Source organism: Stegostoma tigrinum, chromosome 6 (genome assembly GCF_030684315.1).
Source record: "Stegostoma tigrinum isolate sSteTig4 chromosome 6, sSteTig4.hap1, whole genome shotgun sequence".
NCBI classification, from domain to species: domain Eukaryota; kingdom Metazoa; phylum Chordata; class Chondrichthyes; order Orectolobiformes; family Stegostomatidae; genus Stegostoma; species Stegostoma tigrinum.
In genome coordinates this window covers 6,622,816-6,766,994 of record NC_081359.1, presented here as the reverse complement: position 1 = coordinate 6,766,994, position 144,179 = coordinate 6,622,816, and the positions used below count along the sequence as shown (strand labels likewise).

Sequence of the window (144,179 nt, the reverse complement as noted above, 5' to 3'; positions counted from 1 at the left end):
ACTATTGCAAATAAAGTTAAATGATAAAAATGCTCAATTTTTGTTCATTCCATTAAATAGATCCAAATTAGTTAAACCTTTTTTGCACAAATCTTTGCAAGAACCTTAAGTTATACAGTGTTCCATGTTGGGAAGATATATATTTTTCCCATTTAGTAGGTTTGTTTTGACTTTAAGCAATCGCCCAAAATAGTGAATCAGAAGTCCATTTTACATCCAGTGGGCAAGTGTGAAACGTCTGTACTAATTTGCTGTCATCCATTCTACACTCATAATCTCATAATTACTGCTGCTGTGTTTTAAATTTGAAAGAAAGCAGAATGTTGCAGATAAGACTCAATTTATTTAACAAGCACTTTCATTGCAATAAAATATACCTTAATATTATCTATTTCAATGTAATTGATTATTAAATGGATTTTATTCTTGGTGCTTCTAATTGATACAAAACACTGAACAGTGTTCTTATTCTCCTGATAATTGAAATAGCTGAGACCTGTTGGAAGTGTGGGAGAGTGTAATGTTGGTGAAAAATATGCTGTGTCAGTGCTTGGACATTTTGTTGCTCTCCTGATGCTTTTTCCAGAGATGGCTTCATGCAGTGACTTTAATCTCCCTCAGGAAAGATAGACATTCTATAATTGCTGAAGTGAGGGTTCACCAAACCAATTAATGGAGTGCTGATCTATCCAATGAGGATAGTTTGAAACATGGGGGCCTCTATTGTCTGGGGTTTAGAAGAATGAGACTGAAATAACTTCACAGAGGCAGGTATCCGGTCACAAAGTCAACCTTTATTTACATGTGGAGAGCCCTTGTCGCTGATCCAGTTCCCTCAGAGCTGCACTCAGATTGTCAGGGAATCTGACGCTCCTCTTTGCTGTCAGTCAGGGCTCACTGATTGGATAAGATTAACAGTCCTGATCAGGGGGCTCATATTCTAGGAAGTCCATTTGGCTGACCTCATTACAATCACTACAGCTACCATCTCTTTGAAACTTACACAATTCTTAAAGGGCTAGACAGGTTGAGCACAGAAAGAATGTTTACCCAGGTTAGGGAGTTTGGAATGAGGGAACATGGTCTGAAATTAAGTGAAAAACCATTTGGGACTGAGGTGACCAAGAATTCTTTCACTCAGAGAGTAAAAACATTTCGCAGTTCTCTACTCCAGTGGGCTCACAGAGATAGAGATTGATAGGTTGCTAATTACTAATGACATCAAGGGATAAGAGGATAACACAGGAAAATGAGGTAGATGATCACTCTCTAGAGTGGTGGCTCCATTAGAGAGACAAATGGTCTGCTCCTGTTTCTACATATCTCTGCTTTTCTGTGCCTCTATGGAACGAGGGAAAGCCAAATATGTTTATTAACTGGGTAACTAACAACAAATATCTATATATGACGCAATTTTGCTATCATCACAATGTTGTATCAGAAACTTAGAGAAGGTGATTGCACTGGTAGGGGTTTGGAGCAATATGTACTAAAATGCAACCTTACTGTTTAATGGTCTGAACTGAGGTGACTACAGGCAGAGGTTAGCTATCACAAAAGCAGCTTCTGGAGACTGTTCTCACAAACGGTGGTCAAGAGGCAGTGACAGTTCCTGTTCACTCAGACTTTTTGAGCAACTGTTTCACCTTTCCCTCATTTAAAGCATTTGACTCAGTTGCATATTCACGCTGAAGTACGATGAAGGAAGCTGGCAAACTAATTGAGCTTCTGTCTTCTTCAACTTCAAAGCATCCTTCAGTGGGCAACAGATCAGAAGGTGACTGGCTAATTGGTTACCTTTCAGAAAGTTGTTTGGAATGCTGTTCAGGCAGCCGAGTTACAGATACTTTACATCCAAAAAGTTCAGCCCCTTTCCCACCTTAACTTGTATGAAAGACTTCGCTTGCTTTGTTTACACAGCTCTAGCCAGTACACTTGCACAACATCATTAGTGTTTCATTGAAAGTTTTATGTCATTGTACCAAATCTTTATGATCTGTAATTAATTTATTCACACATTTATATTTAATTGCTCTTAGGCAGCATATTAACCATATGATCTTTACCTTTTTATGATCTGAGCTTTTTTTCTTTGTGTTTATTCGCTGTAATATTTCCATGTTGTGCATAACTTGAGCAATACTGTTCCGTTACTAATTCATTTCCTAAAATTAAATTGAACAATAACCCACTTGCTTTCTTCAATTGATATGCATTTGTTTTTGTGTGTGCCAGCTCTAACGTACTTTATCTCTGCCTCAGAAATGTGTGGGCTCACGTATCTGCACCAAGACTTGACAAAGCAATACTGACACTCCACTGCAGTATTGAGGGAGTGCTATACTGTTGAAGATGCTCTATTTTAGCTGAAATATTTAACCAAGGCTACGTCTGCCCTTTGAGATGAACCTGTAGCACTATTTCAAGAAGGTATCTCTGCTGTCTGAGGCAATATTTATCCCTGAGTCAGCATCATAAAAATAGATTCACTGGTCATTATGACATTTCTGTTTGTGAGAGTTTGCTGCATACAAATTGACTGTCACAATTCCCACATTGCAACACTTTAGAAGTAATTAATTGTCTGTAAAGTGCATTAAAGCATCCCATAATGCTGAAAGGCACCATATAACTGCAAGTTTCTCTTTATCAATTTAAAAACTTTTCTGGTTGTTTTGATAAAGCACTGAATTTTTTAAAACATTGAATGAATCTACATGAGATTTCAAAACTAGGGGCATACTTTTTAGGTGAGAGGAGAAAGCGATAAAAAGGACATGAGACGTGACTTTTTTTACACAGAGCGTGGTTTGTGTGTAGAATAAACTTCCAGAGGAAGTGATGGATGCAGGTACACTTACAAGATTTAAAAGACATTTGGGTAAGTGCATGAATAAAAATGTGTTGGAGGGCTATGGGCCAAATGCAAGCAGATTGGACTAGTTTAGTTTAGGAACATAGTTGGCATGAACGTTTGTTTCCATGCAGTGTGATTCTATGACTCTATGAAAGATTAGATTAGATTCCCTACAGTGTGGAAATGAGCTCTTCGGCCCAACAAGTCCACACCGCCCCTTGAAGCGTCCCACCCAGACCCATTCCCCTACAACCCACACAACCCCTGAACACTATGGACAATTTAGCATTGTTGATCCACTTAACCTGAACATCTTTGGAAACCAGAGCATCCGGAGGAAACCCACACAGACATGGGGAGAATGTGCAAACTCCACACAGTCTGTCGCCCGAGGCTGGAATCGAACCTGGGTCCCTGGCGCTGTGAGGCTGCAGTGCTAACCACTGAGCCACTGGGCCACCCCCAAGTTTGAGATTCTAGGAAATATGCGAGTCTTAAGAACTGACACAAACTGTTCATTGACTGGGGAAAAATTACAGCAGAGTTTAAGGTTACTCAGCCTGAATTAATGAATACCCTTTTCTGAATTGCTTAATATAGTTTTATTCTCTTATTTGCTCCATGCCGTTTAATACTTTATTTTCCCTTTCTAAATTCCCATTAAGGGGATTTATTCATTCTGCTTTAGCCTGTGGCAGTGAATTATGTATTCCAATTATCCCTTGTGAAGAATTTTTCTTATCTGTGCTTCATTTCATTTTGCCTTAAATTTGCATACTTTTCTTACTGTCATACTGACCAATGGTAAAATAAATCTATCACTATTTATACTTCCATAATCTTTCATAATTTAGAAGCATCTGTTAGGTGACCTCTTGACCTGCTCAGCATCAGTGAAAAATTGTATCTTTTCATATTATTAGCATTGATTCCCTGAAATACCCTTGAGTCTATATTGCATCAATTTCATTGCTATTAAATCCTTGATATAATATATTACCCAAAATTATGCATAGTGCTTCAAACATTTAAGGCCTTATATACTTTAATATTACATCTCTGCTTATGTGTTACAAAGCAGTGCTGAGGGAGCGCTGCATTGTCAAAAGTGCCATTTTTAAGGTTTAATTTAAGAGAGTGCATTGAGTTGAAAAGTTGGGAGGTCATGGTGCAGCCATACAGGTTATTGGTTAGGCCACTTTTGGAATAGTGCATTCAGTTCTGGACTCCCAGTTATATGAAGGGTGTTAGGAAACCTGAGAGGGTTCAGAAAAGATTTACAAGGATGTTGCTAGGATTGGGGTATTTGAGCTTCAGGAAGAGGCTGAAGAGGCTGGAGCTATTTTCTGTGGAGCGTCGGAAGCTGAGGGGCGACCTTATAGAAGTTTGTAAAATCATGACGGGGATGGATGAGGTGAATAGTCAAGCTCTTTTCCCCAGATTAGGGGAGCCAAAAACATGGGGGCATAAGTTTAAGGTGAAAGGGGAAAGATTTAAAAGGGACCTGAGGGGCAACTTTTTCATGCAGACAGTGGCGTGTGTGTGGAATGAGCTGCCAGAGGAGGTGGTGGGGGCTGGTACGATTACAACATTTAAAAGGCATCTGGATGGGTACACGAATAGGAAGGGTTTGGAGGGATATGGGCCGAATGCTGGCCAATAGGACTAGTTTAATTTGGGATATCTTGTCAGTGTGGAAGCGTGAAAGAGTCTGTTTGTGTGCTGTATATCTCTCTGAATCTATAATTCTAAATTTCAACAGCATAGGATATCAGGAAATGTTGGGGAGGAGGCTGCAGATTGATTGATGGAAGCAACAGCAATTCAATTACACTGAGAGATGCAGCTTGGTGGGCCACGGGTAATATTTCTATTCCTTTTGGTTCACAAGTACTTTACTGCTGAATCCAACGATTTCCATCTCCATCCAGCTACTGGGATTTCCAGATCCAAGAAATCCAGTTGGCAACACCATTCTTTGACAAAAGTTCAAACCAAGGGTTGATGGGGTCTGGTTATTGACTTCTGTAACTTCAACCCTTCGCTACATTTAGTCCTGTTCCATTCTGAGGTTTTAAAATTGATCCCAGTGAAGAAATTAATCATATGATTGAAAAATTGCAAAGTTTGGGACTTATACTCTGGTATCCTTCACCTCTGTACAACTGGTTTGAATAATCTTTTCTGTTTATATTTTGTTTATATTTTTGAGAAGTAAATTGATCACTCAGAAAATAGTTGGCGAAAGTTAAAATCTAAATATAATCTTAATATAACTGTAGTGTTCAATAGGTTTTGTTAAGGATATAAAATTGACCCCTGTGTTACTAGAAGGAAAATAGACATAGTTCTCAATTAATGTTGTGATTATATTCATGAAAATTGCAACTTCAAAGTTGAATGACTTTAAATGAAACCTAAGTTCCCATAAGAACCAATATTAAAACTGTACTTTGGTTCTGCAGGATTTCACTTTGAGAAAAAAATGACATATCAAAAGGTTATACACTCTAAGTTGGAATATTTTATGTTGCTAAATCTTTACTTGAGAATAATTTGACAACTTTGCTGAGTCTTTACTTTGGAAATGTAATAAATGCCCTCTAGAGTAAAATCAGTTTAGAAAGACGAAAGAAAAGTCTAACTTGCTACTTACAATATCCCATTCTTGCTGGAAATCTTGCTTCCTGAATCACTTCCTTCCTGATCCTTCTTTCTGGTTGCTGTAGATCTTCTGAGTTCCTTGACCAACTGAGTTATGGTCTCTCATTACTCCTCACTTCTTTGAGATGTATTTCTTTTCTACCTGTGACCTCTGAGTTGTGGCTTCCTCCATTTGCAGGCCCACCATCTTTCCCCCTTCCTTCTCCTGAACCTGTGCTTTTATTCAAGAACCAGATTTTGTCCAAAGCTTCAGCTCCAATGCTATGGAAGCATACATCCTGATGATATTGAAGCACTGGGGCTATTACAATACATTTTTAAAAAATGCATCCACTATGAAGGCTAAGTGTATTAGCAATGATAAATTTATGATTGTGGGGATAGGGTAGGGAGATAGTCCAGGGTGAGATGCTCTTTGGAGGGTCAGTGTGGACTAAATGGGCTGAATGACCTGCTTCTGCACTGTAGGGATTCTATGACTTGCTGCTTCCATCTTCTGATCCCTCATTGTAGGTAAGGACTACAAACAAGGGAAGTGAGGCAGGAGAGGCTTTGAATATGAATTAACAAAAAAAAACAGGGATTCTGAAAGCCTTCGGAAGCATTCAGACTTGGCACCAGACATCCAGCTTCAGACTGAATCTGGATTTTGAATAGAAACACAAGTTCAGGAAGAGGAAAAGGCATGGGGGAAAGTAGCCAGAAACCAAAGGTTTGGAATGGGGAGAGAGAGAGTGTGGCTCAGAGATTCGAAAAGAGGCAAGTCTACAAGGCAGAGTCTGGGAATCGGAAGAGGCGACACAGATCAGACAAGAAATACTGCTAAACCAAATATTCTGACGTTGAATGAGATTACTGATTCCATTAACATGCAAATATTAAAGTGGAACAGAAACAGAAATTGCTGGGATAGCTCAGCAAGTCTGGCAGCATCTGTGCAGAGAAATGAGAATTAAAGTTTTGGATCTTGTGGACCTTCTTCAGCACTGATGGTAGCTAGGAAAATGTCAATTTACAGGCAGAAGGGAGGGGGGTGGGTAAGGAATAAATGATAAGTAGGGATAGAGTGCAAAGAAAGAGAAGAACAGTTGGACAGACAAAAGAGTGGATAACAATCTGGCTAGGAGGATGAGTAGTTAATAATGGAGACGATTAGTGAGTTGTTTGTCAAAGCAGACCATGTGATAACAAAAGGTAAGACAGTGTGGAGCTGGATAAACACAGCAGGCCAGGCAGCATCCGAGGAGCAGGAAAGCTGATGTTTTGGGTCAGGACCCTTCTTCAACGGTGTTATCTCTGACTCCGGCATTGACAGTTCTTACTATCTCCATCTGATTACAAGGCCTGGTACGTGGGAACATTAACCAAACCCAACATTAAAGTGGAACTATGTTAAAGAGCATGGTTTTAAATGATGACTTCCTGTAACCCAAGAATTGTGGGATAAAACTGTACACAAGTACTCTAATAACACAAACAGTGCATGGGTAAGGAGTTACTTTGTGATAAGTTGGATCACATTTGACTGAGATCTGATGGAAAAACATACTAATGAAGACCTGCTTGGTGATCCGAATGGATGCGATTAATAGGTAACCCAATGGTAACAGGTTACACTCAATTGTGTACAGCCTCACGTGACTCCAGTTTCCAAGACGTTCCTAACAATATGGTGACAAGCATTGACCAAATGCAGAAGAAATAGCAAGGAAACATTAAAGAGAAGGCCAACAGTACTCCTGTGCTAGCTGAAGCCATTTGAGGCCAGCCCAGTAATTGAATTGAATTGTAAGAGGGATTTCTACTCCTATTACCAGCTTTTCTCTCTCACATTTATCCATCCTTTTGTCTGCCAAACTGTCTTTCTGTCTCTCTGGACACCGTCTCTAGCCATCCACTCACTCCTAACCACACCCCCACCTCCTGTCAATGTGTATTCCACATTTTCCTATTGCTTCTGAAGAAGGGTCACCAGATTCAACATGTTACGTTTGTTTTGTCTCCACAGATGCTGCCAGACCTGCTGAGTTTCTCCAGCAGTTTCCACTTTTGTTTCAGATTTCTATCAGCCACAGTCCTTTATTTTGTGTTATTATATGAGAGTTGCAGTTAGGGCTGCCCAAGGAATAGCACAGATAGCACCACAGGAGACACAGGCTGGAGGCCCCCCAGAGAAACTGAGCAAGAGAGAAACAGGAATAAGTTATTTCAAAACACTCATCTTAGGGTGTACCCAACCTAATATGTACAATGTCCACAACCCAGGAGGGGCACAGGAAAGGTGCCAACCACAGCAAGGGCTTTAACTACAATACCTCAGACACCTTCATTATTCATCTTGAGGCCTTTACATCAAGTACATCTGCTGCTAAGGGTTAACAGACAGCTCACAGACAAAAATAAAAGCAAAAATTGTGGGTAAAACTCAACAGGCCAGACGGCACCCATGGAGAGAAATCAGAGTTAACGTTTCAGGTCCAGTGACCCTTTTTTAGACATAGTGACATGGCCGTGGAAATGGGCTTTGAAGATACTTTGTAAAACACCAGGAGTGGCAACAAAATTAATGATGGTGAACAAGACAAATGAGTGGAACTGAAATCCTGTCAGAGAGGAGCAGAATTTCATCACGGTAGGCATACAGAAGCTTCAGTTCTAAAGAAGCGTCCCTGGACCCGAACACAGGGTCAATGGTCAGACAGATCTGCTGAGCTTTTACAGAAGTTTCTGTTTATGTTTCAGATTTCCAGCATCTGCATTTCTTTTGATTTTGTTTTTGTTTATGTTTAGCTTGAAGATAAAGTTCCTTTGAAGACCAGACCCCAGCTAACATCACAGTGCTTCATCGTTTATTGATGAAGATGAACAATTTGAAAAGGGGAAGGTCAGAGGTTTTCAAGCTGCTTGCCTTAGCACAAGATAATCTTGCCATGATATGTATTCAACTTTGAGTTACAATCTTTTAAAAGAGAGTGTTAATTCAACGGAACTAAACAATTCTGCCTGGGGCGGGGAATAAAAATTAAGTTCATTATATCCTCATCTTTCAATCTGCAAATCCTAATTCAGCATGTGGAAGAAAAAAGGAGGGCGGCACGGTGGCTCAGTGGTTAGAACTGCTGCCTCACAGCACCAGGGACCCTGGTTCAAGTCCAGCCTCGGGTGACTGTCTGTGTGGAGTTTGCATATTCTCCCTGTGTCTGCGTGGGTTTCCTCTGGGTGCTCTGGTTTCCTCCCACAGCCCAAAGATGTGCAGACTAGGTGGAATGGCCATGCTAAATTGCCCGTAGTGTTCAGGGGTGTGTGGGTTATAGTGGGATGCTTCAAGGGCGGTATGGACTTGTTGGGCCAAAGGGCCTGTTTCCACAGTGTAGGTAATCTAATCTATTCACATTTAGTGAGGTCGCTGGTTCTAATGTTGTCAATGTGCTTCCTGAACATTTTCTATGAATTCAGGGACATAGTGATTGGAAGAATGAAGAAAGCCCAAGTGAGCATTTCATAAGTGGCTAATTCTTTATTTTAACTTAATTGATAGCTTTGGTAGCACTGAACAGACTGCAGTATAAAATCGTCAAGGGCACATGACAATGAAATATTCAATTTGTGCTCTGCAGTTTGGAAGCTCTGCTGGGACAAGCAACAGAGATGAAACATAAGAGTTTACTTTTCATGTACAATTCTAGAAGTGGCTGTGCATTTTAATGCTATCTTCCATTTATAAATTAGGAGGGTAGATAGGGAAGAAGATCCTCAACTAAGAAATAATGCCAATGTGAAGTCTTCAGTAATGTTCTACCTCAAATTAAGTCATGCATAAATCAATGTATACTGAACTCAGTGGAGTTATACAACACTGATCATTTGGTAGTAGATTTGATTTGATTTGATTTTTTATTATTATTATGTACCAAGATACAGTAAAATGTATTGTTTAGTGGGCTATCCAGACAAAATGTACCTTTCATAAGTACATGATATAAATGGCAGAGTGGACTTGATGGGCCGAATGGCCTTACCTCCACTCCTATGTCTTATGGTTTTATGAGGAAAATGGAATAGAATGCAGGATATAGTAAAAACCAAAAGAACTGTAGATGCTGTAAATCAGAAACAAAAACAGAAATTACTGGAAAAACTGAGCAGGTCTGGCAGCATCTGTGGAGAAAAAGTAGAGTTAATATTTTGGGCTCAGTGATGCTTCCTCAGAACTGATGGTAGTTAGGAAAATATTGGTTCATTTGCAGAAGATAGAGAGTCGGGAGGGAGAAAGGAGTAAACAATATGTGCGGACAGAGTCCAAAGAGACAAAAGAACAGTTGGACAAACAAAGGAGTTGATAATGACCTGGGGTGAGGAGAGTGAATAGCTGTTAATGGAGATTGTGAGCGGCTAACAATGGGTGGTGTATAATACCAGACTGTGTGATAACAAGGCCTGGTGTATGGGGGTGGGGGCAAGGACATGAGACAGTTCAAGCCCTGCAGTCGTTGAACTTGACATTGAACCCAGAGGGCTGCAGGGTCTCCAAATGGAAATGAGGTGCTGTTCTTCCAGTTTGAGCTGAGCATCACTGGAACACTACAGGAAGCCTGAGTCAGAGGTGCTGGTCAGGGAACAGGGTGGTGTGTTAAAGTGGCAGGCAACTGAAAGCTCAGGGTCTTTTCTGTGGGAAGAACATAGATGTCCTGCGAAGTGGTCGTCCAGTTGACGCTTCGTTTCCCCAGCGTAGGGGAAACCACATTGTGAGCAGCCAGTGCAGTAGACTACATTGAGTGAAGTAAAGTGCTGCTTCACCTGCAGTGTATGTTTGGGCTCTTTGATACTGGGGAGGGAGGAGGTAAAAAGGCAGGTGTTACACCTTTGGTGGTTGCAGAGGAAGGTGCCATGGGGCTGTGGGGTGGTGGTGTTGGGAATGAAGGAAGAGTGAACCAGAGTGTCTTGGAAGGAATGGTCCCTACAGAATGTGGATAAGAGAGGCCAGGGGAATATATGTCTGCTGGTGGCATCTTGCTTTAGGTGGCAGAAATGGTGTCTGATGATCTTCTGGATGCAGATGATGGTTGGATGGTAGGCGAGGATAAGGGGAACCCTATCTCTGTTGCAGGAGGGAAGAGAAGGGGTGAGGGTGGATGTGCGGGAGATGGGTCAGGCTCGTTTGAGGGCCCTGTCAACAATAGTGTTTGGGACTCCTCAGTTGACTAAGAAGGTGGACATTTTGGAGGCTCCCTTCTTGAAGGTTGCCCCTCACCATCTCTCTTGCTTCCTGCAACAGTGATAGGGTTCCCCTTGTCCTTACCTACCATCCCACCAGCATCCACATAAAGAAGGTCGTTTGTTCCCATTTTCACCACCTCCCCTCCCTTGTCAGCCTTCTGCAGGGACCCTGGTCCACAATTCCTTCACCCCCAACACACCCCACAGCCACACGGCACCTTCTGAATTGCTGAAGCTGTAACATATGCCCATTTACCTCATCTCTCATCAAAATCCAAGGCCCAACCAGGTGAAGCAGCACTTTACCTGCACTAGACACGATCTAGACTACTGCATCGCTGTTTGCTCCTCTACATTGGGAAATCGAAGCATAGATTGGGTGACTGCTTTGCAGTACACCCACATTCTGCTTGCAAAAATGAGCCTGAACTTCCAGCTGCCTGCCACTTTAAGACACCACCCTGTTCCCTGGCCAACTTCTCTGTCTCAGGCTTGCTGCAGTGATCCATCGAAGCTTAGCGCAAGCTGAAAGAACAACACCTCATTTTCTGCCTGGAGACCCTGCAGCGTTCCAGACTCAATATCGAGTTCAATAATTTTAGGGTCTAAACTGTCCAATGTCCCAGACCCCTACCCCACACTCCGGGTCTTGTAAGCCTGGCATTACATAGTACCCATTGTTAGCCAGTTACGGTCTCTATTAATGACTATTCACCCTCCTAGCCAGATTGTTATTCTCTTCTTTGTCTATCCAATTGTTCTTGTCTCTCTCTGGGCTCTATCCCCACCTATTGCAAATTCTGTTTCTGATGAACAGTATAGTGTTACAGCTACAGAGAAGTTGCAGAGAAGGACTAACTCAGAGTGTTCCATTCATAAGTCAGATACCAGCAGGGAAGAAGCAGGAAGTGCAATTTGATGAGAACGTTCGGCTGTTATAATTACATTTTAGTTAGGATTTTGGATACATACGTATAAATAAACAAATTAACAATAGTATTAGGCCATTCAACCCCTCATGCCTTGTCTACCATTTAGTAAGATCATAACTGCATCCTTACCTATCTGGATGACCATTCACCCCTTTGCTTAACAAGAATCTGTGCCTTAAAAATATTCAAAGGGTCTGCTTCCATCCCCTTTTCAGGGACGAAATCCCAACAACTTATAACCCTCTGAGAGAAAAAGATCTCTAATCTCTGTTTTAAATAGCCATTTCCTGATTCTTACTCAATGGCACCTGTTCTAAATTCTCCCATGAGGAAAGATCCTCTCTAAATCAATCCTGTCAAGATCCCCCAGGATTGTGTGTGTGTTTTAATCAATGCATCTCTGTTACTTACCTCTGAAAAAATTGCCTTCTCTAACTTTCCATCAAAACAGCAGTAAAGAAACCACATTCATAATTGCTGAAAGGAATAATACTCAAGTACACAGAACAAAGAAGGACCCTAGGATCAATGAAGCAAACAGTGAACTAAAGGCTGATCATCACTGAGCAAATAACTTCAAAGCATTAGTGAAGAAAGGAAAAGGTTTGTGGAACAAACCATCTAGTTCTGTGATTTTGGCTGAGTGATTCAACACTCTTGTTTCTCTATTTTTTTCCCTTCTACTTATTTATGTGTTGTCTCTTTATCTTTCTCTTTTGTGTATCTGTGTGTGTGTGTGTGTGTGTGTGGGGGGGGAATTTAAAGAGGGTAAAATTTAGATACATAACTTAGAAATCCTGTTCTTGCTGAAAGGCATTAAGTGTTAAGACTGTTTCAACAACTAGTTACTTTTATTTATTACTAAAGAGTCCTGGAATGGTTTGCTTTTATCCCCAGTTGCAATTGGGATGCATGTCACTTTTATTAAATTTTAACATTTGTTACTGGGAATATTGGGACTTGATTCTAGTACATGGCTCCAATAGGTCATGACAAGATTAAAATCTCCCAAATTATCCCTGTGCCTTTTTGGCAAGTTCTCATTTATTTCTTCCTTTATACTCCTCCCTACTGTATGGTTTCTTTTATAGAACTTGCACACCACTGCCCCAAGGCATTGTACCTTTATCATTCCACATTTCTACTCAAATTGCTTCCACATCATAGTTTCCTGAAATCATTCTTCTCTATTACGATAATACTGTCAGTAACCAGAAGAGCCACCCCTCCATATTTTCTTAGTTTCCTTCCACTCCTAAATGTCCTGTAGCCTTCCAGATACATGTCCCAATTCAGCAGTCACACCCTGTGATGGTGACCAGATTTCATTTATTCGTTACTATGTGCGCTTTCAGGACCTTGAATACAATGTGCATTTGATATTCCCCTAACATTTCCTTCAGTGCAAGATCCATACATCAGCTAGCCAAGCAATAGTAGTGGTACCTTCAAGGGCTGTTGGAGTGGCTTTGTGACTGTGCAGCTTAGAGGGTTCATTGAGATAAAGAGCCTTTAGTTTTATTCTTTTACTTTTTGTAATTCGAATATCTACTGGTTGACCATCATGATCTATTATTTCCCATATTAATACCTTTCTCTTTGGCCTTCACTCCGCTCTGTGATTTATCATATTTGATACCTTCCCACTACTACTCAGCTTAAAATTGACTCTCCTTCCTAGTTTTGTGAACACTGGACCCAGCACAGTCCAGGAGTAGACCATCAATATAGGTCCCGCTTTCCCCGCCAAAACACAGAACAGGAACCAGAACACATTCTTTTATATCTTTACGGTCTGTGAGAGTCTCTGTAACCTGAATAGTCCTTTGCACATAGCTGAGGTAATACTGCAGAGATTATCACCTTTGGGGTTTTGTATTTTTATTTTCTATCCTTTAGTTTATATTGTCTGTTCATATTCTTTCAACCAAAATGTATCACCTCACACTTCTCCACATTGAACTTGATCTGCCACCTGTCCACCATTATACTCTTCTCAAGTTTTACACTCTGGAGTACTGTGTGCAGTTCTGGTCATCCCGTTATAGGAGGGGTATTATTAAGCTGGAGAGGGTTCAGAAAAGATTTACCGGGATGTTATTGGGAATGGAGGGTTTGGGTTATAAGGAGAGGCTGTTAGTCTGGGACCTTTTTTACTGGAGTATGGGAGGTTAAGCAGTGACGACATAGAGGTTTATAAACTGATGAGGGGTATAGATAAGGTAAATGACAGGTGTCTTTCCCCTAGAGTCAGGGATTTCAAGACTAGGGGGCATATTTTTAAGGTGAGAGGAGAAAGGTTTACAGAGACACAAGGGGTAACTTATTTACGCAGAGAGTGGCCAGTGTACGGGATGAACCTTCAGAGGAAATGATAGCTGTGGGTACAGTTACAATATTTAAAAGACATTTCTATAAATGCATAAATAAGGAATGTTTGGGGCAATATGGGCCAAATGCAAGTAGGTGGGACTAGTTTAGTTGGGGATCATGGATGGCATGGACTGGTTGGGCCAAAAAGAGTTTGTTTCCATACTATATGACTCTGTCACTATACTTCTTACGACACTTCCAAACTTTGTATTGTCTGCAAATTTTGTAATTGTGCCCTGTACCTGAAGACTAGGTCATTAATATTTATGAGGAAAGGCGAAAATCCCACAACAGGCGTCTCGGAACATCACTACAAACCTGCTGCCAACCTGAAGAACTATCTAATAGCTACTCTCTGTTTCATGTCACTCAACTAATTTCGAATGCATTTGTCTCTTTTATTCCAAGGACTGTAACTTTGCTCAGCAGTCTGTCATGTAGCACTGAGTCAAATGTCTTTTGAACCAAAGTTGAAGTGACAGGTACTAGAAATGTGCGAGGTCGATGTTACCTGTATCAATAGAAAACCAAGTACTTGCAATGCCAAAACAAAGCTGTGCTCCATAGTAGAAAGTAATGCAACAAAGATAATGGAGATGCAGCTATGCTAAAATGAAAAAGAAAATTGACTTTGAACTTCTGAACTTAATTTTGTCAAATCTCCCAGTCCCTGGGCCATTGGAAGATGGGTGTTGTAACCCTGTAGAAATCCTGACAGTCTCATGTGGAGGAAGTCTGGGAAGTTTAAAATTCTGATGTGCAATGCCCTTTCTCCCTGGGATCTTCAGTGCATGTCCCTGACTCTGAGTTAGTCTTGCAGAGTTTGGACAGCTCAGCAGTACTTACCCTAACATCCAGGGAGCATTAGACAATTTAAAACCTAGCCTAATATCTGGGTAAGGATACAATTTACCCTCCCACTAACCCCGATGTGTTTTTAAACCTCCTCAACCTGACCAAACCCCAGATCTCAACCTGACGACCCTCTCCATTGGACCTGATTATCCTCCTCAACACAATCTGAATAATCTCTCCTGACCTGCCTACTCCTCTGGACTTGTTTTATTTATTCATTAATGGGATGAAGGTGTGGCTGGCTAGGCATTATTTATTGCCCATCCCTAATTTCCCAGATGGCAGTTTAGAGTCTTTGGTGGGTCTGGAGTCACATGTAGGCCAGACCAGGTAAGGATAGCAGTTTCCTTCCCTAAAGGACATTAGGGAACTAGAGATTTTTTTTTCTTGGCAATCAACAATGGATTCATGGTCATCATTAGACTCTTAACTTTGGATTTTTAAGAATTGAATTCAAATTTGAACCTGGGTCCCCGGAATGTCATCTGGGTCTCTGCATCATTCGTCCAGGAGTAATAGCATTAGGCCATCACCTCCCTGACTAGCTACTTAACGTCCTACTGATCTCACCCACTGAATTACCCACTTCACCCACTCATTTACAAAATTCCCACACTACCCACAATCCCACTAACACGCCTTTTCATCTCATGCACATTGCCACCCTCCCACCTAACCATTCACTCTCTCACTCATTCATTCATCCATTCATTAAAAACTGAATCTTTAAACTTACCATTTGGAAGTTGCTGCTGGAAAAAGAGTGCACGTCCAATCTTCTCCCAGCTCAACACGACTGTTATGAAATTCTCAGATAGATGCGTCAAGGTGAATGGGCGAAAGTAAAAGGAAAATGGAATATAACGTCGAAAAAAATAAAATTCTCTACTTTAGGAGGAGAGTACTTGTAAAAGGTAAGATGTTGGAAAGTGTAATGCCTCAAGGCATCTGGGTGTCCTTGCCAATAAGTCACAAAGGGCTAACATGCAGATGCAACAACCTATTAGGAAAGCGAAAGGAAGATTAGTCTTTAATGCAAGAGGATTTGAGCACAGGATGAGCGAACGCTTCCACAGTTATGTAGGGGTTTGGTGATACTGACCTTGCATGTTTGGTCTCTATCTTAGGAATATTACAATGCTATAGAGAGAGTTCAATGAAAGTTCTGAAGGATTGTCTGACGAAGAGAAATTGGTCAAGTTTGGCCTATATTCCTAGCCTCTGATCTGCTCTTGTAGCCATTTTATTTATGTGGTGAGGCTAGTTCAGTTTCTGAGCAATGGTATTAATGTTGTTGGGGGATTCAGAGATGATAATACCATTGAATGTCAAATATTGGTTAGATGTCTATTATTGGAGGTGGCCATTGCTTGGCATTTGTGTGGTGTAACTGTTACTTGCCATTTTCCAGCCCGACCCTAGATATTGTTCAGATCTTGCTGCATTTGGACAGGGACTGCTTCAGTATGTGTGGAGTCACGAATGATGATGAACATTGTGCAATCATTGGCGAACATCCACGATTCTGGTCTTATGATGGAGGAAAAGTAATTGCTGAAGCTGAAACAAAAACAGAAGTTGCTGGAAAGGCTCAGCAGGGCTAGCAGCATCCATGAAGAGAAATTGGAGTCAACGTTTCGGGTCCAATAACCCTTGCTCAGAGGAGGGGCCACCGGACCCAAAATGTTAACTCTGATTTCCCTTCACAGATGCTGTCAGGCCTGCTGAGCTTTTCCAGCAACTTTTGTTTTTGTTTCTGATTTACAGCAATTCTTTTGGTTTTAATTGCCAAATCTGATTGGATTTAGGACACTACCCTGAGGAACTCTTGTATAGATGTCCTCGAGCTGAGTTGACTGACCTCCAACAACCACAACCTCCTTCCTATGTGACAGATATGACTCCAACCAAATGTCTCTAACTTCGAATTAAACATCTATAAGCAGATTAATATAGCATTGAAAATATTTATCATGAAAGAACATTGGACTACTTTAGGTTCAGTGAAAACATTTTCCTGCTATTGATATCATTTTAGCTCAGGAGATCCTGTTTGCATGGCCAATGATAAAAAAAGAATTTAGTTTCTTCATTCTATGTGGTCACACATAAGCTACATGAACAATATGTCCCCTGGGAACAGGAGAAGGTGGAGTTAATATTACTTTTGTTAATAGCTTAGACAAATTGAACATTGACTGATTTTGAACAATTGAAATATGAGAAGCACTGCAAGCTTCAGTGCAAAATTCCATTTTCACTGTGTTACTATTCTCTGTCTTGTTGCCGTTCATTTTAGGGGCTTAATTGAGAAAAGAAATCTGGTTTCCACTTCTGCTTAGACCATAAAACAATTGTCCCTACAGTGGACAAAATGCCATGGAACTGCTGATGCTGGAAATCAGAACCAAAAACAAATTGCTGGAGAAACTCAGTGGGTCTGGCAGCATCAGCGGAGAGAAAACAGAGTTCTAAAGAAGGATAACAGGACACACAAAGTTAACCTTTCACGCCAGAGATGCTGTCAGACCCGATGAGCTCCTCCAGCAATTTTTGTTTTTATCCCACAGTAATGCTGGGCAGGCATGTTGTTGAATGTTATGAACCTATTATGTATGTTGATAAATAAGAAAAAATAAATGTTTTATCTAACCAACCATGGGAACATCCTATTGAATCTTAAAATTCAGATATAGAAAATCCAAACTCTGTACCTTGTTAATCTTTAATTCACAGTTAATCATGCCTGGTGTCCTGTACATTTCATGAGAAATAATGTGTTTTGCAATTCAACACTTCCCATCTGTTCATGCATCCATGAACATTCCTGTCACTGGAATCAGCAACAAATGCTTGATAAAGATTTTTCACCAGGCATCACTTATTTACTCTTGTTAGACTTTGGCATCACTTCAAAAAGAATTGCTGTGAGCTGTCTGCAGATACTGACCTGTTAATTTGATAGTATGCATTCTAGAAGTTTAATCATTAAACTCCCATTATAAACCTTGTGAGCTCAATAAAGTGGAACACTTCACTTACAGTTCTTTATAATGATGCAGAGAGCCTTGTGGTACATTGGTAGAGTTGCTACCCTTGGGTCCAGAAGGTCTGTGCTCAAATCTTGCATAGCAACATCTCAGGGCATATTTGATAATCTGTCAGAACAGGTTGATTAAAAATTATACAGCAGGAGGCAGAAATTTTCTGTGGGCTGCACTAGGGTTCAATACAAGTTAGAGAACCCTATTATGTGGAAATAATCAAGCATTTTTGATTTGGTCAATGAGAAGCTAGGGTGCAATCTCACTGCAAATATCTTCTTTCCATTGTTGTTTGCTTGAGATTTGAGCCTCATTGATAAGGCCAGTATTTGTTGTCCATCCCTATTTGTTCTTGGACTGAGTGGCAGTTAAGAGTCATTGTTTTGGGTCTGTAGTTAAAGGATATTGATGAAATAGACTTTCTTGTTAGAATGATCAGCAATGGCTTCATGGTCATTGTAAGTGGGACCAGCCTTCAATTCCACATCAGTGGATTGGTTAATCCGATTAAATTTGGCCAGCTGCTGTTGGGCATGACCATAGAACGTTAGTCTCCAGGCCCTGGCCGCATGTCCTTCCAGGTGGTAAATGTCAGAGGCTTGGAAGGAGAGTTACAGCAGTGCTTCTCACAGTTAGCATACGTTGCTGTCAATGTGCATTAGTGACGGAATGAGTGAATGATTAATGTCGTGAGTGGGGTGCCAATTCAAAGAGCTGCTTTGTTTTGGATGGATTCAAGCTTCTTGTGTGCTGTTGGAATGACAGTCATCTCGGCTATTAAAGGGTATCCCAATACATTTTCTGACTTGCACCTTGTAGATGATAGACAGGCATTGAGAAGACAGGAGGGGACTTACCACAGAATTCCTAGCCCATGACCTGCTCTTGTGGACACAGTATTTATAGGGCTAGTCCAGTTCAGTTTCTGGTAAATGGTCAGGGCATTGACAATAAGAGATTTGTTTTTGACAATGCCTCTGAAGAGAAGTTACATTCCCTTTTGTTGGGGGTGGCCAGTGCCTGGCATTTGTGTGGCATGAATGTTATTTGCACTTTATCAACCCATGTCTGAATGTTGTCCAGGTCCACAAACATTTAGTCTCTCTGTCATCAACGTTCAGCAGCAGAACAGTGTTCCACCTGCAAGATGCACTGCAGAAATCCACAAGGCGCTTGTACAACTCCTTCCAAATCTGTGTCCATTCCAGAAGGCCAAGAGCAGTAGGTACATGGAAACATCACCACCTGAAAGTTCCCTCTAATCCACTCGGAAAGCTATTACTGTTCCTTCAGTCACATTGAGTCAAAATTCCTGGATCACCTCCCCTAATGACATATGGATCAACAGATATGCGACAGACAGCAGTGATTCAAGAAGACAGCTTACCACCAGCTTTTCAACAGCAAGTCTATGGCTCAACTAGCAACAGCTACATCCCATTAACAGATATTTAAAAAGATGCTAATGACATTCTCAGTTTCTTGGTTGAAACTTGATGCGGATGGGGATTGTTATGGGGCTTCCTCCTTCTGTTAATTGTTTAATTGTCCAACTGGGTATGGCAGGCCTACAGGACCTCAATATGATCCGTTTTTTCTGAGTTCCTTTAGCTCTGTCCATTATCTTGTTTTTACTATTTGAAATGTAATAATCCTATTTTGCAGCTTCTTCATGAGATTGGTACCTTAGTTTTGCCTGGGAATGCACTTGGCTGATCCTCCAGCTCTCTTCATTGAACCAGTATTGATCTCTGGGCTTGATGAAAATACTAGAGTGAAGAATATGACAGGCCATGATTTTACAGATTATGGTTGAATATAATTCTGCTGCTTCTGCATCTCATAAAGGCACAGCTTTCACTCTGTAGATATGTTCATAGTCTGTCTATTTTAACAGTGTGACTAATACACATACAATGTAATACATCAATGTAAAGATAATAATTCACCCCTACAATGACTGTATCTTCATGGGCAGACACATCAGCAACAGGTAGATTGCTGAGTGCAAGGTAAGGGAGGTTTTCTCCTCTTGCTCACCCACCATCTGCCACAGATCCGGTCTAGCAGCCACGACCATTATCAGTTGACTCATTATCAGTCATGGTGCTGCCAAGCCAGTCTTGATGATGGATTGAAATCTTCAGCTTGGAGTACATTCTGTGCCTTTTCCATCCTCAGTGTGTCCATTAAGTGGTGTCCAACATAGAGGAGTACTAGTTCATCAACTGAATGGGTGGATGCAATTGGTTATAGCCATCAGGAGGTTTCATGTTTGACCCAATGCCACGGCACTTCACAGGATTAGGAACAAGGATGTGGACTCCTATAATTCCCTCCAGAACGTGTATGACCATGCTTCCATTTCTGGTGGGTCTGCCCTGCTGGTGTGACAGGGATGGTGAGATTATGTCAGGCTGTGGTTGACTAGTTAGTAGTACAGGTCTCCCAATTTTGGCCTGAGACCTCAGATGTTAGTAAGGAGGACTTTGTGTGGTTGACCAGCTTGGTTTGCTGTTGTCATTTCTGGTACCTATGTTGACACCGATTAGACAAGGGAAGAAGAAAGTAGGGAGACAACTGACGCTGTGACAGGGCTGAGCCTTGAGTAAAGGTGGGAAGAATTAAATATGACTGCAACACTGTGATCAATTCAGGGAACCTGTTAAAGTGAACTCAAATCTTTACTAAATTTGCAGGACAACATGCATTATTTAAAATCTGTGAATGGGGGAGTTATCTAGGGATAGCTAATAAGGAAAACAAACACATTCATTTCCAATATATGTTCATTAAATGGATGATTGAAGCAAATGTACTATGACTAAGTTGGCACTTGACACAAAAATACACAAGGAAGACCAATGGTAAGAATGACACAAAGAGTCTGCAGATGGTTATAGACAGATTATGCGAATGGACAAAAATTTGGCATATGGAAAATAATTTGAGAAAATGTGAATACTTTGATAGTAGGATAAATAAGCTGGATCTGATTCAAATGAAAAGAAGAGTGAAGAAATCTGTAGTTTTGTGAGTCCTGGTGCATAGATCATAAGCTATCATACTGCTGAGGTTGAGATAGACAGATTTTTAATCAGTAAGGGAATCAATGATATTAGGAAATGACAGGTAAGCGGAATGAAGGATTTTCAGGACAGTCATGATCTCATTTAATGGCAGAGAAGACTCATTTGGCTAAATGACCTATTTCTGCTCTTACAATTTACAGACTTATGTTTTTATTTTGCACAGAAATGCTTAAATTATATTAAACAAATTACTATTTTTCTTTGGCTCTTAATATGTGAGAAAGTCTTCCAGCATTTGCTGTTGGATTTCCACAGGGAGAACTAGGGAACCTCAGATGTAATTAGAGTAAAAATATTATCCAAACTCTGTGCCTTTGAACCCTACCCAGAGCAACTTTCCAAATATTCAGCCGACAACGTGTTAATTATGTGAAAACACAAGAGTTTACCAAAAACTGAAATTGATCTAGGCCGCAGGCAATTGTTTGACTCATACTTTGCAAATGCAACAAGATAATTTGTTAGATGTAAAAAAAAACCTCAAGGTATATGCCAGAAACACAGCAACTGAAGGAATACTCAGACTTTAATTAAAGAAGGGGAATACATTCCATAAAGACACAATGGAATCAAGTGGCTTTCTTTATGTTAGCTACGGTCAGATTTGTAAAATGCTGAATACCTGTGACGAGCTACTTTCAGATTGTAAGTGAGAACGGTGTACCAATAGACAAGAGAAGCATTTTAGGGAAACATGGGTTGCCAATTGAGTGCCTGAGCTTTACTTCTCTCAGCAACACTCTGGACTGTATTTAAGGTTTGGAGGCAAAGTCATTCAGCATCCTTAGCATGCACTCCAAGTTCTAGATGTTGCACCTTCCTGCCTCTGTACCTTTCTCACCTTTTCTTTCAGAGAGTTCTTAAAACCTGCCACTTCAATTAAGCTTTTCCCATCAAACCTAATGTCTTCTTTCAATGGTTCAAAGTCGAACTCAATAATGGTCCTGTGAAACACCTCGTGATATATAACTATTTAAAGATACTAAATAAATTGTGGCCTTTTATAAGTGACATGGTTAGGGAGTTGATACAGAATACGTTATTTTGTTTCACAATAAATGACAGACTAAAACTTAATACCCAATATGTCAGGAAGATGTGTGAGGCTTTTTGACTTTTCACAAAACTCATGAAGTACTTGAGTGACAGATATGAATTGCCTGAAAATAGTTTTCACAGCTGAATGTTCAAATTAGCCTTGCAAATGCTGTGCCCTTTGAAAAGTTTTGCAGTGGTATTCAAGTGTGTAATTTTAAAGACATTGACATGGATGGGCTGTGTGAAGAAATTGGCATTGTGGAAAGTGTTATATCCTCCCTTGAGATGAATCACTGTTACACCAGTGAGGAGAGGTGCCTGAAACCTTTCAGCAAAGCCCATGAAAATAAAAATCACAGACATGAAGAGAATCAGCCCTTCACTATTCTCCGTCCTTTCCTGCAATGATCATACAGAAAGTATTTTCTCCAAGTTGATTGCCTGTTTCTGTCATTTCTCCAACTGGCAATACAAAAACAGAGCTCCAAACCTACATTAATATAATCAGAAGAATTGAAGGTCTTGTACAGCAAGTTGTCAGGGAACAGAAAGCTTCTGACTGCCACTCAGAATAGACAAATGTACAAATACTAGTTGCCCCATGTTATCGTCAGTACATTAGCTTTAAATTGTTGATATTGTTATATATTAGTTATATCACATATATTAGTTAATACAGTTATTATTTGTAGTCATTACTTAAATTTCATCAAGAAAATTTTGGCTTAGGTTTCATTAGTAGCAAAGCAGATGCCCAAAACAGAGGGGCCATACAGTGGCTCATAGCACCAGGGACTCGGGTTCAATTCCACCCACAGGTGTCTGTGTGGAATTTGCATATTCTCCTTGTGCCTGTGTGGGTTTCTTCCAGGTGCTCCAGTTTCCTCCCACAGTTCCAAGATGTGCAGGTTAGCTGGATTGGCAATGCTAAATTTCCCATAGTGTCCAGGGATGTGCAGGCTAGGTAGATTAGCCTTGGGAAAGGCAAAGATAGGGTCTGGGTGGGATGATCTTCGGAGAGTTAGTATGGACTTGATGGATGGAATGGCCTGCTTCCACACTATAGGGATTCTATGAAAATGGTTCATACAATTGCAACAGCAATGCTTGCTGCTCACTCTCATTAACTACATTGGTAGGCTTTAGATCATTGTGATTTTTATGGGTGCACATGCCTGTTAGATTGTGGGCTGGGTGCAGTATGGTCAATGCCCCAGTGTAACTAACCTCTGTCAGCTGCCACCTTGATATGGACCCTCACCTTTGTCCTGCTGCTGAATGGCTGCTCTGAGGAAGCTAAGCTGTTTTTTGCTGCGCCCCGGGAACTGGAAAGGCTAACTGTAAAATCCTAGGTTCAGAATTTTGCCTGGATCAAAAGCTGACATCTGATGCCAAAAATTGTAATTGCTGCCCTAGAATGCATTTCCCATTTTTGTAGGAGAAGGAATGGGAACAAGCTATGTGTTGCTCCTAGGCATTTTATGGAGTTGTCCAGTCATTTGAATCACTGGGTGGCTCCTCTGAAATAACCTTGGAATGCAAAATTTTAAAATCATTTAAAGGATCAATTGGCTACCTGTCATTTGCTGGGGGTATTCTGGCTGTCCCATCCATCTCACCTCTTGGACAATGGACCCAAGGTATGAAGGACCCAAAGACCGAGCATGTAGGCTGATAGTGCAAACTTCTGTGTCCACTTACCTCCAATCCAGTCCCTAACAAAGGTTAAAATTCCAGCCTAGGTTTTTGTTAAACACCTATTGTTATTCCTTTTATCAGTTATTTGATCATCTTTTTTCTCCTTCTGCTTGTTCAACAGAATGAAGTAGAGCAATGAAGGAGCCAACAATTGTTTTTGATTTTGCACTTTTAAGTAGCTGAGATATTATAATCTATTACAAAATGTTTTGGTTTCAAATATACACTTCTGTTTTAACTTTGGGACTACGTTACAGTTATGACTCAGATACTTCACTCCACAGTGAGGACTAATCATTCATGCGCCTGAGTAGGTTATTGATGAATAACTTGTTTCCACAGTCCTATCATCATCATTGGCACACTTTCAGCACCGGGTTTAAGGATGTAGTGATTGTAACAACTTAGTCATGTGGAACTCATAGAATATGAGTTCCCTGATTTGGGCTGCTAATCTGGTCCAATCAGAGAACCCTGGTTGACAGATAAGATCAAGTATGTTTGTATGCTGGTTGATTTAACACAGATGGTTAGAGTGTGGTGCTAATAACGCTAAAGACATGCGTTCAATCCCCATACTTCCAATTACAAATTTAAAGATTTATGTATTTTCATTTTATCAGGCCTTGCTTGTTAATGATTCACTGTCCACATGGGTGCTTTTCCTGGTGGTGGAAATATTGAATAAAGTTCTTGCACAAAGGTGTCTTTTTACTGAGTCACTTTACACACACAAACTCGGGTGTGGTGGAGAAATGTAAGCACTACTATTGTGCACTGGTAGTGTTGGGGTGGGAAGACAAAGAGAACAGGAGTGTTAAAGTGATAATGGGAACTGCAGATGCTGGAGAACCTAAGATAACAAAGTGTGGAGCTGGATGAACACAGCAGGCCAACCAGCATCTCAGGAGCACAAAAGCTGACGTTTCGGGCCCGAAATGTCAGCTTTTGTGCTCCTGAGATGCTGCTTGGCCTGCTGTGCTCATCCAGCTCCACACTTTGTTATCTAGGAGTGTTAAAAGTTCTGCTCACTCTGAAAGCTGCCTATGAGGAAGCTGAATCAGTATCATGGGCTTTCCTCATGTAAATAAAGGGTGACTTACTGATGAGATACCAGCCTCTGTGGAGTTATTTCAAAAGGCAGCCTGTCATACCTCCAGATGTCCCTTTTTCCCTTTATGGAAGCCGTGATCATTTTTGTTTTATTTATCTAAAGCAAATGCAGCTGAGCACCCTAGAGAAAATGAAGCTCACCATCACTGCACACTTCAATAAAAACTTTCTGTCACCAACAGTCAAAGGGAAAAAGTTTACATTTTGATTTATTTCCCAAAAACAACCAAGTGTTGATTTATTTTTTTCTTGTGAATATTTAAGCTGCATATAGTGGAGCAAGTTGAATTTAATTGAAAACCAACACACAACAATGCATAACATTCTTTAATAACTGGAAAATGAAGAGTTTAGAAATTTAATAACAAAAAGCATTTAACAGTCCTAGTCATCTAGTTCTATGGTATTCATTGGCCTTTTTAATCTTAGAGTTACATATACACCACCAATTGATCATATTATCTGTACAAATAAGGATCTAAGCACACATACATACATGTTGCTGCATGCTTTATTGCACAATTTCAAATTTCTGTACAATGTTCTAAATAAACAGGGTCATTTAAGTAATTCTACTTTTGGCCTAACCACATTTAGCTTTACACAATTTAATTGGGTTTGGAGTATTTCAGTTTTTAAACCAAACTCTACAAAAACAGTACATCTGCAGAAAATACGTGGTCATTGACCGAGGTGCTTTAATGAATAGTTTTTAATAAAGGCACTTTAAATTTCATCTCTTCTTGAAAATTCACTCCAACAATAATCATGTATGAAAACTCATAGCCAATAATTATTAGCCTTTGGGTTGCACTTCATTTCAAAAACGGGACTTCTTCAGCAGCTTATACCAAACCAAGTATACGTCCTACCCACCAGGTGCATGGCATGATTAATCTACAAGCAACACGACATCCTCGATAATTGTAAGGCCAGGGGATGTAGCCACGCAAGGGTTCACATATACGCTGGCAATGTGAATAACTGCGCCTGCACTCAGCGCAACAGATTCCGCTGTGATCCAGCATAGTGTCAAAGGTCATGGTGCCACTTTCACCTTCTAAGATTCGCTGGAAAAGCAAGAGAGACATTTTAGTATTGCACGTGCTCAAAATTTATTTTCCTTCTACATTTGAGCTTTTGGTAAACAAGACATCATAACAATAACCACGTGCTTACATTTTCAAAAGGGTAAACTTGAGGAAAAATACCGAGCTGAATCGTCCCCTTCCAAGAAGCGTCAGAAGAGGAAGATCATATAGTGGTTGGCTCTGGGGAGATTACTGGCATCTTTATGTATCACAAGAATAAAGTTCTGAGTGCAAAGGCTTTAATGCCTTGCTATCAATTGAGACTCTTAAATGGACAATTAATAACCGCTTAAGGGACTCTTTGTGTTACCACTCTGATTAACTTTATTACCAGCATGCAAGAACACTGGCAGTCTTCCTGGTTGGTTAAATTAAGTGGCCTGTCCTTTAGGTTTGGTGAGGGAAGATCTTGATCTACACCAATCCTGGAACAACTGGAGGCAACAGTAGGGGCAGGAAGCTGGTAGGTAAAAGCTAACCCCTCTGAAACCCCCTCTCTGTGTGAGCCTCATCACTTCAGCCATCCCCATCCCCAACCCCATTCACAAAACTGGCTCTACCTGTCACCCCTGGACTTCTGGGTCACTGCTCCATGAGCAACCATGACTTCGTCCCCAGTACTCTGAATTTCACACTGGCAGTGAGCCTGTGAGTGGCCCAGGAGAGACGGCACATCATTGTCCTGGGAAGTCAACCTCATAGATGGCTTATCGGATGACCATGTACATGCCTGACAGACACATGGTCTGGTGGATTCTGGTGGTGGACATCCCACTTATTTTTACACTGATCACTCTACCTTGAATAAATAATAGAAGATTCTGCCCATTGCATCTGATTTCAGAATTGTATTGTTATAAAACACAGTCAATGTATATAAACAGGCAACAAATTTCCTGATTTGTTAGCCCACGTCTCATAAGTTAACTAAGTTGACCTGCACTTAGTCTATTGACTATTGCCCATGACTACTGGGCAGCACGGTGGCCCCGTGGTTAGCACTGCAGCCTCACAGCACCAGGGACCTGGGTTCGATTCCAGCCTCAGGCGACTGTCTGTGTGGAGTCTGCATGTTTTCCCTGCGCCTGTGTGGGTTTCCTCCTGGTGCTCCGGTGTCCTCTCACAGTCCAAAGATGTGCAGGTTAGGTGGATTGGCCATGCTAAATTGCCCGTAGTGTTCAGGGGAGTGTGGGTTATAGGGGGATGAGTTTGGGTGGGATGCTTCAAGGGTTGGTGTGGACTTGTTGTTTCCAACTGTAGGAATTCTATGAAGGTCAATGGGTGATAAACTTCACCAATGTGGCTTAATACCATAACAGCACAAGAATAAGATCATAAAAAGCCAGAACAAAAGAAAGTTGCTCAGCACTTTGAGCCTGCTCTGCCACTCAATGGGATCATGGATGATTCGACATTTCTCACATTCATTTTCCTGCCCTTTCCCATAAACCTTGATTCCCCAATCAATCAAGGATTTATCGACCTCAGCCATAAATATATACAAAGACTTGGCCCCCACGTTCTAAAGACACTCAATCGTCTGAGAGAAATTCTTCCTTATCTCGGTCTTAAATTGGTGCCCCTTTATTCTGCCTTCTGGTTCTAGATTCTCTCAGGAGAGGAAACATTCCCTCAGTGTTTACCTGGTTGAACTCCTTAAGATTTGTATTTGTTTCAATGAGATCCCCTTTCATTCCTCTAAACTCCAGTGAGTACAGTCCCAACCTGTTTAGCCTTTGCTTATAAGGCCTTTAAGTTTTTCTACTAATCTTCATGTGTTGGATTTTCAAATCAGCCAGATCCATTGTTCTACTACTTTTGAAAACATCATATGATCTTTTGGGTACAGCCCGACCTGACCAAGGTTTGTATCAGCTCATCAACTGCCTGGGGAGTCCTTTGAAAATGAGAAGTGTCATATTGTGAAATGTGAATTTCTGTGAGGATCTGTGAAGCGTCCAGTGGTCTGGCACAGTCAGTAACCCGGATAGAAATCAGGAAGTGAAAATATCCAGAAAATGGAGGCCACCATGAAGAACGCAATGAGTGACAGAGGGTGAGAAAGAGGAAAGAGAAGGGTAGAAAAAAAAAGAAGAGAGGGATGCAATAAAGAGAGAGAAAGGGAGAGATTATGGAGCGAGAAAGAGGGAGGGATGGAAACAGTGTTCAGCTGGGGGGGGGGTAAGAGATGCAAAGAGTGAGAGAGAGAGAGAGGGGGGGAGGGAGGGAGGGAGGGAGGGAGAGACATGGAGACAGAGACCGAGTGGAAGGAGTGGTAAAGGCAAAAGAGGGTTATATAGGCGAGAGATGCAGGTTGGGAGAATGCAGAGGCTGTGATAATGGAAACTGCAGATGCAGGTTGGGAGAATGCAGAGGCTGTGATAATGGGAACTGCAGATGCAGGTTGGGAGAATGCAGAGGCTGTGATAATGGGAGCTGCAGATGCTGGAGAATCCAAGATAACAAAGTGTAGAGCTGGATGAACACAGCAGGCCAAGCAGCATCTCAGGAGCACAAAAGCTTTTGTTCTCCCGAGATGCTGCTTGGCCTGCTGTGTTCATCCAGCTTCACAGAATGCAGAGGCTGATTGGGATGTGAAGTGTTAAATGGGAAACAGCGGGGAAGAGAGGGAAGGACTGAGAAAGACAGAAGTGTGTGGGGTAGAGACAGAAAAAGGGAGGAGGCAGAAGCAAAGAGAACAGAGTCATTGTCACCCCCACTCATGATTTGTTACTCATGTTGACTCTTCAACAGGCTCACTCCCCTCTTCCTTTAGATGTACAGTTTCAGCAAGCCTCTCTTGACGCCTGGTCAAAATGTCACTTACCCCACAATTGATAATACAATTGGCCCTCACAAAAAAATCCTTGGACACCTTTGATCTGATCTCACTCTGCTCACCAAACCCCCATGAAATTGCAATTGGAGGTAATAAAGTTTCATTAAAGACAAATACTTGAGAGTCAAAGGTCAAGTCAGTCTCTCCTAATCCTAACCACCACTACCCAGCCCTTCCCTAACATCTGCATAATCTCCAACATCCACATAACCCCACCATGAAACAATAACCTCCCCTAGTTCTGGGCTTCCTGCAGCAACACAGTGAGGTTGGGAATTCAGTAGACTGTGCAACCAAACTGCTACCTTCCATTTCTCAGAGATTTTGTTGTGCTCCAATCAAGCCAAAGAGCTCCACTTTCTAAACGGTAGATTTAAAACAAAATATAGTGATTGCCAAACTATAGCAAATAAACTGTGTGAGAGAATGGACTGGTTCCAAACTGGACATGAGAACAATACCCTTGTAACGTGCCAGAACAGTACATGGCCTACAATATTCTGAAAATCTATGTGCAAATGATATCATTCATAGGCTGCCTGAACTGACCCTTCCTGATTGACAGGCTTGGCTTCTAGGAGGTTGTGAAATGTTGCTTCAAGACTGGGTAGATCAGAGCCCCAATCCAATTCCATTAGCAACCCTACCTTGGCATACAGGACTCAGAGGCCTGAGGAACAGGAGGCAAGGTGATCACGGAAGAGAGTGGGTGCCTTAAGGGTGAGTGTCAATTGTGTTAAACTATCAAGGGAGGAATGCTGAAATGTGGCAAGTAGGTTTAGTTTTTGTTTTAATCTCCTGACACCAGGAGTCCTGGGTTTTCAGGAGCCAATGGTTTTCCCAAAAAATGAGAAACTTGATTGGGCAAAGCTAACTTTGAAATGATGGATAAGTGTCAGTCTCCCAGCTTCAGTCTAATATCTAAATTAGCAGCTTGCCTTTCTCAAGGTTGGCTGTCCGTGGTCCCTGTCCGATCTCCAATGAAATCAGGAGCAAGAACAAAGTTGCTGGAAAAACTCAGCAGATCTGGCAGCATCTGTGAAGGAGAAAACAGAGTTAACGCTTCGGGTCTGTTGACCCTTCCTCAGAACTGAACTTCTTTTAATAGTCAGTTCTTTTGGTTTTTATCCAGTGAAGTCTAGTTTGAATATAGTGCACTTGTATTTCAGATTTTTAACATTTTAACCTCCAACCCGAACAAAACCTGGCCATTTTCCAGGGAAAGATTTATTGCATTCCAAAGTTGAATAAAGATCAAATCAAAATCATAACTGAGTGGAATTTCAATAATTCTTACAACTAAAAGCTTTTATGTAAAACTTGTGCTACACTTTGATTAGTGTACTTGTAAAATTCTGCAGAAGTGAATTTGCGTGGGAGTTTCTCCCATTCATCCGTCACAATTTTGGTGTATTTGTTTCGTAGTTTCTGACTGCTTATTAGTCAATTTTGATGGAGGAATCAGAGACAATTTAAGAAATGAGCAGAAATTTACGATGAAGGTGTTATGTCAATTTTTAAAGCATTTGTATTAAATTCTTCACTCTGCTACTTAGACAGAGGTAGCAGATGATCAAATTGCCATATGTTAACATTCTCATGTGTAATTTTTACCCTCATATTAGTTGCGTTTAATGAAAGAAAAGGCTTTTTTTGACTGGCAACAAGCGTGTATGATTTTACACAATTGTTTTTTAGAAAGCTACTAATTAACTTTCAGGCAAAATAAATCTTGGGCAGAACATCTGCTACATTCATTTCTGTGGCTGGACTGCTGTCCTCCTGTAGATAGTGTCTTCTTTGTTACTTTCCCAACATTGCATGATAGTTGTAATTCCAATACTGTTAGCGTCAGAAGGTGAAAATTTACAGTTCTCTCTACAGAAGTTACTTTCACCGCAATGGTCCCAAAAGATTTCATTGAAAGGGTTATGAAAAATGTAATCGTTGGCAAGTTTTCAGGGTATATCTCCTGAGATTGAGATTACAATTCATTCAACTGAAAACTTAAATCAATTACTGCACCAGTATGCTAACATGCACCCCATTAACTCTTCATAAAAGGCCTGCAAAATGTCAAGATCAACAAAGTTGAAGGGTATGTCCAGGGCTGTTCCAATATTCTGAGATATAACCTTTTATGGGCAAAAGAATGAAATACTTTAGAACTGCGAAGAACTTTGATGGAGTTGATAGACAGAAAATGCTTCCAGTGAGGGTCAGGAGACAAGATGCACAGATTTAAGGGAATTAGCAAATTGGAGTCGAGATATGGAGAAATGTATAATCTAACAGGGTGGTGGAAGCAAATTCAACAGTAATATTTCCAAAGAAATTTGACAATTACTGGGAAATGAAAAAAAACTTGCAATACTATGAGTAAAGCATGGAAAAGAGAGACTTAATGAAGAGCTCTTTCAAAGTAGTAATCACAACAGGTTAATGACTCCTTTCTCCATGTTGTAATATGCTTGGAGATTGAATTTGTGGCCAACTCACAGTGGCAATAAGATTTGTGTGATTACCTTGAAGCTGCTGCTGGTTAGACTTCATATCAAATACAACAATAATATTCTGATCTGGTGAATCATGGATTCAGAAACATTTCTTCAAGTGTTTAATTCTTATTACGTAGCCAACATGTCATGTGACAATACACATGTTATGTGGTGTTTGGTGGGTACTGAGCATAGTATCAATCTGTGAAAATGTACTTGGCCTCAGCAGATAGTACTGCAGTCTACAGTGTAGATACACTGCTTTATTAGCTAACATGGCCAAGCAGGTAAGCAGATTTATCAATGCAGCTTTTCAAGGAGTTAAAATATCTAATTTCCTAATATACTAGCATGGTATGTATTTTAGAATCAGAGTTTCATAAGACAAGAGGCCATTCACCCTATCATGTTTGTACTAGCTCCTGAAAGAGCTATCCAACCAGTCATATTCTCCAGCCCTATCTCTGTTGTCCTCTAAACTTATCACTTTCAAATATATATCCTGTTCTCTTCGAAAACCAACTAAGGAATCCATCTTCATCATTCTCCCAGGCAACACATTCCAAATCCGAACAACTCTGTGTAAAGAAGTTTCTCCTCATCTCACTCCTAGCTGTCTTGATGACAATCTTGAAATTGAGAACTCTAGCTACTGTCATAACAACGAGTCAAAAATAAAATATTTATCTTTATCCTGTCAAAACTGTTCATAATCATGAACACCAATCTAAGGTCACCTCCCAATCTTCTCTGCTCCATGAAGAAGCAGCTTAATATCTTTAAGTTTTGTGTCTAAAATCCCTCATTTCTGGTATCATTCTAATAAATTTCTTCTACATTGCCATCAGGGCTTTAACATCCTTCCTTAAATAAAAATAAATAAAGAACAGAACACAATGCTCCACATGTGGTCTGACCAATGATTTGTAGAAGCGTAGCATCATTTCCTTGCTTTTATACTCTATGCTTCTATTTATAAACCTAAGTATTCTTACCAACTGTTTCAACTTGCCTGTCCACCTTCAGAAAATTATGTATTTGAACTGAAACATCCCTCTGCTCCTGTATCCCTTTGAAGTTATACCATTGAGCCTGAACTGTGTCCCCATGTTTCTCCTATGAAAATGTATTACCCCACAATTCTCTGCATTGAAATTCATATTTTGTTTTGAAATCACATGTAAAGTGAATACTTGGATATGAAGAGATCAACAAAATATTGAGCCTTTCAAAATGATCAGAAACTTGTGTCATTAATTGCTCAACTTGGAATCATTCTGTTATCTCAACTCTTAATTCCCTTTATTTCACTATTACCTTTGAGTTCACGGACTTACAATGGGTCTTGGTCTCAAATCCTTCTGTGAGCGTGCCCCTCCCCATCTCTGTATTCTTCCCAGCCCAACATCTTGCTGAAATATTTGTACACCTCTAGTTCTAGCATCTTGTGCATCTCCCATTTTAATTGCTATGCTGGGAGCGGCTTTACATCCAGTGTTCAGGGTAAGCGTCTACACCTCCCTGGCTCTCCACTACCATGTTTTTCTCCTTTAAGATCATTCTTAAAATGTACCTCTTTGATTAATTAGCTGACCTCATATTTCCTTACATGCCTTAGTGTCATTATTTGATTTATAATAATCCTGTCAAACACCTTGAAGCACTTCATTGCATTAAAGGTGCTAAAATACACATTACCATCATGAAATAATTAAACATTTGAGCCCTCCAAAGTATGGCAATTGAAAATTGCTGTGCAGTATCACTACTTTAGTAGGGTAGATAATGAACTATGTTGCTTGACTAGTAGTGAAGTAAACCATCAGTTCAAATTCCAATATGGTGCAATGAAATGAATGCTGGGATCAGAAGAAATTGTCAGATAGTTCTGGCCTATAGGATAAATAAGGCTGACTCTTACCCAATGAAGTGGCCCAGAAAGTTACATAAAATTACTAACAAAGAATAGAGGCTGCATCCCACAGCCACCTTTTTAGAGTGAGCAGCAATGCCACAACCAGAAATTGATTGTTGAATAACCATATTTTGTACCAGTAAACTGCTCTGTTAAATAGTCTATGTACAAACACTTTAAAAAAAGCTGTTTTGGACAAAAAGTGTTAGACTGTCTGAGATTTGCTTCCAGCTCTAAATCTACCTGAAATGGACTTTTGTGAATGGGTTTATTAATTCTTCTTAATAGCTAATGGTTTATTTCAACTAAGTTTACTTAAAAGCCTAAGAACTGTCAATGTTAGTATTGCTGAAAGAGGCATATTTTGTCAAGTCTTTTAATCGTTTACTCATCAAGACTATACCAAAGGAAAAGAAAAACACGTATACTGTAATAGATGAGAGTGCTGATTAACTGGCGAGTGCACTCCGATTAGCAAAGGCATTGCCTTGGATAATGCGCTGGTTAATGATGACTAATGATTAGTTGCCAGAATTTAGTTAAACTTTAACCAAGACTCTGAGTACTCAAGATATTGCTCTGAGAAATGATTCAAAGTATAGCTGTCACCTAAGTTATTGCATTAAAATAGCAGCAGTGTTTGTACATGTTCTTTCTGATGCAAAGAAGACAGCCCTGTGCATTAATATATATTTCAGTTTGAACAAATATCAGCAAAAAAATAGAATTATGATATTGCTTCAAGACCATTGGAGCCTTTTTACCAATCTAGACATGGTTATTATACTCTAATTAGGACACTCACTGCCATGCATAAATAAACAGTCTAAGGTATCAAAAACATCCTCAGCTAAATTAAATAACATATAAATTATAGAGAGAAACTTTAACTGATGTAAGCAATGCATGCTAAGTCTACATATTGATCGTTATATCTGAAATTGTATTGTAAATTAACATCATACTAAATGCGCTCTATTCCAGCAAAAGTAATTTTTTCTGTCATCTATATTAGCTCTGAATAATTACTGCCTGACATTAGATTGGCCACATTGAATTATTTCCAAGTGAATCAATTACTTTGTATGACACATTTTAAATGGACAGTATTTAGTGTAGCATAGTATCAGTGATAATGGGAACTACAGATGCTGGAGAATCCAAGATAATAAAATGTGAGGCTGGATGAACACAGCAGGCCCAGCAGCATCTCAGGAGCACAAAAGCTGACGTTTCGGGCCTAAACCCTTCGTCAGAGAGCAGCTGTGTTCATCCAGCCTCACATTTCATTATCTAGCATAATAATATGTTGTTTTTTAACACTCTTGAAATCTTTGTACTTTTTTTGGCTGCCTCCTTCCTCAGGTCCATTTTATATTACAAGATTGGGACGTGGTCAGTGGCACTAATGTCAATAAATACCATCATTTCACTCCCTAATTGATTGACCCAGGAAGTTTTCTTCTGTGTGCTGTGGGCAGTATATTCATCAAACCGCTAGAAATAGATAAAAGCCAAAAGAACTGTGGAAGCTAGAAATCAGAAACAAAAACAATAAATGTTGGAAAAGCTCAGCAGGTCCACTCAGAATGAGTTCTGAGGATGGGTCACTGGATCCGAAACGTTAACTCTAGTTTCTCTCAGCAGATGCTGCTGAGCTTTTCCAGCAATTTCTGGTTTTGGCTCTTTGTAAACAGATGTACAATTTTGTAAATAGAGCACAAATAGAAAACCACCCTCCATAGATGCCTTTAAATGCTACACGAAGGCCCAGTCTTCTGTCAATTTTCATTTCATTCCCCAGGGATCCAGAAGTCAAAGTCATCCTCTTGGAGAATCTTGAGTTGGGATTTTAGTCAGGAAGCGTACATGTAAACTACAAAGTAATAGCCATGATTTAGAAAGAATAGTCAGGATTAGTGACAGTTATGACCCTATGTTAGAGTGGGAGTGTAACACTGCAGTATTGGCATTGCACCAATGTTATTTCACACACATTGTTCCTCATTACCACACAGCAATTCATCTACGCAGTCGAACTCACCTAATACATTAGGGGGAAATGTTCAGCTATCTCATTATACAGCACCTTGTACATATGGAAGGTAGTGGCGTTCACTCAGGGCAGAGGTTCCAAAATTCTCAGCATCATTGTTTTCCTCATTTTTGCTGCACTCAGTGGTGTAAATTAGAAGCATTTACACTACTGGGACTTCGAACTCAAAAGCAGGAATGTTACTCACTGGGCCACAAGATCTCCCGTATCCCTGCACCAACATCTAAAACAAATTCACAACAGCACAGAAACCCTACCAAAGACCTAGAGTGCAGGTATGTACTTCCTTGAATGTGGTATCACAGGTAGACATGGTGGTGAAGGCAGCAAAATTCCCTGAATTCTGGAAAGTACCAGTGGATTGGAAACACGCTGATGTGACACACTGACTGAAAGGAGGAGATAGGCAAAAAGTGGGAAACAATTGAGCAGTCAGTTTGACCTCTGCAGTGGGGGAAAATGCTGGAGTTAATCATAAAGATGGTGATGACTGAATATTTGGGAAAAAACAAAGCTCAATCCACCAGAGTCAGCCCAGTTTCATAAAGGGCAAGTCGGGCTTGACAAACTTGTTTGAGTTCTTTGATAACACAGCCAGCAAGGTGGATAATCGGGATCCTGTGGATGTGGTATATCTAGACTTCCAGAAGGTGAAAAGGTGCCACATAAAAGTCTGATCCAGAAAGCTAAATCCTGGGGGTTAAGGGTAGAGCATTGGCTTGTTTAGAGGATTGGTTGACAGATACAAATCAGAAGGTCGGGTAAAGGGTCTTTGTCTAGATGGTGAACTGTAACTAATGGGATGCCACAGGGTTCAGTTTTCACAACTCAAACAATTACAAACTATATAAATGATCCACAAACGGAGACAGATTGTAACATTGCAAAGATCACTGGTGATACTAAAATAGGTAGGAATGCAGGCAATGATGAGGAGGTACAGAGTCTACAGATGGACATTAATAGGCCAAAAGAATGGGCCAGAATCTGGCAGATTAAGTTTAATACGGATAATTGTGAGGTTGTCCATTTGGGCTGGGAAAACAATGCGAAGCAGATTCAAAGCCCATCAGTGAAGAGTCTCTTAGTGCAGGAAGCTAGTATGCAAGTGCAGCATATAATAGGAAAGGCAAATGGATTCCTGGCTTTAGTTATAAAAGGGCTGGATTATTTAAGTCAAAAAAAAGTGTTGCTACAATTATGTAAGGTGCTGGTGAGACCCCATTTGAAATACTGTGTCCAGTTCTAGTCTTCTTCCTTGAAGGAGGGTGTGGTGACACTGGAGCCAGTTCAAAGGAGGTTCACCAGGTTGATTCGGGGGATGAGATGGTGTTGTATGAGGAGGGTTTGAATTGCTTGGGCTTATACTTGCTGGAGTTCAGAAGAATGAGGAGGAAGTATAGGAAGTGCCAAAGGGGATCAATAAGGTGGATGTGGAACAGTCTCAAACAAGAGGTCATAGATAGAGAGTGAGAGAAGGTAGGTTTGGAACTGAGATGAGGAGAAACTACTTCTCTCAGAAGACTATGAATCGGTGGAACTCACTGCTACAGAGAGCAGTGGAGGCAAAATCAACTGACAGATTCAAGAAAGAACTAAATATGTTTCTGATGAAAAGCAGGATAAAGGGATATGGGAAGCAGGCAACAAAATGGAGTTGAGACCAGAACAAGATCAGTCATGATCATGTTAAGTGGCAGAGGGGGCTTAAAGAGCTGAATTGCTGACTCCCACTCCTAATTTCTATGTTCCTATAGGCCAGAGCATTGAGTACAGGAGTTGGGACTTCATGTAACAGCTGTACAAGATATTGGTAAGGCCACATTTGGAACGCTGCTTACAATTCTGGTCGCCCTGCTATAGGAAGGATGTTATTAAACTGGAAAGAGTGCAAAAAAGATTTACAAGGATATTGCTGAGACTGGAGCGTTTGAGTTATAAGGAAAGGCTGGGATGATTTTTCCCTGGAGCACAGGAAGCCGAGGAGTGACCTTGTAGAGGTTTATAAAATCATGAAGGGCAGAGATAAGCCAAGAATAGCCAAGATCTTTTCCCCAGGGTAGGTGATTCCAAAACTAGAGGGCATAGGTTTAAGGCGATGGGGGAAATATTTAAAAAGGGACCTGAGAGGCAACAATTTTTCCACAGAGGGTGTCGTGTATATGGAACAAACTGCCAGAAGGAGTGGTAGATGTGAGTACAATTACAACATTAAAAAGACACTTGAATAGGCATGTGAATAGGTAATAGTTAGAGGGATATGCACCAAACACAGGCAAATGGGACTACTCCAGTATAGGAAACCTGCACAGACAAGTTGGGCTGAAGGGTCTATTTCTATGCTACATGACTTTATGGCTAAGCAAAAGGTGGAAGTATTTTTGTTGATCATTACCGATCAAAATATTCTTAATGTACCATTTAGTTATGTAACTCCCATATTTTCTGGACTGTAGATGGCACTTTGGTGCTGAAATACAATCCACACTGTCTGTGCATATTAACAATGAGTCCCCGAGCAATTTCCATTTTAGACAGGTCAGTAATTTGGGGCTGGGAGCTGGGAGCAGCGAGCAGCAGCTGAAGCATGGCATGGGAGTCTCTGATGTCAATCAACAGGCATGTGGATTTGATGTCAGCCAATTTTAGCTTCAACACCTCAACTAATATCTTATTTCCATCACATATACATGAACATGTATCCATGGAGCCTGCTGAGTTCATAAGTGTTTGGAAGTTTGCGCAGTGATCTAAACTTCCTAAGGGAGCGATGTGTTGTGTGGGAAAGGCTTTGATGCTGACTTTGAAGATTCTGCTCAGACTATTCAAACTTAGCCTTGGTTGATGCAGTCAGATGGAACAGTGATGCAAGGTGTCGACTGCAAAGGAATAATCTGCTCACTGACATTCGCTTTGGGTTTCAGCAGGACCATTCAGCTCGTGAACTCATTACAGCATTGGCTCAAGTATGAACAAAAGAGGTGAATTCCAGTGTGAAGTAAAAATGACTCCCTTGATATCAAAGCAACATTTGATCGAGTTTGGCATCAAGCAACACCAGCCAAACTGTAATAAATGAGACTCAGAGAAAACTGTCTATTGTTTGGAGTCAAACTTTAGCGCAAAGGAAGACGATTGTGCTTATTGAATGTCAATCAACTCAACCCACACCATATCTCTGCAGGAGTTCTCAGGCAGTATCCAACTTTCAATCATCTTCAGCAGCTTCTGAGAAGACCTTTCCTTCACTGTAAGGTCAGAAGTGGGGATGTTCACTGATAATTGCAAAATGTTCAATGCCATTCATACTTCCTCAGATATTGATGCAGTCTATAGGGGGAGGCAATGGCATTGTGTATTAACGCTGGACTGTTAATCCAGAGACCCAGATAAATGTTCTGGGGACCTGGGTTCGAATCCTGCCATGGCAGATGGTGGGGTTTGAATTCAGTAAATATCTGGATTAAGAATCTAATGATGACCATGAATCTATTGTTGATTGTCAGGAAAACTCACCTGGCTCACTAATGAGGGGTGACACAGAAGAGGGTAATCTACTTAAACAGGGAGAAGATAGTCAGAAGGAGCCTCAGTAAGAGGCCATATCTACTCACAGCAGTTTCCACACCACTATCTCAGCAAACAACATTGTCAGATGTTAAAATGTGAGGCTGGATGAACACAGCAGGCCAAGCAGCATCTCAGGACCACAAAAGCTGACGTTTCGGGTCTAGGCCCGAAACGTCAGCTTTTGTGCTCCTGAGATGCTGCTTGGCCTGCTGTGTTCATCCAGCCTCACATTTTATTATCTTGGAATTCTCCAGCATCTGCAGTTCCCATTGTCAGATGTTTCTGCTTCTCTAAGCAGGTGTTCACAGAAAGCTGCCAGATATTGTTGCCAGAACTAGAACTTCACAGCACAGCATAGATGACACTATATGTACCTTTGAAGGTGGCTATGGGTCAGGAACTTTTAGGAATTCAGCTCCTTCCAGGCTTAAATAGGTGATAATTGAAAAATTACGCAGTCTGCCCTCCACCGTCAGGGCTGTTGTAATAGTGTCCCTATCTCTGGGCTGTGGAGGCCTAGGTTCAAGTCCCACCTGCTCCACAGATGCATAATACCACCTCTGAACAGGCTGACTCCAAATATCTCTCCTCCACTGTTGTACAATGATTTGCAAGAGACTCTGCATGTAAACATCAATAAATATATTTAAATGCATGAAAACATCTCTAAATATATTTAATCTTGCCGAAGTAAAGCTGCCAGAACAAGAATGTGGCTTTGCATCCCATGATGCAGGATGCATCGTATCACTTTTCAAATATTACATGTAATTTCTAAGATATAATGGAATCAAAATATATTTCACTCCAGGTGCTGTGTGATCATATTCAGCACATCACACAGGTCGCCATCCCAAATTCCAGTAGTAGGTTATGACGTGGCGTTTTGTGGGATTCTGCCACAGCATCATCATGACTTCCACAATCGGAGTCACCTCAACAAGCCAGAAAGCAGTAAGACGGGATAATCCTGCCTGCTTCATCATTGCAGTTTACAAACCAGGCAACGCTGCAGAATTTGGTCAAGCAGATCACTGGGCACTTCAATGTTTATGCTGCTTGGAAGAACAATACAGTAGTCACTAGAATTTGTTTTAAGATTCATCATTATCTGCACAAACTTAACATCCTGTAGGCACTACTGTTGTCTCCAGGAATAAAATGAGCAATTGAAGAAGAGGAAAAGGAGCAATCCCCTTTCCTGGTCTGGCTGTTGTGTTAGGTTGAGCCATGAGTAATGCAATAGCCAGATTTAATTAGAAGCCAAACAGTGCATGGATATTTACTTAATTGCAAACATGACACGATCAAGTTCAGTCTAGTGCTTGAACAGGACAAAAGGCGCAACAACTATTACTTTAGATTTTGGTTAAGATTAATTTCAAAGTGATGGAGGCAGAGACTGCAAATAGAAAATATGCAAGACTGAGAATGGGTTAAATGGTAGACAATATGTGCGAGTTGCAAGAAAATAATTTAATAATATTAAGAACCAGTATATGCCCCACAGAGGCAGAGGTCTAGTTCCTAAATTTTCATTCAATGGCTGAAAGGCAGGAAGCAAAATAAAACTAAAAGAGCAAGTACACGAAAATATATATTAAAAAATTCTGGTGAATGAACATAAATGCAAAGAACAAACAGACAATGGGTCACAAAACAGAATATGAATGAAAATAACAAGTGATATAATAAAGCATACAATTATTAGGAATTATATAGGGGTAAAAAGACTGGTTACAAGCAATATGTAGCTCTTTGGAGATGGATAATGATGATACTGTTCATGAAAATTAGGAAATGGCAGGCATACTGACTAATCAGTCTCAGTAAATTAACAATTAGGTCTGTACGCCAGCAGTCACAAGGAAATATATATTGTATCAGGAACAGGGACTCATCAAGATTACCAGAAACAAAAAGTTAAGTCACTGAAGAAGCCAAAGTGCACTAAAGAATGACAAATCCAGCAGGATAAGATGTTTACAGCACAAAGAAAATAATGAGTGTTGCAGATGCGCTATAAACGTCTAGCATTCTCTCCATTCAGGAAGCTTTCCTTTGAGAGAAGTGAGCATCCTGCTCTGCTTTTTAATTAAGACGAGAGAAAATTCAAGGAAATAAAGACAAAGGACAGTCAACCCAACAAGTTTTTTTTAGGAAATTGCAAAAGTCTACAAGAAAGAGTTTGGTGACTTAACACCTTGAGAATTTTTTACGTGTTTGAGAAAAGCAACACAGATTTGTAAGATCATATCTGATGAATGTGATTGATTTTTTTTTGAACAGATATACAAAGCACAGGAAATATCTTTGCTTGTAACTTACAAGGAGTTCATGAAGGTATTCGATGGAATTCCATTTCGAGACTGTTAACTAAAGTTGAAGCTCATGGAACTGAAAGCAATTGGGAATTACTAACCTGGTTGGAAAATTGACAGAGAAAGAGAATAGTGATAATAGGCAGGTGCTCAGTGGTGGCCTATGAGTGCATGTACTATGACAAAAACTACTGGGTGGAGTAATTAATGGCTTGGAGGACCTTAGGGAAGGCGATTAGGGTACAGATTCATACTCCACTGTAGTAGCTGGTGGAATTTAAATACCATGTTTAAATAAAAATCTGACATTTAAAATTAGATTCTGATTTTGACTGTGAGAGGAACTGTCTCCATGACTGGAAAAGTTGCTGGAAGTTATGAGTCTCAGGTCCCATCTCAGAATTTCTGTGGCTGCCATTGCTGTCCCCACTGAAATCAGGTTTGAGAGTCTCCAACTTCCAATGTGTTCCTCCAGCTCCACACTGTATTATCTTTGAGAGTCTCTGGTGTCTGGAATCTGGAGCGTGGAGATGAGGCCCAGTAACAGCAGGTCTGTCCTCAGTGCATATCATTTCGATAGGCAAGGTACTCCTTTGGAGAGTTGACGTACCTATTCAGGTATGGTTCCAGTTAGATAAATCTAACTGCTTGTTGAATCAAAATATTTGGCGATATAAAAGATAAAGTGCTTGACTGGCATATTTGCTTATGTAAGGGATTCGTTGAAGCAATTTCAATATTAGCTGTTTCTTTGCATCAGTGAGAGTATTTTTTTCAATAGCGTCATCATCGATAGACTGGTGACTTTTTTTGTCAGAATTCCTTTTGATCACCAATAATGCTGAATAATGGGTGAATTGGCAGGAAGAAGAGAGAATGGGACTGTGGCTGGGAGAGTTTGAGATACACTAAGTTGGAATTGGGACTCAAAGTCACTGGGGATGACAGTGGGCCATATGAGATATGGAAAGCCAAGTAGTAGATTGACAAGGGGATGAGAGAGGCCATGGGAGACAGGTACAGAGGCATAGGTTGACATGGGAGCAGGATGAACCATGGGGAGGGGTACATGGGAATAGGGTGGCATGACTGGGGCATGGAAAGTGAGTAGAGTTAGGAAATGAGAGCAGGAGGAATGTTTTCTGTTTTAATTCTTACTTTTAAACTTTGAACAAAAGGTACAAGAGCCCCAGGGCAGGCCATCTCAAGAACAGACAACCTTTTAAGCTCTTTCTGGGTTTCCCAGCAACTCTCATTCCAACCCCACCCAAACCACAAGACTGAAATTCAGAGAATAGTGATCACAGAGCTGTGATTTCTCCCAATTCAAAATCCCAACAGAAAATAATGAACACGTAAAGGCTAATTGAATATTCACCTTTGTACCTACAGAACTGAAATATATGGTAGTGGAAATCATAGGGTTATAGAGACAGCATGTTATAGAGTACACAGTTATAGAGTGTACAGCATGGAAACAAACCCTTTGGTCCAACGTGTCCATGCCGAACAGATATCCAAAATTAACTTAGTCCCATTTGCCAGCATTTGGCCCATAACTCTCTAAACTCTTTTTATTCACGTATCCATCCTGACACCTTTTAAATGTTGTAATTGTACCAGCCTCCACCACTTCCTCTGGCAGCTCATTCCATACATGTAGCTCCCCCCCCCACCCCCACTCCTTCCACCACTGACACTCAGTGCATACTGCTGCTACTATCTATAAGATGGACTGCAGAAATTCACCAAAGATCCTCAGACAGCACCTTCCAAACCCAAAACCACTTTTGTAGAGATGGACAAGGGCAGCAGGCATTTGGGAACACCACCACCTCCAAGCCACTCACCATTATGACTTGGAAATATATTGCTGTTCCTTCACTGTTGCTGGTTCAAAATCCTGGAATTCCCTGCCCAATAGCATTATGGACCAACCCACAGCAGGTGGACTGCAGCAGTTCAAGAAGGAGGCTCACCACCACCTTCTCAAGGACAACTTGGGATGGGCAAGAAATGCTGATCCCAGCCAGCGATGCCCACATCCCAAACAGATGCCCCTTAGGTCAGGCTTAAATTCTACAAAGCTCATATTAGCCTCACCAGCGATTCTGGGCATAAGATTCCAGAAAAAAATATTTTGGACTTAAAGATACTTACACCAAAATGATACCTAGACTGTAATGATTACATTTCAAGGAGCAATTACATAAATTAGAGCTATAAACTCTGTTAAGGTTAATGGGTCATTTGAATGCCTTTTCCAAAAGATGGAAGGGAATAGATATGTTAAATAGAACAGTTTCAATGTTTCACTGGCTGGAGAGTCTAGGACTAAACAGTCATGTTAAAAATTAGTGTCGGGCCTTTCAGGAGGATTGATAGATTTTTCTTCTCCAGCAGCATGAAGGAACATGGGATAAAAATACCGACGGTATTGAGTTAGGTCATGGATCAGCCATTGAACGGTGGTGCAGGCTGAAGCAACCCTATTCAGCCCATTCACCCCTTAGCCCCACTTCTCTTGTCACTATCACAACTGGACCATGATCATACAATAAATATCACCATAGCACATTCCAAACTGACTTCATAAATCAAACATCCAGCAATCCATATAGAAGTCATTTAATCATCTTTTGCAATTCTCTAATACCAGCCTCCCTGGTTCCTTTACCTGGCAAGAGCTCTGATGCAGGAATACCCTAGTGATTGTGAGGTGGCTGATGGAGGGCTATTGATTTTCAGTGAGTGAGATTGCATCTGGTTCTATGCAAGCTTCAAACTGCTCTGGCAATACAGTTTCTGGGTTTGAACCCCATCACCATGGTCAAGGTGACAGTGATCTGTGTTGTCACGCAACTTGCAGAATGATAGTGCTTGGTGAATGAACACGGTCATCCTTGGAAAGGACAACAGGTTCATTCGCAACAAAGTCACCACCATTCCCTTGTGCCAGTGCCTCAGGAATCTTAGTAATCTGCTGGAAAAGATTGCTGAAAGTTGTTCAGCCCATGTGAAAAGGTTATGTTGGAAGCTCTGCACCAGGTATTCTATTGTCAGACTCCTCAATGCTCCTTGACATTAACTCTGACTGGCCTGCCAATGCAGAGATTATTTCTGTGGCCATATCTCTATGTATTTTTCTGTGGGCTGTCTCAAGCAAGCCCACACATGCAGCTCACTGTGCCCTTTGAATGAAATTGGCAACTGTGCTACCCTTTCTCCTGGCTTGGTCACTCATGCCTAGTGTTTCACCACATGCCTGTAAACTATCTTTACCTTATGTACACTGTCAATGTACCTTATGTACACTGGCCATGAGCCACAGAGTGCGTGGCATTGTTTCTTCATTGTCATGCTTTCTGCTCTTCCACCTGTCAAGTTAACACTGCAGTTCCTGGATAGCTGATAGGTGAATGGCATGAGGGTCTGGTTGTGGCTGTAGAGTGGGCTGGTGGGGAAAGAGGAACTGCAAGCATTCATTATTTACGCTTGTAAATTCTAATAACTTGTGCAATGAGTGAGTAGTTGGAATGACAAATGGTTGAGATCACCTTCAATGGTTTCACCCCTGCTGCTATCCACCCTCTCAGTTATAGCTGCTCTACTAATAGTCAGCACCATCTCCTCCAACTGGGCAAGGATAATCAGCTGTGCATGATCCCACCAGGTAGCTTCTGCTGCCTGTGGATATCCACTACCTTATTAAGATCATCAAACAACTCAAATGTTGTTGGAGCTGCACTCATTCAGGCAACTGGAGAACATTCCATCACATTTCTGACTGTGCTTCGTAAACAGTGGACAAGCTGTGAAGAGTCAGGAGATGAGTTACTTGCCACAGAATTCTAACTGGTCTTTATTGTTACATATGACTGATCTAGTTCACTGGACTGCCTCAGCATCTAAGGAGCTGTGAAGGGGGATGAATATTTTGTAATCAGCAGTGAACAGTCCCACTTCTGACCTTATGATGGGGTGAAGGTCATGGATGATGCAGGCAAAGATGGTTGGGCTTTTAACAGTACCCCTCGGAACTCCTGCAGAGACACACTGCGGCTGAGATGATTAACCACCACCCAGTGGAGAGTTTTCCCTTGATTCCTTTCAACTCCAGTTTCGCCAGGGCTCCTTCACTCTACACTCAGTCAAAAGCTACTTGGATTGCAAGGGCAGTCAACCTCACTTACCTTCTTGAGCTCAGTTCTTTTGTACATATTTTGCATGAGGTTAGGGGCTTATGGGCCCGTTGGAACTCAAACTGAGCATCAGTAGCCAAGTTATTGCTGAGTAAATGCAAACTGATAGCCCTGTCAATGACAAGTTTTATAATTTTATGGACAATTCAGAGTAGACTGATGGACTGCTAATTGGTCCTTTTTATAGACAAGATATTCTTGAGCCATTTCCTGTATTGCTAGGTAGACGCAAATGTGTAACCATACTGGAGCACTTGGCTAGGGGAGCAGGCAGCTTTGGAGCACCATCTTCAGTATTGTTGCTGGAATATTGTCAAGGCTCATAGCTTTTGCAGTATTAAATGCCTTCTGCCATTACCTGATATCACATGGATTGTATTGGCTGAAGGCTGGCAGCTGTGATGCAGTGCACCTCAGGAGGTATCCATGTAATGTATCAGGTCCAATGGCATTAACTCTGCTTTCCCTCCACAGATGATGCCAGATCTGCCAGGTTTCTCCAGCAATTTCTGTTTTTGTTTCAGGCTCCATGATTCATCATCCACTTGGCACCTCTGGCTGAAGATGCTTATAAATGCTGCAGATGCATGCAAAATGCTTTTGCACTGATGTACTGGGCTCTCCCATCATTGAGGATGGGGTTATTTGAGGGGTATTCTCCTCTAACATGTTGTTTAATTGTCCATCACCATTCATGACGAGATGTGGAAGGATGGTTAAGCGGAGATCTGACCTGCTGGTTATGGGATTAACAGAAGGTCCATAGCAAGGTCCCAAAAGTGAAGGAATGATTTGTATTATTGTACCCATAGAACCACAGAAATGTTGCAGGACAGACAGGGGTTATTTGGCTCATATCGTCCATGTCAACCCAAAGACACCAACTGGTTTATTTATAGTTAAACATTTTCTGATCACAAAAATCACATACGTGTTATGATGCAGAAAGTGGCCATTCAGTCCATCATGTCTGCACTCTCTCTCTTAATGAGCATCATGGCTTAGTACCATTCTTCTCCTTTGCCTCCATAGCTTTGTATGTCAATATACCATCAGTGACACTGTAAAATTAGGAATTATGACAAAATAAAGTGCAGTTGTTTGTCAACTTTTGCACAAGATGCTAATGACATTCTCAGTGCTTTGACTGAGCGTGGGAGTCTGGTTCAATTAATATATCACCTCTCCTATACTTTGATTCCGAGGCCAGCAGCCACTGTGAGGGTTTGATGTTTATGAGTGTTGATATCGCCTCTGGAAATGTTACTAAGAATGATTTGCATTGTAGTCTTACTGTTATTGTGTGCATTTAGATTCCAGGCAGATATTTCAAATATTTTTCCAGCAGAATTTGGGGCTTTTCAGATATTGCTAGTTGTTGATCGTGTAAAGTGACTTGTAAGAATGATTGTATCGTTTTATTGAGAGTAATGTTGAAATCAATCCTTTCTTTTTGACATATTTCCCCCAGTAGATCTCTTTTTAGTTTGCAAACTGGTTTTATCCACTGTTATTTTAACTATTTATTATCTCAGAAAAGTTCACCTGAATGCTGACGGCAATCTCCAGGATGAACAAAGTTTTGGACTGTCACCATTGTTAAAAGTCAATGAGAAAGTATCAGAAAACACTTTCTTTTCCAAAAGCTCTGCAATATGAGGGTGTTGGAGTTAGAGAAGAATCATGTATTAGCTTCAATATATTTTCACTTCCACGTTTTCCAACTTGATATCTTATCTGTACGCATCCCATTATGGAGTCAGGAACTCATAATGGAAGATTACAAATTGATCTCATCAAATGTTACCCATTTGAAGTTGTACAATATTTATCAGTCAGATCCTCAATTCTGCTGCTTTCGACTGTTTTTAAGTTCTATTCATTTGAGAAACTGGCTCCAGGAGAAAAGGGAAAATGAAAACTTAATACATGGTTTTCTCATGTCTAACAGTGTGAAAAATTTGTCCATTATTACTGGTTCAAATTCCACCATTTTTATACCCATGGCAAACATTCTAATGATTTGCTTTTGTCCTAATTGATGATGTCTGTTTAACTTCTACCTATGGGATGTTGGCCATTACACATTTTAGTGGAGATGTGACGTTCTTTATGTTCCTGAATTTTTCTTTCCAGAGGATTTCCTTTTTTGGAAACATTACAGGTGCTTACCTTGTCAGCTATTAATTTGATTGAAGCTCAATCATTATCTTTGTAGCTACCTTCTCAAAAGAAGGTCTTCACCATTTGCTCTAATTTTGCTTTCAGTTCAGTTTGAGGTCGCCGATTGTCAAACGCTAAAATTATTGCACCAGAATCCATGCCTAATATTTGAATTCCATGTTGTATGCATGAAAATGTAGCTAAGCACTTATTACATTTTGAGCAGTGTCGCGACTTATGAATATTTGTTGTGAAAAGGGGGTTTGTGGAGAAGGTGCAGGAACTGGGTTATGGGATATAAGCTTAACAAGTGCAAGGAATTTCACATTTGGAAGAGGACAATCATTGAATGATTCAGCACAGAAAGACGGCATTTGACCACCAAGAATTTGCTGGCACTTTGCATTAGTTATCCAACAGGCACATTCTTTCTCCAAACTGCAAACCTTTCCTGTCCAAATATTCATCCAATTTCACTTTGAGAGTTATTATGGACTTTTCTTTTGCTACCCTAGCTTGTGGTACAATCCAAGTCATCAATTTTTGGTACTTTCGTTTGCATATAGCCACTAACTGACGAACGTGTAGCTTGCCTTTAAGGCAATTCACCTTTAAGATTCTTTCGACTGTGTGCATATTGTTCTGCTCTTATGGCACTGGCTGGTGGGTTAGCCTGCTTTAGACTTGCAAGCTGCACGACCAGAAATCAAATGGTGTGATTTAATTTCTGCTTCATAATATGTAATGTGTTTCACTATTAAAATAAACTAACCCACAAGAGTTAACCAAAGCCAGGCAAATGATTAATTATCGATCACTATCATTAAAATGATATGATTAAAAGAAGCAGAAAACAGTGTGCTTGAAGAGTCAGCAAGCAAGTAAATGTACAGGTGGAAAAACAGGAGTGACAATAATAAAATGCTAAAGTGCACGAGACAAGCTTCAAACCCTATGTTCCTTAGTGTTGGAGTGTGTTGAAAACAAGCTCACTGGTAAGCAGACAAAATCCCTTTCAAGAGGCCAATTTAATTCACTTGAGAAAGTCAAGTGATCAACTGTGTCTACACAGACACAATACTTCAGGACTAACAGCTGAACAGTTAAAAGATCCTGAAAAGATATGAAGCATATTAACAGATCAATTCAGAGTCAGATTAAATTTCCATTTTAAATCAACTAGAACTGATGTAATTTAGATAAAAGCCATAGACTACTTTGGGAGCAAATCCAAAGTACATGGACAATTGGGGCTCATTCTGGGGAAGGTGGGACCTCTACAAACAGGATGGTCTCCACTTGAACCAGAGGGGCACTAACATCCTGGGTGGGAAATCTGCTAGTGATATTTGGGTGGATTTAAACTAGCTCAGAAGGGGGATGGGAAACAGTGGTGTAGTTCCAGTACACAGGAGGAAGAGAGAAGGGAGGAGATGGACGGGAATTCACTGTCACAGGAGTGCGCTGGCAGACAGCAAGCTGGTTTGAAGTGTGTCTACTTCACTGTTAGGAGTATCCGGAATAAGCGAGGTGAGCTTGCAGCATGGATAGGTACCTGGGACTTCGATGTTGTGGCCATTTCAGAGACATGGATAGAGCAGGGTCAGGAATGGATGTTGCAGGTTCTAGGGTTTAGATCTTTCGTTAAGATCAGGGAAGGTGGTAAAAGAGGGGGAGGTGTGGGTTTGTTAGTCAAGGACAGTATAACGGTGGCTGAAAGAACTTTTGACAAGGACTCGTCTACTGAGGTGTATGGGCTGAGGTCAGAAACAGGAGAGGAGAGGTCACACTGCTGGGAGTTTTTTTTATAGGCCCCTGCAAATTTGCAGGGACGTGGAGGAGAGGATTGGCAAAACAATTCTGGGCAGGAGTGAAAGGAACAGGGTGATCATTATGGGAGACTTTAACTTCCCTAACATTGACTGGAAATACTATAACTCTAGTACATCAGATGGACCAGTTTTTGTCCAATGTGTGCAGGAGGGTTTCCTGACAGTATGTCGAAGGGCTGACAAGAGGGGAGGCCACACTGGATCTGGTATTTCGTAATGAACCAGGCCAGGTGTTTGATTTAGTGGTAGGTGAGCACTTTGGAGAGAGTGACCATAATTCGGTTACGTTTAGTTTAGCGATGGAAAGGGATAGGAACATGCCACAGGGCAAGAGTTATAGATGGGAGAAGGGCAATTACAATGTGATTAGGCAAGACTTAGGAGGCATAGAATGGGGTAGCAAAATACAGGGCATGGGGACAATCGGAATGTGGAGCTGGTTTAAGGAACAGATATTGCGTGTCCTTGAAAGGTATGTCCCTGTCAGGCAGGGAGGAAGCGATAAGGCAAGGGGACCGTGGTTTACTCAAGAAATTGTATCTCTTGTTAAGCGTAAGAGGGAGGCTTATGAAACGATGAGATGAGATGGTTTAGAGGAGGTGATGGAGAGTTACAGATTAGCTAGGAAGGATTTAAAGAGAAAGTTAAGAAGAGCAAGGAGGGGTTGAGCAGACATTAGCAAGTAGAACAAAGGAAAACCCTAAAGCTTTCTATAGGTATGTGAGGAATAAGAGGATGACTAGGGTAGGAATAGGGCCAGTCAAAGACAGAAGTGGGAAGTTGTGTGTGGACCCTGTGGAGATCGGAGAGGTGCTAAACAAATATTTCTCATCTGTTTTCATTCAGGAAAGGGAGAATATTGCAGAGGAGAAGACTGAGTTACGGGCTACGACAATTGAAAGGACTGAGGTTAGTAAGGAGGAGGTGTTATCAATTCTAGAAGGTGTGAAGGTAGATAAATCCCCTGGGCCAGACGGAATTTTTCCGAGGATTCTCTGGGAAGCTAGGGAGGTGGTGGCGGAGCCTCTGGACTTGATCTTTGAGTCCTCATTGTCTACGGGTTTAGTACCAGAGGACTGGAGGATTGTAAATGTTGTGCCCTTGTTCACGAAGGGCCGTAGAGATGACCCAGGTAATTATAGGCCCGTAAGCCTTATGTCTGTTGGAGGAAAAGTTTTGGAAAGGATTATAAGAAATAGGATTTATAATCATCTAGCAAGCAACAATTTGATTGGAGATAGTCAACATGGATTTGTCAAGGGCAGGTCGTGTCTCGCAAACCTGAGTTGTTTTGAGAAGGTGACCAAGCATGTGGATGAGGGTAAGGCAGTTGAGCTGGTGTACGTGGACTTCAGTAAAGCCTTTGATAAGGTTCCACATGGTAGGCTATTGGAGAAAATATGGAGGTACAGGATTGAGGGAGATTTAGCAGTTTGGGTTAGAAACTGGCTTTCTGTAAGAAGGCAACGAGTGGTAGTTGATGGAAAATATTCAGCCTGGAGTCTGGTTACTAGTGGTGTGCCTCAAGGATCTGTTTTGGGACCACTGCTGTTTGTCATTTTTACAAATGACTTGCATGCAGGCATAGGTGGATGAGTTAGTAAGTTTGCAGATGACACTAAAGTCGGTGGAGTGGTGGACAGTGTGGAAGAATGTTGCAGGTTGCAGGGAGATTTGGGTAAACTGCAGAATTGGGCTGAAAGGTGGCAAATAGAATTCAATGGAGGATAAATGTGAGGTGATTCACTTTGGGAAGAATAATAGGAAGGTAGAATACTGGGTCAACGGAAAGATTCTTGGTAGTGTAGATGTGCAGAGGGATCTTGGTGTCCATGTACATAGATCCCTGAAAGTTTCCACCCAGGTTGATAGTGCTGTTAAGGCAGCTTACGGTGTGTTAGGTTTTATTGGTAGAGGGACTGAGTTCCGGAGCCGTGATGTCATGCTGCAACTGTACAAAACGCTAGTGCGGCCTCATTTGGAATATTGCATGCAGTTCTGGTCGCCCCATTACAGGAAGGATGTGGAAGCATTGGAAAAGGTGCAGAGGAGATTTACCAGGATGTTGCCTGGTCTGGAGTGAAGGCCGTATGAAGAAAGGCTGAGGGACTTGGGTCTGTTCTCAGAGGAGAGAAGATGGCTTAGAGGGGATTTAATAGAGACATACAAGATGATTAGAGGATTAGATAGGGTGGCAGTGAGAGTCTTTTTCCTAGGATGATGACGTCAGCTTGTACAAGGGAGCATAGCTACAAATTGAGGGGTAATTGATTTAAGACAGATATCAGAGGCAGGTTCTTTACTCAGAGAGTGGTAAGGGTGTGGAATGCCCTGCCTGCCAGCGTAGTTAACTCAGCCACATTAGCAGCATTTAAACAGCCCTTGGTTAAGCAGATGGATAATGATGGGATAGTGTAGGGGGATGGGCTTAGGTTAGTTCAGAAGTCAACACAACATCGAGGGCCGAAGGGCCTGTTCTGCGCTGTATTGTTCGATGTTCTACGTTCTAAAGCGGGGTCACTATGTGATTTTCAGACAGGGAGTTAGCAAACAGAGTTGTTGAGTTGGTGATTGTACCCACATACAGAAGCTTTCCAGAGAGATTTGCTGTACAGACCTGGACTTGCAGCAAAGAGATCCTGAAGCTTCTATATACATAAATATAAAATGATCTTTGCAGGCTGATGGAGCTTACAGGTACGAAGTATAGATTCGATCGTTAACATGATAATTAGAATAGCCTTCTGTAAGCACCAAGGAAATGCTCAGCTTTCAATTAATTTTGCATGGTACATGGCAGAAAAAAAGTAATATGATGGAAAAGGCCATTTGGCAGGAGCAGTGAACTAAAGCAAAGGCTGATGCAGCTACAAAGATCTGTGATCCAAACAAATCTCACAGAAAGCATATGTTCCAGCTCCAATAAAGGAAGCCTCTTATCCTGCTAACAGTTGTACACATGAACTGACTGAAAAAAACAAAATCTGATGATACACATCATGAGACAGAATGTAATGAACTTGTTCCACACTGTTAAACTTGTAGAAAATATCAATGTCATCACACTCTTGAAATGTTTACAAAAATGCAAAAGATCTGTCCTCAGAAAATTGTTATTAACTAAGATTAATATGGGAGCAGGTGCCAATATACTGCTCCTAGGAATTTAAAGAAAAAACAACCTCAATCCCACAGATAGGGGAAGTCATGAGTGGAGTACAGGAGCACATAGACTGATGTAGCTCATTGAGAAGACTGGATCATTGAGTGTGGACCTTGATCCACAACGCATGAATGCATCTTTAAAACAGTGTCCTTAAAATATATCTTTGCTAGAGAGGCTAAGTCCAAGATTTTCAAGTCTGAAATACTTTTTGAAACTTGGTGCTTAAGCATGGTTGCTGATTAGTACATCTTGCAGTGGAGTCCCAGACACTACATAGCATTCCCCAATGAAACAATACAGTTTTCAATTACTCTCCTACAGGCTACGTGCTGCACCAGGATTTTTCAAGCTCATATCCATCAGGTCACATCCACTACATGGTGAAGTACCTGTGGCACTGACATCATTGTAGAAACAGGAAGAATAAAGCAAGCCCACAACCATAATCTACACTTATTGCTGCATGGGGAAGGATTGTTTTCACCAGTCAAAAATGTTATATCAGCATGTCAGATCAACTGTTATACTTCTATTTATTCAAGGATAGGCATAGGTCCTGATCCAATTAAATTGGAGAACTTTCTGGCAGCTTAACGTTCCAGGGTATCGATGTTATAGGAAGGATAGAAAGGATGAGCAAGACAGGAGGGGTAAGTGGCGCTTTTGATTAAGGATGACATTGCATCTGTACTTAGGGAGGATATTCCTGGGAATATGTCTAGGGAAGTTATTTGGGTGGAACTGAGAAATAAGAAAGGGATAATCACCTTATTTGGATTGTACTATAAACCCCCAACAGTCAGTGGGAAATTGAGAAACACATTTTTAAGGAGGTCTCAGTTATGTGTGAGAATAATAGGGCAATTAGAGGGGATTTTAATTTTCCAAACATAGACTGGAACTGCCATAGTGTTCAGGGCTTGGACGGAAAGGAATTTGCAAAGCATCCACAAGAAAATTTTATGATTCAGCATGTGGATGTAACTACTAGAGAAGGTGCAAAACTTGACCTACTTTAGGGAAATAAGGAAGGGCAGGTGACCGAGGTGTCAATGAGGGAGCACTTTGGGGTCAGTGACCATAATTCTACTAGTTTTAAAACAGTGATGGAAAGGGATAGCCTGAATTTTAAAAAGTTAAAGATCTAAATTGGAGGAAGGTAAATTTTGATGGTATTAAGCAAGGACTTTCAAAAAGTTGATTGGGCGTGGATGTTCACAGGTAAAGGGACAGCTGGAAAATGGGAAGCTTTCAAAAATGAGGTAAAAAGAGAGTCCAGAGACAGTATGGTACTGTTAGGGTGAAGGGCAAAGGCTGGTAGGTGAAATGAATGCTGGATGGCTAGAGAAATTGAGGTTTTGGTCAAGAAAAAGGAGGAGGCATATTTGAGGTATAGGCAGCAGGGATCAATCTGAATCACTAGAAGAGTATAAAGGCAGTAGGAGTATACTTTAAGAGGGAAATCAGGAGGGCAAAAGGAGACATGAGACAACTTTGGCAAATCGGGTTAAGGAGAATCTACAAATACATTACAGACAAAAGAGCAAGTAGGAAGTGAGAATGAGGCATCCTAAAGATCAGCAAGGCCACCACTGTGTGGAACCTCAGGAGATGGGAGAGATAATAAGTGAGTATTCTGCATCAGTGTCTATCTTCCATATCCTTCTCCACGGCAAACAATGTGGGGAAATAAATAACGACATCTTGAAAAGTGTCCATGTTACAAAGGAGGGGGTTCTGAACATCTTAAAACGCATGAAGGTGGAAAAAATCCTCAGGACCTGATCAGGTGTATCCTAGAACGCTGTAGGAAGCTAAGGAAGGAATTGCTGAGCCCCTTGCTGAGATATTGTATCATCGATAGCCACAGGCGAGGTGCTGAAAGATTGAAGGTTGGCTAATGTCGTGCCACTATTTAAGGAAGGTGATAAGGAAAAGCCAGGGAACAAGAGACCGGTGGCAGACATGTTGCTGGAGGGAATCCTGATGGACAGGATTTACACATATTTGGAAAGGCCAGGACTGGTTAGAGATAGTTAACGTGGCTTTGCACATGGGAAATCGTGACTCACCAACTTGATTGAGTTCTTTGAAGCAGCAACAAAGAGGACTGATGAGGGCAGAGTGGTGGACGTAACCTAGGTTCCTCATTGTAGACCGGTTAGCAAGGTTAGATCACATGAAATACAGGAAGAACGAACTCAAAGGTTGAAATCAGAGGGTTGTTTCTCAGTCTGGAGGCTTGTGACCAGTGGTGTGCCACAAGGATCAGTGCTGGGTCCACACTGTTTGGTTATAACTTAGCAGATAACACTAATATTGGAGGTATAGTGGATAGCAAAGAAGGCTACCTCAGAGCACAATGGGACAGTGATCAGATGGGCCAATGGGCCCAGGAGTGACAGAACGAATTTAATTTAGATAAAAATGTGAGGTGCTGCATTTGGAAACGCAAATCATAATTAGATTAGGTTCCCTACAGTGTGGAAACAGGCCCTTCAGCCCAACAAGTCTACACTGCCCCTTAAAACATCCCACCCAGACTCATCCCCCTATAACCCACACACCCCTGAATACTACGGGCAATTTAGCATGGCCGATCCACCTAGTCTGAACATCTTTGGACTGCAGGAGGACACCGCAGCACCTGGAGGAAACCCACACACAGATGGGGAGAATGTGCAAACTCCACACAGACAGTCGCCCGAGGCTGGAATCGAACCTGGGTCCCTGGTGCTATGAGGTTGCAGTGCTAACCACTGAGCCACCGTGCCGCCCCATGTCAGGACTTATATGCTTAATGGTAAATTCCTGTGTAGTGTTGCTGAACAAAGAGATCTTGCAGAGCAGGTTCATAGTTGTTTCAAAGTGGAGTTGTAGACAGACAGGATAGTGAAAGCGGCGTTTGCTACGCTTGCCTTTATTGGTCAATGCATTGAGTGTAGGAGTTGGGAGGTCATGTTGCAGCCGTACAGTCATTGGTTCAGCCACTTTTGGAATATTATGAGCTATTGTGCTCTCCTTTCTACAGGAAAGATGTTGTGAAACTAGAAAGGGTTCGGAAAATATTTGAGGATGTTGCCAGGGTTGGAAGATTTGAGTTATAGGGGAAAGGCTTAATAGGCTGGGGCTATTTTCCCTGGACGGTCAGAGGCTGAAGGGTGATCATATCGAGGTTTATCAAATCATGAGGTATATGGATATGATAAATAGGCAAGGTCTTTTTCTCAGGGTAGGGGAGTCCAAAACTAGAGGGCATAGGGTTAAAGTGAGAGGGCAAATATTTAAAAAGGGACTTAAGGGGCAACTTATTCATGCAGAGGGTGGTGTGTGTAAGGAATGAGCTGCCTGAGGAAGTGGTGGACGCTGGTCCAATTACAACATTTAAAAGGCATCTGGATGAGTACATGAATAGAAAGGAATTAGAGGGATATGGGCCACATGCTGGCAAATGGGACTAGATTTATCGAGGATATCTGGTCAGCATGAACAAGTTTGACCAAAGTATCTGTCTCTTGCTGTACATCTCTATGACACTGAAACCCAGGGAAATCTTCAACACAAGTATGATCTTTGTAGATGCCTTGTTCTTTTTAATTCTTGTTACCATACATGTCCAATTATTACTCAAAAGTTACTACCCACCAAGAGAATGATTGAGCAAAGAAGTGCCTTTCCTATGGTACAAGGACTTCTCTGAAGCACCAAATCATTCACTATTGGAAGTGTCAAACTTGTAATGACATTAACCTAGTGAAGCAACTTCCTTGGAAATAGATACCTCACGGAAAGGTAACGAAATGTGAGGCTGGATGAACACAGCAGGCCCAGCAGCATCTCAGGAGCACAAAAGCTGACGTTTCAGGCCTAGACCCTTCATCAGAGAGGGGGATGGGGTGAGGGTTCTGGAATAAATAGGGAGAGAGGGGGAGGCGGACCGAAGATGGAGAGAAAAGAAGATAGGTGGAGAGGAGAGTATAGGTGGGGAGGTAGGGAGGGGATAGGTCAGTCCAGGGAAGACGGACAGGTCAAGGAGGTGGGATGAGGTTAGTAGGTAAGAGATGGAGGTGCGGCTTGGGGTGGGAGGAAGGGATGGGTGAGAGGAAGAACAGGTTAGGGAGGCAGAGACAGGCTGGACTGGTTTTGGGATGCAGTGGGTGGGGGGGGGGGGGGAGAGAGCTGGGCTGGTTGTGTGGTGCAGTGGGGGGGGGAGGGGACAAACTGGGCTGGTTTTGGGATGCGGTGGGGGAAGGGGAGATTTTGAAGCTGGTGAAGTCCACATTGATACCATTGGGCTGCAGGGTTCCCAAGCGGAATATGAGTTGCTGTTCCTGCAACCTTCGGGTGGCATCATTGTGGCACTGCAGGAGGCCCATGATGGACATGTCATAACGGAGGAAGAGGTGGGGTTTGGGGCTTGTGTAGGTGCGGAAGAGGGACTGTTCCACGTAACCTACAAAGAGGCAGGCATAGCTGGGGCCCATGTGGGTGCCCATGGCCACCCCCTTAGTCTGTAGGAAGTGGGAGGAATCAAAAGAGAAGTTGTTGAGGGTGAGGACGAGTTCAGCTAGGCGGAGGAGGGTGTCGGTGGAGGGGTACTGGTCGGGCCTGCGGGACAGGAAGAAGTGGAGGGCCTTGAGGCCATCTGCACGCAGAATGCAGGTATATAGGGACTGGACGTCCATGCTGAAAATGAGGTGTTCGGGCCAGGGAATTCGAAGTCCTGGAGGAGGTGGAGGGCGTGGGTGGTGTCATGGACGTAGGTAGGGAGTTCCTGGACCGAAGGGGAGAAAATGGAGTCCAGATAGGTGGAGATGAGTTTGGTGGGGCAGGAGCAGGCTGAGACGATGGGTCGACCAGGGCAGGCAGGTTTGTGGATTTTGGGAAGGAGATAGAAACAGGCCGTGCGGGGTTGGGGAACAATGAGGTTGGAGGCTGTGGGTGGGAGGTCCCCTGAGGCGATGAGGTCATGAATGGTGTTGGAGATGATGGTTTGGTGCTCGGGTGTGGGGTCATGATCGAGGGGGCGGTAGGAGGTGGTGTCAGAGAGTTGGCGTCTGGCCTCGGCGATGTAGAGGTCAGTGCGCCATACTACCACTGCGCCTCCCTTGTCTGCGGGTTTGATGCTGAGGTTGGGGTTGGAGCGGAGGGAGCGGAGGGCTGCCCGTTCTGCGGGGAAGAGGTTGGAGTGGGTGAGAGGGGTGGAGAGGTTGAGGCGGTTAATGTCTCGACGGCAGTTAGAGATGAAGAGGTTGAGGGAGGGTAGGAGGCCTGGGGGTGGTGTCCAGGAGGAGGACTTGTGTTGGAAGCGGGTGAAGGGGTCAGTGGAGGGAGGGTTAGGTTCCCGGTTGAAGAAGTAAGCGTGGAAGAAAAGTTTGGGTGCATGCATCCTTTGAAAAAGGCAAACCAATTGTCTGTAGCACAATTTAACAACTCAACCTATGCACAGGAAACATCAGCTTTACTTTGTGGAGTCATGCATTTTCATAATTATTTACCTGGGAAAACATTTTATAGGAAGAGGTTGACCACAAATCACTGCAGATGGGTTGGTGAAAACCATTGATAAATGCAGCCTCAAGCTTGCAGCATCTCCTCATAGAAATCTAAGGTTATGATGGTGCATTAAGGTTAAAAACTGGTCACTTCACAGGCTACTCAACCCAGTGAAAACAAAAGATATACACTTCATTAACACTGAGCTTGAAGATGCTTTCTAAATTGCATTGGTATGTTTCAGACAAAGGGGCGGCACGGTGGCTCAGTGCTTAGCACTGCAGCCTCACAGCACCAGGGACCCGGGTTCAATTCCAGCCTGTGCAGAGTTGCACATTCTCCCCGTGTCTGCATGGGTTTCCTCCAGCTTCCTCCCACAGTCCAGAGATGCGCAGGCTAGGTGGATCAACCATGCTAAATTGCCCATAGTGTTCAGGGGTGTGTAGGTTACAGGGGGATGGGTCTGGGTTGGATGCTTCAAGGGGTGGTGTGGACTTGTTAGGCCAAAGGGCCTGTTTCCACACTGTAGGGAATCTCATCAAATGTCAATGTACATAAGAAGAAACTCAGTACAGAATCAGGTGTTGGCCAATAACATCAAAATCCTTGTTGCAAGTCATGGTGCATGTCAAGATCATACGCTCAGACAGTGCAAAAGTAGCACTGATACAGCAAAGTCCTTGCCCATCCTTCATCTAAAATCATACTTGGCCTTTCTCAGGTCCACGGGAATAACTACATCTTCATCATTAACTATTTTATCACGTACTCCCTCATTCATCAATTTCATTACACTACAAGCACAAATGTTGTGGACGCTCTCAACTCATTTTTAATTCATTCAGCATCGCTAAAGAGATAAATTATGGACAGGGCAAATGTGAGGAACAGTGTATCAATTGCATTATGTTTTCTCCACATTGTCCTGGGTTCCAAAATCTATTGGTCAGATGTAGGCAAACTAAGCAAGATCTACACAGCTACACGTTGCAATGAGAGAAACACCCCTGCATGCTATCATTCCATATCCAGTGGAATTCTTGCTGGACAGACCATTGCACGTTAAATGAATAACTCCAACCTAAAACACTGTTTTTGAAGTTCAAGAGCAGCTTGTAAAACCACAGGAGTAAGTGACTAATATGTGCAAATAGAAATGCAGGTAAAGAACTGACAAAAACTTAAAAAAAGGGGCATTCAGGATCCCACAGGAGTTACATGGCTACTAGCAGAAGTGGAAAGAATATGTTCAGAACAGAGGTCCAGTGAGATCCATCCACATGACGACACGGGACTAAACATAGCAACAAAAGGAACAGAGATAGTAGGAACTGCAGATGCTGGAGAATGTGAGAATAACAAGGTGTAGAGCTGAATGAACACAGCAGGCCAAGCAGCATCAGAAGAGCAGGAAGGCTGACGTTTCGGGCCTAGACCCATCTTAAGAAAAAAGAAAAATTCTGAAGAAAAGCCTAGGCCTGAAACGTCAGCCTTCCAGCTCCTCTGATAATGCGTGGCCTGCTGTGTTCATTCAGCTCTACACCTTGTTATAACAAAAGGAACAGGAAGAGTTCACTCAATCTATCAAGACTGAGCTGTATGATCATGACTGATCAAACACTTCAATGTCTTTTGCCCACATCATCATAACCCTTTCTGCCATTGATAATTAAAAATGTATCAAATCTCTACATTAAATGTATTCAGAATGAGCTTTCACAGCCTTGTGTGATACAGGATTCCAAAGTTCACCACACTATGAATCAAAATAACATCCCTTCACCTTGGTCCTAAATGGCATCCCTTTATTTTTAAGTTGCGCCCATGACTTCAGACTTCCCAGCAGGGAAATATCTTACCTGCATCTATCCTGTCTAGCCCTATGTGTATTTTGTAGATTTTAAATGAGGACACGTCTCACCTTCTGAACTCTAAAGAATACAAGCCCAGTTTGAATAATCTCTCTTCATAGCATAGTCCTGCCATCCTGGCATCGTGTCTGGTGAACCATTATTGCACTCAATCGACAGCAATTATAGCTTTACTGAGATACTCAGTAGTCCAGACGTGTTCTAACCAAGCTCCCATATATTTAAAGCAAGACTTCTCTTGTATGCAAATCCTCTTTTGTTAATGGCGAACATTTCATTAGCCATCCTAATAACTTTCCACACCTGCATGTCAGCTTTCAGTGATTTATTGACAAGGACACACAAGTAAGTTCCTTTACATATCTACACTTTCCAACCTGTCATCATTTAAGTAATAATCTGCATGTGTTCTTCGGATCGAAGTGGATAATCTCACAACTTCTCACACTATATTCCATCTGTCATATTCTTTCACAATCACTAAGTCTGTCTAAATCCACTCAAAGGCATTGTCTGACTTTCTCACTACACACATTCCAGCTTAGGTGTATTCTATATTTATCAAGGATGAATTAGGTTTTGTACTATTTTCCAACCACCACCCAGTTCTGTTGTGTCACATATAAGACCCAGAATATACACATAAACATCAGACATTATCATCAATAGCTGTGCAATCAACAGCACCCCCACACAAAGTCACTGTCATAAGGTTTGAATTTATTAGTCAAGTACCTACATGTTACAGAGACTCAGGCATTGTAGTGCCAACTGAGAATCTCCTGCATGCTTCTAGTTCTTTTATGCATTATTTAAAACGTTAAATTAGTTGCTGGCACAGAAACCCATGCTTGTCTAGGCTCTGTCATTTCATTATCTGTCACATACAATCCTTGTAAAATAATCCTGAATGCCTCAAGGGCAATTTAATACTCACATGATAGGGGTTTTCTGCATTGAAAGTAGATGGAACCCCTTCTTCTGGAGCTGTGTCATTCACTCTTTGTTCTGCTCTTGCATCCTGAGCCTGGACATCAGTTGTGTCAATGTCAACTTCAGCGGCTGCTCCCACAACCTGACCATATTCGTCTACAGCCCCAATGCCATATTCATACTCATTGTAGTAGGGTTCAAGTATTCGAGGTCTATCATCTTCCACTGATCGTTTCTTCCTTTGGCCTTCTGTAAACAACGCAGTGATTACAAGGCAAAATGACTATCCAAGAAAATTTTATTTTTTTGGGTTAAAAGCAATGTTATTCATTTACTGGACTTGGGCTGAATCCAGGGACTAATGTTTTCTGAACACATTGGCCATATACAGAATTTAAAAATAGGGCAAATCATATTTAATTAACTTTCTTCAGCTTTTTGATGATGTAGCAGAGACGATGAAGTAGTGTGCATAGACTTCCTTCCAAAAGGCATTTTATAAACTGCAACGTGCCAGACCTGCCAGCAATGTTAGAGGTGCATAGGTTATCATCAGGTGCATAAGGGGCCATGGGAAGTGGGGGGTGTGGAACATGATGTAGTATTGGTTTGTCGGGATGAGGCATGAGGAGCGTGGGGAACAGTGAGGAGTCTCAGTTCTCTTCCTTAAGCAACCCAGAGCTCGGAGGCTGGCCTTTTACACAACTGGTCTCTGGATCGGATAGCCTCCGAACTTCCATTAATAAACACTCCCTTCTAGAATAAAAATATATCTCTCTGGTGCACTTTCTCCTGAGTTGGATTTGCAAAAGTTGGGAATTTTCCTGAGTTCCCAACTTCAGAATGTAAATTCAGGCCTTTGTTTCACCTGAAGCCATGGCTATGTGCCCTTTACAAATAAAATGATATTGCTTCATCATCATCACTGGTTACCTTTTGTATACATTGGACGCAGCCAATATATAGGGAGAGCACCACACAATTCCAAAATCTTCGGACTCAAGAAGCCATGATCTTTGACTGGCTGTTTTGCAGCAACCCAGATGAGAGATTCCTCTTCAAACTTTGCAGGCATGATTTCATCTTCCTTAAAAGAAGAGAATAGTAGGTAATGCAATGCAGATTGTTTATCAATTATTCAAACAATGGTGCAGCCATCAACCATCTGTTATACAATGGAATGCCTAGAGGGAGTTTTGCTATCACTGTCCAAAACAGTTCAAACATTTGTTGAAAGCAGAGACTTGTTTTTCTCTCTCTTATGGATAGAAGGCTCTGTCTTCGCAGAAAAGCAATCTTTTATTTTATTGAATACGTTAATTTCTAAAGACTGTTGCAATTGTTTTTAAAATCCTACTCTTTTACATGTAACCTGAAAATCACCAAACAGGAATATTTACTGAATTTTTATAAAACCAGCTTGTATATTGTGTATGCTTGACATTTAGTGACATCTCATCACTGGGTTATTGCAGCTAATAATGGCAGAGAGTGCCATCTCTTGAAACACAGGCTTCAGTTTCTTACAATGTTCCAACCAAAACTAGAATTACATATATTCCAGCCAGTAACAAAGCAACTGTGCCCCACCATCAGACAATCTGAAAGCAGGTGCGGAGCTGAGTGCGTTCTTCCCCGCTTTGAGAATTACTGGTATTTACATGGATATTACCACTTGATGGCACTGTTGGCACACTAGTGCTTCTGCAGGGATTCACTTGAGGATGTGAACACGGTGGAATCATCATCAAACTCTGACGAACCCCCTGCTGTACTTCAGAGACAAGCTCATGCTGAAGTTATCGCAGATATCATTCCTTCACGGTTACGCAAGTGTACATCCATTGTGCAGAAAGAATAAACTTCCACCTCTTGCTAAGTCACTTCTTCAAGGAAAATTCTCTAATCTAATTGATTGATGAGAGGTTTCTGAGTGTTTCCCTTTAGGCATCTCTGAAAAGGGATTTGGTAGAACGTAAAGTGAAAAGGGCACCTTGCATTGCTCAGACAGGCATACAGACATGCTTTGCTATTGCTTAAAGGTCTTGCACTCACATATCCAGAAGTACAATTGTCAAGCTGTTGGCAATTTATTTGGCAATCTCATGTAAACAAAATTTAAAGGTAGCAACTAACCAAAATTATTTTTCACAAGATTTCTCAGATATATTTCACATACAATAAAGCTTAGATGTTCTAATAAGGAGCCTGCTCAGCATATTTTACATACAAACGTAACCTGTATTCGGCTTCAAATTTTAATATACTTAAATGAGTATAAACTGAAAGTATTCAATTAAAATGACAAAAAAGAATTTAGATAATTATGAAAAACAACATATTGAAATTAATCAGAGATAATGGGAACTGCAGATGCTGGAGAATCCAAGATAATAAAATGTGAGGCTGGATGAACACAGCAGGCCAAGCAGCATCTCAGGAGCACAAAAGCTGACGTTTCGGGCCTAGACCCTTCTTCAGTGCTCCTGAGATGCTGCTTGGCCTGCTGTGTTCATCCAGCTTCACATTTTATTATCTTGGAATTAATGTTTCTGGGAAGAGATAGAAAAGGATAATGCTGCTACAAAGGAATTAGTTTTTGTTTTCCCTCATACTTTATATTAAATGAATAGTCATCAACTATATTGCAAAATCTCTTACAGCAGCCTACACTAAAAAACGTACTGCTAAATCTTAAAGTATTGGAGGACAATTCATTAATGATCTTAATTTCTTACCAATTGTATTCTAAAGTGAACTATTAAAATCACTCAAATAATCCACACACTCTTTCCTTTCCTTCCAGATAAATGTTAGCATGTATATAGCATCTACAAGTGCTTTAATGAAATACAGTGTTTGGGGGTAGCACTCAGCTGAATGTCAAGTTTGATTTCCCAGTTTTAGTCAATAATACTAGGCTGTTTTCATTAGAGAGAAGGTTGAGAGGTGACTTAATTGAGACATATAAAATAATCAGAGGGTTAGATAGGGTGGACAGGGAGAGCCTTTTTCCTAGGATGGTGACGGCGAGCACGAGGGGGCATAGCTTTAAATTGAGGGGTGAAAGATATAGGACAGACGTCAGAGGTGGTTTCTTTACTCAGAGAGTAGTAAGGGAATGGAAGGCTTTGCCTGCAATGGTAGTAGATTCGCCAACTTTAGGTACATTTAAGTCGTCATTGGACAAGCATATGGACGTACATGGAAAACTGTAGGTTAGATGGGCTTGAGATCGGTATGATGGGTCGGCACAACATCAAGGGCCGAAGGGCCTGTACTCTGCTGTAATGTTTTATGTTCATTGCACCTCTGGTTGGTGATGCTCAGGAGCTCAATTTCAGCTTATGTTGCAATGGTCGAGAACACAGAATTCTATCTCCTGTCATAAAGCCTCCAGCTGGGCAAAAGCGAAAAACCACTGAAAATCTGAAATAAAAGCCGAAAATTTAAAAGAGAAATACTCAGCAAATCAGGCAGCATCTGCTCAGGTACGCTGTGCCCAATGGGTATCCTCTCCACTGTCAATCACTGCCCAACTCTTCCCCATTTCCCCCTAACTCTGGTACTTAACTGCTGCCCCCGAAGCCTCATCCAAGACAGTCTGGCTTGAGCAGGTGAAATATACCAATATCACAATTGTTACTGTTCTCTGGGACTGAATAGCAGCTAAACATCTGACTGAACAGTGACTACTCGAGGAAGACATTCACTTAGATGAGCTAGAAGCAACAGCCGAAACCAAAAACAGCTCGCCGACTGTAAAATTAGATTGTGGCTTCCCAGCTCAGTGGAGATGGGCTCTCACTGACAGGTTAAGTTGGGGGACAGGGTCACTGCGTCTGACAGAAGTCTCTGCCATCATTTACAAAGTCTTTGCTTCCTATCAAGTTAGTGCGGTGCTCCATTGTTAGATGGCATTCTGAAACACTGCTCAAGTGGATTTTTAGAGGCAATGTTTTCAGGATGAGTGATATTCTTATCTCCTCTTTCTCAGATTATAATATGCATTTTGGGATTCCATCTGATCTTTTCATTTATTTTCTCTGAACCTATTCTGTCAAGCATTTGCACAGATGCATATTTCCTACAAGGAAGCTTTACTTCAGACTGGAGTGTTAGAATTCGAGGGGTAGTGGAAAGATTAGGATTCGCATGTTATGCTGGAGACAGCTTTGCTGTTACCTGTTGAGATGTTTTGCTAAATGAACAGAAATATTTTCAAGACACAGACATTGCATAAGCAGCACTCTGCTTGTTTGTAATGACAAGTCGAATACATAGTAGAGTTTCAACGTTCTGATCTCTGTCTAAAATTATATCTATTCAATATCTCCATTGGAACTTAGTTAAGGAATGCCAGTAAACGCAAGTGAAGCTGCTTCCAAAGATGTCTGGTGGCAAATAATTGGTACAGTACTATCCTATTGCTGTTCTCCACACTAGTATACAACTCCAGGAGCATTGACTGAAGGGCTGTGCCCCAGGAGGGTAAGATTTATCAGGGAAGAGTGCTAGCTGACAGTCATCACCAAAATTTCCACAGCCTCAAATTTTAAGTAACTAACTTAAGTTTCAAAACAGATAGTATTGTAAACCAATTTTCCTCTGTATGGGTATGAAGAGTGCACTGTACAAGTTAATGGTTCTGAAAGAATTGATTTGGAAGCAGCGTTATGGTCCACCCAACCTGATGATGTCACACAAAGTTAGGGTGGTGATGTTAGTGTTGGGTGCCAATGAAGACAGGTCATCTCCAGCCCATAACAGTCCTTACAATTCTGCCAAAGAAGGCAACATAACTTGTGCTGATTTGCTATCAATACAATAAACTACATCTCACTGTATAAAACAACTGTAAAAGCTCAATACTGATTTAGCCTCCAAAACTGCTAATTGGTCAGCCTCCTAAACTGAGCATAGAAAAGAGAACTGCAAGCAGCGCTCTTCCCCAAACTACAAGCTGTCAGTGCAACATACGACAAAGTGATCTAGGGATAGGGGCTGTCAGAGTTAGCAGAGCCTATCTTTCTCGGGGGTAGAACCAATGGGATGCTCAATTCTGCCAGAATGCTGTGGACCTAGTTGCAGAGATTTGTGAATTGCGGCCATTTAGATCTTGCACAATGCACAGGGTACACATGAAATTGAAGTTCTTTGTCTAAACTCTGTGTAGCTGGTCTGAGGCCCTCATCCTAGAATCAATTCACCTTCTGGAAGTTCTAATAATTTTTTTTTCCTGTTACACCCCTACTTCAGAAGTGGGGGGGGATGGCTTCTGATGCACATTTCTCGATGGACAGCACATGGCAGTGCAGACCAAAACTATTGTCAGCACTGTATAAACTTGCTCTGCACAATCCCACTGTCCCGTGGAGCAACAAAAACACCACCATGCCAGAACTGGAAGGTAAAAGCAGTATTCCACGAAGGAGGATTAGTAGAACATTTCAAGGATCAGATCATCAGAAACCGAAATTGGGAAGCTTGTTCTCAAACAACTTGTCACAAAAAAAATCCCTTAAATAATTTTCTTCCCTCCGTACTTTCTCTTAATCCATCAATTGAAATCTGTGGTACTCCTGTGGCTCCTGAAATAATTACAGATGAATCCTCAGAGCAAAAGATCAATTAAATACAGGAGATTTTTTTGAATTGTTGTATGGTCTGCAAATACTGCTTTCCTTTGTGTTGCTACATTGTGGATAATGTACAACATTCAACCTACTTCTTCACCAAACTGATTATTTTGTGAAAAAGGATGAAATTGCTGGCTGGCTGGAAGGTTTCTCTGGTGGCTTTCTAGGATGCTGATAATCAGAGTACAACTGGTTTTAAAAGGAATGCCAGACAGCCATGGGAGTGCTGAATCTTAGTTTCTGAGACAGGGATCATGCAGGATCATGTGACAATATTAACTTCAGTAGGAATCCAACACTTGCTCCACCATACCCCTTGTACTGTGGCTCACTCTAGGCATCCCCCTTGATCTCTGGTGGTTTACAGTTGTTTGATCCTGCTCACTCAAAGGCTTGTAGTCACTTTGCAGTCTTGTTCTCACTCTGCCACACCTACTAACATTTGGTTCGTGTTTGACTGGATACATTGTTATCTTGAGGGATAGCAACACAATCCTTTCCTACTCCACTCATTTCTCTGCCGAGCACAGTCTCTTCTTGACCGACGTGTGTCAGAACTGAACTTTGGACACTACGAGAATCTGTGAATCTCTACTGCAAGGACAACCCTTTCCAATTAACTAACATGTTGGTGTTACCTACGGACCATCTTAGATTTACACACCTGACCCTTTCCGCAGCAGATGATCAAAGAAATTCTGATTGTTATTATGAGCTGGGACAAAGGAATACTGTACCATAGCAAACTTCAGATTAATAATTGTTTGTCCAAGTATGTGTTATGGCACACCCCCATACTAATCCAGCTTTTCAGTGTATCGTGTCAGGAAATAAGTGATTCATACAGAGGATTTTGCTTTAAATGATACCATGAAGAAAGGTTATATTGTCATTCACTCTTTCCTCATTGGTGGAACCTTGTGTACAAATTAGCTTTATAACTGCGACTGTATTTCAAAAATAATTCATGTTCTGGTGTGTACTGAGGATATGATAGGCATGTTATAAATAACAATTCATTTTCTCCTTTACCTTCGCAGACATGTGATTGTGTGGTTGGGTACCATGAGGTACAAGCATGCTTAAGGAAACCGCGCATGAAAACAAGTCTGTTCTTCCTTTCTAAAATCTCAAAATTCATTTTGCAAAGAACATTTTCAAGCAATCTGTCAGTTGACCTAATGTTCTCTATCTAGTTATTAAAATCAGAATGTGCTTCGATGACTTTCTCACAGTACATTATTGCATAACGTGAATATTATAAAACAGTGCTTGATAGGAGTGTGTGAGAGGCTCAGTATCACTGTGCCTTGTGCCTTTGGTCTTCTTAAGCTTAACTTTAATATGACGGGTTCAAATTATTTGAGAAACTGCATGCAAGATTATGCTCTACATGTTTTTGCATCATTTTGTCTTGGAGGCCAATATAATACTATAAGAGAAATTGAGCTAGAATACCATTAAATAACTGCTAATCTTCAGTAGAATCTTTTGCTGAACATTACTTCAATTAAACCGCTTTAAGAACTGTTGTTGAATACATTGCTTCCCCAGAGTATATTTTTAAAATACATTCACAGGATGAGGGCATCACTGGCTAGGCAGCTTTTATTGCCCATCCCTAACTGCCAGGGCAGTTAAGGGTCAACCACGTTGCTATGGGTATAGAGTCACATGTAGGCTAGACCAGATTAGGATGGTAGTTTCCTTCCCTACAGGACATTAGTTTGCCAGATGGGTTTTTCCTGACTGTCGAATCACAGTCTTCATTGGATTATTAATTGAGTTCAAATTCCACTATTTGCTGAGGCAGGATTCAAACCTGGGTCCCCAGAATGCTACCTGGGTCTCTAGACTAACTGTCCAGCAATAATACCTCTAGGAAATCACACCTCTTAACTGAGTGATTCAAGAGCACAAGTGTGTTCACTTGCATAAAATCTTCCGAGTTAGTTCTGTGTGAATCTGAAGGACCGATTGTGATTGGTCTGGATATTCCAAGGACTGGCAATCAGATTGTCACTTTGATCGGATTCTTTCCCCCCTCCTTTAGGATGGAGGTCTGCATTTCTAGCCTTGAGTTCAAGGGTAATTAACCTGAAATCAACCAGCTCCCTGACAGCATGGGTAGTTACATTTCTTTTTGCAGCAGTTGGAGAGTAACATTTAAATCTCAACATGCAGCAGCACAGCTAGATTCCTAGATAATAACCCATTCATAGGCAAGTGTAGGGTTCGTGACACATTTGCATAAGGGGTTATGGCACGAGGTGGATAGGGTGCCAGATAGATGAAGTGGTTAAGTTTTGCGGTTTTCTGTAATTTGGTCTTGGGTGTCATGAAGGTGGGTTGTGGGAGAGAGTGACAGGAGGAAGAGGGGACAATATCATTTGGGTGCATCATGTCTAGCAGTGGAGGTGGGGATGTTGGGACCTGCGGTTCAGGCTGTTGGTTCTCGGTGGTGCAGGAAGTGAAACGGAGAAGGGTCTTGTGGAGGCAGAAAGGGTTAGTGGAGTCATAAGGCTGCCCTAATGACTCAGGCTACCTGCACCAATATAAAAAAGTAACTTAGAGCACAACCAAATGAAATATTTAGCAGAAATGATTTCCTGCAGCACATACTTACTGTGCACACCAATGTTAATGTTTTGCCTCGGCATCTGGATCTCTTGAAGAAAGTGTAGAGAACTTTGTTTGGAATGTTATTTTTGAGGGTTATGAAAGCCTTAAGGTAGGATGCTGCATATAAATTAGATGAAGTTTTTGCTTTTCTCAGTACTTCTTTTTGCTTCCAAGTTCACGTCTGGATTCTCTACAAGAGATGTTCATTCTCTCAGCATTGGAAAGTACAGATCTTGAATGATAATGCATTTACTCTTGCTGTTTAAATTTGTTTAGTGCATAAAAGCCATACAGTTTACATATATATTTTTAAAAAGCTGCAATTTCTTGTTTTAGGAGGGGATAAGAAGAAACAGCCATTTGAAAAAGAGAATCTTTGATTCCATATGAATTACAGAAATTCTACAGTGTGGAAGCAGGCTGTTCAGCCCACTGAATCCACACCCACCCCACTACCATGGCTAATCTTGCTAGACTGAAAATGTTGGACACCATGGGCCAATTTAGCATGGCCAATCCACCTAAAGCTGCATATCTTTTCTACAACGTGAGGAAACCCAAGCAGACATGGGGGGAAATATGCAAATTCCACAGAGACAGTTGCCTGAGGCAGGAATCAAAGCTGGGTTCCTGGTGCTGTAAGGTAGCAACACTGTCCATTGTGCTGCCTCTAAGATGATTTTAAATGAATTTTATAGATGGAATTGTTCACACTCCAGCCACAATTAAAATTCACATGTTCGATCTAAAATCGCCTTTTGCCTGTATTACTGAAACTTAAAAAAGCACATATGGCTCAGATTATGATAACTAATTTATTCAGTTCCAGTTTGTCGATAGATTTGCACGGCTTATGAATCTCAAATGTTTATCTGCTTAAAATTTCTGATATGTACTTTCATTTTATTCTTGTGAACAGTAGACTTCATTTATAGTCAGCCAACAAGATCTGATTCCTCTTAATCCATCACGACCTTAGCAGCTCTAAGTTGAGCTGCATGATCCTCCTGCTTTTTTCTTGCGGATTTAGTTCCTTGCAAATATCTTTTCTCAGATCTGTAACTCAAAATCATTTTGACAGTTCCCTGTGGCTTGTGTTGCAGACACTAAAAAGATGGATGATGTCTTCTCTAGTGAAATATTTAAGGGAGCCTGCTGTGAAACTGCATCACAGAAAGTGACAAACGTACAGGAGAACCCAGTCAAGAAATTGACTTTTTTGTTATTTTTCAGATCCAATAATATTTCCTGAAATTCTGATCATTGCAAAATTGGGTGGTAACATTAAATTATTTAACCATGTCACCTTCATCTAGTTGACTGGTGTACTTTTCTGCAGGTCTTACTCATGTGGACTATTATATAATGTAATCTAATAGCTGAGAAAGCTTTCCAGACAACAGAAAGCATGGTCCTGTTTTAACATCAGTAGAAAGATGTATCAAGCTCAGTATCAGTGAAAACTTTCCTGAAGTACTCAAACAAAATACTATAGAGTGAGAACAGTGCTAAGCTAGGATTTTTGCAGATGTCTTCTGAGAATCCACTTCAATTAAGTACATCTCCTTGACTGATTTACAGATAGCTCCTGATGAAAAATAGCTCCTTGTCCATTACTGGATTATTTTACGTTCTTGAAATTTATTGCCATTCCTCATTACACCTAAATGTCCATTTTAAAAATGCAGGCTCTACAGTGCACCCTCTTATAAGAAGTCCAAGACAACTGCAGATAGAGACATGTCAGTATTACCCAATATCTAACTCTACTGAATCATAACACAAGGATATAGTAACGTCAAACTCTTGCAATTTGAACCGAATATTGTGTCTTTTGCATGTCCCCTCAAAAGTTTCTCCAGGCTTTCTCGGCGATGACCAGAGAAATTATTACCAAAAAGAGCCTATATTCACAGGGCCATATTTTAAATGTCCTGCATCTGCTCTAGGCTTACCTACTTCTCAGTCAAGGCTGGGATACTGGATATCTAATAAGTAAACTTATCAGTCTTATGGAATAGTAAGATTTTCTGATTTGTTATTTTCAATTGGAATTTTCTCTGTGCACTCCCCTCCCCACACCTGCTCCCAAGAGCTGAAATCCAGAACACAAAGCAAATGAAAAGTGGATTCCAGGTGAAATACAATGAGAGTCAGAGGACTTTGCAAAACACTCCTAACATAAGCATTGGCAAGTCAAAAAACTACGGATTGGGCAAGAAAATTTACCTTCAACTCCTTATTTGTGTTTCAAAGTTGATGGAGGATGTGTTTGCTGAAACTTTATTAAAGCCAACCTTCTGAGCGCCATACTCAGCTACTTTTATGTCAGCATCTCCATCTTGCATTCCCTATGACTTTGCAACAGCTATTTCAATTTGCCCTTGACTAGTGGCTGTCTTACGTCTTCAATGAACAGTGTGCTAATATATCATACAGTCACCATTATTAATTTGGGTGCCTCAATTTAATTTGAGGCTGTATAAAACAGCACTTGCATTTGCTGTGACAGTGCATGTGGTGCATGTCCTTGGACTTCAGACAACCCAGGTTAATCTGTACAGAGAGAGAAGATCCATATTAACAATGTTTCATTCCTAACAAGCATTTATATTAATTACCTTTTCAGCAACACAGCTAGCACATGACAGATAAACAAAAGCTCAACAATGTTTAATAAAAACTCAGTATAGATATCATTGGCTAATTGATAAAATCAGGAAGTGAAACGTGTTCTTGAAAAGGACAAGAATAAAGACCCTTACCATAGATACTGCGGAAGCCCATATCCTTAGCCTTTTATACTTCTAAGAATGCAAGGCAGCAGACATGTGACACATCCATCTCTATTTCTGATGGTGTTCTTAGCAGCCAGGAGTCCCCTTCTGTTGCTGATCATGTCTGGTTGCTAAATGTAATTCGATTTACTTTACGCTCTTTGTTGCAGAAGTCACTTCTTCACTTGCAGCCATATTCGTCCTATTTCTGGAGGTTCAACACAACTTCTTTCTGGTGCCTTTAATACATTAACCGTGCATGTGGGGTCACAAACCAATAGGGACATCCTCATGGCCACTGGCACCATCACAATTAGAACTCTGACCCTTTGTGATAGTGGCAACACTCTGAAGCAATTTCCCTCTGGTGATTTGAACATGAATTAGAAACGAGTTTTATGTGTAAAAAGATACTAAAACTGATTATTCTTGCTGTACATTGATACAGCGTACTACCCGTGATAAGTTATAATGCTGCATGTGGAATTGGAACACCTTCTAAAGAGCATTTGAAACCCGCAAGCCAGGAACTCATGTATGCTTCTTTAAACCTTCTCAGGTTTTTGAAGAGCACATTAAATTGTCAATTGAAATTTTTTTTATTGAATATAACTCCTCAACTTCCATTTTGGCCAAAGACCCCAACTGACAAATATTACACATATTGTCAAAAATTAAAGTCTAATTAAACACTACATATGAGATTAAAACATGTTCAGAGGTCTGAATACGTCAAATTTTTTGACATGATACATATTTTTAAAAGGGACTGTGTTTTATCGGAATCTAATTTACCTATCAGTAATTCTCCTAATTACCCCAGATAATTAATAGACAGAACAAGGGTTTTATATTATCGCTATTCACTTAAAATAGACTGAACTCAGGGCTAGCATATGCAAAGGATATAATATAATAATGGGTGAGACAAATATTAAAGACTTCCAAGTTGAATTTGCTCCCTTCTTTCAGTAATTACCTTTTGTGCTATTTTATTTGCCTGATTAACCTATTTGTTTAAGATATGCAATGCATCTTCAACCTTTTTATATCTGCACACAGATCTTCGTTTTTATTCTCCTGCCTTCCCACTGGGACAGTAGGTGAGCAGATTTCAGATGGTTTTTCTCAGCTGTCCAATTGTGCGAATTTCACAGTATCTGGGCAACTAGGCCAGATTCTCTTCTGAATGAGAATGTCATACTCAAGGGGGAAAAAAATTGCCCTCCATCAAACTACATCTCCAGTTGATTGACATGGCAATGAGGTCTGGAATGCGAACCTGCAAATTATGCATCAATTCAACCAAAACATTCTACAAGCCCTAACTTGAAATGGCATCAAAATGCTTGCTTTCTCCATTTAAAGATTATGTTACCTGGGTCTTAGTCTTCTAAAACCATAAACATTGAAATCATGTAACACCTACAAGCTCAATTGCAATTGCTTCAGTTTTCATGTTCTCAATATCAGGCAGGTGTGCTTTAGCTTGGGCTTTGATGTAACATTTCTCTCCTCCAGCAAAGTGAATTCCTGTAATTCCCTGTAACACAGAAGTGAGTTACTATTAAATACATTGCATCCACACTTCCTATCAAGTTGCATTGAAACATGCTACAAAACAAAATCAAAAATTGCATTCACACATTATTAATTTTGTTCTTATGTCATCGTTGTCTAAGTAGCCAGAGCTCAGCAATACTGCTTATACCCCTCAGTTGGAAGGTTACAAGTACAAGCCCCTAATCAGTGAACTGTCCTGGGCACTGATTTTATAGGGAATAAATTCTAATGAGGCATATTGTTACAAATGATTTTAATGAAAAGCAGACAAATCTAATTCGTATAGTACAATGTACCAGATTATTATTGTCAAACGTACTTACAGATAAGTCAAAAACTGGATGGCATACAATAATGGATTTTCATAATTGAAGACACAGTTATTTGACTTACAGTCTGAAAATCGTGAACCTCCACTGCCTCTTCACTGCCACTTCCAGTCCTGAATGTTTCCAGGTTGTTCTCAGTGTCAATTTCCAAAGATCCATCCTTTATCTTTCCATTGATGCTCATGCTATAATGCATATTGTATATCTGAAAACCAATGTCATTACTATGAGAAAATAGTTAAATACAAAGTGCAGACCATCTAGTCTTAGCATTCTGTACAATGCTGTCAGATCTGATACAAAATGAGAAGAGAAAGAGGGACTTTTTTTAAAAAAAAAGTTGAGCAAGTGCAAAGGAATGTCAGGTGGGACTGACCACATCCTAATGGAGATGGACTTCTGCTGTCCCCAAAAAGCATTGGAATACTTTGGCATGCTCATGGATTGAGGAGGATGCAGATAATAAAGCACTCTGGAACCATTCATTGGGGCATTCAGGAAATTGCTCAATTCCTATTTGGCCAATTTGGCTCTGGTCAGTGCTGTGGAGTGCTGACTGATTTTGCTGTATATTCTTCAGGTGGGCATTAGCTGACATCCAAATGCTAAAGAAGAAAATCTCTAAAATTTACGGAGTGAGGCTTACTCTCTGATTTCTCCCAAAAGGCCCTTAACCTAGCTACTAAGCAACATACAACAGTTACTCAGACAGACAGCCTTCTTTATATTCTTTGTCATTAATGGCATAAGAAAGCTAAGATCCATTTAACAGTTCCTGTTTGGTTGTGGTCAAAATCAAATCATCAGTGTGGACAAACGGTACACACAAACCCAAGTCCTGCCAGTTGGTTTTCTTCAGTAAATAAATAGAAATTGGACTTGCCAAATCAATTAGGGAGAATCAAAATGAAAGTATCTTTCAATGTAATGTGTGTAAAAGCTAACCTCTTAACTGTCACATTAACAAAGAGAAAGGTATATTTTATGGACAATGCATTACACAAAGGTATCATTCATCAGACTGCTAGATTAGTAAGCTTGAATTTTTTTTAACCACTTGTTAAGCTGTTAACCAAATAACCTCAGGTTAATATATCAGCAATGTTGATGGTGCAAACATTAAATTAATTTATTTATTTCTCTGGGAGGAATACTGTCCAATGGCAGATCATCTGAAGCTATAACTTGTGCAAATGGCTACTGAATTGAGCGGTTTCTCAGATAAAGTAGTAGATGTTGGCAAGGCTGCCTACTTCCATTTATCTAAACACAGCTGATCAAAAATGACTATTCACACTGAAGCAAAAAGTGGGTGGATGCTGGGGATAATGCAATGTCCTTGAAAAATCATTCCTTTTACTTGAGAGCCCTAACATGATGTCTTCATAGAGGAAAGTGTCACATAAACCAGATCAGACGGCTGCATGTTCAGAAATTGAAGTGAATTGTCTCAGCTAACAAAAGTCAATCATTTTTCATATCAAAAAGGTTAGTGCTGGACAAAGATTCAGATTCACTACTGTTCTCAAAACCATTATACAGATTAAGTAATCAGCACTGGGCTCCATTTATGTTTCAAAACATTAAATTAAAGATGTTAGTTTTACTGTTGTTGTAAAAATCCTTTGAAAGGAATTGAGAATATTTAGCGTGGCATTCGTCCAATTTATTGTATGAGTAAGGCCCTCACCCTCATCTTGTTTCATGCATTCAGATAGACCCTAATGCCACTGTACCGTCGAATTGTCCTTTGAATGGTGCAGGCAGTAAACCTGGATGCTTATCTGGAAGTTTATACCATGTTAATTGCTCATTGAGATAGATATTGACTTTGTCCAATAGTATGAAAAAAATGTTCATGCACTTGTAATAACTTTTACATCTCTTTCAACCTTTATTCCCATGCATTAAAATGTGCTGATTCCTCATCACAAAGTGTACGCATGCTTTGTGTGTCTTGAGAAAGCTTCCTGATTTTTGACTTAAATTTTAGCATTGGGGTAAATTTAATTCTTTGGTTCTATTCTTAAAGTAACATGTTGGGTTCACTTTTTCAATACTGTTAACAATTCTTTTCACTTCAGTAAGATCAGCTCTCAGATAAGCTTATTTTCCTGAAAGAAACGTAACATTCTTCAATTATTCCTCAGAACTCAGTCCCTTACTCTGGGAATCAGACTTATGCTATTGTACCTCCAGCATCAGAACATATCTTCCTTTCCTGGTGATTAGAACTGAATGCAGTACTCAACGTGCAGGCTGACCAAAGCAGTACTAAAATTTGACCATTATTCTTCCTGATATTCTAGCATTTAGCTATGTAGTTCAGTATCTGATTAGCTTTGATTGCTGTACTGTATTAAATAAAGGTAGCCAAACCTTTTTCAGCTTCATTCTTAGTCATTTTATTTGAGAGTAAGCGTAGCTATCTTTTCCTTCATGTATGGACAGGTGTTTTGTTTGCATCAAATTTTATTACCAATTGGGCTACCTACTAACAATGCATTGTCTTATTCATCTCAATTTCTGAATGCCTTCCCCAACTGTTATGTTTTTATCACCTGCAAATTTGGCTACTTTACATACAAGTTTCTGATCCAGGTACTGTATAAATTAAGACAACTCTCATCAGCAGCTTTGAATACTATCAGTCCACTCCCATTCCAAATAAGCTCAACATAACTACTATGTTCATTGTCACCTATAATTCAACCTACATCCTATCCAACCGATATATTCATACCCTAATTATGCACACCTTTGAATCCAATTAATAAAACCATATATTTTGAAGGTCACAGTGCACCATGCATTGAATTTACTTCATATCTATTCAAGTAGACAGGCAGATTCGCCAAGCAAAACCTTCACTTAAATTCACACTGATGATAGTTACATGGCTAATTATTGTACAGAGGATACTCCAAGTAACCCGATAACCAATTCCATTACATTAAAAAAAGTCAAGACAGGCCTGTAACTGCCTGTATCCAATTTGATACCCATTTTGGATAAGGTAAGCACATCAACTTACTTCTGTTTTTCATAGAACATAGAAAAGTACAGCACAGTACAGGCCCTTCGGCCCACGATGTTGTGCCGTGGAATAATCCTATTCCAAAAATAAAATAACCTAACCTACATTCCCCTCAATTCACCACTGTCCACGTGCATGTCCAGCAGTCGCTTAAATGTCACTAATGACTCTGCTTCCACGGCTACCACTGGCAAACTATTCCATGTGCTCACAACTCTCTGGGTGAAGAACCGCCCTCTGACATCTCCTCTCTACCTTCCTCCTAACCCCTTAAAACGATGACCCCTCGTGTCAGTCAGTCCTGCCCTGGGGAAAAGTCTCTGGCTATTTCCTGTACATTCACTGTCCAGTAACTCTCTCAATGATTATTAATCAGTAAAATCTCTTCTCTAGATTCTTTATCTATTCTCCAGAAAATACACAATCTATCCATGTCATGGGTAGAATCTGAGCATCATGGGGTACAGAGAGATGTGTGGCAGAATTGTGTGACAGATGTCACAAGGCCAATTTTGATGAGAAGGTTGTCTTGCTCAATCTTCATGGTTACCCCAAGCAGCAAAGGGGAGATTCTTGGTAGTAAGTAGCAAGATGCGAACCAACAGTGATTAATACTAAGTATCTTGAGAACAACCACTTGCCTTATTAATATACAGCACCCTATCTTATCAAACTCAACAAATGAGCTAGATAAGGGAAACCCCAACATGGAAATCAGGCTGGGTACCCAGCAGATTCATGTCGAGGCTTGTGTGAATATGGGAAACTGGACCAACATCTCAGCAGATGCTCCGTGGACACTGGAGAGGTGCATCCCATTGCCATGGACATTTGCATCCAACACGTACTAGCTTCTAATAATCCTCATGGCATGTCTTTGATTTATTTACAGGATGCTTCTGCACTTCAATGCTGCAAGGGAAACTACCATTGCACAGTTTCCTTGCTGCAGTATTACAATCAGGGACATGAATGCTCGATTGGGCCAGGCTGCATTTTCATCCTGTCCACTTGCGCTCACTCACTTTGAGCTGACCTGCAGGTGCCATTTAGTGCTTTGCTCCCTCGGCCAGAGATGTCATCTTTATGTTACTGTTGTCTTGCCATGTTGTTTACTGCAGACACAGGAAGCTTGCCATCGTTGTTGGCAGGTCTCAGTCAAGTCAAGGGGGACAGCCTTTGTTCAGAGGTTTGGTATGTCTATTCCTACTGCAGTCCCTGCTCGAGCCTCTCCTCATAAGGGGGGTGAAACCACGTGGTGGGCAGCAATCTATCAGTTTTGACTCTGTGGGCTGTTTATCTCCAGGGATGAGAGAGGTCGGTATTAAAGGGAGATAAAAGTGGGTGACACAGCTGTTACTGTTCGTGCTGGTGGGATGGAGGCCTGAGTGAGTGAGAAGGCACAGAGGACATGCAAGCAAGGTTAGTGCTATTGGACACTGGGGGAGGTGACAGCAAGTGGGGAAAGATGTTACAAGTGATAGTGAGAGTAATAGAGCACAAACTTCGGTGGGAGGTGGGTACAGTAGCAGAGACAGAGTGAGCTTGAGGCACTGCAGAGAAAGTGCCAGAACTAACTGTGGCAGATGGCAGAGTGGAGTACATTGGAGGAATACCCAACACTACAGAGAAGGCCAAACAGTTCAGGGTGCACTAACTGGGTAGCAACCTCAGACCAAGCTGGCATGGTTTGGTGTTGTGGCTTCCACTGTTGGCCCCACTTGTCCAGCAGGATCTCCAGGTCCCTGGCCAAGCAGGATGCCAATTTCTCCCCCTTTCTCCATATCTGGGAAAAGTTTCAGCAACTCTGCACACAGCTCCAGACTGAGAACTTGTCCAGGTGCCTGGGAAATCTTTAACAAAAAAGGTGGTGTGGGCTCAAGAGATGCCAGTCAATTCCAGGATAAATATTGATTGGGAAGTTGTCAAAAGGTGGCAAGATAGAGTGGAAAATCGGTTGAGACACATCATGGAGGCCTTGATAAATAACTAATGAGGCAGGTTTGCTACCATATGGCAAGAGACCTCCCTAGGTGCGTAGGGACAAACCCTCCACGAGACAAAAGTAGTTAGATTCAGCCCCGTAAATTTGCTTTAAATCCAATGAACTGGATTCCTATTTTATTTGTTATTCAGTCTGATTTTACTTGGGATATATTGGTTAGGAGAAGACATGTTGCTCATGATTTGCTTTGTGAGTATTTAGAGAAAGCAGCCATTTGGAATATTTAATACTTCATGCTCAGTATGAGTTTGAAGCAGTGAATCTTTTGTGGTTTTCACCCCTTGCTGTTACTGTGTAGAAATATACAATTCAAAATTCTTCTGCATAACTTCAGCTACGACACCCATCATCATTGCCCACCCTGAACACTTGTTTTCTCGATTCACCTTCCTTGCAATTTTTTTTGTAACCATCTCGAGGAGACCCTTCTTTCTCCCTTTGGCAGTTGTACTTCTCAATTTCCCTCTTCCTCAAGTTTAAGCTTGTTTGCTGATAATGAGAGGGTCATATGTGGTTAATCTCAGTTGGTTCCTTCGGAGAACATATTTATACTGCATGGTCAATTATGTTGACGTTGTAATAAATTCCCTCCAACTATCTGCTTTGTTTTCTCATTTTATGAAATTAATGTTTTTCTCGCCCCCAAACTTCTGAGGTCAACCTCTAATAACAAATCCTAGTAAAAAAAACAAACAGTCAAAACAACTCATCAATTTCAGTGATAAACAACTGCAAAGGACAGCAGAACTATTATGGAAATAGTGGATTTTTAAATTTAGTTTACAGGGAGATTAAATTATTTTGGACCATATTAAACAAAATTATATATATTCATTAAAATAGTCATAGTTTAGCCATACTTCAATGAGATATATATTCATAACTGAAAGGACTGCAAAGAGACCAATATCCTATCACCAAGTCACCCTTTATTTACGCACAGTACACAGGCTGTGGCCAGCCACCTCAGAGTCGGTCCCTGATATAAAGGAGATTCTGAATCTCCTGTTCGTGTCTAATCACCCAGGGCTCCTCAGTTGGCCCAGGTTAATAACATCAATCCAGAATCGCAGTCAATGAGATCCACCTGATTCCAAACACTACAGTAACAATCCTCTTATGCTTGTGTTTAAACTTTTACTTAAATTTTATTATAATTATTCAAAATGTCAAATTTGAAGCTAAAAGCTTAACAAAGTAACAGTTATAAAAAGAATTTCCAAGGTTTCAATGTGAACTGAACTATTTGCATTAGATATTACAATGCAAATGTAATTTAAGCACATCAGTAACCTAGATCACATTATCACAGTCAAAAATTATAGATTTAGAAATAATTCAAAACTTTTGTTCATTAGTACTCTTGCTGACAGCATTGTTACCAAAATAAAACTCCAGTTCAGGTTAACAACATTACATGTCAACATGTTTAGTTATGAGAAAACATCCACTGTGCTTCTTAATAGAACATAGAACATTACAGCACGGTACAGGCCCTCGATGTTATGCCGACCTGTCATACCAATCTGAAGCCCATCTAACCTACACTATTCCACGTACGTCCATATGCTTGTCCAATGACGACTTAAATGTACCTAAAGTTGGCGAATCTACTACCGTTGCAGGCAAAGCGTTCCATACCCTTACTACTCTGAGTTAAGAGCACAAACAAGATTTGACACTGAATCACATATTAGGACATGACCAAAACAGGGTCAAAGAGGTACATTTTAAAACAAAATAAAGACAGAAATTGCTGGAGAAACTATGTCAAACAGCACCTGTGGAGGGAAAGCAAAGTGAAAATTTCAGATCCAGTGACCTGTTTCAGAATGTCCTGAAGCAGAGCCACTGGACTTCTGATGTTAATTCTGTTTCTCTTTCCACAAATGTTCCCAGACATGCTGTGGTTCAGCAGCAATTTCTGTTTTTGTTTCAGATCTCCAGCATCCGCAGTTCTTCGAAATTTTAAAGGTTTTAAGAAAGTGTCCAAGAAATGTGATTGATGTAGGAAGTGAATTTCAAAATTATAAGAATTGGTGTTAAGCTACTAAAGTAATCCATTGAAGCATATACTATAAGGTGTTCAACTCCAGAAGATGGGAGTGGTACTAAAATGAATATTTTGTTACAGTTTTTACTGTGGAGAAAGAAATTGAGGCTAGAGAATGCAGGGAAATAATTTTTGATGTTTTAAAAACAGTTCACAGGACAGAACAAGTGGTTCTGGAGAATGTAAAGGTAATTAAATCTCTGGGACCTGACCTAACGTATCCCAGAACGTTGTGGGAAGTAAGGGAGAAAATTGCAAGGCCCCTTGCAGAAATATTTACATCCTCTGTAACTATGGGTGAGGTGCCTGATGGCTGGAGGGTGGCTAATGTTGAACCTTTGTTTAAGAAGGTTTATAAGAAAACTGAGGAACTATAGAGCTGTGTCTCTGGCTTCGGTTGTGGGTAAATTCCTGGAGGTGATTTTGAAATATAAGACATATGGACATATAGAGAGGTAAAAACTGATTAGGGATAGTCTTCATGGCTTTGAGCAAGGAAAACTGTGTCTCTCAAACTTGATTAAGTTTTTTTTAATTCAGGAAGTTACCAAAAAAGGTTGATGAGGGCAAAGCAATAGATGTTGTTTACTTGGACTTCAGTAAAACCTTTGATAAGGTTCTGCATGATAGACTAAGTACTGAAATCAGGTCCCAAGGGGTTCATGGTGAGCTTGCCAGTTGTTATATAATTGGCTTAACGGCAAGAGACAGAGTAATGGTGGAGGGCTGCTTTTTGGATTGGAGGTCTGTGACCAGTGGTGCTCTATAGGGCTGAGGTCAGGGTCCTCTTTTGTTTGTTATCTATATAAATGGTTTGGATGAGAATATAGAAGGCACGATCAGCAAGTTTGAGGATGACACCAAAATTGGTGTCATGGAAAATCATCTCCTCTGTCTAGGATTAAGGTTACAAAGGGATCTTGATTAAATGGGTCACTGGGCTGAAAAATGGCAGATGGAGCTAAATTTTAATAAATGGGAGGTATTGCACTTTGGTACAATAAGCAGGGGTAGGGCTTACACAGTTAATGGTAGGGCATTGGGTAGTGTTGTGGAACAAACTAATCTAGGTATGCACGTACATAATTCTTTGAAGTTAGCATCACAGAGACAGGGTGGTTAAAAAGGTGTTTAGTACGCTTGCCTGCTTTGTTCAGAACTTTGAGTATAGAGGTTGAGACCTTATTTTGAGGTAGTACAGGACAATGATGAGGCCTCTTCTGAGCAGTGTGTGCAGTTTCTTCGGTCACCCTGTTACAGGAAGGATTTTTTAAGCTGGACAGTGTTCAGAAGAGATTTATCAGGATGTAGGAAGGTTTGAATTATAAAGGAAAGGCTGGATAGGCTGGGACTTTTTCCTCTGGAGCATAGAAGGTGGAGGGGGTGACATTATAGAAGTTTATAAAATCATGAGAGGTACAGATAGGGTTAATGGTATGTGTCTTTTCCATAGTACGGAGATTTCAAGACTAGAAGGCACATTTTCAAAAGTGACAGGACAGAGACTTAAAAAGACATGGGGGCATTTTATTTCTAAACATGGAGAGTGGCTCACATGCAGAATGAGCTTCCTAAGGAAGAGGTGGATGTAGGCACAATTACAATGTTTAAAGACATTTTGGATAAGTTCATGGATGGGAAAGATTTAGATGGATATGGGCCAGAGGCAGGCAAGTGGGAACTAGTTTAGTTTGGAATTGTGCGGAGTCGACTGGTTGGGCCAAAGGGTCTTTTTCCATGCTGTATGACTACGAAGGAGTCACAAGTGTTTGTGTAAACAGAAGGGGCAAGAGATAAATCTCTGCAAAGGAGGCTGAATTGTTGGATCCACAAACTAAAAGAAACTGCTCCTATAAATTTTAATGCTCCAACATCCCTTACTACTTTCTGTATGAGGAATAATTTAAAGTTAATGGGTCTTAGGAATCGATACTTGCTTTAAGGCCTGCAATTATTGCCATTCTTATTTGCCACTAGATGTCAATTGGCCCCCCTTTAAAAGTCAGAGCACAAATAAACAGTTATGTTAGGATGGGTCTTCAGCCATATATAAACTGCATTAAAATGGTGGGTTTTTTTCTTTCTAAAGGATATTAATGAAACAGTTGTATTTTTACAATTTTCCAACAGTATCATGGTCATTTTTAACAATTCCACCTTTCAATTCTCGATTTTTGGGAAGGAATTTAAATTTTCCAACCGCCATTGAAAGAATAAAACAATTTCATGAAGATATAGGCAGGTTATGAGATTGGACAGGATATTTAAAAAAAAAATCAATCAGCAAAGGGCGATCATATCAAATGAAAGGAGACATTTGAGCAGGAGGAAAAGCTAGCTGGAAAAGAAAACTAGAAGCAAACATTGGCTCTCTGCAGAATATGATGAATTACTGATGGAAAAATTAGGGAAATAGGGGATAAAGTGAACACAAGCCTTTTATCTGTAGAGGATACAAAAAACAGAAATAATTATGTAGAAAGAAAGAAAGAAAATTGAGAGAGGAACAGAAAATGATAAATTGCCAGGCTGCTAAAAGAAATGGCTGCTAACATAGCAGCTTCACTAGTTTTAAATTTTCTAGAATTCTTAGATTCTGGAAAGGTTCCATCAGATTGGAAAATAATAAATGCAACTCGTCTAGTCATGAAAAGGAGGGAGAGAGAAAGCAGGAGACTACAGACCGGATAGTTTGACATTTGTTGTAAGCAAGATGCTCGAATCTATTGAGGAGGATATTGTGAGGCATTAAGAAAATCTTCACACACTTAAGCAAAGTTAACATGGTTTTGTGCAAGGGAATCATGTTTGACTATTTTGTTAGAATTCTATGTGGAATTAACAAGAAATTTGGAGAAGAGGAACCTGTGGACATGGAATACTTTGATTTCCACTAAGTACTCACTAAGTTGCCTGAAAGATTGCTACGCAAAATATGAATTCTCAGTAGGTGCTAACAATATATTAAGAAAAATGATTCTATCAGGAGGATGAAGGATTGGCTAACTTATAGGAAACAGTAGACATTTTCAGGTTAGCAAGATGTAATGAGGGGAACGCTAGAGGGATTCATGCTGAGGTCAAAAAAAAAATCAATTGACTGAAGGAACAAATTTATGGCTGCAAAATTTTCTAACAACGTAAAGATTGGCAGGAAAGTATGTCGCAAAGGCAGTGTAAGGAGTCTGCAAAGGAATCTAAGTAGGGTCTAAGTTGGCAAATAATTGGCAGGTGGAGTACAAGTAAGAAAAATATTTATTTTATCCACTTTGTCAGGAAAAGTAGACAAGCAGCATATTATTTAAATTATTACAGAGATAGTAGGAACTGCCAATGCTGGAGAATCTGAGATATTATTTAAATTGATAGCTGTTGTTAGAATACTGAGGTATGGATGGATCTGGATGTCCTTGTGGATGAAAGGTTAGTATGTGGTTACAACATGTATTTAGGAAGGCAACTGGAAAATTGATCTTTATTAGAAGGCAAATGCAATATAAAAAGTAGAATTTTTGTGACGGTTATACAGGCATTAGTGAAACCATATGTAAAGTATTGTGTAGAATTTTAGTCTCCTTATTGAAGGAAAGGATATAATTGCATTTAAGCAATATAGAGAAAATTCACTAGACCTTTTGCTGGGATGACGGGATCAGCTTGCAAGGACGGGGTGGACATGCCATGCCTGTACCCAATGCTGCTTAAAAAATTGAGAAAAGAATCTAATTAAAAAATGTGAAATTCTCAGGTGATTGGTGAAAGACATTAAATAGGATTTCCCTTTTATGACAGGCGTGTGTAGAAATCACTCAAAAAGGTTTGGAACTGATCAGCCAAGGAGAGGTGGTGACATGGTCTATGAATTATATTTTTAACGTATGTACAGTTAGATTCTTAACTAACAAGGGAGTTAAAGGGTGTTGTGTTGGGAGTGGGTGGAGTAGGTTGAGTACTGGAGTTGATGTTACGATCACATCAGCTGTGATCTTATTGAATGGTGCAACAGGTTCTAGATGCCAAATGATTGACTCTGGTATGTCAAGAGCAAGCTTGGTGGTTTGCCCCTACTGCTGGCCAGTTGATTTCACAAGTGGGATTTCTGCTCCCTTCTGGGGAGGGGTTTGGAAGATGAGTCTACCTCTACGAGCTCTAAGCTAATCACACAGTGGACAATTCTCTGGTTCCAGCAGACCCACCCAGATAAGGAGACAGCTGCAGCTTAAGTCTTTAAAAGTTTAAGTTGGTATGTGTCACAATTGGAAGCTTGAATTACCAAGGCCAGGGTCAGTTGGAGATTGACGTGAGTCATAAAACTGATTGTTCTTCCCATTGCGAGTTAGAATTATTTTTCATTATACAGTCCATCCAGGGCTGGTGAGACTTGAACGCAGTACCCCTTCCACATCGCTGATAAAATTACAATGAGAATGGAAGAGAAAGTTAAACAATAGGAGGAGTGCCATATCAGGGTGCCCAATTTTACAGCCCTGCCCCATCCTGCCCATTAGAGTTCTTGGCATTCCTAGCCTTGTATGAGGGTGAAATCCTTTCAAAAGTATTGCAGCATTATGCTTGTCGAGGTTAGAGAGGAGAGAATTAGAATAAATAATTATTAGTTCAATCAATCCAGAAGTAAAAGCAGGCTAAAACAATAGCAAGGATAAAGGTCTGGGGTGGTTTTTAATTTGGAGGCACACCAAGTGGGCAGCGGATAAGATATACACTATGCCTGCCTCCTACCTCTTGATGGTTTTCAGTGATAGGCTGCAACTTGGTCCCCAAAGCTCCCATCAAAGTACCACTAGATAAGCTACTCAACCCTTGGTACAAACTAGGAGAACCATTGACTTCAGCTCACATAGTACTCATGACAATGTCAGAATGTTAGAGTTATTAACTCAGCATACTTTTTCTCCTTCCTGGAAATGAGTAAGTTGGTGAGGTGAGAAAACGCAAACAGAAATTGCTGGAAAAAGCTCAGCAGGACTGGCAGCATCTGTGGAAGGAAATTAGATAACGTTTTGGGTCCAGTGAACCATCCTCAGGACAGATGGCATCGAGGAAAATGTTGGTTTTTCAGGCAGAAGATAGGTTTTTTTTTTGGGGGGGGGGGAAAGAGGAGGAAGGATCTCTGACCCAAAATGTTTATCTCCACAGATGCTGCCAGAATTGCTGGGCTTTTCCAGAAATTTCTGTTTCTGATTACAGTATCCCGCAGTTCTTTTGGTTTTGAAATAACTGGGCGAGTCGATCCTGGAGAGTGAGCCATCCTCCTCTTGCCACCTCAGCAATAAGGTGCTAGGCAAGAAGAGCCATGGGCAATTTTCTTAAATCTCTAGCTATTCATGCCCTTTAGGTGATCAGTTGAGGGCTACTTGAGTGACTCATCTCACTGGCCTAATTACCTACCTTAATAGGAAAGGACTCAAACGGTTGGAATACCAATTCGAGTACCAGGCAACCTGCCTGCTTTGTTGGCTCATCAGTTAAGTGGCTGGCTGGAAGGGATGGGAGTGATGACCACGGATCATACCTCTCAGCCCTTACCGCTGAACCACCTCCTCCACACAACTCTCACCCTGGAGGTTGTGAAAGAAGAAAGGAAGAAAAAGATGACTTAGCTTCTTGCTGCTAGATTTCCTGCAGACCAGGCCTTCAGTGACAATTTCTGTCACCAGGAAATTGGCTGCTAACTGGCCAGCAGCTTCTGGGGAGGCAGGACTTCAGCATCAAGACTCTGCAATACACAGAAGCTCAGCAGTTAGCTCTCAAGCTGACTAGAACTCGATTTGATGAGCTCACTCATTGATGAGGCTGCCCAGCAATGCCACTGAAGATGCCCATTCTCACAGTTAAAGAGCAAAAACAAACTTGGCTTATGTATCAATTCCAGTTTTCTGTGGATCAACCAAACCAGAGCCACTCCCCTGCTCAATCCTGAAACCCTTTACATTTATTTCCCTCAAGCCACCCAACTGCCTTCTTCATTCTATTGCTGTGGATAGGACCCTGATTTAACCATGCTATAAAGGTTATCATCTATTTTTGGTGGGTGCATGAGCTTTGCGTGGGCTAAAAAAAAGGAAGAGTGTTTAGATTTACTGCCACTGATGACATTGCCTCCTCGGCAACGGCTGAAAATCATCCGAGATAACAAAGTGTGGGGCTGGATGAACACAGCAGGCCAAGCAGCATCTTAGCAGCACAAACGCTGACATTTCAGGCCTGGACCCTTCATCAGAAAAGAGGGATGGGGAGAGGGAACTGAAATAAGTATGGAGAGAGGGGGAGACGGATCGAAGATGGATAGAGGAGAGATCCCCTGAGGTTTGTCTGGAGGGAGGGGGGTAACTTCTTCAGGTTAGACATCCCTGGAAGAGGCTGAAAATCATCCTCCTGCTTTGGACAAGAACCAGTAACCCTTCACATCCATTTCCTTGTGGTTTCAGACAGTGCTATCTATAAACCAGCTCATGTGATAAAAATTCACATACAGGATGAGATTGTGGTTAGCATTTACTGCCCAGACGACAGTGAAGAGTCAACTACATTGCTGAATTGGTGTCAACCATCACTGAACTAAGCTAAACCACAGAAACTTAGACAATTGGAGTATGAGTAGACTATTCAGCCCTTGAGCCTGCTCCACCATTCAATATGATCATGATCCAACACAGTTTGTTGAAAGCATTGAATGCTTAGGCCACAAATGCTTTCTCTGGTGGAGAATTTGACAGGTTCACCTGTTTCGGTATAAGAAAGTTTTCTGTGTCTCAAACCTGAAATGGCTTATCCCTTATCGTCAGACTGTGATCCCTGGTTCTGGTCTCCCTGGTCACTGGGAATACCTTCCAGTATTTACCCTGTCTAGCCCTGTTAGAATTTTGCAGGTTAATAGGAACCTCTGTCATTTATTTTTGCTGTAAACTGCAGGGAATATTATCCCTGACCCCCTTCACATGCTAGTCCTGCCAACCCCAGGAATCAGAGGTGGTAAGGCTGGCAGGTTTTCCTGGCTAAAGAACAACAGTGAACAAGATTCATTTGAAATTACAATTGACATTAGGCCAGAACATTAGCTCGGGGTTTTGAATCACTAGTGACATTGCCGGAGGCTGGTAGCTTCCTTGACTATTATGCCTTTGTCAAGAGCAGAAAGTGTCTGTCCTCAAGAAAATAGGAGTATTCATTTCTGGCCCAGTGGAAAATCTTGAGCATTCACATTCTGCATGGAGGGCCAACAGAGCAAACTCTTATATCGATGGAATGTCACACTATAAAAGACAGCCTTGTCTTCGCCTGGATTCCTAAATTCTTCTGCAGGAGCCTTGGCTCAAAACAGTTTACTTTACTAGTTCGTGCAAATCCACATTTACCTTGAATAAGCAGCTATAAACATCAAGAGTCTTCGTAGCCTAGTATTACTTTAATCACAGAAATTCCCATATGTGACTGCGTTGTGGAGGTGGGAAATGCTACAAAATGTTACGGGACAAGTAGCGGTGGATACTTTCCTGAAATCCTGAATACCTTTGTCACCAGCATTTTCTAAAACCTCTCGCCCTCTTCTAACCCCAAGGCTCTGAACAAAACCTGGACTGTCATTCTTACATATATTTATAACACACACACGAGGTGCAAGAACAGCTTCTTCCCTGCTGTTACAAACTGTCTAATGGACTTCTATAACTTCAAACAATGCTGATCTTGCTTTGTGTATCTCCCGAGCAGCTGCAACCCTTGTATATCTCGCTATGGTCTGCATGCCCTTGTTTGCAATGATCTGCCTGCAAACCAGAGCTTTTCATTGTACTTCGGCGCGCGTGACTGCAAAAATAAAAGTAAAAAAGGACCACATCTCAGGTCATTGCAGCAGCTTTGATCCACCCAAAAATTTATAACTTGTAAAAAGAAAATCAATGAAACGGCTGGTCTTAGGGACTTGGTCAGGATACTGCACAGTTAGCTGGAGCAAGTGAGGGTATGCTAGCAGGCGATTCTGGGAATGGAAAACAACAAGGTGACACACACCAGCCGGCCCTATGCAGCCAAGAGACCACACATTCTTCTAGACAGGCAGCTTGCTGCCTCAAAACCAAAGCGAGAGACTCTGACCGCTTCACGTCTTCCATTTGGATAGACAATTTGATAATTCATTCGCGGGAGGGGGGGGGGGGGGGGGGAAGAGAGAGAGAGAATGAGTTGCTTACGTTTTTGTCATTGACCTTCCAGAAGTAGAAAGCTCCAATCGCTCCAAGGACCAGCAAAGCAGCTCCGGTGATGAGGACCACGGCGCCGATCTTTAGCAGGCGCCCGCTCCCGCTGCCCCCAGGAGAGTTCACGGCCACCGCGTACGCCTACAACACACACACACACACACACACAGCAACATTTTACAGCGAGCACCTCCAAACAGTTACATATGCAAAGATAACTGGAAAGAAACGCCGCAGCCCCTTCCTGAGACCGGGAACTTTGGAAAGCAGACTGCATTGTGTAACTGATCATTCAGAAAAAAGTTCATTTAGTATTTTTTTAAAAAAGTTTCCCCAGACAATTTTATTGGACCCAAACCCCTGCAACTGAATAAAGTCTGCCGGATAAAACGGTCCTGAGCCGGGTTGAAGTCCCACTTGTTTCACACATTGACGAGAAAATCGTTTTTTAATTTTAAAAAACTAATAAGCTGGTGATTATTTGATTACCACTTGTACTGATGCCAGAGTTTCTGCTCGGCCACCCAATTTTAAAATCCCTGGCCTTTTGAAAATGAACACTTTTCTTCTTGTAGTATTAAAACACGACCAAAACCATGCTTTACAACTGCTAATCGGTTTTCTCATGATGTGGTTTACACATTTCTAAACGGTATTCAGAAAGCTTGGACAACGTGTGCACACAGGTTAGCTAAAAATACTATTCCAACAGAGCCAGTGAATTGAGATTTAAGGACTTACAGGCGGGAGGCATTGCTCCAGGTCAGCCGGCCCTGCCCGAGCGATGGGCACTTTTTCTGAAGTTTCTGCCATAGTGTCAGCACCGCACTGACCCTCTCTCTCTATGTAAAACTTCAGTCGCCTAACATCCAGCATGCAACGTGCTATGAATATCTAATCATCTCAGCCTGTCCCCCAGTGCTCCCACATACCTCACGTCATTTCCTTCGGGAACAATTCAGTTATTTAAGAATTTGAAGACGAACTCGATGTTATAGTTTGGTTATAAATGCCTGCAAGCGGAAGGATTAATACACTTCAGTTAGAACATACTGTTTACCTCTATTTTAAAAAGTCCTTTCTTGAACTATTGGGATACTTCCATTCTGTTAGTGCAAAAGAAAAGTGAACTGGCAGTTACAATCAATGAAGTGGCTGACCATCCGTTCCAGTTGTTCTTTCACAGGAGTTTACAATTTAGTTCAACTCTACATTCATTTGTGAGAACACGTCTATTTCCAACTGCTCTCGCAAAATTTCTTTAAGTCAGAAATCACCCAACACTAGGTTATAGTCCAACAGGTTCATTTGAAATCACAAGCTTTTGAAGCCCTACTCCCTCATCAGGTGAAAGCTGGTGATTTCAAATAACCTGTGTTGGGTGACTTCTGACCTTGTTCACCCCAGTGCAATACCAGGACCTCCTCGTTAAATTTTCTTCAATTAGCTTAACTCAGGAGATGCTGCAGTGGTTCCATTACTGGGGTCCATTTCTTCATGTAAAAATCAGCCACTTGTGCCAGCCGGCCATTGGATATAAGCAGAAGAGGTTACACAACTAATTCTGGTCTTGCTTTCATCCAAAACTGATACAAATCCATTTCTCCAGCAGGAGTATCATAGGTCCATACATGTACCACACTCAGCATGAAAAAGTTGCTCCTTGGTTCCCTTTTAAATCTTTCCCCTCTCACTTTAAAACTATGGCCTCTAGTTTTTGACTGCCCTACCCCAGGGAAATGCCTTGTCTATTTATCCTATCCATGCTCCTCATGATTTTGTAAACCTCTATAAGGTCACCCCTCAGCCTTCAATGCTCCAGGGAAAATATCTCCAATCTATTCAGCCGCTCCCTTTCGATCAAATCCTCCAACCCTGGCAAAGTCCTTGTCAATCTTTTCTGAACACTTTCAAGTTTCACAACACCTTCCCATAGAAGGTTTACCAGAACCGCGCACAATATTCCAAAAGTGGCCTAACCAGTGTCCTGTACAGTCACAACATGACCTCCTAACTCCAATACTCAAAGCACTGACCAATAAAGCGAAACATACCAAACGCCTTCTTCAATATCATATCTACCTGAGACTTCACTTTCAAGGAACTATGAATTTGCACACGAAGGTCTCTTTGTTCAGCAAAACCACACAGGATCTTACCCTAAATGTATAAGTTTTGCCCTGATTTGCATTTCCAAAATGCAGTGCGTCAGGTTTACACAAGTTAAATGCCATTTGCCACTCCCTGGTCTATTGACTCATCTGATCAAAATCCAGTTGTACTCTGAGGTAACCTTCTTCGCAGTTCACTACACCCCCAATTTCAGTGTCATCCTCAAACTTATTAACTATACTTTCTATGTGCACATCCAAATCATTTATAGAAATGATGAAAAGCAGTGGGCCCAGCACTGATCCTTGTGGCACACCACTAGGTTACAGGCCTCCTGTCTGATAAGCAACCCTCCACCATCACTTTCTGTCTTCTAACTTTGAGCCAGTTCTGTATGCAAATAGCTGTTCTTCCTGTATTCCATGTGATCTAACCTTGCTAACCAATCTGCCAGCCTTATCAAACACCTTACTGAAGTCTATATAGATCAGGTCTATTGCTCTGCCGTTGTCAATCCTCTGTTGCTCCTTCAAAAAACTCAGCCAAGTTAGTAAGACATGACTTCCTGTGCACAAAGACATGTTGACGATCACTAATCAGTCCTTGCCTTCCCAAATACATGTAAATCCCTCAGGATTCCCTACAACAATTTGCCCACCACTGATGTCAGGCTGACTGGTCTATAGTTCCCTAGCTTTAACTTAACAACATTTATTAAATAGTGGCACCACATTTACTGACCTAGAGTCTTCTGGCACCTCACTTGCGGCTATTGATGATACAAATATCTCAGCAAGGCGCACAGCAATGTCTTCTCTGGCTTCCATACCAAATTTCTTCAAAAAAAAAACAATTTATGCTAACCTTGGGATATTTCAGAAATTAAAGCAAATTTAATTCAAGGCTTTTTTAAAAAATAAAACTTTTCGTTGGAAGGAACCAACTTAATTTGAGTTCCCTGAAAGCCTGAACCTGAATATAATTGATGGAAAAATCCAGCTGCGTTTAATGCGTCCTGGGAGGTGTCTGTTGGGCATGAACATACTTTAGGAATTAGCCCAGGTCATAACAGCGGCCTTTTTTTTTCTCTGCCTGTCAAGAATGTAGAAATGACAGGTAAAGCTACAAAAACTCAGGGACGTCAAGAGTAAGAAATCTTCAGGGAAAGGAATGAGCTGAGAGATAGGCCCACAGGCGGAAAAACTCATTGCCTGCTACAATGACTTGGACAGCTGGAATGGCTTGCCGTGAGCCAGAGAACCAACAATCTTTGCCTTAGATAATAAAATGTGAGGCTGGATGAACACAGCAGGCCAAGCAGCATCTCAGGAGCACAAAAGCTGACGTTTCGGGCCTAGACCCTTCATCAGAGAGGGGGATGGGGAGAGGGAGCTTTGCCTTAGCCTGTTCCACCTGTAAAGTTTGTGCGAAGTAAGTCTCTGGAAATTGAACCAAAATTATCCCAGATGTTTGAAGCAAAACATCCAGTTCTAAAGTTTCACTTCAGATAACCATGTGAATTTTTAATACAAGGCATTCACATAACAAGAGGCTGAACTTAATTTTGATCCTAAGTATTGTTTTTATCATTTTCTGTAGTGTGTGAGTGGTCTAGTTTCTTTAGTAATCTCCACAGCAAGAGAAGGAAGAAAAAAATAAATCTACCTTTTGCAATTAAAGAGCTTTGCTGCTGGTTTATTTCACATTAAGAGGGGAAAATTTTAAAAAGAACCTGAGGAATAGCTTCTTCCTGCAGTGGATGGTGCATGTCTGAAATGAATGTGATGGAGACGGGTGCAATATTTTAAAGGTATTTGGATGGGTAAATGTTTAGGAAGGGTTTACAGGGATATGGGCCAAATGCTTGCAAATGGGACTAGGTCAGGTTGGGATGTCTAGTCGGCACAGACAAGTTGGACTGAAGGGTCTGTTTCAATGCTGTGTGGCTCCATGACTCTATCGTCCCATTTATTCCAAGAATACAAAATACACAAATCTACATACAAATACATTGATCATGACCTGACATTGAGGAAACAGCCTAAAATTGTTCATGCCAGACAGTTGGAGGCTGCATCTGACATTAAATCCATGCCAGGTCCAATTTTCAAGTAAATTGAAAATGTGAAAAAATAACATTGAACCAAAACTGTTGAAACCAAATGAAATGGTTCATCTGCAATCTTTTGTAAGTACCAAGAATAGACGTTAACATGGCTGTATTTTGATGCACAGAACTTTATTTCAAACTGGAGAGCTTGCCAAAAAGTAGCATCCTTAATCATAAAATAATTTTAAACGTTGTCACTTAAAATACATAGTAAGGAAACACCTGCACACCTGCCAATGTGGTATACTGCATCCACTGTACCCGGTGTGGCTTCCTACACATTGGGAAAACCAAGTGGAGGCTTGGGGACCACTTTGCACAACACCTCCGCTCGGTTCGCCACAAACAACTGCACCTCCCAATCGCGACCCATTATAACTCCCCCTCCCATTCCTCAGATGACATGTCCATCATGGGCCTCCTGCAGTGCCACAATGATGCCACCTGAAGGTTGCAGGAACAGCAACTCATATTCCGCTTGGGAACCCTGCAGCCCAATGGTATCAATGTGGATTTCACCAGCTTCAAAATCTCCCCTTCCCCCACCACATCCCAAAACCAGCCCAGTTCTTCCCCTCCCCCCACTGCATCACACAACCAGCCCAGCTCATCCCCTCCCCCCACTGCATCCCAAAACCAGCCCAGCCTGTCTCTGCCTCCCCAACCTGTTCTTCCTCTCACCCATCCCTTCCTCCCACCTCAAGCCGCACCTCCATTTCCAACCTACTAACCTCATCCCACCTCCTTGACCTCTCCATCTTCCCTGGACTGACCTATCCCCTCCCTACCTCCTCACCTATACTCTCCTCTCCACCTATCTTCTTTTCTCTCCATCTTCGGTCCGCCTTCCCCTCTCTCCCTATTTATTCCAGAACCGTTTCCCCATCCCCCTCTCTGATGAAGGGTCTAGGCCCAAAACGTCAGCTTTTGTGCTCCTGAGATGCTGCTTGGCCTGCTGTGTTCATCCAGCTTCACACTTTATTATCTAAGGAAAAGAGATAAGGATTTCTCGAAATGCTGGCTGAGGGCTTGAAATGATCCCAGTTTGGAACAGGTCAAAAAGCTGAATTGAAACTACACCAGGTTCGCTGAGCCAAAATAGACCTTAAAAAACTAACAGAGCTTTTGTTTCAGGAAAAAAAGAAAAGCCCAAGAGGATGTAAAAGAATGTCTAGTGCAGCTAAGGAAGTTGCTGTTGCAGTTTTAGCCATAAACGTTACTTTGCCTAGTGGAAATACAGCAGTGGGGTTTGAAGCTTTTAAAATGATCAATTTGTTGCCGGGTCTGGGCCCGAAGCATCAGCTTTTGTTCTCCTGAGATACTGCTTGGCCTGCTGTGTTCATCCAGCGCCACACTTTGTTAATTTGTGGCCCAGTGTGAAGAGGAAGATATGGAGCCTGTCTTCATCTCTTTCGAGAAGGTAGAAAATCATTACATTAGCTTGAGAATTGTGGATGCTGATGATACAAAGTCAATTGACCGGGAAGGTCCAAGGACTCTTTATTTAAAGTGAACCTTGAAGTTGATGGTCAAGAACAAACCGGCCAAAGCTGTCATAAACACAATTACAGAGTCCCAGAAGGGTTTGCAGCAAATTCAAGTTCCTGTTTTAAAGGAAAATCCATATAGACTTATATGGAATTTGAATGATTAACACAAGTTGCTTTTGACTTGTGTGTCCACACTTGACAATAGAATGTACCTGCGAAGGGATCAGGCAATTCATATTGTTAAGATTTCACTTGCAATTTTCCTAAAAATACACTAACAAAGAATGACCAAAGTCAAATCAATAGCAGTTTACATTGACTACAAACCTCTGAATAACAGCAAACCTGTGTCAGGTAATTTGTATCATTCAAGGGAGAGATAGAAAAGATCGAAGTAGGTCTCTGGGAAAGGACGTTTGAGAAAATCAGGCCAATGAACACCTAAATTTTAGTAGTAATGGTATAGAAGACAAACTAACAAGGTTATGCCCTGGCTGCTTTTATTGTGGAGAACCAGGATATAGTTGTTGACATGCAAAGAGAGTTGCACAGCACATTCTGTACCTAGGTGACATGAGACCATTGCATTGTGCTGATTGATGTAGCACTGACATGGAGGTTTAAAGGTAAACTTTGTACTCAGAGTAGAATTTAGCTCCTCCCCCAATGAAACAGATATGGTGGGGCATGTATAAGTGTAAGGCATAGAATTTTAAAGGGTAATGGGGGCAGGGTGATGGTGTGTCAGCAGTTTGAGGTAGAATCTTCCTTTTACAAGGTAGTTTAATTGCTGAATTGACATTGTCCATTTTCAGATACCCCAATGAAATATAAAGTATAACTCTCCCCACACCTATGTCCAGACAGTGCCCTTGTCTAGACAGTTTCTTTGAGACAGAATTGCAAATATCATCTGTGATAATGGGAACTGCAGATGCTGGAGAATCCAAGATAACAAAGTGTGAATCTGGATGAACACAGCAGGCCCAGCAGCATCTCAGGAGCACAAAAGCTGACGTTTCGGGCCTAGACCCATCATCAGAGAGCTTTGAGGTCCAGGAAGGTGAGGGGTGTGTTGGAGATGGCCCAGGTGAACTTGAGTTTGGGGTGGAAAGTGTTGGTGAAGTGTTGGGAGCAAGAGGTGGCGCCAATACAGTCATCAATGTAACGGAGGAAGAGGTGGGGTTTGGGGCCTGTGTAGGTACTTAACAGGAACTGTTCCACGTAACCTACAAAGAGGCAGGCATAGCTTGGGCCCATGCAGGTACCCATGGCCACCCCCTTTGTCTGTAGGAAGTGGCAGGAATCAAAAGAGAACTTGAGGCCCAGGAAGGTGAGGGTTGTGTTTTTGAGGTCCAGGAAGGTGGTCTAAGCCCGAAATGTCAGCTTTTGTGCTCCTGAGATGCTGCTCGGCCTGCTGTGTTCATCCAGCTACACACTTTGTTATCTTGCAAATATCATCTTCTGTTCTGGAAAACACCAGGACTTCTTTAATTCATTTATCCATTCAAGGAGTGTGGCATCATTGTCTGGACCAGCATTTATTGCCCATTCCAAGCTACCCTTGTGGAGATGGTGGTGAGCTGTTGTCTTCAACCGCTGCAGTCTATTTACTGAAAATTGACCACAAGGAAGGAAGTTCCAGGATTTTGATCCAGGGATTCTTTAAGGAACAGTGATATATTTCCAAGTCAAGATAGAGAGTGCCTTGAAAGAAAACTTGGATGTGATGGTGCTCTTATGTATCTGCTACACTTGTCCTTCTAGATAGAAGTGGCTCTAGGTATGGAAGGTGAATTTCTATAGTGCATCTCGTCAATGGTACACACTACTGCTAGTGAACATTGATGGGGAGGGAGTGAATGTTTATGGATGTTGTGCCAAGGAAGTGAGCAGCTTTGTCCAGAATAATGTCAAGCTTCTTGGATGTTGTTGGAACTGCACTAATCTAGGAACGCGAAGAGTATTCCATTACACTCCTCATTTGTGCCTTGGGCAAGATTTGGGGAGACAAAAGGTGAGTTACTCACTGCAAGATTTGTAGCCCCTAACCTGCTCTTGTAGCCGTTTTTTTTATATGACTAATCTAGTTCAGTTTCTGGCCAATGGTAAGCCCCAGGATGTTGATAGTATGTATTGAGTGAAAGTAATGCCATTGAATATCAATGGACAATGGTTTGATTGTCTCTCTGTCTCTATGTCTTTTTGCGTTTCTCTCTGTCTGTCTGCCTATCTCTGTCTGTCTCTCTTTCTATTTGGAGATGGCCATTGCCTGTCACTTATGTGGTGTGATTGTTAATTGTACAATAGTAAATAATGAACATAATTAGTCATGTCTGAAAGGCAGGTACACTTTACTGTGAATAAATTGCATATTTTTAGGGAGGGCACTAGGCTAATCAGAAACACTGCCAGCCCATAGACACCTTTCTTTAACTGGTTACTGTTCTAAAGTATATCTCTTGGGAGTTTTAGCCGACCTGGTAAACTTTGAACTATTTAAAGGAAAATCAAAGTAGACCTGAAATCTTAATGTTAAAAGGTGTGGTTAATTTTTAAAATGTTGAATTATTTCTGCTCCTGTTTTGACCATGTTTTATCTTGAATGGGACTTTGGTTATACTTGATTTACAAAAACAAAGTCCCCAAACTGCTGATAAAAACCACTAAAAGGAATCTAGTTGCATCCATATCTTTATGATCAACTTTAAATCCTCTAAGTTAAGGTGGAGGATGATGAGTAAAAGAGAACTTAACACCATTGACAATCTCAAGGCAGCTCAACTTGCTTCATACACAATTATGCGTATAATAAAACAATGGGTAGATATATAATGTTGGAATCCTTGACGGCTTTTCATTATTTATATTATGTTCTTTTATTTTCAGCTTTGAATTGCAATCTGGAAATGCCTTATGGATTTTGTGGCAGCTTATAGGAAAAAGAAAAGAACAAAGCAAACCTTCTTTATTTGTGAGCTCAGCAGTCTGTCTCTCTGTTGTTGCTTTGAGTGCAGAAATCGACCATTTAGGCCAATATTTGACTCAATCAAAGTATCCTTCTGTTCTTTGATCCTCATATGGTAATCTAGCTACCCTAGCTACATTAATGTTATTCATAACTTCTTGAGTAGTGTGTCCTACATTTTAACCAATCTCTAAACTTTCCCCTGAATTTTCAGTTGGAGTTATTAGTGATTATCTCATTTTGTTGCCGCTATTTCTGAAATGTTGTCATGATTGTAATGCAGAAATACATAACCCTTGATTTGCCCATTGAATGTTTGTAGAATTGTGATTGTGCCTAATTTTACATGGAACTCTGTGAAGAAGTTCCCTGCTCTTCACAGTGCCCACAGGACATTTTATATGCAGTTTCCACTCAGTACTGCACTGCAGCCTAGACATTATCAACTGGATATCTGCAGAAGTCAGAATGTCACCCGAACTAGTAAAAACTGGCAGAGACTCCTAATTCCAAGATTCCCAGCCTTATTCCCGACATGGTAACTTTTGAGAGTATGGAGTGAGGGTGCAAGCAGTAAGCATGTACCTTTCATTCCTGGCCAACTCCATCGTGGGGGTATGTTTTTCAAGGCCCTCTGCTATTGTCATACGGCAATGTCAGTTTCTTTCAGTCATCATTTACAGCCCATCATAGGAATCTGGAACAATACTTGACAAGCCAGAGTCTGAATTTGGGAACCCATTCAAAGGTAAATTTAAAAATGTCTTAATCACGTCCTCCAATCTCTTCCTTTATGGCCCTTTATACAGTGCATATCAATCTTATCTCCAGGCATTTCCCATGAATCCTCATACTCTGTTTGCCAATCCCATGCCAACTCATGTTCATCAGTCATTCACTTTAGTCCTTTAAACATTGACGCCAAACAAGTGACAAATTATATTCTTTAGCAGCTACACACAGCCCCTCATCCTTTCCATCTCAACCCAGTGGCAATTTACACTGCTTCAATGTCCATTCACCGAGTGTCCTCCGACACATAAGCAATGAGGACAGGGCCATCTAGTTTCTCTTCCTGTCCTCATTATGTGTGCTTGGCCAAGAGCCCACACCCAATTCACCAAAAAGTCAGAAAGACAGACAAGCCAGGGCTTTGCAAGCACCCTGTTTGAGAAATGAAGTAAATTGTTGACTTTTCTGGATTGACAACTTTAGGTGGTTAATTGGTCACGAGAAGCTGTCCATTCTCTTTCACCAATGTCTCAATGTTTAGTTGGATACCATGAAGTGATGTGAAGTGTTTGAAACTCTGTAATAGATACCACTATCTGGCTTTCAAAAGGTTGTAGAAATCGCAATTTTGTTTCTCAAAGAATATCTCTGATCATATACTTTATTTTTCAGCAGTTCCGTGCTTGTCATTTTTATGTGTATGGTGATTAATTGGCATTTGGGTATGGAAGGCTATGAGGAGGCATGGGAGTGAGGAAGTGGTGAGCCAAGTTGCGGGATAGAGGGCCTAATTGCATCCAACTCAGCGCCCCCACACCTCCATCGTCAGTTAGGACCTGCTTCCAGTGTCAGTCGACCCTATTCCATCCGCTAACCAATTTCCTAGAAGGAAAATCCCACAACTTAGTCATCTTTAAATGGAGATGAGGTCCGCCAAGTTGGGAAATGTATGACTTGAGCTGCCTGCCTTGTTGGTAAAAATCCAACCCAGCCACGTATATGAAGCTTGAAGTCTCAATCATCAGGTGACGACACTACCATGAAAGGAGGATTAATATCTTATGTAGCTCTATGATTGCAAACCTAAATAGACCCTCTGTATGGTGTTGCTCAGCCATTGCATTTTGATGTCACTATAATATTCAGGCTAGTTTTAGACTTACATTGTGAAAGGTGAAAGCTTGAAAAATAAATAGCTGATGAGTGAGCCGAGATTTTCCTGAATTAAATGATACCTCAAAGGTACATTAAAAAAAGATTTTAATACACAGAACTCTGCATGTTTAACAGTATAGTGACTAAATGTGCGTCAGTGCAATTAATTCTGATGGAATAGGGCCTGAGGTGAGCAGAGCAATTTCAGCTTCTGAAATAATAATGATCTTCTGAAATAATAATGATGGAAATGTGCAATTAGGTTAGATATCCTGTAAAAATTCCTATAGGTGGGATTTAAATCTTAAGAACTAAAAGGAATTGCCGCAGTGTAAGGCCAAGTACCCTGTGGAGAAAAGTTAGAACATAAATTGGGCGGCACAGTGGCTCAGTAGTTTGCACTGCTGCCTCAGAGTGCCAGGCCTTCGGGCAACTGTCTGTGTGAATTTTTCATATTTTGCATGAGTTTCCTTTGGGTGCTCTGGTTTCCTCCCACAATCCAAAGATGTGCAGGTTGTTGAATGGCTGTGCTAAATTGCCCATAGTATCAAGGGATGTGCAGGCTAGGCAAAGTACCCATGTAAAATGCAGGATTATGGGGAAGGTGTGGGTCTGGGAGGGATGCTCTTCAGACGGTCAGTGGTACTCGATGGGCAAAATGGCCTGCTTCTACACTTTTGGTATTCTATGATTCTAAATCTTCTATTTTTACTGTCCTTGAGGAGGGAATATAAACCTTAGCCTTCTAAGAAAAGATAAGGAAAAACTGAAGATGCTGGAAATCAGAAAAAAAAGGAGAAATTGCTGGAGAAACTCTGCAAGTCTGGCAGCATCTGCGGAGAGAGAAAGACAAAGTTAAAGTTTTGAGTCTGGGATGACTCTTCAGATCTGCTGAGTTTTGGTCAAGTTCCGGTAGAGCTTCCTGAAGAAATGTATGTCCTTGCTTGGAAAAGGGAGGTGATCCATCAGGGCATGAGCGCTACAATTTCCCTCTGGTCTGTAGACCTGACCTATTCTTTGAAAAGATGCCTTGACACTGAGAGATTAAGGTGGGGAGGGGATGAGGACACTTGGTGCCTGGCATCTCCTCCAGCTGCTAGGTCTGAGATCACAGGGATATACGAGAAAGCATTGCGAGGGATAAGGAAAAACTAAACTTCTTCAATCCTAGAAAATTTTTTGAATTGGATAGTGCCTCCTGATCACCACAGCTGCTTAAAGTAATAGGAGGAGGATATGGTTCAAGTGCAAGACTCCCCTCAACATGCTGGTCCTCTCCAGACTTTGGGGAGTGAAAGGATGATAGTAAAAATCTCTCAGGATATGAGGACAGCAAGATCACAACCTTTCTCCACCATAACTAGCCGTGAAGATGGACATCACTTGTGATGTCCTGTGAGGAATTAAAGAAAACACTTTAGATGCATGTGGGCTTCATGTGTGGTAGAGCAGTGAAGATTCTCAACCAGGGTGCAACTATTATTGCAATGGATATTATGTTTGTAAATATGAAAATCACAATTTTCACTTGGTGGCTATCTTTGCAAGATTGGCATGTGTAGACCATGGCTTGAAAGCTCATCATTTGAGCATTAAGGAAGCAGCAGAGATGTTGTCAGTATGATTTTAGAAATGGAATATTTATTGCGAAAATACATTAAATTCACATAGACCAAGGAGGCTGGGGGTTGGGGGGATTGGGGGAAGGGGAGAATAGATATTATTGTCTGTCATTTAGAGATAAGCAAATCTGAGTATACTTTTCTTGTGTGCTTATACATAATCATTAATCCAAATACAGATGTAAGCAAATCCCAGTAGTATGTCGACAAATTGTAAGTAAGTTTGCACTACCTGTGAATTTCTTTAAAGCTACCATCTCACTTTCATTCCATTGGGTCTTTTATACTATCATCATCTCATTAACAGAACACCTCTCCTTCATTACCAAACAGAAAAAGCAATTACAGATTTTTGGACCTTATTATCAGTGCATAGCCTTGGCTTATTAAATATGAATGATCCATCAGGTATGTTGATTCTGTCTCATTCCTCATTCCTCTATGATGCAGTATGTCTGTAGGTTTTAAAATTAAAATAATAACGTTTCTAATGTGCTTCGTGGATGATTATCGTGAAGCTTTCGCAAGTTATTATTTGTCTGCTGTAAATTAGTTTGCTTCCTCTTATAAATTCTTATTAGATTCCTACCAAATAAATTCTTCCTCGAGTTACTTTTTGTCTATTTTAGAGCTGCTGAAGAAGGTTGGATTTAATTAGCATATGTTTGAATGTAATTTTAGGTTAGGGTGGCAAGGGACATGGTGCAAAGATAAGTAAGTGACATTGCGGTACAAGTCATGAATGACGTGTTTGGATGACAAACCAGACTTTGGTGGCTAAATGGCTGACTGATTACTACTAAAAAAATAACAAATTCAGTAGGGTTAAAACAAAGTAGGGTTTCTTAATGCGATCAACACAGAGAAATGTTTTGAAATACACCTTTGGTTTGATTTATTCTTCTCAATGTAGCTAAATACGGTGAAAAGTTTTGTTTTGTGAGTAGTACAGCAGATCATAACATTCAAAGACACAAAGATCATAGGGTGATTGAACAGAGCGAGGAATACAAAGTTACAGCTGCAACAAAGGTCACAAAAAGAAAGATCAACATTACATTTGAAATTTGCGAGGTCCATTCAGAAGTTAAGTAACCGTTGGGAAGAAGCTGTTCTTGAACCAGTTGGTATGTGTGTTTAAGCATTTTGTATCTTCTGTTTGACGGAAGAGTTTGGAAGAGACTATAACTGCAGTGGGAGGGGTGCCCAAGTAAACAAAAGCATATTAGTTACATAGATAACAAAGGGTGGAGCTGGATGAACACAGGAGGCCAAGCAACATCTCAGGAGCACAAAAGCTGACGTTTTGGGCCTAGACTCTTCATCAGCGAGGGGGGATGGGGAGAGGGAACTGGAATAAATAGGGAGAGAGGGGGAGGCGGACCAAAGATGGAGAGAAAAGAAGATAGGTAGAGAGGAGAGTATAGGTGAGGAGGTAGGGAGGGGATAGGTCAGTCCAGGGAAGATGGACAGGTCAAGGAGGTGGGATGAGGTGGTAGGTAGGAAATGGAGGTGTGGTTTGAGGTGAGAGGAAGGGATGGGTGAGAGGAAGAACCAGTTAGGGAAGCAGCGACAGGCTGGGTAGGTTTTGGGATGCAGTGGGGGGAGGGGACGAGCTGGGCTGGTTTTGGGATGCAGTGGGGGAAGGGAGATTTTGAAGCTTGTGAAGTCCACATTGATACCATTGGGCTGCGGGGTTCCCAAGCGGAATATGAGTTGCTGTTCCTGCAACCTTCGGGTGGCATCTTTGTGGCACTGCAGGAGGCCCATGATGGACATGTCGTCTGAGGAATGGGAGGGGTAGTTGAAATGGTTCGCGACTGGGAGGTGCAGTTGTTTGTTGCGAACCGAGTGGAGGTGTTCTGCAAAGCGGTCCCCAAGCCACTGCTAGGTTTCCCCAATGTAGAGGAAGCCACACCGGGTGCAATGGATACAATATACCACATTGGCAGATGTGCAGGTGAACACCTGCTTGAGATGGAAGGTCATCTTGGGGCCTGGGATGGGGGTGAGGGAGGAGGTGTGGGGGCAAGTGTAGCACTTCCTGCGGTTGCAGGGGAAGGTGCCGGATGTGGTGGGGTTGGAGGGGAGTGTGGAGCGGACAAGGGACTCGCGGAGAGAGTGGTCTCTCCGGAAGGCAGACAAGGGTGGGGATGGAAAAATAGTTTGGGTGGTGGGGTCGGGTTGTAGATGGCAGAAGTGCCAGAGGATGATACATTGTATCCGGAGGTTGGTGGGGTGGTGTGTGAGAACGAGGGGGAACCTCTGGGGGCGGTTGTGGTGGGGGGGGAGGTGTGAGGGATGTGTTGCGGAAAATGCGGGAGACGCGGTCAAGGGCGTTCTCGACCACCGGGGGGGTGGGTGGGGAAGTTGCAGTCCTTGAAGAACGTGGACATCTGGGATGTGCGGGAGTGGAATGCTTCATCCTGAGAGCAGATGCAGCAGAGGCGGAGGAATTGGGTATAGGGGATGGAATTTTTGCAGGAGGGTGGGTGGGAGGAGGTGTATTCTAGGTAGCTGTGGGAGTCGGTGGCCTTGAAATGGACATCAGTTTCTAGCTGGTTACCTGAGATGGAGACTGAGAGGTCCAGGAAGATGTGGGATGTGTTGGAGATGGCCCAGGTGAACTTGAGGTTGGGGTGGAAGGTGTTGGTAAAGTGGATGAACTGTTCGAGCTCCTCTGGGGAGCAAGAGGCGGTGCCGATACAGTCATCTATATAACGGAGGAAGAGGTGGGATTTGGGGCCTGTGTAGGTGCGGACGAAGGACTGTGCTACGTAACCTACAAAGAGGCAGGGATAGCTTGGGCCCATGCCGGTACCCATGGCCACCCCCTTTGTCTGTAGCAAGAGGGAGGAATCGAAAGAGAAGTTGTCCACATTGATACCATTGGGCTGCAGTGTTCCCAAGCAGAATATGAGTTGCTGTTCCTGCAACCTTCAGGTTGCATCATTGTGGCACTGCAGGAGGCCCATGTTGAACATGTCTTCTAAGGAATGGGAGGGGGAGTTGAAATGGTTCGCGAATGGGAGGTGCAGTTGTTTGTTGCGAACCGAGTGGAGGTGTTCTGCAAAGCGGTCCCCAAGCCTCCGCTTGGTTTCCCCAATGTAGAGGAAGCCATACCGGGTGCAATGGATACAATATACCACATTGGCAGATGTGCAGGTGAACATCTGCTTGAGATGGAAGGTCTTCTTGGAGCCTGGGATGGGGGTGAGGGAGGAGGTGTGGGGACAGGTGTAGCACTTCCTGTGGTTGCAGGGGAAGGTGCCGGGTGTGGTGGGGTTGGAGGGGAGTGTGGAGCGAACAAGGGAGTCACGGAGAGAGTGGTCTCTCCGGAAGGCAGACAGGGGTGGGGATGGAAAAATGTCTTGGGTGGTGGGGTCGGATTGTAGATGGCGGAAGTGCCGGAGGATGATACGTTGTATCCAGAGGTTGGTGGGGTGGTGTGTGAGAACGAGGGGGATCCTCTTTGGGCGGTTGTGGCGAGGGCGGGGTGTGAGGGATGTGTTGCGGGAAATGCGGGAGACGCAGTCAAGGGCGCTCTCAACCACTGTGGGGGGAAAGTTGCAGTCCTTGAAGAACATGGACATCTGGGATGTGCAGGAGTGGAATGCTTCATACTGGGAGCAGACGCGGCGGAGGCAGAGGAATTGGGTATAGGGGATGGAATTTTTGCAGGAGGGTGGGTGGGAGGAGGTGTGTACTAGGTAGCTGTGGGAGTCGGTGGGCTTGAAATGGACATCAGTTTCTAGCTGATTACCTGAGATGGAGACTGAGAGGTCCAGGAAGGTGAGGGATGTGTTGGAGATGGCCCAGGTGAACTTGACGTTGGGGTGGAAGTTGTTGGTAAAGTGGATGAACTGTTCGAGCTCCTCTGGGGAGCAAGAGGCGGCGCCAATACAGTCATCAATGTAATGGAGGAAGAGGTGGGGTTTGGGGCCTGTGTAGGTGCGGAAGAGGGACTGTTCCACGTAACCTGCAAAGAGGCAGGCATAGCTGGGGCCCATGCGGGTGCCCATGGCCACCCCCTTTGTCTGTAGGAAGTGGGAGGAATTGAAAGAGAAGTTGTTGAGGGTGAGGACGAGTTCGGCTAGGCGGGGCCCACCGAACTCATCTCCACCTATCTGGACTCCATTTTCTCCCCTTTGGTCCAGGAACTCCCCACCTACGTCCATGACACCACCCACGCCCTCCACCTCCTCCAGGACTTCCAATTCCCTGGCCCCCAACACCTCATTTTCACCATGGACGTCCAGTCCCTGTACACCTGTGTTCCTCATGCAGATGACCTCCAGGCCCTCCGCTTCTTCCTGTCCCACAGGCCTGTCCAATCCCCCTCCACAGACACCCTCATCCGCCTAGCCGAACTTGTCCTCACCCTCAACAACTTCTCTTTCGATTCCTCCCTCTTGCTACAGACAAAGGGGGTGGCCATGGGTACCGGCATGGGCCCAAGCTATCCCTGCCTCTTTGTAGGTTATGTAGTACAGTCCTTCGTCCGCACCTACACAGGCCCCAAATCCCACCTCTTCCTCCGTTATATAGATGACTGTATCGGCACCGCCTCTTGCTCCCCAGAGGAGCTCGAACAGTTCATCCACTTTACCAACACCTTCCACCCCAACCTCAAGTTCACCTGGGCCATCTCCAACACATCCCACATCTTCCTGGACCTCTCAGTCTCCATCTCAGGTAACCAGCTAGAAACTGATGTCCATTTCAAGGCCACCGACTCCCACAGCTACCTAGAATACACCTCCTCCCACCCACCCTCCTGCAAAAATTCCATCCCCTATACCCAATTCCTCCGCCTCTGCTGCATCTGCTCTCAGGATGAAGCATTCCACTCCCGCACATCCCAGATGTCCACGTTCTTCAAGGACTGCAACTTCCCCCCCCGCCCCCCCGGTGGTCGAGAACGCCCTTGACCGCGTCTCCCGCATTTTCCGCAACACATCCCTCACACCTCCCCCCCCACCACAACCGCCCCCAGAGGTTCCCCCTCGTTCTCACACACCACCCCACCAACCTCCGGATACAATGTATCATCCTCTGGCACTTCTGCCATCTACAACCCGACCCCACCACCCAAACTATTTTTCCAACCCCACCCTTGTCTGCCTTCCGGAGAGACCACTCTCTCCGCGAGTCCCTTGTCCGCTCCACACTCCCCTCCAACCCCACCACATCCGGCACCTTCCCCTGCAACCGCAGGAAGTGCTACACTTGCCCCCACACCTCCTCCCTCACCCCCATCCCAGGCCCCAAGATGACCTTCCATCTCAAGCAGGTGTTCACCTGCACATCTGCCAATGTGGTATATTGTATCCATTGCACCCGGTGTGGCTTCCTCTACATTGGGGAAACCTAGCAGTGGCTTGGGGACCGCTTTGCAGAACACCTCCACTCGGTTCGCAACAAACAACTGCACCTCCCAGTCGCGAACCATTTCAACTACCCCTCCCATTCCTCAGACGACATGTCCATCATGGGCCTCCTGCAGTGCCACAAAGATGCCACCCGAAGGTTGCAGGAACAGCAACTCATATTCCGCTTGGGAACCCCGCAGCCCAATGGTATCAATGTGGACTTCACAAGCTTCAAAATCTCCCTTCCCCCACTGCATCCCAAAACCAGCCCAGCTCGTCCCCTCCCCCCACTGCATCCCAAAACCTACCCAGCCTGTCGCTGCTTCCCTAACTGGTTCTTCCTCTCACCCATCCCTTCCTCTCACCTCAAACCGCACCTCCATTTCCTACCTACCACCTCATCCCACCTCCTTGACCTGTCCATCTTCCCTGGACTGACCTATCCCCTCCCTACCTCCTCACCTATACTCTCCTCTCTACCTATCTTCTTTTCTCTCCATCTTTGGTCCGCCTCCCCCTCTCTCCCTATTTATTCCAGTTCCCTCTCCCCATCCCCTTCTCTGATGAAGGGTCCAGGCCCGAAACGTCAGCTTTTGTGCTCCTGAGATGCTGCTTGGCCTGCTGTGTTCATCCAGCTCCACACTTTGTTATCTTGGATTCTCCAGCATCTGCAATTCCCATTATCACTGATACATATTAGTTACATAGTTCACCCTGACCCACAAGTTAGGTCAATAAGAAATGTCTTTGCGCAGCAGCAGTGCGAGCGGGAGCTTGGACCAGGGGCCTGTCGGGAAGCCGGTGAGTCAGAGATTTTAAATCTTTATAAAGCTTACCTCGAGCGTCGAAGCCATCCATTTCTTTGTGAAGCAGCAGCACCTCGGAGCAGAGGTTTCAGGGAAGGGAGGGACTTTTTTTTCATCCCTCAGCTATATAAGTGATCGTTATGTAACTTCTCTTTTTTTTACTTTCTGTTTAGGGGATTAGCAGGGATGGCAGTGCAGGTAGAGGAATGTTCCTCCTGCATGATGTATGAGGTGAGGGACGCCATTAGTGTCCTATCCAAATACGTCTGCAGGAAGTGCACCCAACTCTTGCTCCTCCAAGGCCGCATTAGGGAGCTGGAGCGGGAGCTGGATGAACTTCGGATCATTCGGGAGGCAGAGTCAGTGATAGACAAGAGTTACAGGGAAGTAGTTACTCCGAAGCGTGAAGAAAGCTGGGTAACTGTTAGAAGGGGGAAAAAGCAATCTGTGCAGGGATCCCCTGTGGTCGTTCCCCTGAAAAACAAGTGTACCGTTTTGGATACTGTTGGGGGGACGACTTACCAGGAGCACACAGTAGCGTGCAGGTGTCTGGCACAGAGTCTGCCCCTCTTGCACAGAAGGGAAGGAGGGATAGGAAGACAGTGATAGTCGTTGGGGACTCAATAGTTAGAGGGAGTGATAGAAGGTTTGCCAGGAACGAAAGAAACTCACGGTTGGTGTGTTGCCTCCCAAGGTGCCAGGGTCCGTGATGTCTCGGATCGTGTGTTTGGGGTCCTGAAGGGAGAGGGTGACCAGCCCCAAGTCGTGGTCCACATAGGCACCAACGACATAGGTAGAAAGAGGGATAGGGATGTCAGGCAGGATTTCAGGGAGCTAGAGTGGAAGCTGAGAGCTAGAACAGAGTGATTATCTCTGGTTTGTTACTCATGCCACGTGATAGCGAGGCAAAGAACAGGAAGAGATTTCAGCTGAACATGTGGCTGGAGGGATGGTGCAGGAGGGAGGGCTTCAGGTACATGGACAATTGGGGCTCATTCTGGGGAAGGTGGTACCTGTACAAACAGGACGGTATCCACTTGAACCAGAGGGGCACTAATATCCTGGTTGGGAAATTGGCTAGTGCTATTCGGGTGGATTTAACCTAGATCAGAAGGGGGATGGGAAACTGAGGTGTAGTCCTAGTACATAGGAGGATGAGTGTAGGGAGGATATGGACAGGATCTCACTGTCACAGGAGTGTGCTGGCAGACAGCAAGCTGGGTTGAAGTGTGTCTACTTTAATGCCAGGAATATCCAGAATAAGGTAGGTGAGCTTGTAGCTTGGATAGGTACCTGGGACTTCAATGTTGTGGCCATTTCGGAGACATGGATAGAGTAGGGTCAGGAATGGATGTTGCAGGTTCCAGGGTTTAGATCTTTCATTCAGGTCAGGGAAGGTGCTAAAAGAGGGGGAGGTGTGGGTTTGTTAGTCAAGGTCAGTATAACGGTGGCTGAAAGAACTTTTGATGAGGACTCATCTGAGGTGGTATGGGCTGAGGTTGCCGAGGAAGGTTTGTCGACTGAGTCAGCATGGGTGGAAGTTAGGAACAGCAAGGAGCAGTCACCTCACTGGGGGTTTTCTACAGACCCCCAAACAGCAGTAGGGAGATCGAAGAACTCATAGGCCGGCAGAATGTTGAAATGTGCAAACGTAGCAGAGTTGATGTTATGGGTGACTTCAACTTTTCCAATATTGATTGGAACCTCCTTAGTGTAGATGGTTTGGATGGAGCTGTTTTTGTCAGGTGTGTTCAGGAGGGTTTCCTTACTCAGTATGTGGACAGGCCGATGAGGGGAGAGGCCATTTTGGATTTGGTGCTCGGCAATGAGCCAGGACAGGAGTCAGATCTCGTGGTGGGAGAACACTTTGGCGACAGTGACCACAACAGCCTCACATTTACCAAAGCCATGAAAAGGGAAAGGAGCAGTTACCAGGGGAAGATATTTAACTGGGGAAAGGGAAACTATGACGCTATCAGGCAGGAGTTGGGAAGTACAGATTGGGAGCAATTGTTCCATAGAAAGGGCACAACAGACATGTGCAGACTTTTTAAGGAGCAGTTGTTGCGAGTGATGCATAAATATTTTCCTCTGAGACAGGTAAGAAGGGGTAAGATTAAGGATCCTTGGATGACAGGAACAGAGGTGATTCTCGTCAAAAAGAAAAAGGCAGCGTACATAAGGTGGAGGAAGCAAGGGTCTAGCACAGCTTTAGAGGATTACAGGCTTGCTCGGAAGGAGCTCAAAAGTGGACTGAGGAGGGCCAGGAGGGGGCACGATAAAGGCTTGGCAGGAAGGATGAGGGAGAACCCGAAGGCATTTTACTCATACGTGAGGAATAAGAGAACGATCAGGGAGAAGGTGGGGCCGATCAGGGATAGCATAGGGAACTTGTGCGTGGAGTCTGAGCAGATAGGAGAAGCCCTAAATGAGTTTCTTGCTTCGGCTTTCACTAAGGAAAGGGGCCTTGTTGTGAATGAGAACTTTGAGGAGCAGGAAAACAGGCTTGAACAGATCAAGATTGAGGAAGTTGATGTGCTGGAAATTTTGGAAAACATTAAGATTGATAAGTCCCCAGAGCCACACCAGATTTATCCTAGGTTGCTCCGGGGAGTGAGAAAGGAGGTTGTTAAGCCACTGGCGAAGATCTTTGCTTCCTCAGTCTCTATGGGAGTTGTACCGGAAGATTGGAGGGAGGCAAATGTTGTTCCTCTTTTCAAGAAAGGGAATAGGGAAATCCCTGGAAATTACAGACCCGTCAGTCTTATGTCTGTGGTCAGCAAGATTTTGGAAAGAATTCTGAGGGATAGGATTTATGACTATTTGGAAAAGCACAGCATGATTAAAGGGAGTCAGCATGGCTTTGTGAGGGGCAGGTCATGCCTTACAAATCTTATTGAGTTCTTTGCAGAGGTCATGACACAGGTTGACGAGAGTTGAACAGTGGATGTGGTGTACATGGACTTCAGCAAGGCATTTGCCAAGGTTCCCCACGGCAGGTTCATTCATAAAGTCAGGAGGTATGGGATACAGGGTGATTTGGCTGTCTGGATTCAGAATTGGTTGGCTGACAGGAGGCAGAGAGTGGTTGTAGATGGTAAGTATTCTGACTGGAGGTCAGTGCTGAGTGGTGTCCCGCAGGGCTCTGTTCTTGGGCCTCTGCTCTTTGTAGTTTTTATAAATGACTTGGATGAGGAGGTTGAGGGGTGGGTTAGTATGTTTGCTGATGACACAAAGGTTGAAGATGCCATTGATAGTATTGAGGGCTATTGCAGGCTTCAGCGAGACATTGACAGTATGCAGAGCTGGGCTGAGAAATGGCAGATGGAGTTCAACCTGGATAAATGTGAAGTGATGCATTTTGGAAGGTCGAACTTAAATGCTGAATATAGGATTAAAGGCAGGATTCTCGGCAGTGTGGAGGAACAGCAGGATCTTGGTGTTCAAGGACATAGCTCCCTCAAAGTTGCCACCCAAGTGGATAAGGTTGTTAAGAAAGCATATGATGTTTTGGCTTTCATTAACAGGGGGATCGAGTTTAAGAGCCACGAGGTTGTGCTACAGCTCTACAAAACCCTGGTGAGACCACACTTGGAATATTGTGTTCAGTTCTGGTTGCCCTATTATAGGAAAGATGTGGAGGCTTTGGAGAGGGTGCAAAGGAGGTTTACCAGGATGCTGCCTGGAGTGGAGGGCTTATCTCATGAGGAAAGGTTGACTGAGCTTGGACTTTTCTCTCTGGAGAGGAGGAGGAAGAGAGGTGACCTGATCGAGGTGTACAAGGTAATGAGAGGCATGGATAGAGTCGATAGCCAGAGACTTTTCCCCAGGGCAGGATTGACTGCCACGAGGGGTCATAGTTTTAAGGTGTTAGGAGGAAGGTATAGAGGAGACGTCAGAGGGAGGTTCTTCACCCAGAGAGTTGTGAGCGCATGGAATAGTTTACCTGTGGTAGTCGTGGAAGTGGAGTCATTAGTGACATTTAAGCGACTGCTGGACATGCACATGGACAGCAGTGAATTGAGGGCAATGTAGGTTAGGTTATTTTATTTTTGGATTAGGGTTATTCCTCGACACAACATTGTGGGCTGAAGGGCCTGTACTGTGCTGTGCTTTTCTATGTTCTATGTTCTATGTTCTAAGAAAAGATAACTGAAGCGGTCCAATGAAGCATGCTGTACCTGATTAGTTATCTGAAACATAATTTTTACAATTTGGAGCAGTGTATAATTAGCCAGCAATTTGACATTATCTGTTTTCCTACATTGGCAACAGTTAAACAGAATCGTGGAATTGGCGTGGTGCAGAAGGAGGCCGTTATACCCATTGTACCTGTATGAACTCTGTTGCCTATTGCCAGTCTCTTGCCTTTTCTCCATATCCCTGCCCACCATTTCTATCCAAATATCTATCCTCTTGAATGCCTTAAATGAACCTGCCTCCACCTCACATCCAGGTGGTGCATTCTGTACCTTAACTACTCACTGTGTGAACAAGTTTTTTCTTGCATCACTTTAAATCCAAAACCTCTCGTTCTTTTTTTCTTTTATGAGTGGGAATAGCTTCTCCCTATTCAGCACAGTCATGATTTTTAAAGACTCTATTAAATCTCCTCTCAGCCACGTTCTCTCCAAGAGAAGTCCCACTTTCTTCAGCCTATCCATATAACTGAAGTATAATCACAGATTATATATTGTGTATTAATCATGTTGCTAGGGAGCTAGAAAATTCTAAAGTGGATGCATCTTCCAACACACATCCAAAACTAATTCTTTATAATGTTAAAACATCCTACTGACCATTATAAATCTTAAACTGTGACAATATTTGCTGAACAGAGAAGTGAAAAAAAATAGGTTGTTTCATGTGTTAGTAGGAACCATCAATCAGGAATTCTTTACTTCATGTGAAATTAAGTGAAGGGATTGCAGAATGTTAAGCTGGCAGTATAAAATTTGCAGGCGAATTGTTTATCTCAGCAATGAGCATAGGAGAATTGGATAATTAGTTTCATTCAGTGAAAACCTTGCAGGGCAGAGAACAGAGTTAACTTAATTTATTTACAGAGGAGCAGCTCTTTAATGTGCTGAAATAAGCATCACACAAGAGGCAAGCAAGACTTTTGACACCCAAACCATCAGACAATGAATTTGTCATCAATACAAATAAACAGATTCATCTAGGGTTGAATGTTATTACAGTCCTTGCTTACAACCTAAAATTAATTGGCCTTTTTAATATTGCTACGGTGTCAGAATAAATAAAGCAATTTGTGAAAACGACGAGAGATGTCTGCCATTGATAAAGGTGAAACAAGAGTCACAAAACAGATTAACTGGTACTTGATTCAGGCAGTTTGACTGGTATTTAATTTGCCTGCTTGTTGTGATGTGCATACTCAATAATTTGGTTGCACAATGCCTAAGTAGCTCTCTAACACTCATAGTAGGCATTTACACATCAGACATGGGACTGGATTTTATTGTCTCCTCACTGCTGTATTTGAAGGAATGGGGGCACAGAAAGCATAGTAGCCTTCCCTCATCCTTCCATCCACACCTCTCCCCCAACTGGCCTCCCATGTTACAGTTGACCAAGAAGGCATTACTGTACAGAACTGAACTGCTTTATTGAACTGAATTAAATTGAATCATTTATTGTCACATGTATTCAATGTAAAAATACAGTGAAAAGTGTGTACCTTCACCGCATATACATGGCACTATTCACATTGACTTAGAATAAGATAAGAAAAAGAAGATAATTTAAGCGAGCTAACAAAATGTGAGGCTGGATGAACACAGCAGGCCAAGCAGCATCTCAGGAGCACAAAAGCTGACGTTTCGGGCCTAGACCCTTCATCAGAGAGGGGGAGGGGGTGAGGGTTCTGGAATAAATAGGGAGAGGGGGGAGGCGGACCGAAGATGGAGAGAAAAGAAGATAGGTGGAGAGAGTATAGGTGGGGAGGTAGGGAGGGGATAGGTCAGTCCAGGGAAGGCGGACAGGTCAAGGAGGTGGGATGAGGTTAGTAGGTAGATGGGGGTGCGGCTTGGGGTGGGAGGAAGGGATGGGTGAGAGGAAGAACCGGTTAGGGAGGCAGAGACAGGTTGGACTGGTTTTGGGATGCAGTGGGTGGAGGGGAAGAGCTGGGCTGGTTGTGTGGTGCAGTGAGGGGAGGGGACGAACTGGGCTGGTTTAGGGATGCAGTTGGGGAAGGGGAGATTTTGAAACTGGTGAAGTCCACATTGATACCATTAGGCTGCAGGGTTCCCAGGCGGAATATGAGTTGCTGTTCCTGCAACCTACGGGTGGCATCATTGTGGCAGTGCAGGAGGCCCATGATGGACATGTCATCTAAAGAATGGGAGGGGGAGGGGAAATGGTTTGCGACTGGGAGGTGCAGTTGTTTGTTGCGAACTGAGCGGAGGTGTTCTGCAAAGCGGTCTCCAAGCCTCCGCTTGGTTTCCCCAATGTAGAGGAAGCCACACCGGTTACAGTGGATGCAGTATACCACATTGGCAGATGTGCAGGTGAACCTCTGCTTAATGTGGAATGTCATCTTGGGGCCTGGGATAGAGGTGAGGGAGGAGGTGTGGGGACAAGTGTAGCATTTCCTGCGGTTGCAGGGGAAGGTGCTGGGTATGGTGGGGTTGGAGGGCAGTGTGGAGCGAACAAGGGAGTCACGGAGAGAGTGGTCTCTCCGGAAAGCAGACAGGGGTGGTGATGGAAAAATGTCTTGGGCGGTGGGGTCGGATTGTAGATGGCAGAAGTGTCGGAGGATGATGCGTTGTATCCGGAGGTTGGTGGGGTGGTGTGTGAGAACGAGGGGGATCCTCTTTGGATGCTTGTGGCGAGGGCGGGGTGTGAGGGATGTGTTGCGGGAAATGCGGGAGACGCGGTCAAGGGCGTTCTCGATCACTGTGGGGGGAAAGTTGCAGTCCTTGAAGAACGTGGACATCTGGGATGTGCGGGAGTGGAATGTCTTATCGTGGGAGCAGATGCGGCGGAGGCGGAGGAATTGGGAATAGGGGATGGAATTTTTGCAGGAGGGTGGATGGGAGGAGGTGTATTCTAGGTAGCTGCGGGTGTCGGTGGGCTTGAAATGGACATCAGTTACAAGCTGGTTGCCTGAGATGGAGACTGAGAGGTCCAGGAAGGTGAGGGATGTGTTGGAGATGGCCCAGGTGAACTGAAGGTTGGGGTGGAAGGTGTTGGTGAAGTGGATGAACTGTTCGAGCTCCTCTGGGGAGCAAGAGGCGGCGCCAATACAGTCATCAATGTACCGGAGGAAGAGGTGGGGTTTGGGGCCTGTGTAGGTGCGGAAGAGGGACTGTTCCACGTAACCTACAAAGAGGCAGGCATGGCTGGGGCCCATGCGGGTGCCCATGGCCACCCCCCTAGTCTGTAGGAAGTGGGAGGAGTCAAAAGAGAAGTTGTTGAGTGTGAGGACGAGTTCAGCTAGGTGGATGAGGGTGTCGGTGGAGGGGGACTGGTCGGGCCTGCGGGACAGGAAGAAGCGGAGGGCCTTGAGGCCATCTGCATGCGGAATGCAGGTGTTATAGGGACTGGACGTCCATGGTGAAAATGAGGTGTTGGGGGCCAGGGAATTTTAAGTCCTGGAGGAGGTGGAGGGCGTGGGTGGTGTCACGGACATAGGTGGGGAGTTCCTGGACCAAAGGGGAGAAAATTGAGTCCTTTGCTGATTCAGTCTCATTATGACTTTTACCCTCAGTTTCAAGAGAGACCACTGGTAAAACTATTTCCTGCCAGCTGATTAAATTTTAAATGCTTTGAGAATCCAGAAAGGAGAATCTCAAAGCTCTAAGCATTTGAATAAGCTCCAGTTCATTTTGTAAGGTCCTCCTGAACACCCGGTCAAATGGTTTCTTCACAACATGGAGTTGTGCTCCACGTGGAATTTAGCCTGAGCAATTTCAGGTTGCCTCCTCTGGGACAGAGGATGGACTTGTAATTCTTCTCCCTGAAGACAAATCAGGATTTCATACACAACTTGAAATCATAGTTAATGCTTCACTGTGAAACATAGCCAAAGTATATACTATAACTGCAGCCTTCAATTGGAAATGGTGAAACTGATCTTTGTTGAATAACGGAGTCATAGAATCGTACAGCATGGAAACAAACCCTTCGGCCCCATCTGTGCCAACCAGACATTCCAATCTGACCCAGCACCATTTGCCAACATTTGGCCCATATCCCTCTAAACCTGTCCTATTTATATATCTATCCATTTAAATATTGTAATTGTACAAGCCTCCGCTACTTCCTCTGGTTGCTCCTTCCATACATACGCTACCGTCTGCGTGAAAAAGTTATCCTTTTGGACCTTTTAAATTTTTTTCCTCTTTCACCTTAAACCAATGCCCTCTAGTTTTGGACTTCACCCAGCCTGAGGAAAAGACCTTGACTATTCACCCTGTCCATGCCCCTCATGATTTTATCAACCTCTACAAGGTTACCCCTCAGCCTCTGACGCTCCAGGGATGAAAGTGCCAGCCTATTCTGCCTCTTCCTATAGCCCAAACCCTCCAGTCCCAGCATTATCTTTCTAAATAATTTCTGTGCCCTCTTGGGGTTAACAGCATCCTTTCTATAGAAGGACGGCCAGAATTGTAGGCAGTATTCTAAATGTGGGCTCACCAATGTACTCTACAGCCACAACATGATACCCCAACTCCTATTTCTAACCAATGAAGGCAAACATGTCAAATGCTTTCTTCACCACCCTATCCACCTGTGACTCTATTTTCAAGGAATTATGTACCTGCACCCCTAGGTCACTTTATTTGGCAACATTCCCCAGCACCCTACCATTAACTGTATAAGCCCTGCCCTGGTTTGTCTTACCAAAATGCAACAGCTCACATTTATCCAAATTAAACTCCATGTACTGAACCTATAACAGGAGTTACTAAGGAAGAAAGCTCCGAATAAATAGGTCAAGATACATATTTTAAAAAGTTTCGATAATTATAGCAGCTTTGGCTAGACAGTCTTAACATGCTACCATCACATTTTCATCAGGTGCTTTGAGATATATTTAGTCTGAATAAGTATGTAATTGGCCAAAACGCAGACTTTTCACAGAATTACAACTATGAGCAAGAGAAGGACAGACTGGGAGCAGCCAATAGCTATGTTAAAAAGCTGGGTTAAGGAGGGTTTCAATAATGAGAGATGATTTTGTTACGCAACATGAGCTGCTTATGGCAAGTGATGATACTGAATGACCAAGGAAAGTAGTGAGACTTTTTTCCATTCAAAAAAATGATCCACTTGCTGGCAAATCCAAGAAAATTTATATATAATCACAGAAACATAGAAGATATGAGCAGGAGGAGGCCGCTTATCCCTTTGAGCCTGCTCCACCATTCATCACGATCATGCCTGATCTCCCAAATCAATCACCCTAATCCTGCTTTCTCCCCATAATCTGTGATCCCATTCACCCTAAGTGCTATATTTAGTTGCCTCTTGAATACATTCAATGTTCTGGGATCAACTACATCCTGTGGTAATGAATTCCACAGGCTCTCCACTCTTTGGGTGAAGAAATATCTCCTCATCTCCGTTCGAAATCATCTATCCTGAATTCTCACACTCTGACCCCTGCTTCTGGACACACCCATCGTTGGAAACATGCTCACTACATCTACCCTGTCCAGTCCTGTTAGAATTTTATAACTCTTTATGAGATCCCCCCTCATTCATCTGAACTCCAGCAAAATCAATCCCAACCTGGGCAATCTCTCCTTATATGTCAGATTTGCCATCCCTGGAATCAGCCTGGTAAACCTTCCCTGCACTCCCTCGAGATTGGTAAAGTTTGCTAGTTTTTCACTTGCATGCCATAATCGGAATTTCCTGAGTTACTCCTGCTTCAATTGCATGAATGAGTTAAAGGACTGACTGGGATTTTGCATCTTTGAAGAAAGATGCAGTAATGGTGTATTGCATAAGCAATCCATATCATTACTCATCACGTACAAACACTCTGTACTATTGTTAACTAAACATTTGATTTTCTGCCACCATCCGTTTCCAGCTTTGTCATCACAGAGCCCATCTGGTTTAGTGAGTAGAGGAAAACCAATCTGTACTCTAGTGAGAAGCAGCTCTTGCCTTAGACAAGAAATAATTTATTACATGATATAAACTATAAACGGTTACACTAATTTGACAGATATTGTTATATTGAGACTATGAGTGAGACCCAGAGGAGAGGTTTTACATCTTTCAGTTACTAAACCTGAGTTCTGAGGAAGGGTAACCAGAACTAAAGTGTTAACTCTGTCTTTCCCTTCACAGATTCTGCCAGACATGCCTCACAGTTGTATATTTAAGGGACTCATCAGTTTTGACTGTTTGAGATTTTCACCCTGCAACATCTCTTACCCCCCGACCAATATTTTTCCTTTTATTTTGTATTAACACATTGCTTATATGTTTATATTTACCAATTGTAAACTTACCAAGTCTCTGACTTCACATATTCAATTGTTCTGGAGGTTTCCTTGTTCTCCCAAAACACTCTCTCTTTGAACTTTGGAAGGTTGGTTGATCTTTGACTGGTGGGCTTTATTTCAAAGGGAACAGAGCATAATAGTATGGAGATCTTGATCAAATTATGCAAGACTCTAGCTGGACCACACTGGGAATGCTGTGAACTGTTTTAGATCCCGTATCTAAGGAAAGATATATTGGCATTGGGAGCATTGTAGAGAAGGGACACGAGATTGATTCTGGGTGTGGATAGATTGTTTTGAGGAAAGGTCAAGTGGACTGGGTCTGTGCCTGTTGGAGTGTAGGAGAATGGCAGGCAACCTTATGGAAACAAAGACGTTTCTTAGGAAGCGTGGCAGGGTAGATACTGAGAGGTTGTTTCCCTCATGAGGGAGTCTGGGACCAGAGAGCATAAGCTCAGTGTTCAAGGTTGCCAATTTAAGACAGAGGTGAACAGGATTTTTTTTCTGTCACAGGTAAGTGAATCCATGGAATTATTTCCTGCAGAGGGCGATCGATGCTGGATCCCACATATGTTTAAGGCTGATGGACTTATAATCAGCAAAAGGTTTGAGGTTATTGAGATAAGACAGGAAAATGGATTTGAGAATCATTTGACCAGATTCAATGCCTTGGAATGGTGGAGTAGACTTGGTGAGTCAAATGGCCTATTTCTGCTCCTAAGTCTTAAGATCAAGATAATGAATAGAATGGAGCTCAGCACAGAAAGCTCACAGGGACCAGTGTTCTTCAGCTTCTGACAAAGAAAGCTTTCTCTGTCAAACAATTAACCATTTCAAGAAAACTTCTTGCACTGTGACACTGTCAAACAATTCTCACACAAAAAATTCTATGTGGTAGTGCAGTCTACCATTGAAGAAAATCCACTGGTATTCTTATGTGAAATCTGTGATCCAGGCCTAATCTTCTGGCTATGAGATGTTTTTGTTGATGGACATCTTCCCAATTTTAGTTTTGATACAGGGTCAGTGTCACAATGTTAACAAATGGAGTGCCATGATTAAGAAAGCACTGCATACAGTTGATAACAGTGCAGCTATTTGGTCCAGGAGACTTAACAATTAAGATTGAAGGTAGGCTACAACCAATCCATCAACACAAAGGGTGTCAGATAGCGGAGAATTTCTAGATAGGTCACAATCAAGTGTTCTCACTCGTGTGTGCATGGTATCTCAACCAATTTGCAGAAGGAGTCAAACAAATTAAGTCGAAGAAGCAATTAGTCTTGGAACAGCCAGTCATATAACAACCGATCAAGGAGCATTTGAACAAGGAACAGTTGGTTGTGGAACATCTGATTAAATGACAACTGGTAGAGGATTTCAGAAAGCTGTCCAGACTCATGGCAGGACTCACGCTGAAGACAGCACCCTGTGAGATTAGCCATGTTGCCACATTCACAAAAACAGTCTTTCATATAGATTAGCTAAGGTCAAGTTCTATGAGTTGCAATTTTTAAATAATAATCATATTCACACATCTCCTACATCCAGGAAGGGCCTTATCAGGATTCATGCTGGTGTTGATTAAAAGAACAGTTGATTATTTAATTGACCCATGGTATATTATGAAATAATGTAATTATTAGTAACTGTTTTAAAAACCCTTCATTTATTCCATGGAATGCTGATAGAAATACACTAGCGTGTTTTGAGAAGATTTGTAGCTCAGGTTGAGGTTCTGGATGTGGGTTTGCTCGCTGAGCTGGAAGGTTAGCTTTCAGATGTTTCGTCACCTTTTTTTTATTTGCAAAAATATACTTTCTTCATAAGATGTACAAAAAATAAAATTTATACACCTACCCAGTCATGCAAGCCACTCTGGGTTACCCAGGGGGAACTACACCAACTAAAGGAAAAAAAAACAAACGAAGAAAAAAAAACAAAGCAAAAAAATACCCCGGCAGTCGTCAACCCGCACAGTCCCCTTTGACCCCCTGACCAGTTGGGGAAGGTGCCAGCTGGGCCCAGTTACCAGATAGGGCCCTTTTTTCTATTCTGGACGAGGGGTTTCATACTGTGGTCTTTCCCCACCGCGCCTCGGCGGCGGCTGCCCCAAGCTTTAGAGCGTCCCTCAGCACATAGTCCTGGACCTTGGAGTGCGCCAGTCTGCAACATTCAGTCGGGGCCAGTTCTTTCAGCTGGCAGACCAAAGAGCGTCTTTCACCGCATTGATGGTCCTCCAGGTGCAGTTGATGTTGGTCTCAGTGTGCGTCCCGGGAAACAGCCCGTACAGCAAGGAGTCCCGCGTCACGGAGCTGCTCGGGACGAACCTCGACAAATACCACTGCATCCCCCTCCAGACCTCCTGCGCATAGGCACACTCCAGAAGGAGGTGATCGACAGTCTCGTCCCCCCCGCAGCCGCCTCGAGGACAGCGTGCGGTGGCGCAGAGATTCCGGGCATGCATAAAGGATCTCACTGGCAGAGCCTCTCTCACCGCCAGCCAAGCAATGTCCTTGTGCTTGTTTGAAAGTTCTGGCAATGAGGCATTCTGCCAAATGACTTTGGCAGTCTGCGTGGGGAACCACACCACGGGATCCACCCTCTCCTTTTCCCAAAGGGTCCTGAGGATACTACATGCTGACCACTGCCTGACGGCCTTGTGGTCAAAGGTGTTTCCTTTCAAAAATTTCTCCATGAAGGACAGGTGGTACGGGACGGTCCAACTACTCGGAGCGTTCCACGGCAACGGGGCCAGGCCCATCCTTCGCAACACCTGGGACAGGTAGAACCTCAGTAAGTAGTGACACTTGGTGTTTGAGTACTGAGGATCTACGCCCAGTTGATGCAGCCGCACACAAAGGTAGCCGTCAAGGTGGGGGTGGCGTTCGGTACGCCTTTTCCCCCATTTTCCAGGTCTTTGTACATGGTGTCCCTGCAGACCCGGTCCATCCTCGACCCCCAAATGAAGTGGAAGATGGCCCGGGTGACTGCAGCGGCACAGGTCCAGGGAATAGGCCAGGCCTGTGCCACATACAACAGTACCGAAAGCCCCTCGCACCTGACAACCAGGTTCTTACCCGTGATGGAAAGGGACCGGAGCCTCCACCTGCTCAGCTTCTGCTTCAGTTTGGCGATACGCTCCTCCCAAATCTTAGTGCACGCCCCAGCTCCACCGAACCAAACACCCAGCACCTTCAGGTAATCTGTCCTGACGGTGAAGGGGATGAAGGAGCGGTCGTCCCAGTTCCCGAAGAACATGGCCTCGCTCTTACCCCTATTGACTTTGGCGTCCGAGACCAGTTCAAACTGGCCGCAGATGTCCAACAGCCTACCCACCGACCGACGATCGGTGCAGAAGACGGTGACATCATCCATATACAGGGAGGTCTTGACCTGAAGGCCTCCGCTGCCTGGGATAGTCACGCCCTTCAGGCTCATGTCCTTCCTGATGGATGCGGCGAAGGGCTCCACACAGCACACGAACAAGGCAGGAGAGAGCGGGTAGCCCTGCCTGACTCCAGATCTGACGGGAAAACTGTCCAATTCCCACCCGTTGATCGAGACTGCGCTAACGATGTTGGTGTAGAGCAGCCGGATCCAATTGCAGATGCCCTCCCCGAGCCCCAATTTGGAGAGGACGTCCCTCATGTAAGCATGGGAGACCCTGTCGAAGGCCTTCTCCTGGTCCAGGCAGACGAGGCAGGTGTCCACCCACCTATCCAGCACATAGGCAATCATATCCCTGATGAGCGTGAGGCTCTCAGCGATCTTCCAGCCCGGAACAGCACAGGTTTGGTCAGGGTGAATCACCGACTCCAGGACAGACCTGACCCGGTTGGCTATGACCTTGGCCAGGATTTTATAGTCCACGTTCAATAGTGAAATCGGACACCAATTCTTAATTTCTTCCCCCTCCCCCTTCCTCTTGTAAATGAGGGTGATGATGCCCTTCCTCATGGACTTGCACATTTCCCCTGCCCGAAGCGCACTATCGTACACCTCCAGCAGGTCCTGGCCGACCAGGTCCCACAGAGCGGAATACAGCTCGACCGGTAAGTCGTCGCTCCCGGGAGTCGTATTCCTCTCCAAGGACTGGAGGGCTCTGGTCAGCTTGTCCTGGGACATTGGCCGGTCCAGCCACTCCCTCGTGCCGTCGTCTAAGACCTCCATGATAGACGACAGGAACGACTCGGAGGCTGTGCTGTCCGTGGGCTTTGCGTCGTACAGTCCGGCATAGAAGGATCTGCTGATCCTCAAAATGCCGGGCCGAGACGACGTCACCGAGCCGTCATCCTCCTTCAGCCGGCTAAGCACAGAGCTCTCTTTGTGCGTCTTCTGAAAGAAGAAACGCGAGCACGTCTCGTCCTGTTGCACGGAGCAGACCCTGGACCGGAAGATTATCCTGGAGGCCTCCGTGGCGAAGAGCGAGGCTTGCTGGCCCCTCACCCCGCGGAGGTCCTCCGTAACATCGACCCCCATCAACTGCAGAAGGAGCAGGTTCTCCACCATTTTCTGGAGTCGCAACAGCTTTCCCCGCCTCTCTCTCGCCTTCTGAACACCCTTGAGGACAAAGAACCTCTTGATGTTCTCCTTCACCGTCTCCCACCAGTCGCCAGGAGACTCAAAGAGGGGTTTCACGGTTCTACAACCGGCGTACTCCCTCTGAAGCTCCTCGACGTTCTCTGGGGTCAACAGAGTCGTGTTGAGCTTCCACGTCCCCTTGCCGGCCTGCTGGTTATCCTGTAAGTGACAGTTGGCCGCAGGAGGCAGTGGTCAGAGAAGGACACCGGCTCAACGACGGTGGACCTGACAGAGAACGCCCGTGACACAAACAGGAAGTCTATCCTTGAGCGGATAGACCCGTCTGGCCGCGACCAGGTGTATCTCTGCTGCGCTCCGTCTGCAGGTGTGCTGAAGATGACGAGCAGCTTGGCGTCCTTCATCGAGCCCATCAGGAATCAGGAAGTGACGTCCAGTTGACTCCCTGCACCCGCTGTCCCCACGTTAGGTCTTCCATCTGCATCGATGATGCAGTTGAAGTCTCTGCCTAGGATGACCGGCCTGCATGTAGCCAGCAGGGGTGGAAGCCGCTGCAGGACGTCCAACCGCTCACTCCGTACCACTGGGGCGTACACGTTGATCAGCCTCAGGGGAGCATTCCTGTAGGTGATGTCAGCCACTAGGAGGCGCCGCCCCACCACCTCCTGAACGTGAGAGATGGTGAAGTTGCGCCCCTGCAGCAGAATAGCCAGGCCCGAGGAGCGACACTCGTTACCCCCTGACCAGATCGAAAGTCCACAGGTCCAGGCGCCGGACCATTTCCCGTACCTGCTGAGGTGCGGTATCCCACACTCCCGCGGAAACAGGAAGTCCGCCTCGATGGCGGTCAGGTAGGCCAACGTCAACACACATCTTGCGGTGGACTTGACACTGCGCACATTAATGCGCACAACTCGTACCCCTACTGTGGGCAGTGACCGCAGTATCCTCCCCAAGTCCAAGGTCCAGCCCCTCCATCTGTCCCTTCATGCCCATTGCCCGGGCTAACTGCTGGAGGCTCTCCGGGCTCAGGAAACCGTCTGTGCCCCTTCCGGGTGGCATCCCCCCGTCAGGGGTACGGAGGCAGGAGAGTCCGGCTCTGGGTCAGGCTGGAGACATGCTATTTCCTCCTTCCTGCCTGGATGTTCTGGGGGGCCCTCCAGGGCCCCAGCGGCAAGTGGCTGGGTGTCGGGGGGAACCTCAGGACTCCTCCTGTCACCTGGAAGCGGGGTGCTGCTTTCCTTCTCTCTTGAGATCTTTAGCTTCTGCTTTTGGCGGGCCTCCTCCAAATCCCCGTCGTCAGAGGAGCTCTTATAGCCCCCCGTAGCTGCCTCTTCCCACCTGATGGTTGCGGTGCCTGGGCCCGCCGGCACGCCTTCCTCCTTGCTTTCCGGACCGTTGTCCACTCCCCTGGGTCACCTGTCGCCGCCTCCATCGACTCCGGGTTGTCGTGGGGGAGCGGAGCCTGCAGGGGTGCTTTGCTGGCCTCGGGCCCATCCTGCAGGGCTGGGCCCTCCTACACGACCTGGCCCTCCTGCACGTTAGGGGGGTCCTTGCAGGGCCCTGGTGCCTTCCTCTCCTCCGGGGGGGCTGGCCCCGCATTGCCCCCGCCAGCGACCTGGGAGAAGGTGGTCCCCCGCTGTGGGCATGCCCTATAGAGGTGGCCCGCTTCCCAACAAAGGTTGCAGCTTTTCTCTTGTGGGCAAACCTTTGCAAGGTGTCCCTCCTCCCTGCAGTTCCTGCAGATGGTGGCTTTGCAGTCGGCCACCATGTGCCCTGACCTACCACAGGCATGGCAGACTTTAGGTTGCCCTGCGTAGGTCAGGTAGCCCTTGCTCCCACCAATCGCGAAGCTGGACGATGGGTGTACAATGTTCCAGTCCGCGCCCATCCTCAGCGTCACCTTGACCTGCCTCTTACTGGCCCAGATGCCAAAGGGGTCCAAGATGTCGGTTAGGTCCCCTTCCACCTTCACGTACCTTCCAAGGAACGTCAGGGCATCAACTGCTGGCACATGTGGGTTGTACGTGTGTACAGTCACCATACGGCTCCTCTGCGCTGGCATCACGAACAGCAGGACAGTGGTCAGTACAGGGAGGGGGCCCTCACCTCCTTTCTCCTTGAAAACCTCCAGGCAGCGCTCGCAAAGCTTGGCACTCCTGAAGGTTACATCATAAAAACCTCCTCCGGGGAAATCCTGCAGGCAGTAAATGTCCGCAGCAGCGAGCCCACAACAGTCCAAGAGGACCCTCTTCACAAATAAGGTGTGGTCCACAGGTGCAGCTTCATCCACCTTCTTCACGGAAACGCGGATGGTGTTCCGGACCCCCTGACCTGGGGCACGAGCACTCACCGCAGCCATCGTTGCAGGTTGGCTGCTCCCCTGAACCAGCGTTCGGCTGAAGCCAGCATTAAGCTCCACCGGTTGCAAGGGTGCACAGCCAACCCGACGTCTTCCTTCCAGCTCCAACACAGTCATGCTCTCCTCTTCTCGGTCCACAAAAGAGTGGGTCTTTATTGCGTTCCGGATGTAAGCTGGTTCACTGAGGTGGAAGGCTCGTTCCCAGACAATTTGTCACCATTCTAGGTAACATCATCAGTGAGCCTCCGATGAAGCGCTGATGTTATGTCCCGCTTTCTATTTATCTGTTTAGGTTTCCTTGGGTTGGTGATGTCATTTCCTGCATTGGTGATGTCATTTTCTGTTCTTTTTCTCAGAGGATGGTAGATTGATTTGGAGCCAATGTGTTTGTTGATGGAGTTCCGGTTGGAATGCCATGCCTCTAGGAATTCTCGTGCAAGTCTCTGTTTGACTTGTCCTAGGATGGATGTGCTGTCCCAATCAAAATGGATTGGGACAACAATGCATACGCCCCAGCAGTACGGAGTGAGCGGTTGGCCGTCCTGCCAGCAGGGGTGGAAGCCACTGCTACGTCCAGGCCGGTCATCCTAGGCGGAGACTTCAACCGCATCATTGATGCAGATGGAAGATCTGGCGTGGGGACTGCGGGTTCAGGGAGTCAACTGGACGTCACGTCCAGATTCCTGATGGGCACGGTGAAGGGCGCCAAGCTGCTCGACGTCTTCAGCACCCCTGCAGACGGACTGCAGCAGAGATACACCTGGTCGCGGCCAGACGGGTCTATCTGCTCAAGGATAGATTTCCTGCTTGTGTCACGGGTGTTCTCGGTCAGGTCCACCAGCGTCGAGTTCTTCTCTGACCACTGCCTCCTGCTGGCCGACTATCACTTACAGGACGACCAGCAGGCCGGCAAGGGGATGTGGAAGCTCAACACGACTCTGTTGACCCCAGAGAATGTCGAGGAGCTTAAGAGGGAGTATGCTGGTTGTAGAACCGTGAAACCTCTCTTTGAGTCTCCGGACGACTGGTGGAAGACGGTGAAGGAGAACATCAAGAGGTTCTTTGCCCTCAAGGGTGTTCGGAAGGCGAGAGAGAAGCGGGGAAAGATGTTGCAACTCCAGAAAAGGGTGGAGAACCTGCTCCTTCTGCAGTTGATGGGGGTCGATGTTACGGAGGACCTCCGCGAGGTGAGGGGCCAGCAAGCCTCATTCTTCGCCGCGGAGGCCTCCAGGATAATCTTCCGGTCCAGGGTCTGCTCCGTGGAGCAGGACGAGACGTGCTCGTGTTTCTTCTTTCTGAAGGTGCACAAAGAGAGCTCTGTGCTTTGCCGGCTGAAGGAGGACGACGGCTTGGTGACGTCATCTCGGCCCGACATTTTGAGGATCAGCAGATCCTTCGATGCCAGACTGTACAACGCGAAGCCCACACCTGCCTCGTCAGCCTGGACCAGGAGAAGGCCTTCGACTGGGTCTCTCATGCTTACATGAGGGACGTCCTCTCCAAATTGGGGCTCGGGGAGGGCATCTGCAATTGGATCCGGCTGCTCTACACCAACATCGTTAGCGCAGTCTCGATCAACGGGTGGGAATAGGACAGTTTTCCTGTCAGATCTGGAGTCAGGCAAGGCTGCCCGCTCTCTCCTGCCTTGTTTGTGAGCTGTGTGGAGACCTTCGCCGCATCCATCAGGAAGGACATGAGCTTGAAGGGCGTGACTATCCCAGGCAGCAGAGGCCTTCAGGTCAAGACCTCGCTGTACATGGACGATGTCACCATCTTCTGCACCAATCGTCGGTCGGTGAGTAGGCTGTTGGACATCTGCGGCCAGTTTGAGCTGGCCTTGAGTGACAAAGTCAATAGGGGTAAGAGCGAGGCCATGTTCTTCGGGAACTGGGACGACCACTCCTTCATCCCCTTCACCGTCAGGACAGACTATCTGAAGGTGCTGGGTGTTTGGTTCGGTGGAGCTGGGGCGTGCACTAAGACTTGGGAGGAGCGTATCAGCAAACTGAAGCAGAAGATGGGCAGGTGGACGCTCCAGTCCCTCTCCATCGCGGGTAAGAGCTGGTTGTCAGGTGCGAGGGGCTTTCGGTACCGTTGTATATGGCGCAGGCCTGGCCTATTCCCTGGACCTGTGCCGCTGCGGTCACCCGGGCCATCTTTCACTTCATTTGGGGGTCGAGGATGGACCGGGTCTGCAGGGACACCATGTACAAAGACCTGGAAAATGGGGGAAAGGGTGTACTGAATGCCACCCTCGCCCTGACGGCTACCTTTGTGTGCGGCTGTATCAACTGGGCGCAGATCCTCAGTATGCAAACATCAAGTGTCACTACTTACTGAGGTTCTACCTGTCCCAGGTGTTGCGAAGGATGGGCCTGGCCTCGTTGCCGTGGAACGCTCTGAGTAGTTGGACCGTCCTGTACCACCTGTCCTTCATGGAGAAATTTTTGAAAGGAAACACCTTTGACCACAAGGCTGTCAGGCATTGGTCAACACGTAGTATCCTCCAGACCCTTCAGGAAAAGGAGAGGGTAGATCCCGTAGTGTCATTCCCCACGCAGACTGCAAAAGTCGTTTGGCAGAATGCCTCATCGCCAGAACTTTCAAACAAGCACATGTCCATCCTGTGCCTCCTGCAGTGCCACAATGATGCCACCCAAAGGTTGCAGGAACAGCAACTCATATTCCGCTTGGGAACCCTGCATCCCAATGGTATCAATGTGGACTTCACCAGCTTCAAAATCTCCCCTTCCCCCACTGTATCCCAAAACTAGCCCAGTTCGTCCCCTCCCCCCACTGCACCACACAACCAGCCCAGCTCTTCCCCTCCACCCACTGCATCCAAAAACCAGTCCAACCTGTCTCTGCCTCCCTAACCTGTTCTTCCTCTCACCCATCCCTTCCTCCCACCCCAAGCTGTACGTCATCTCCTACCTACTAACCTCATCCAACCTCCTTGACCTGTCCGTCTTCCCTGGACTGACCTATCCCCTCCCTACCTCCCCACCTAAACTCTCCTCTCCACCTATCTTCTTTTCTCTCCATCTTCAGTCCGCCTCCCCGTCTCTCCCTATCTATTCCTGAACCCTCACCCCATCCCCTTCTCTGATGAAGGGTCTAGGCCCAAAACGTCAGCTTTTGTGCTCCTGAGATGCTGCTGGGCCTGCTGTGTTCATCCAGCCTCACATTTTATTATCAAGGACATTGCTTGGCTGGCGGTGAGAGGGACTCTGCCAGTGAGATCCTTTATGCATGCCCGAAATCTCTGCGCCACTGCACGCTGTCCTCGAGGCGGCTGCGGGGGGCACGAGACTGTCGATCACCTCCTTCTGGAGTGTGCCTATGCGCAGGATGTCAGGAGGGGGATGCAGTGGTATTTGTCGAGGTTCGTCTCGAGCAGCTCCGTGACACAGGACTCCGTGCTCCACGGGCTGTTTCCCGGGACGCACACTGAGGCCAACATCAACTGAGCCTGGAGGACCATCAATGCGGTGAAAGACGCTCTTTGGTCTGCCCGCAACTTGCTGGTCTGCCAGCTGAAAGAACTGTCCTCGATCAAGTGTTGCAGACTGGCGCACTCCAAGGCCCAGGACTACGTGCTGAGGGACGTGCTAAAGCTTGGGGCAGCCGCTGCCAAGGCACGGTGGGGAAAGACCACCGTATGAAACCCCTCATCCAGAATAGAAAAAAGGGCCCTATCTGGTAACTGGGCCCAGCTGGCACCTTCCCCAACTGGTCAGGGGGTCAACGGGGACTGTGTGGGGTGACAACTGCGGGAGTATTTTCTTTGCTCTTTTTTTTTCTTCTTTGTTTTGTTTTTGCCTTTAGTTGTTGTACGTACCCGCTGGGTAACCCAGAGCGGCTTGCATGACTGGGTAGGTGTATAAATGTTTTTTTTTGTGCATCCTATGAATAAAGTATATTTTTTCAAATAAAAAAAAGTGACAAAACGTCTGAAAACTAACCTTCCAGCTCAGCAAGCAAACTCACATCCAGAAATATACTTTCCATGTTGGCTGAGAATTTGCTCTCTATCATTTTAAATTAATTGCATCTTTAATTTTGCAAAATTAGACATTTCTAGGGAATCTAGTGTATTTCCCCATTTTAAAGTGCTCTTGAGAAGTTCAGGGCTATATTTACAAACACCACAGTTGAAGTGATGTGGACGTTCCAACAATGTTGTTCAGTATAGGCTTTCAGATGTTTGATCCACTTATGCATATCCGACTCAGGATAGTGCATTGGACACTTGAGATGAGATTACGGGTGTTTCAAAACACTTGCTGCCCTTTACGTTTACATATGGTGGAGGACATAGGTTTCTGGGTTGCTTAAGGAAGGGGTGGAAAAGTGAAAATTGAAAATCTTGGCATTGCAGATGATATGGTAAATTTTTATCTGTCCATGTGATTCATGAAATTTTGGAGTCACCATCATTGGACTTCAATTGTTCCCTTCATTAATTTTAATTTTCTGAATGTCTGTCAATAGGGAAATGTAATAACTGCCCTTTGTCGCATTGATTTGACAAACCAAATTCACCTTATGAACATTTTCAAAGTTCCCCAAAATTTAATGAAGGCTTAAGCTTATTTTGCTTGAACTTTCCAAGTAAACCCTAGTGACGTTTCATTGTACATAACTATTTCAATTAATTGGTGTTTGCAGCAACTATTCAGACAAAATACTGGCATCTATCTTTATAGACTTGTATTTTGGCATTTGGTACTTACCTTTCTATGACATTAATTTCGATGTGGGTATCTAAGAGATTTAGCATACTTTTAGGAGTAAATTTTGTTATCAACTCTGCCACCATGATTTGAATATGATAGTAGATCATTCATGATTTACAAGATCCCGTAATGATAAGGGCAAGGAAGGTCTTTTGATCTATCATAGCGTACCAAATCAGAATATGCCAACAAATTCCTCATTGTAGCTTTATCAGTGCTTATTACGCAAGAGTTTGGTCTCCACTAATCTACCCAGATCTTCATTTCATTTTAAACAAAAATAGAAATTGCTGGAAAAGCTCAGCAAGTCTGGCAGCATCTGTGGAGAGAAATCAGAGGTAAAGTTTTAGGTCTGATGGTAGCTTGGAAAATGTTAGTTTATATGCAGAAAATAGGATGGGCAGAGGAGTAAGGAGCAGATGATAGATGGTAATGAAGTCCAAAGAGAAAGAACAGTTGGATAGATAAAGACCTGGCTAGGAGGGCGAATTAGCTACTGTTAGTGGCTAACAATGAGTTGTATGTAATAGCAGACCATGTGATAATAAGGCCTGGTGTGTAGGGGTTGGGATAAGGAAATGGGAAAAGCTCAAGCTCTCAAGGTATTGAGCTTGATATTGAGTTCTCACTTTTTCTGTACAGATAAACTTTCCGCTGAACTTGGAATTTGCCTTTTACCACTTTGAACACTTCTATGACTGTCACAGCTTAAGTTGAAGTAATGTTTAACCTTGCATATTTATGCCATTTACTACCTTTTAGAAAATTGTCTCTGTCACCTTTCACTAGTGAAAAACTCATTTTCTAACCTTTTTTCTTGATAATTTAGTCCTCTGGCAATGTTAAACAGCTCCAAGCTCTTTACTGAGTGATATTGGGAACTGCAGATGCTGGAGAATCCAAGATAATAAAATGTGAGGCTGGATGAACACAGCAGGCCAAGCAGCATCTCAGGAGCACAAAAGCTGACGTTTCGGGCCTAGACCCTCGAAACGTCAGCTTTTGTGCTTCTGGGATGCTGCTGGGCCTGCTGTGTTCAACCAGCCTCACATTTTGTTATCCAGGCTCTTTACTGCAGGGCACAGTTGTCTCCCTTACATCTCTGTAATGAAAACTGAGCACAATATTTGACACAATATCTAACAAGGCCACAATACAGCTTTAATATGATGTCCTTTGGCTTACGTGACAAAGTTATGGATAAACTGGTCTAATCTGGTAACGGTTGTGCCGAGCCAAAAAAAACACACACACAACTGTGCACAGATGGAAAGAAGCTCAGATGTTTGGACAGAATATTAAAAAAAACACTGTAAAGCCTGACTACAAGATTAAAAAGAGATAAAAAGTAGATAATAAGAAAAAGCTAGGTAGAAATATGAAAACACATGGTATGAGTTCTTATAGTTACTTTAAAAAGAAAAATCAACAAGATTGTTAATCCTATAGGAAATAATTCTGAGAAATTAGTAAGGGGAAAAAGGAGCTATCAGAAGAATTTAACATGTATTTTGTGTTGTATGAGTCAGAGCATCTGAAAAGATTAACTACAACACAAAGTAAGTTGTAGCCATCAAATACAAGGAATATTCCTGGGCAGGGCTTACCAGTTTGATGGTTGATCTTGTGCTAAGTTCCATGTAGCTAAACAGTAATGTGTACTGGCCATCACTTCCCTTAAATTGTTACAATACATCTAAGCTACTTGATAGTCTCTTCTGGGACTTTATGTTAGAGTTGGTGCACATTACTGTTTAGCTACATCTGGATGTGAGTTTGCTTGCTGAGCTGGAAGGTTCCAGCTCAGCAAGCAAACTCACATCCAGAACCTCAACCTGAGCTACAAATGTTTAGCTACATAGAACTTAGCACAAGAACAACAATCAAACTGGTAAGCTCCACCCAGGGTGGAATGCTCTCAGGGGTGGTGTGGACTTGTTAGGCCAAAGGGCCTGTTTCCACACTGTAGGGATTCTATAAACTATATATACCATTTTGCAGAAATAGCAGCAACTTATGGAATAGACGGGATGAGGCGACTGAAGAAAATTACAATTACTACAGAAGCGGTGCTGAGCAAATTGCTGAATCTGTGGGCAAACAAGTTCTTACACCCTAATGGCCTTCATCCGAGGATCTTAAATGAAGTTAGTAAGATAGTTCACGTGCTCATTTTAATTCCCCAAAAATTCCTAGCTTTGGATAAGTTCCGATTGCAATTAGAAAATAGCAAACGTAACTCCTTTACTAGGGAATCAGAAAGTAGGCCAATTTGTGTAATATCTGTCACACACAAATTAAAGACACTACAGAAGGGCACTGAAAAAATTTCAGCGTAATTAGGCAGAGTACACATGGTTAACTGAAGAGTAACTAGTAGTATAAAGGTGTAGAGCTGGATGAACACAGCAGGCCAAGCAGCATCAGAGGAGCAGGAAAGCTGACGTTGCGGGCCTAGACTATTCTTCAGAAAAACTTAGATGTAGTGTAACAATTTCAGGGAAGTGATGACCTCATGGTATTATCACTGAACTATTAATCCAGAAACTCAGCAAATGTTCCAGGGATGTGTTTTCAAATCCTGCTACAGCAGATTTGATTTCAACAATTTAAGAAAAACTTGGAATTAAAAATCTACTGATAACTACAAAACAATTGTCAAGGAAAAACACATCCTCTTTACTGATGACCTTTTTTCTGAAGAATAGTTTAGGCACAAAGCGCCAGCTTTCTTGCTCCTCTGATGTTGTATCCATCCAGCTCTACACCTTGTTATCTCAGATTCTCCGGCATCTGCAGTTTCTATATCTCAGCAGTATAAATCCTATTTGTTTAACTTGTGTAAGTGTAACTAAAATAGAAGTTGCTGGAAAAGCTCAGCAGATGTGGCAGCATCTGTGATGAAAATGTCAGAGTTAACATTTTGGGTCCAGTGACACTTCCTCGGAACTGATGGTAGCTAGGAAAATGTCAGTTTATCAGCAGAAAATAGTGGGGGTGGATAGGGTGGGGAGTAACCTATAGGATAAAGCCCAAAGAGAGAGAAGAACAGTTGGATAGACAAAGGAGTTGATAACGATCTGGCTGGGAGGGTGAATAGCTGTTGTTGAGACTGTTAGTGACTAACAATAAGGTAGTGTGTGATGGCAGACTATGTGATAACAACACTTGGTGTGTGGGGTAGGGGGTTGGGGCCTGGGAGAGTTTAGGCCCTAAAATGACTGAACTCAATATTGAATCCAGAGGGCTGCAGAGTCCTCAAATGGAAAATGAGGTGCTGTTTTTCCAGCTTACGTTGAGCTTCTCTGGAACACTGCAGCAAGCTAGAGAGAGAGATGTTGGCCAGGGAACAGGGTGATGCATTAAAGTGGCAGATAACCTGCACACCCCTGGACGCTATAGGACATTTTTTTTTAGCATAGTCAATCCACTTAACTGACACATCTTTGGACTGTAGGAGGAACGCAAAGGAAATCCTCACAGGCACAGGGAGAATGTGCAAACTCCACGCAGGCAGTCACTTGTGGCTGGAATCAAACTTTTGTCTCCAGCTCTGTGAGGCAGCAATGCTAACCACTCTGCTGCCGTAAATCAGAAATATATTTCAACCACTAGCAACAGCATAAGATTTGAAATACTCCTGATAGATGCAACAAATTGACTTTCAGATTTTATGGCAATTTCTTTCCACCCCAACTCCTTTTGCTCCGAACGCAGCTCTTATTTCAATGTGTGAGAGCTCAAGCTGTGGGACCATCTCAAATGGTGGAAGCCATTGGTGCTGATTCATTCATAGTTTCATGTGCAAAGTATTTGTATGTATTAACATTTTTACAGCTTCTGAATATTTTGAAACTTGTCAGTTGGTAAGTATAGCATGAAGAACTAGTGACTTCCGATCCGGCTGAACCTATGGAGGCATCATTCCCAAAGATTTCAACATTTTGTACTTGCCTCAGCTTGTTTGCACCTGTTGTAGCCAAACTGATACAGCTTTATTGCTATAAGAAGTCATTTCCACTGTCATTGCTACCATGATAGTAGAAAGTATCCCAGGTGGCTTTTTGAAAGTTTTTACAGCATGACGGTCATGTTCTACCTCTGGGCCAGGAGATCTGGATTCAAATCCCTCCTGCTCCAAAGGTTTGGAATTAATTTTTGAACAGGTTGATTAAAATTTCTACTAGATGGGCATGAACATTTCTTTCATTAGGCAACTGAAATGATCCTGTTTCTATTTAAATACTGACTATGAATATTTTAAACGTTCTTGAGGAGCTGTTCTTTGACTTCAGGAAGCAAAGTGCTGGGCATGACCTCCCCCCGCCTTTCCCCCACCCCCACGATCAAGAGTCTCAAGTTTCTGGGAGCGAACTAATAATGCTTATTAATAATATGTCCTGGTCCACCCATATCGACGTGACAGTCAAGAAAACAAGTAATGCTTCTACTTCTTCAGGAGGCGAAGGAAATTCAGCATGTCGGCAAGAATCCTTAATAATTTTTATAGATACACCATAGAAAGCATCCTAACTGGATATGTTACAGCTTGGTATGGCAACTGCTCTTCCCGAGAGTATGAGCAACCACAAAGAGTTATGAACACAGCCCAATCCATCACACAAACCAGCCTTCCATCCATTGAACCCATCTATACTTCCCGCTTCCTCAGGAAAGGAACCAACATAAAGACCTCTCCCACTCTTACACTCTCTTCCACCATTTTCTGTCAAGCAGAAGGTATAAAAGTTTAAGTACACATACAAACAGATTCAAGAACACTGGACCTGAAACGTTAACTCTGTTTTAACCTTCACAGATGCTGCCAGACCTGCTGAGCTTTTCCAGCAGCTTCATTTTTGTTCCTGATTTACAGTATTCACAGTTCTTTTGTTTTTTTTCAAGAATAATTTCTTCCCTGCTATCAAGCTTTTGAATGGACCTCTCAAATGTTCATGTTTCTCTCTTTCTCTGCACCTTTTTCAAAGCTGTAACACTGGATTCTGCACTCTGTTTCACTACTCTGTTGTACTTTGGATGGTACCGTCTGCCTATACAACATGCAAAACAACACTTTTCACTGTATCTCAGTGAACATGACAACAATCAATCAATCAATTTGTAGAATTTAACAGGAAAATGGATTAATACCTGTCTAGATTAAATTTGTAGCACATTTACAATAATCTTAACTGAGATTGAGTGCAATCTGCGGGAGGCAAGAAGTTAATTTGACCACTGGTTTTGTTAGCAATAAGACCAATTGTATCTTTTCACTAAAATCATTAAAAAGCAGATCATCTGGAATTCATGGTAAATTGACTTCTGTGTTTTCTACATTATGTTAATGGCTACGTTTCCAAAAATAAGTCTTAAATTTCTGTACAGAGTTGTAGAACATTCAGAGATCAAGAAAGATGCTTTATTAAATGTCAGTTTTTATCAATCTTCTTTTTCTTCCTTCTGAACTTGTTAACAGGTCTTGTAACTATCACAATTCTGATTTTGCTACTGTGATTGAATCTACACACAATATTATGCACTAAAGTATTCATGAATCGGTGGATTATTTGGCAACAGTTTTCCCAGATTATGTCATTTTTCCATCATTAAAAATAATCTTCCACAGGAGCAGGCATTGGATATCAATAACACAAGATGTTGTCTTCTTTATGTGGAGCACATTCTTACAGATAGTGTTACTTGACATGAGGAAGTGGATATGCGATAGAATTTTTGGAATACTTTGGAACATAGATAGTGAAAGTAGTTGAATTGGTTTACTACAATGAAGTATTGTATAAGTCCCATGAACTCCTCAAGACACCATTGAATTACAGTGGGGTCCTGAATGATTAGTGTCAAATCACTCATTAACAAGTCTAACTGAAGAGATCAAGAAAGACAATGAAAGATAATGCTGAGATTTTGTTCTTTCACTAGATCTCTTGTTGGAGAGCAGGTGGGAGCCCTACATTCCTTCTGTAGGCCTTAATTAATTTAAGTGGCTGAAATAACTGCACACAGGCTGGTATCCCTTCGCCTAGTTACCCTTTATTTACCTCTGATATACCCTGTGATCAGCCAGCTCAGAGCTGGCCTGTAGCGTGAAGGGACTGTCTGAATCTCCTGTTTATATCTGTCAGCCAGGGCTCCCTAGTTGGCCCAAGATAACAAGCCCGATCAAGGTTCCCATAGTCAATGAGATCTACCTAGCCCTCATTCCAATCGCTACAGCAGCCTTTGGTACTTAAAAAAAACTTTTAAAAGATAATCATTCTAAATGTCAAGGGAGTCTATTCTCAGGTTCACTTACTGCAATGACATTAAAAAAGTAAAACTACAAAACTTGAGGTCACCATGCTATGGTTTATACAGAGCTGGAATTTCACTCGCAGAAAAATGTCAGAATTAGTGTACAAATGAGAAATTTAACTGGGATAACAAAGAGTGGAGCTGGATGAACACAGCAGGCCAAGCAGCATCTCAGGAGCACAAAAGCTGATGTTTCGGGGCTAGACCCTTCATCAGAGAACGGTCTAGGCCCGAAACGTCAGCTTTTGTGCTCCTGAGATGCTGCTTGGCCTGCTGTGTTCATCCAGCTCCACACTTTGTTATCTCGGATTCTCCAGCATCTGCAGTTCCCATTATCTCTGAGAAATTTAACTGGCCTGCCTGTGTAAGGCATCCCAAAGGATTTAGAATCCCAGAGGCAGAATTCATATCCCAAGTGAACAGACAGCCATCACAAAGTGAAAATCTCCATTACTACCATGCCTCTCTGTGTGGAGTGCTTGTGACCAATAATACACTGATATCCAGTGCAAAGATCACTGCTATATCCCAGGAAGCAAGTGAATGGGCAGAATGTGGGCTTTCAGAGAGAGGTTCACTGGTAGGAGGTTATGGGTCTTGGAGGTAAACGTCTGGTTTTCAGTTGCACCCAGCTTCCCAATGCTGCTCCCCTTCACGCTGTCTGAGAGTGTAATGGAGAGTGACCATTCCCACAAGCCCATTACAATACCCAACAGGGTTTACTGAGTGGCCTCTGGGAAATCAACAAGTTTCCTTGAGCCATTGATGAACTTTGGTGCCGCCAAGGATAATTGGTGTCAAGTAATGAGCCTAATTGGCATGCTGTCAGCAACACTTGATGTTCTTGCATTGGGCCGCCCTCACCCCTGAATTTAACCGTTGACAGATTTTCCAGTCTGGAAATCATGTGTGGATACACCTGCTTGGTTCTCCTGGATCCCTATCACACCTGCATCCATCCAGGGAGCTCCATTACATTCCACCTAATGATCTGGGGTTATAGTTATAAGGCAGACTGTTGCTGACCATGACCAGGAATTAATGAGCCATACAAATTCAAATCAAGATTGGAACTTCTTTCTGACCCTGATCAGGTTGAAAATGACTGACTTACCGTAAGCTGGAGCTGCTTGTAATTAACCTGACCAGAAATCTACTCATCCATCTTCAGAGAAACCACACCCTCCTATTAAAGCACTGAATGCTGGATCCTATTGTTTACAATTTTAGCAGCTATTCTGTAAAGATACGTGAGAGCACTTAGGGGTCAGGGAGGGAGGGAGGATGCTAGTGAGGTGAGTAGGATGCCAAGGTGCTAGAAAAGTGGATGAATGCATATGTGGAAAGTTGGGCATGTTCAGGACTGCTTGTGGAGTCAGAGTTAGGGCTAGTGGAGGGGTGTTGAGTCAGGATAGGCCTTCAGTTTAGCGAGAGAGGTCTGGTCAGGAGGGGTTGGACTGGGTTGCAGTGACATCCAGGGTAGCTGGGTCCGGAGATGAGGCATATTGGGCTCAAGGGCGCTGTTTGGAGGGTCATGGTGAGTTGAGAGTTCATCGTTACCCAGGAGTGGGTAATCCACTAACATTTCCTGGATAAGTATTTAAACTTAAGTGAATTGGACTATTTGCCTTTTAAGTGCCTTTTTGGAAGGTGCTGGATTCCTGACAGTCACCTCTTGGGATCTCTGATTTAACGGGCGTTCACACAGACTCAGCTGTAATGGTGATAGTTCTGTGTAGTCATGTTGTACACGTAATCTGAGCTGCTTCATTGATGAACATCAGAAGATCTGAGCCTACATTTCTTTCCAGAGATATTCAGAATTGTCAGAAAGGGCAGTTAGAAGGCAGGGATTCTGAATTCACTTAAGGACCTGGTAAAACTCATAATTGGAAGACTGTGAGGTTCAGGGTAGTGACATCAAATTGGCTAAAAGCCCTTCTTCACCCAAACCTGCATAATTGTTGGATATAGCTTCAGAAGATAAAACTCAGGTGGAATACTATAACAAATATATTTTGTAATGCTCCAGAAAGAAGCTGGCCAAGATGAAGTGAGATAAGATTCAGTAAGGCCCTGATTGGGTTACATTATGAAGTGAGAGACCTGACAACATCTGACCCTCAGTAACCGATGATGGAATGTGGGATATAGATAGAAAATAATTATGGGAAATTCAGAAGTAACATATGGATATTGAGCAGTGCAAGCAGTTAGTGTTAAGCCTTTTATTTTGCTTGGTAGAATTAAGGGCAGGTGATGCAGAAATGGTGCAGAGTGAAATGTGTGAAGATGGTGTTGAATGACAATGAAAACATAAATCAATACACATTGCAGCTAAAATGAAAAAAAACCTTTACATAAATAACTTGGATTCATGACATGAATGCCAGATGAAATTGAAAACAAGATGAACCAGTATGAATTGATACAGACTCTTTCACAAACTCAAAACATTCCACGATCTTCAGAGCCAGGAAGCAGCTTTTGCAGAGGAGTTATTCTTGAAACACTGGATAAAGTGCTGTTTGACTTTCATGCTGCAAAGCCCCAGAAAAGAAGTACGGCTAATAACCAGAATTTTGGAGAATGGGTAAAACAGGTGAATGCTGCATTATTAGTACTTGATAAAATGCCTGACTGCAGTTTGAAATTTTAGGGATAATTCGTTATTTACATATCCCTAGAGGAGCTAATTATGCAATCTATATATTTAACACTCAAATGCTGAAGAAACATCTTTCATGATGTGATAGATATAACCTCCACAAACACACCTTCACTACATGTGTGGCATGCACTGGCCAACAGTTAATGATCAAAACCCATGTTTCCTCTATCTTAGAACCCAAATCACTATAATAATCATAAACCTTCACCAGGTTTATATCTGACAGAATGATGACTGCAGAAGGAGAGAACATGCACATGAAGTGACAGATAAGGAACAGTGCTTTGTGTGATCGCATAAACTTTACAGACCTGTGTGAAATGATACAAGGCGGTGACCCAAAACAGAAACCATCGAAAGTAAAGTGACTCACTGGAACTGTACTCAACCCAAAATGATAAATAATGCAGATAGCACATTGCAATAGAAAGAGAATTTCAGCAAATCCAGATAATAGGCATTAAGTAAAATCCAAACATCTCAGTTGAAGCAAGTCTAAAGCTTGAACTGGTAATCGTCCATGTGTCAGAAAAGATTTGCAGGATTTTAAAGGGCATTAAGCCATTCGACTGCGATAGAAAATCAAAACTGCTTTCACAGGTTTTCAAGGTCTTCCCTGTGATCATCATCTTAAAATAATTGTGAGGGTGAAATAAACTCGGAATCTTCCAAGGAGAATTCGGCACCAGCGTGAAAGATAAAATAGTGGAGTGAAAAGAAAGGAGTAAAGGATAAAGTTATAGCTCCTACAGACCTATTTAGTAACATGGTAGAAGTGAAAAAAATTGGAAGGTAGAAAGTATGCAGAGATTCAAAGGCTCTCAATTAAGCTTTGACAAGATCCCACTAATATATGCCAAGAGTGAAGAGGCTTTGCTGCAATTTGTCAAGGCAAAGATCTTTACTACCTTAGGTGCAAAGGGTGACAGTTGGCCAAAGAAGTTAAATGGAAGGAACAGTTTTATGACTACCCTCTGGAGATAATTTTGTTTGCAGATATAGATTGTTGCGTATATCGTTTGGCATTTCTGCTGCACCAGATGAGTATCAATGTAATCATTGATGGCTGATCATATTTTTCCAGTGTGAAAGTGATCATGGATGATCTCCTATTGTTTATGGACAATGGATGAGTACCCATCATATCTCTACTGGCCAAAAGCAAACATTGACATCCAATCCATGTGCACTTGCATACCCCGCACAGATGGCCTAAAAGGCGTCCTCTCCTTTCTCTCCCACAGGCCCTTGCCGCTGACACCCTCATCTGCTTAACAGAACTTGCCCTTACCCTGAACAACTTGAAACACAGAAGATAGAACATAGAACATTATAGCACAGTACAGGCCCTTCGGCCGTCGATGTTGTTCCGACCTGTCATACCGATCTGAAGCCCATCTAACCTACACTATTCCATGTACGTCCATACGCTTATCCAATGACGACTTAAAAGTACTTAAAGTTGGAGAATCTACTACCATTGCAGGCAAAGCGTTCCATTCCCTTACTACTCCCTGAGTAAAGAAACTACCTCTGACATCTGTCCTATATCGTTCACCCCTCAATTTAAAGCTATGCTCCCTCGTGCTCGCCGTCACCATCCTAGGAAAAAGGCTCTCCCTATCCACCCTATCTAACCCTCTGATTATTTTATATGTTTCAATTAAGTCACCTCTCAACCTTCTTCTCTCTAATGAAAACAGCCTCAAGTCCCTCAGCCTTTCCTCGTAAGACCTTCCCTCCATACCAGGCAACATCCTAGTAAATCTCCTCTGCACCCTTTCCAAAGCTTCCACAGCCTTCTTATAAAGCAGTGACCAGAACTGTACACTATACTCCAAGAGCGGCCACACCAGAGTTTTGTACAGCTGCAGCATAACCTCTTGGTTCTCGAACTCGATCCCTCTATTAATCAAAGCTAAAACACTGTATGCCTTCTTAACAGCCCTGTCAACCTGGGTTCTCAACTTCTCCTTTAACTCCTCCCACTTCCTACAGACTAAGGGGATGGCCGTGGGAACCCGCATGGGCCCCAAGCTATGCCTGCCTCTTTGTAGGATATGTGGAACAGTCCCCATTTCACTATTACAATGACACTATCCTTCACCTCTTCCTCCACTATAGCGATGACAGCGTTGACGCTGCCTTGTGCTCCCACGAGGAGCTTGAGCAGTTCATCAACTTTACTAATACCTTTCTCCCCAACCTCAAATTCACATGGACCGTCTCCAATGCCTCCATCTCCTTCCTGGGCCTCTCTGTCTCCATCTCTGGTGACTGCCTCCGAACCGATGTCTATTTCAAGCCCACCATCTACCACAGCTACCTGGACTACACCTCCTCTCACCCACTTCCTCCACCCCCGAACATCCCAGCTGTTCTCCTTTTTCAAGGACTGTGTCTGTCCCCCCAACCACCTCCAGCAGTCGAAAATGCCCTCAACCAGATCTCTTGCATTTCCTGCACTTCTGCCCTCACAACCTCACTCCCCAGCAAAAAGAAAGACAGAATCCCCCTTGTCCTCACAAATCACCCCACCAACCTCCAGCATATCATTCTCTGCCACTTCCACCGCCTATAATCCAACACCACAACCCAAGAGATATTTCCCTCCCCACCCCTATTTGTCTTTATCGGTACAGCTCTCTCCATGACTCCCTTGTCCGCTCTACACTCCCCGTTAACCCCACGATCCCCAGCACCTTTCTCTGAATCCGCAGGAAATGCTACACCTGCCCCTACACCTCCCCCACCACCTCCATTCAAGGCACAAAACAAACCTTCCATATCCGACAGGGTTTACCTGCACATCCATCAACTTGATGGATTGTATCCGCTGCTCCTGATGTGGTCTCCTCTACATCGGTGAGACTAACCGGAGACTCAGAGACCATTTTGTAGAGCATCAGTGCGTTATAAACAACAACACCGTCCGGTTGCGAACCATTTCAACTCCCCCTCCCTGGGTGACATGTCCATCCTGGGCGTCCTCCAGTATCACAACGACACCACCCACAAAATGGAGGAGCAACACCTCATATTTCACCTCGGGAGCACACAGCCAGATGGCCTAAACATGGAATTCACCAGTTTTAAAATCTCCCCACCACCCTACCTCATCCCATGTCCAAGCCTCCCTCCCTTCCCCCACCTCCTTAAACTGTCCGTTTTCTCTTCTACCTATTCACCCCTCCCTCCTCACTGACCAATTCCCACCATTGCCTACCTACACTCACTTATCACTATCCCACCTACCTTCCCCAGCCCCACCTCTCCTATCTCCATTTATTTCCCAGCTCCCTTCCACCTCCCCCATGTCCGAAGAAGGTTCCACGCCCGAAACGTCAGCTTTCCTGCTTCTCTGATGCTGCCTGGCCTGCTGTGTTCCTCCAGCTCCACGCTGATTTATCTCTATTTTAATCATTTTATTTTCTGCTTTTGGCCTGTAACCAAGTATGCTGTGGCATTTCAAGTGCTCAGCTAAATGTTACTTAAGTGTCTTTAGGTTTCATGCATCAACCATCCTTTTAGGCAGTGAGTTCCAAATATGCACAAGCTTCTGTGTGAAAAGAAGTTTTCACCAAAGTCCCTCTAAATCTCCAGCTTCTTACACTAAAAATGTACCCTTTGGATTTTGACCCCTCCACTAGGGGGAAAGGTTTCTCACGCTCTATTCTGTGCCCATCATACTTTGTACAATACCGTTAAGTATCCCCTCAGCATTCTGTGCTCTGAGGAAAACGGCCTGTCTAGCCTGGCTTCGTAGCCTAGTTGCCTAACTCCCCCGGCAACACCTTGATTCTTCTTCTCCGCATTCCCCCCAGTGCAATCTCATCTTTCCTATAGTGTGGCACCCGAACCTGCACACTGTGGCCTAACTAATGTTCTACACAGCTCTATCTTAAGCTTCTTGCTCTTATATTCATTACCTTGGCTAATAAAAGCAAGTATCTTGTTTGTTGTCTTAACCACTTTACCTGACCTGCTGCCTTCAACAATCTATGCAATGTGCCCTAATGTCCCTCTGATCCTCCTTGGGTCATTTAACATGTATTCCTTTGCCTGTCAATCCTTTAAAATTGCATCACCTCTCACTTTTCAGGATTAAATTCCATTTGCCACTGATCAGCCCACTTAGTCAGCCTGTCTATTTTGTCCTGTTGTCTCGGGCTTTACTCCTGGCTAGTCACTCATTAATAATTTTGTGTTATCTACGAACCTATTCATCATATGTCCCAAATTCACGTCTATAAACTCAAAAACATGACAAGCAGAATTAGTCCATTCTACCCATCGATTTGGACCACCATTTGATCTTGGCCAATAAGTTTCTCAACACTATTCTCCTACTTTTCCCCAGTAACACATGAGCTCCCTTACCAATGAAGACCTTATCTATCTCTGTCTTAAATACACTCAATGACTTGGATTCCACAGCCTTCTGCAGTGATGAGTTCCACAGGTTTACCACCCTCTGGCTGAAGAAATTCCTCCTCATGTCAGTTCCAAAGGTTTGTACTTATACTTTGAGGCTGTGCCTATGGATCCTCATCTCTCCTACAAATACAAACATCTTATTCACGTCCATTTTATTCAGGCCGCTTAGTGTTCCGTCAGTTTCAATCAGGAACCCCACACATCCTTTAATATTTCATCGATTACAGGCCCAGAGTTGTCGACCTTACCTTATATGGCAAGCCATACGTTCCCAGGATCATGCTTGTAACTCTTCTCCTGATAATCTCCAAATTCAGCGCATTCTTCCTTAGATACACAGCCCAAAACTGCTCACAATATTCCAAATGTGATTTGACCAGAGCCTTCTACAACCTCAGTAGTATATCTCTGCTCTTGCATTCTAGCCCTTTTGGAATGAATTGCATTGCATTTACCTTCCTAACTGCCAAATGACCCTGCATGTTAATCTTAAGAGAACCCTGAACTAGGACTCCAGGTCCCTTTGTACCTCAGATTTCTGGAGCCCTTCCCCATTCAAAAAATAGTCTAGTCTTCTTACGAAAGTGCATAACCTCACATTTTCACATGTTATATTCATCATGCCACTTCTTTGTCCGCTCGCCTAGCCTATCCAAGTTCTTCTGCAGCCTTCCCACTTCCTCAACACTACCAGTCCCTCCACCTATAATTGTGCCATCTGCAAACTTAGCAACAATGCCCTCAGTTCTTTCATCCAGATCGTTAACATATTATGTAAATATTTGTGGTTCCAACATGGACCCCTGTGGAACTCCTCTAGTAACCAGCTCCCATCCTGAGAAAGACCTTCTTATTTTGACTCACTGACCTGTAGTTTCCTTGTTAATGCAACAGCTGTGTGGGAGTGTCAAAGTGATAGTAAGGTCTGACCACAAACCACCCCAAAGCATCTTACTCAAATTGCTTTTGTCTGCACCAAATTAACTGCAAACAATGTTGCTTCATTTGTAAGGATATCATTTGGAAGTGATGCATAAGCAAGAGCAACATCTGTACGATTCAATATGCTGTTGCTGTCAAAAGAAGTTCACCCAAAGATGAAAATTATAGATGCTAATATATGACACGAAATCTTCCAAATTCAATGAGAAACAACAACATGACATGCTCTATTCACTCTAA

The 144,179-nt window shown here is 43.0% G+C and overlaps 1 protein-coding gene across 1 annotated transcript; it reads right to left on the bottom strand.

Annotated features, from left to right (window-relative positions):
• Positions 1-25,195: 25,195 nt before the first annotated feature.
• On the bottom strand, positions 25,196-89,954 carry cnmd (chondromodulin). The gene is made up of 7 exons (XM_048532150.2): positions 89,819-89,954; positions 89,072-89,218; positions 73,831-73,971; positions 73,304-73,417; positions 61,770-61,923; positions 60,841-61,085; positions 25,196-25,953 (listed from the first exon to the last, which is right to left on the bottom strand). The coding sequence occupies exons 1-7, from the start codon at positions 89,951-89,953 to the stop codon at positions 25,729-25,731; spliced, it is 1,161 nt and encodes a 386-aa protein (XP_048388107.2). The 5' UTR covers position 89,954; the 3' UTR covers positions 25,196-25,728.
• Between the last annotated feature and the right edge of the window lie 54,225 nt (positions 89,955-144,179).

Bases quoted from the DNA above. Each gene is read 5' to 3' on its own strand.
- cnmd (XM_048532150.2), bottom strand. From the start codon at position 89,953: ATGCTGGATGTTAGGCGACTGAAGTTTTACATAGAGAGAGAGGGTCAG. The intron at 73,972-89,071 runs GTAAGCAACTCA...ATTGGTTTTCAG, and splicing joins GGAAGGTCAATGACAAAAAC to ATATACAATATGCATTATAG. The intron at 61,086-61,769 runs GTAACCAGTGAT...CGTTGTTTACAG, and splicing joins GCGTCCAATGTATACAAAAG to AAGGCCAAAGGAAGAAACGA.